At 39.8% G+C, this 126,300-nt stretch overlaps 2 protein-coding genes across 6 annotated transcripts; one reads left to right on the forward strand and one right to left on the reverse strand.

Annotated features, from left to right (window-relative positions):
• The first annotated feature begins 19,035 nt into the window (after positions 1-19,035).
• CRBN (cereblon) lies at positions 19,036-98,407 on the forward strand. 2 transcript variants are annotated; one of them, XM_070493663.1, is made up of 12 exons: positions 19,036-19,543; positions 69,932-70,056; positions 76,772-76,878; positions 77,498-77,700; positions 78,546-78,695; positions 83,193-83,352; positions 91,293-91,355; positions 92,830-92,914; positions 93,601-93,716; positions 94,230-94,294; positions 95,155-95,286; positions 96,669-98,407. In XM_070493663.1, exons 3-12 carry the CDS (start codon positions 76,795-76,797, stop codon positions 96,847-96,849), a joined length of 1,239 nt encoding a protein of 412 aa, XP_070349764.1. In that variant the 5' UTR covers positions 19,036-19,543; positions 69,932-70,056; positions 76,772-76,794; the 3' UTR covers positions 96,850-98,407. The 2 variants fall into 2 exon arrangements, with proteins under 2 accessions (XP_070349764.1, XP_014723847.2); XM_014868361.3 differs by lacking the exons at positions 19,036-19,543; positions 69,932-70,056 and adding an exon at positions 71,921-72,054.
• A 1,572-nt stretch (positions 98,408-99,979) lies between these two features.
• TRNT1 (tRNA nucleotidyl transferase 1) lies at positions 99,980-116,371 on the reverse strand. Of its 4 annotated transcripts, none has more exons than XM_070493664.1 (8): positions 116,271-116,371; positions 115,067-115,241; positions 111,180-111,373; positions 106,970-107,108; positions 103,061-103,187; positions 101,603-101,796; positions 100,470-100,723; positions 99,980-100,255 (listed from the first exon to the last, which is right to left on the reverse strand). In XM_070493664.1, the coding sequence occupies exons 2-8, from the start codon at positions 115,212-115,214 to the stop codon at positions 100,007-100,009; spliced, it is 1,305 nt and encodes a 434-aa protein (XP_070349765.1). In that variant the 5' UTR covers positions 115,215-115,241; positions 116,271-116,371; the 3' UTR covers positions 99,980-100,006. The 4 variants fall into 4 exon arrangements, with proteins under 4 accessions (XP_070349765.1, XP_070349767.1, XP_044609983.2 ...); XM_070493666.1 differs by having other exon boundaries at positions 115,067-115,214; positions 116,271-116,323; XM_044754048.2 differs by having other exon boundaries at positions 115,067-115,214; positions 115,880-116,283.
• Between the last annotated feature and the right edge of the window lie 9,929 nt (positions 116,372-126,300).

A 126,300-nucleotide genomic window follows, 5' to 3' on the forward strand; every position in this document is an offset into this window, starting at 1 on the left:
AGAGGAATGTAGAGGAAACAGCATGAGCAAAAACAAGCGGTGTATTGGGGCATTCATTGACAAACTTCCTCTTGTGCCTTTATTTAATGTGTCAAACACTGCATAGGAGGTAAATAATGAGGTGTACAAAAGGCATTTTTATTGGTTGTAGAATTTCAAGGGCTTATCAAACAGTTAATGAGCAAGGATTGTGTACATTTTGTGGTTACAACTTTAACTAATAGGCAGAAGGGGAATTTGAATTTTATCTTCCAGTGTCCATAAAACAGCGTCGTGGTACTATAATTATTAACATAATCATTAAAAAACAGTTTAGTTAAATTTAAGAAAACCTAGACGCATGAAGACACAGTGTCTTCATCAAAGCAGCTCAAGACCAAATAAAGCCAGCCTCCTAAATTGACTTTGATGCTTTGAAATAAAGTCCTTGGAGTGCCAATTATAGCGGTCTCTGAAAAGCAATTATTGTCAGCCACCACTGCTTTCCACCATGAATTCTAATTTAATTACATCTTCTCTGTTTAAAATGTAATGCTGTACTGTAAGGAGAGGCAATGGAAAAGGAGTTTAGGGGTTTTTTTTAAAAGAGTATTTTTTATACTGAAGGTAATTAGTCTTGGTCATAACTGCTTCCAAGAGAGACATAGGATTACAACCTCATTAATTTCAAGTGGCCATTGCTGCAAAGGAATTTTAATCTTCAGAGTTGGGGGGATTGTGATCCCTGGGTGAAATGGATCTAGAAGGAAAGAGACAGAGCCTGAGCATCCATTCGCCCTGCTGGGCCGCTTAGTGCCTTCCAGGGATCGCTTTCCACCAGGCTCCCTTATTCCAAGAGAAATCAAGTTTACAAATTTGTTTTATCGATTGTGAATATTTAACAGTCGTATTTGGCTTCCAACTCCTGTTGATGAAACAGCCATTTGCACAACTTGTGAATTTGCTTTTCACATTTATAATGCTGGGGAACAAAAGTGGATACGCATTTCCTTGGCAGAAAACCAAGCCACATTGATGTTTTACAGAAAAGGCTTTTCCCATCATTCTTACAGCTCATTGCTTATCGGGTGGCAATAAAATTCCTCCTGCTTCTGAATTCGCCATCTCCTTGGATGGTGGTGAAGAATCATTGCATTTTCTCAGTGGAAACAGTCCTTTTGATCACAGGCCCACTGATTTCTTTTACAGATAATGAGATAAAGAGGTACAGTCATTAAATGGACTCCTCAAGGTCACCAAGATGCCAGCCAGAACAGGAACTAGATTCCAAGTCACCTGCCTTTTAATTCCACTGAGGCAGGGAATATTCTCTGGGAATGAAATTTGCATTTGACCATGACCTGTAGAATGAACTTACTCTCCACTCACGTCCCACTTTTTTTTTTTTTTTAACTTTGGTTAGTCCTTGCTTCACAAAGTTTCCATAACAGGGTTTCAAATCCCCTGTGTGAACATTCCTTTAAGAAAAAATTTAAGTGCATGTTTCTGGACCCTGCGCCAGACCTACTGGATCAGAGTGTATCACACTGAAGTTTTAAAATATTGCTCTTCCCCACTAGCTCTCAATCTGGTGGAGGAGTTCAATGTAAAAATCAGGGAAACTCTTGTGAACCACACATACAAAATATTCCCCTTTCATCACTATCCATGCTAACATACCTAAGAATGGTCTCTTAAAAAGAATATTCCCCAGTACGAAAACCATTGCTCTAAAGAGAACCAGGAACAAAGATATATCAGGTTAAATATTCTACAAGTAGAATAAATAGGTTCTATGTACTTATTTCTAGCTGCTTACACTGAAAGACACAGATATAATGGAATGACTAAAAACAAAGAGAAAAGAGCAAAATCAGTGCAGTAAAGATGTCTTGGGAGAGAAAAACTGTACAGAAAACTGAGATTAACGAAACATGCTAACAGCACATGGCAACTTCTGAGCTACCTGGCAACCAGTGCAGAAAGGGAAATGCAATATACTGCATTGCTCTCATAATCTAACAGTAGTACAAAGGAGCATTGGTTTTCTCAAAGCATGAAATTCTGAGAAAATTTAATGAGGTGACATTAAACAACAACAGTGGAGCAATGTTTGTCCTTACAGCTTTGGAAAGATGTAGAAAGATTGTTTGCATGGTTATTCCAGCATTCGTCAAGTGCATAGGCCAAAGCAGTTGGACTGTGGCCCCTACATATCCCTTGATCTCATCTCATTGTGCATTATGAGGAACCAAGAGAAGCAGAGGCAGAAAAAGGAAATTTTGGAGGAGTAATAGAATATACCTGGATTTGCCTGCATCATGCAGATAAAGGTTTTCCACATGAAGCAGTTGACAGGCATGGGGAATTTGGCAGACACCACATCTGCCTCAAAGCTAATGATTCCTGTAGGGATCCAATCAGGGCAGCTGTGCATTAGATGCATTGCAATTCACCAAGGCCACAACCCCAAGAACACGGGCTTAAAGCCTCAGGCATCCAACCAATCATACACTTTGGAGAATTCTAGGAGAATTAAAGCTTTAGTTTACTGCAGGAGCTTACTGCAGCACCCCTTAAATTACCATCTTAAATGTGTCAGCACAAAAACTGAACTGCTGTTCCCTTTGGCTGAAAATTGTATGACTCGAGTGGTGTTCTGTCAAAACATTTCATAGAACATTCCTTGAGGCTAGAAGACAAAATCACTTATCTCCAGGTTAGTAACTCTCCAGAGAGCCATAAAGATAATTTTTGGTTTATGTAAAGGGGAAAAAATTATTAAAAAACAAAACCACAAAACCTGGCCTACAGGTTTTATCTGACTCCTTTCCAATGGTGTAATGGAACTCTAAAACGTAGTAAAATTGTCCTCCAAAAGAAGAGCCGATCAAAAGTAATGCAAATAGTCTATTTTAGCGATGTTTTGTTGAACAAGCAGATTAAGACTTACATAATTTCACTCTTCCCATAGTGAGTTCCTATATGTTTTTCAATTTTGTTTTTAAACCCTGGGTCTAACACAACAAAAGTTCTTAACAAACATATCAATATATCATCTCCCAGGAGGAGGTGGCCTCAGAGGCAGCAGGCGGTTTAGTTTGAGCTACTGAGTGCTCTGGAAAAGAGAAATGTCATTCCCTCACCAAGGAGATGTCACTCAGATGACCATGAGTCATATTGCTAATTGCTCGTGTGCCCAATTCTCGGTCATGCTTGAAATCATCCAATTCAAAAGGGGCTCCTAAGAGATTATTCTGCTTTTGCAAATTTGATACTCAAATTAATGGATGGAAGTTACAAATCTTCATACCTCTCCTTCCTTTATTGATCTTTACAAAGACTTGATGCCTCTGCGGTTCCCTCTGAGCCAGAGAAGTCTGACATCCTATGCCAGGCTCAACTTGAAACGCTAAAGATTTCTCCACTGGAAATTTTTACCAGAAATACAGCACTAAATTCTCCTACTTGACTCAGGGTTAGACTGAACAAAGAATTGGATAGTTAGATTCAGAAAGTTGTCAGAACCTTGGGGGCCAGGTGGTAAATGGTATCCGCATAACCTGAGGACTAGAGCTTGAGACCTAGTCTCCTCCCTCTCACCTCAACCTCACAGAATGACCTACTGCCCTGCCATTGTCCCAGATATGAGCTTGGTACTCTCCAATAACTCACATCACCTTTCTGAGACCCAAGGGTTCTCTCTTAAAAATTAAAGCATTACTAGGGAGGAGTCTAATGACTATTGGAGATCTTTCTGTCATTCTCTTACTCCCCTAAAACAGTCTAAAGCTATGTAGGAGAGTGGAAAATGTCTCCCCAAATCACACAAGAATGTGCAGATTCTCAAGGAGAGACTAAAAGCTCCCAAGATGACACACCCAGTGTTTGGCCAAAGAGAAACCTCATCTTTTCAGTATTTTGCCCTAGGCCAAACCAGCTAGTTCAACTGAGAGACAAAAAAAAGTTACTCTGAAGAGCTAAATGTGATCATCTTACTGTATATGTTACTAAAGATTTCCAAGTACAGTATTTCATTTAACCTTTATAGTAATAAGACTAGTCAGTGGTATTATCTTCTTTTTTTTAAGAGTGGCCTGGCACCGTTCTCATGCATTGCCCTCTGGATACTAAAAAAATGTAGCTCATCAACCTACTGTTACTTGAAAACACTAACAGAAGAAAACATGAAGTAAAATGAAATTCATTGAGATTAAGGAAGGAGAAGAAGCAGCTAAGACATTCAGAGAATAAGAAAAAGATAGTAAAATGGGATGACCTCTAAGCACTGTCTAGCTCTCAGCATTCTAGCTCAACGTTTCCCAAAGTGGTGTCCCACAAACACTGTTCCACAAGTTAATAGGTGTGCTGAGAATATGAGTGTTCCATGCTTAAACATGTTTGGGAAACTAATAAAACAAAACCAGCTCCTTTGCTGCAGGACTTCTTGGAGTCATTAACATGTATGATATACCTCCGAAAGGTGGATAGTAGGCATAGCGTACCAAATATTTTTCAAGTTTTTGCCACTTCCTTGCTGCTTTTCACATCAGGAATCCAAGATCTGTGGCTCAATAGCTACTTCTAGATACCTGACAAAGTATCTCAAAGCACCAAACCTGAGTCATTGCCTCCTTGATACTCTCTGCTCCAGAGGACTGTGGGTAAGTGAAACCTATACCTAATGCAGGAAAAAAAGAACAGCCACTCACAGCTCCATTGGCTAAATCAATGATCATACCCAGCCCTAAAAATGAAACTTCCATCTGATTCAGGGGCTTTGTAATCTCCTATTCAAAACAGAAGCAGAATCTGGATTCTGCATCAGTCAATATTTGGATCTGAGGCAATCATCATTAGTTCCTATTTCCAGTGATTTCCAAATCAGTAGGTATTTTGAAGTCTTCTTTCCTCTAACCACTCCACATAAATAAAACAGAATGCTTGAAATAAATGGTCATGAAAAGTAAATGTCAGAAGTTTATTATATACACACAGAAGTGATTTCAAGAATATCTGCTATGTGTTTATTCTTGGCTTAAGTAACTTCACCAATGTCACTCAGAGCCACTTCTCAAAAACAATCGTGGGACTCCAGGCTTTTGTGCCAGTGAAGGCACCAGGATGGTATGAAGTGGTAATGGGGCCAGGTAGGAAGGGGTGATTGAGAGCTCATCATGCTTTCTAGATGAGGTTGAGTGATGGTCATCAATATGGTGTTACTGAGTGAAATTATATCAGGCAGACCAAATGGAACAATCCTTTAAACAAAAAGAAATTGTTTGCAGGTGCAAACAAGCATGAAATAGAATTCTGCTGAGTGTCCATTACTAGCTAAATACGTAATCAAATTATTTAGGTCCTACTCATGACAGTGAGAAATCAATTATTCATCATAAATCAGGGGATGTGTATTGACCATCTTGATACGTGTCTAACCTGGTCTGTAATGAATGAATGCCTCAATTTCAAGAGCGTGTTACCAGTAACACATAGGTAATGAAAAATCAAAAACAGCTAAAAAGCACTGAAGTAATGAAAAATCAAGAAAGCTGAAAAGTTTTCTTTCAATATTTTTTAAATAAAAGAAACATACAAAGATAAAAATTAAATTTCTTCTTTTTAAGAAATGGCGCTGGAGCAATTGGGCATTCATGTTCAAAACAATAAACCTGAACCCCCTCTTTGTACCTATAAAAATTTAACAGAAAATAGATCATAGATCTAAATGTAAAACCTGAAACTAAAATTTCTAGAACAAAATCTTTGTGACCTTGAGTTAGGCAAGGATTTCTTAGGATACAAAAAGCATGCATCATAAAAGAAAAAGAGTGATAGATCGGATGTCATTAAAATTAAAATCTTTTCAAAAACACTTAAAGAAAATGAACAGAAAAGACATAGACTGGGAGAAAATATTTTCCAAATGCATATCTGATAAAATATTATAATCAAGAATATATAAAGAGTTCTCAAACTCTATAATAAGAAAACAAAAAACCCAATTTTTTAAATGGGCAAAAGATTTGAACAAACGTTTCACCAAAAAAGACATATAATGGCAAAGAAATACATGAAAAGATGCTCAGGGTTATGAGTCATTAGGGAAATGCAATTGAAAACCATAATTAGCTGCTACTATGCAACCATTAAAATGACTTGTTTTTTTAAAAAAATTGACAACATTATATGCTGGGGAGGTTGCAGACTGTGGTAGACAGAATAATGCTGACCCCATCCAAAAATGTCCACATCCTAATCCCCTATACCAATGGATATGCTATATTACATGACAAGAGGGAATTAAGGTTTCAAATGGAAATAAATTTACTAATCAACTGACTTTAAAATAAGAAGACTATCCTGGATTATCCAAGTATACAATGTAGTCACAAGGGTCCTTTAAATGTGGAAGAGGAAAGCGGAAGAGTCAGGGTCAGAGTGATGCTATGTGAGAAAGATATGAGCAGCCATTGCTGGCCTTGAAAATGGAAGGGGGCCACAGGCCAAGGAATGTGGGCAGCCAATGGAAGCTGGAAAAGGTAAGGAAACAGATTCTCCCCCTAGAGCTTATATAAAGGAATGTAGCCTGCCGACACCCTGATTTTAGCCCACTGAAATCCATTTTGGATATCTGACCTCCAGAGGTATAATAAATTTGTGTAGTTTGAAGCCAACAAGTTAGTAGTAATTTGTTATAACAGCCATAGAAAACTAATACAGGAACTAGCTGGAACTCTCCTAAATTTCTGATGAGTGTAAAATGGTGCAGCTACTTTGGAAAACAAAATTTGGGAGTGTCTGATAAAATTAAAAATATATTTAACATATGACCCATCAATCTCACTCCTAGATATTTAAACATATATCCACTCAAGAGTTTATTGTGACTTTTTTCCTAATTCATCACTGGTTAATAGATAAACTGTAGTATATTCACACAGTGGAATACTACTCAGCAACAAAAAAGGATGAACAACTGGTACAGGCAATGACATGGATGACTCTCAAATGTGACAAAGTGAAAGAAACCAGACTCAAAAGACTATATATACTGTGTGACTACATTTATATGACTTTCTAGAAAAGACAAAATTATAAAGACAAAAAACAGACCAGTGATTGCGAGGGGCTGGATCAAGTGAGGAGATTGACTGCAAAGGGGCACAAGGACAATTTTTGGGGCGATGGAACTATATCTTAATTGTGGTGGTGGTTACATGATTGTATGTGTTTGTCAAAATTCATAGACCTGTACCAAAAAAGAGTAAACTTTACTATATGTAAATTTTACTTCAATAATCCTGAATATATGTGTATATTCTCCAAGAAAGACAAGCTGCATTGGAAGTCAAGGGATCTGAGAGACCTCATCTACTGATGGCTCCTTTCTACTGTCTCACAGAGTCACTTTTTAGAAAGAGGAATTTGAGAACTGGGAGGAGTTTTAAAGATCATTTAGTCTATTGATTTTTAAAATCATTTTTAGTTTTCAGAATCCTTTCCCCAAATGTAACAATATTTTTAAAGTAGACCCTGTGTGCCAGACACTATGGCAAGCACTTGGCAATACCTCTTTGCATTGCCTCAAGACATCCTTATAAGGTGAGTATTGTTAATATTAATGAATATTTTGTTAATAATGATAATAATTATACAGATGTGGAAATGGAGGCTTATATAACTACACAGCTGGCTAGTGCTGTAGTGGACATTCAAACCCTGTCAGTTTGACTCTAGGGAACACTCTTGTAACCATTATATTGCACAGCCTTTTTTCTATGAAATCCCTAAAAAGTGAATACATGGGAAGCTGCTCTGGTTGCTGAATGTGTGTATTTATATGTGTGTGGTGGGAGCGAGGGTCTGGATCCTGTTGGTGGCTTCACAATATTATAATTTGAACACTACTGATCTAGTCCAATGATACAATTATGTAAGGAGGAATTTGCAGTCCAGAGAGGTCAAGTTGCTTCCTCTAGGTCACACAGCTGGTTAGTCACTGAGGCAGGTCTCCTGACTCCTGGTCAAATGTTTCTTCCTCAACACAGTGCCAACTCACAATACAAATCCCATTTTTAATACAAATATCTATCCTTTTAGCCTGTTCAAGACAAAATCCAACAGAAAATTTAACCTACTAAGTTAGATTTCCCCTCTTTGTGCTGTATTTTTTATTTTAAAAATAAATATTATTACATTCAAAGGAGAAAAACTGATCCCAAAGAGATGAGTTGTAGAAGGGTAAATAAAGGCCCAGCTGTTTCCAAAATCTGGCCTTTTGCCATCCCACGTTGTTCTGACTCTTTCTTTTGAATAGTATGTTTTACATGTTTTACAAGCCCAATAGCCTTATTAGGTTTTATGAGAGAGAAATGAACTTAATTTGTATTTCATAGGCGACACTTGCTTGCATCGCCCATTCTGTTCTCAGATGCAAATTCTCTATCTGTTCCCTTGAAGCCTGCATTATACTGGAGCCCCATATGCACACCATTTCCACTGAGAACTGCATAGTGGACCTAGTGAGGAACAAAGATCTAGCTGATCTTCCTCCAAGTAAATCCCAGAAAAATACTACAGCAATTGATAAAGTAGAGCAGACCAATTAAGACCTCAATATAGTAAGGTGCTAAAAAAATTAGGTATGTGAATTTCACTGAATATATTCTCACATTAGACAAGAGCAAATGGATTTCTGTATTATCTCATTACAGAGAATAGGAGTAAGGATTGGTGGTTTTAAGTAGCTTTCAGTAGAAGGTGGGTACAATATGGCTTTGTTCATTAACAAGAGTCTGATTCTGCTAGTTCCAGTGACCCCGTAGATATTCTGGGATGTAGTCCAGAATATCTAGTCAGCGTGTCTTTCATCAAACAGTGGCTGTGTAGTGGGGATGCATTGCTTCATTCGATCAATAAATAATTTATTAAGAGCCTACTATGTGCCAGAACTATGCTCAATGTTTTACATCCATTATCTTATTAATCTTGTATAATATTCCTGGATGGCCATCATTGGTCTTCTTGTTTATGTCCTTTTATCTTTTTATTTTGGCTCATTATTCTGATTTTAAAGATGTTGAAGAGATTAAGTAAATTGTTCAAGCTCACATGTCTATTAAGTAGTAGAATCAGAATTTCAGCACAGAGCTGTCTGATTCTGCACTGCAGGCTTTCTACAGATCACATTATCTTCAGAGGCGAAAGTGATGGCAGCATAGCACAATCAAACTAAGCTGACCAAGAACATCAACTTTGCAACCCAAACCTCAACCTTTCTACTCCTTAGAGACCCTCTAATATGTATATTTTGGCTAGCCTAAGACATTGAAGGTTCAGGAACATCCAAAGAATGCTAGGATCAGAAAGAAGCTCAGAAGCCATCTAGTCTAATCATTCTTTATTCAATGCATGTTTACTGAGAACCTGTTGTATGTTGCACAGTGCTGAGGATGCTTGAATCTCCATGCTCTCAAGGAGATTACAGTGTAATGGTAGTGAATGACAGGAATGCAGATCATCAGAGTCCTGGTGATGTGAGGGTTGGGCGGTGGAGGGCTTAATGGAACACAATGAATAGGTCCTCCATCCAGATTTGGAGGATCTAGGAGATGATGTCTCTGTTGAGTCCTGAGAGAGATACAAAGGCAATAGAAGACAGCAACTCAAAAGGACAAAAGAATTGTAATTAAGGCCTCAGGGAAAAGGACTTGAATTAACTATCTAGGAACTATACTGTTTGAATTTAACCTCTCTCTCTTCCCAGTTCCATGGAGAAGGAAAGAGAATGGTAGCATTAGACCTGTGCAGCCAGAACTCTAGGCCAGTGTTGTAAGAGTCAGTTCAGCTAACCCCAAGGACCGGGTGAGAAGGATAAACATGTACAAGCAGCATTTGGTGGATGCTGCTGTGGATTGGATAGTGCAGTCTATAATTTCCATAGGAATTCAAGGGAATAAATAGACAAATGGGCAAGGACATGTAGTTAGCTCTGGTGACTATTATTTTGGGCTGCACAATATATTTATCTTCTATCAAACTGCTTGCGGTAACAGAACCTACCTCCTTGACACAGGATGGGCACGTGACCCAGGCATAGTCGGCCGCCGTACCCCATATTCCTGGGCACAGCTATTGTCCCAGGCAGCTATTTTTCCAACTAGAGAACTTCTGGGATTAATAAACAGAAATTGAAAAAGAGGCATTATCTTACCAATGAAGTTGCTAAACCAGGAAGAGGTGAATCTGGGGTGCCAACAGCCATTTTCCTTCCCTTGTAGTGAGAGACTGACTATTGCCTGAATCCAGAGACCAGAAGAAATGCAATATGGAATCCTGGCAACATTGCTTTCCTCATCCATGAGACTTGGGTTCCTGCAGTTGTTTTAGTTTTCTGAGCCACTCCAGTGTCCCTCCCATGTGGTGAGCCAATACATCCCATTTTTGTTGGTTCATTTGTTTTAGCCCAATTTGAGATAGGTAACTGGTAATTGCAAAAGTGTCCTGATAAATAGAAAGAAAAATCACAAAAGAACAAATCCAAATGTCAATATATGTACGTGAAGTTCTGTACCACGCTAAGAATGAAAGAAATTGAAGTGAAACAGTCATATCATTAGCTCTCCATTGAACTAAAGAAGAGCAAAAGGCATAATGATACCTAGGGCTGGTTAGGATACAGGAAATGAATTCTCACATACTTTTGAGGGGAGTGCACCTCAGAAAGCCATCTGACCACGTGTATCAACATGTGACATGTACGTTCCTTTTAATCTAGCAATTCCTCCTCTAGTAATTGATTCTAGGGAAATAACTATGTAAGCTTACACACATGTATGTACAAGAAGGTTTATGGCAGACTTGTTCATAATAACAAAAACTTGGAATAAGCCCAAATGTCCTTATTTAGGGGATTGATTTTTTTAAATGATATGATGATGGAGTAGAATACTGTTTAGTGGTTATAATAATGACAGCAGATCCCTATGTTGGTAATATCAGAAAATGTCTACAATATACTATCATGTGATCAAAACAGGATACTGAATAGCAAATATAGTATGATCTATTTTTATTGAAGATATGGGTGCATATATGTATGCATAAAAGAGACTGGAAGGTCTGGTTATCCCACAGGGGTTCAGGATAATGAAGGAAATTTTACCTCTGCTGAATTGTTTAAACATTTCACAAAAATCTATTGTTCAAAATTCAAAAGCATGTTGCCATATTCTTTTGGGGAGGAAAGGATGGAGGAGAAAGTTTAGACCAGGAGCCTTGGGAGTCATCACCTCATGGAAGAAAGCCTGCTTAGGCTTTAATTAAACCTTCTTTGAATAAATAAGCTACAGATTGATGGACAAGATATGGAAGGAATATGTAAAATTTTCACGTGGTCCAAAAAATAACCTGGAGCTCGGTTAAATCTCCACACCTTTTGTTGCTTCTGCACCAAGCCCAGCACCATTAGAAGTAGACCTGTATGCTCAGTCCCTACGTCAGCTAATGGCATTAGCCAGTTTCTTGAATTCAGTGACATGATTCCATCCTTGGGATTTCTAGAATGCTGGTAGTATTTACTGGGCTGTCAGAGAAGTTTTAGGTTTCCTCACACTTTAGGATGAACCACTTGAAATTGCCACCATCAAACCACTTTGATCGATAGAAACTGTAAATTTATATGATTCATCATAACACACTCTAATACAGAAATTTATATTTTATATGGTTTATATGAAATGGTGTCTTCAGCAGCCCATAACTACTGATCAAGAAGTAGTATGTATTCAGTCTGAGTGGAGATTTGGCCTCCCACATTTGGACGATGTAAAAAGTTGTGATTGCACAGTTCGAACTGTGTACATCTGCTATTGTTATTTCCAACTGTTGGTACAAACTCAGTCAGAAGTTCTGCTCTAGCCACAGCTCGGCCCTCCACCTGCGTGTTCCACAGGCATTTCTAACCCAGCCCTCTTCTTTCACACTTACAGGAAGAAGCTTTCAGTGCATCTTGTTTTTACTTCAAAGAACTATTAAACACAGAAGCAAAGTGTAAAAATCAAACCATGGAGGTTCCCTGAAGCCAAAGTGTGCTCTGTCAACAATGTGAGAGCGAAGCTAAATGAAATAATTAATACCCTGTACTTTTTAGGTGGCCTAAGTTATAAATTGTAAGGCTGCAAAACTAATTAAGAATAATATAAAAGAAGGTAGAATCAACATAAATCATATAAAAAGATAACAAGCTTTATCAGCCAGACTGGTTTTGAGGCAGGTTTTAAGTTGGGTATGTTTAGAAGGCGTCAAAGCAGATGATTAGCTACAATACTCAGCTTAATGTGCAGGAAAAGCAAGTGGGATGAAACAAATCGGTGTCCTGGACTCTAATGCAGAGAACATGGAGGGTTTTATTAAATATAAAATTAAATTTAGATTTATGCCTACTGTTGATCCACTAAAAGTAAACTGACATTATCAAATCATTATTTTTTAATTTCTAGCTTTAGATGCTTTATTAAACAAACAAAAAATAGACTGGAAGAAAAAGTCAGCGCCAGTTTCAGAATAATTTTTGCCCTTTCCTATGATTATTTCAATCTATACCCATTTATTCCCTGCATGGATGTCACAGAGAGCGCACTGAAAGTATAAAACATTATGTTAAGGTGTAGATGAGACATGGGGGAAAGAGATTTTCTAATATTGACCTTTTTATATAAATGAACCAAGTTATTAACATCTTAAAAGATCCTTCCATGACCAATGATGCTAGAAGCAATAGAAATTTGTCCAGAGTGAGTAGCGCTGGGGTGTCTATTTCTCAGGAGGTGGTTTCTAGGAAAAGTAAGATGCATTGAGGTATAACGGATGAGCAGATGACAGATGTGGGAGTTACGAGAGAGAAGTTGGCATTCCCAAATACTGGGGTGAAGAGAAACCAGTTACTTCATTCCAGAAGGTGCTGTTGAATCCTGAGTGTGACAAGGCAGCGTCCTCCTTTCAGATTGTCCCCCTTTCTGCTTCTTCATCGAAGAGACCCAACTCAGAGTGCAAATGAAACCAGTGTAAGGTGGAACCCTGGAGCAGGGACGGACATGACCAGGGGTTTACAACTTAATAGGAAAACAAAATAACAGCTAAAAAGAACCTGAAATGTGAATAAGTCACGAATGTGGAGCTGTCTGAAGAAACTGGGGAAAAAGAAGTGATATGCCCTACCCTAGAATAAGTCAGCTACTGAGGCACCATGAATGGTGAGTTTCCTTTCCAGAGTCATTTCCCAGACCCCCTCCATAGCTCAGAGTCCGCAGAAGTCCCAGACATTCCATTCCCATCACTGTATGGGGACAGGCCCAACTGTTGCCTCTGACTGATTCCTAAATCCTCGATTCCCAGGTACGACTATAAAATGGGGCAGCACCCCAGTGCTGCTGCTCTTACTGTTCAGAAATCTGACTTGTTCAGATTTCTTGAATGAACTGGTCCTGCTGTGCTCGCTGCTCCATGCTGCCATGACTGAAGTGTCAAGGCTTCATGGCTCGGCTCCCTGACCTGGAGTAGCTACAGATCCCTTCTGGTTAGCCAACTTCCAGTCATTGCCATCTCAAGGCTGCCCTGTCCTTTTGCCACTTACAGCCTGTCAAGGAAATAGCTCAATCCTCCTCTACTCTGGGGGGTTGAAAGACAGCCTCTTTCTCCCCTGCAGGGATGCATTAAGAAGAGTTTAAGGCAGACAGGTGAGATTGGTGTTCTCTCCTGACCATTTGCTAATATTGTTAGCACTAAGTGGAGAAGAAGCTTCCACTCCCTTCCCCTACTCCCTAAGCTCCTGCTCAGGAGGCTCTCATATGCCCCAGTAAGCCCCAAGCCCAAAGACACGCATCCACAATGGCAGTGTGTGGGGCCAGCCTGGTAACACAGTGATTAAGTTCACATGTTTCAGCAGCCCAGGGTTCACCAGTTTGGATCCCAGGTGTGGACCTACACACTGCTTGTCCAGCCATTGCTGTGGCAGGTGTCACACATACAAAGTAGAGGAAGATGGGCAGGGATGTTAGCTCAGGGCCAGTCTTCCTCAGCAAAAAGAGGAAGATTGGCAGCAGATGTTAGCTCAGGGCTAATCTTTCTCAAAAAAAAAAAGGCAGTGTGTGTTTCTGTAGTGTACATGTAACACATATGGTAGGTTGACTACTGAAGATACCCAGGATAGTTTTCAATGCCATAAACGTGTACATGATGACTATTTGAGTAACAGAACTATCACATTACATCAAACTCATGAATTTATGGATTATTTAGGATGAAGCCAAGATAAAAGGAGTGAGTTTACTTGAAGAATAATAGCACAGGAGGTACAGAGATATAGGAAAAATAGTAAAGGTCTGCCCAAATGACTGAGAGTTAAGAAACCACAAACTGGAGGATTTAATGAGCAGAGGTGAACAACTGCTGCAGCTGGCTTGGATGGTTTGATCAGGAACCTTGTGCCCAGCTGGGTCCTTCATTCCATATAATGCCCTAGAGATTGACATGGTGCCAGGTTGAAGCTAGCTCCTCCCCCCGTCCAAAACCCTCAGCATGTCCCAATCCATGAGCCAGTGTTAAAACGCAAGTGAAAGGAGAGCTCAAGTTGTGTTTGCCATCTTTGGACTCAGGCCCCAATTGTCTTCACCTCCCGCTCCTGGGATTGGGCAGCTTCTCAAACTTGGGCCCTCAAACATGAGTTGATGACACTGCTCCCATTATCATGGCGGTTTTGACCCCTTCTTCTAGGGCTGGCGCCACTGATTGCTGCCAGAAAACCCTAGAGGGTGGTGGAAGATTCACTGAGTGACTCAAAAGTGAGTTCTTCCACCCATCCCCAGTGGAGAGCAAGGTGATTTGGGGTACCACCCTTCATGGAGCCAGGGGACGGAAAATTATCTCCATGAGTGTCTGTAATGGTAGGGGTCAACATTTAGAATGATTCTCTGAGTGAGTAATGTGTGAAGATAGTGGATAAACAGTGACATTGATACTCAGAAATTTTACTTTCTTTCTTCCTAGTTCTGGGCTCTGTTATAACTGCTTGAGGTTTTATGGCTAATAAGAGAGGAGATACTGAATACTAATAGAAAATACCTATATAGTCTATGTATTAGTTTCTTAGGGCTGCTGTAACAAATTACCACAAACTTGGTGGTTTAAAATAATTTGAACATATTGTCTCACAGTTCTGGATGCCAGAAGTCCAAAATCTATATGTCAGCAGGGCCACAATCCCTCCAGAGACTCTAGGGAAAATTCATTTCTTGCCTCCTCTAGTTTCTGGTGGCTTTGGGCATTTCTTGGCATTCCTAGACTTGTGACCTCATCACTCCATCTTCACATCCCCTTCTCTTCTATATGTCTGTTTTCTCTTCTTTTGTCTGTCTCCTATAAGGGCACTTGTTACTGGATTTGGAACCCACCCAGATAATACGGGATAATCTTTCCACCTCAAGATTAATGTAATCACATCTTCATAGAGCCTTTTTTCAAATAAGGTAACATTCCTAGGTTCTGGGGTGTATTAGAGTTCTTCAGAGAAACAGAACCAAAAGGATGTGTTTGTGTATATGCATGTACATAGGTACAGAGAGAGAGAGAGACGTTGAGCGACTGATTGATTTTAAGGAATTGGCTCATGCTACTGTAGAGGCTTGGTAAATCAAAAATCTGCAGGGTAGGCCAGCAGGCTGGAGACTAGGGAAGAGTTGCAGTTGGAGTCCAAAGGTAATTTGCTGGCAGAATTCCTTCTTGCTTAGGGAAGGTCAGTCTTGTTCTATTAAGACCTTCAACTGATTGATTGATGAGGCCCACGCCCATTAAGGAGTGTAATCAGCTTTATTCAAAGTCTACTGATTTAAATGTTAACTCATCCAAACAACACTTCACAGAAACTTCTGGCGTAGTATTTAACCAAATATGTGGGCCCATGGTCCAGCCAAGCTGGCACATAAAATTAACTATCACACAGCGATTCAGACATAGATATACCTTTAGGAGCCATGATCAGCCTACCATAGTAAATAATAAATTCTAAGCATTGTTGTAAGCTTTTGTACATGTTAACTCATTTAATATTCACAACAACTTCAGGGGTAGAATTACTATTATTATCTCACTTTACAAATAAAGAAGCTGAAACAGAGAAGACAAGGAATTTGACTAAAGTCATACCGCTTGTAAGTGATGGAGCTAGGATTTGGACGCAGGCAGTCTGGCTTAATCCAATTAAGCTTGGATGAAAGGGTCATATTTCTGGTCAACCTCCATCTTCATTGTCTCATGGACCTTCAAATTACACTTAATATTTGATACATTCAACATTGATTTTGCCTGGATATTTTTCACTTGCTAATTCATTGTATGACAATGCTAAATACTAAGGGTGGGGTAGTTTCTGTAGTAATTTCTCATTTCTCCTCTTCTTTCTCTTCCTCCTACTGCAGTGATTACCTCACACCCTGTTTTGACTGGGTACACCTACTTCAGATAGTGGCCTCTGTCTTCATTTGACATCTGATAAGCACTTATTCAGTCTAGTCTCACACCAGGCCCTATTCCAGGTACTAGGGGTAAAGTTCAGAACCCTGTTCTCTGTTTCAGTGCTAGCAGCTTCCTCCTGAACCCACGTGTTATGTCCTTATCTTTCTCTGAGCAGAGGCTAAAAATTGGCTCAGAGGAACTAAGAAGAAGCCTGTCCTCTGATTTAGTTCAGACCTGAAGGGGTCAGTGAGATACTTTAAGCATCTATTGATCTTGGGAGAAGACAGCAAGGGTATTAAAGTGTATAAAATTATCCAGGCCTTTCCTTATCTCAAAACCTGGGTATGGCCAAGAAATCCCACGCATCATAAGGATGAGTCAGACAGGTGTAAATAAAGATTTAGGCAGAACTCAGGCAGCTTACTGTTGCCTCTTCCTCTCAGGTTCTCAGCAGAACAAAGAGAATCTCCATCTTCTTAAACTGAAACTTCATAAAACTAAAGAGTTTTCAGTATCTGTTTCCCTTTTCCTAAACATTTTACAATGCTGTTTTGCAAGATTGAGATTCTAATGGCTAAGTATTTGTATTTTCTATTATGATTGAAGTTTAATGATAATCCTTTTTTATTTCAATGGAGCTTCACTTTTCTACATGCTTTCACACATGTGATCTGGTTCAGCCTCACAATGACCCCACTGGATTGATAGGACAGGAAGGTGCTTCATTTTATAGATGGAAAAATCAGACTGGGAGGAATTAAGTCCCCCAAAACACGTGCATGGTGAGTTCACCCATTCACTTTTAGTTTGTAGATGTCCTCAAGTGAAATTAGCAGAGTGCAGAACACTAGGAAATATAAGACAGCAGTCTGCCTTGCTCTGAACAATAATCACAGGCACCTCTGTTTTAGAAAGCTAAAAACTGCTGTGATCCCTTAGAATATCTTCACATCTCAGTGATTTTCAAACTGGGTATGTCCTTAACAGTTTCTTGAATAACATGAGGTTGTTGAAAATGACCTAATAAGTTCTATGCAAAAATTTAAGTACTCTTCATAATTTCAGCCCATTATAACCTATTAGGATACAATGAGGGGAACTCATATTAATTTTTCTGCACTAATTTTACATAATGCAGGCCTGATGGCAGAAACGGAGCTACTCGGATAAAACTGTTCCAACCTGACCTGATTTATTGCTCAATCTTTAAGTCATAGCTACACATGAATATGAAATGTGCCCTTTTGCCCTGAGAAAGTGTGAATACATATTCTAAATGGAGTGTTTTAAAGTGGAGCTTTTACTGTTATTTTATTTACAATAAAAGTTTTCTAAGTCAAGTTTACCAGAGCCTCTCTACACCCCACACATGGAGACACTTAAAACATGCTGTATGCAGTTAAAAGCATGAACTATGGTAGCAAACCACTTGCATATATCAATAATAAGCTGTGTGCCCTTAGACAAATTACTTAATCTCTCTAAGAATTGTCTTCATTTTCCAGAGACAGGAAATTAATAATCTGACCTATCTCATGGGCTTATTTTGAAGATTGAATGATATAATGACTAGAAAATGATAGGCATAATAGCCTGCCCATGGTTAGCACTCGGTACATATTATCTATTCTTTTTATTATTCACAGGACAATCTCATTTACAGAAAGTGGCTTAGACAGCAATATAAAGGAGAATATAAGAGAACCACGCGAAAAAAATCAAAAGACTGACGTGTTGCTTTCCTACTGCTGCCATAACAAATTACCACAAATCTAATGGTACAAAACAGGATGAATTTATTATCTTACAAGTTCTGAAGGTCAGAAGTCTGAAAGCAGTTTCACTGAGTTAAAATCAAGGCCCCAGCAGGCCTGCATTCCTTCTGGCGGATCCAGGGAAGAATATTTGCTTGTCTTTTCCAGCTTCTGGAGTGGCCGCTACTTCCATCCTCAAAGCCAGCAGTAGCTGGTCAAGTCTTACTGTGACACTCCTCTTCTATAGTCAAATAACCCTCTGCCTCCCTCTTACAGGGACTCTTATGATTACATTGGGCCCACCCAGTAATCTAGGATAATCTCAAATTCTTAATCACTTTTGCAAAGTCCTGTAAGGCAATATATTCACAGGTTTCGGGGATTAGAATGTGGACATCTTGAGGAGGGGAGGGTTGTGGAATTATTCAGCCTACCACAGCCTACTCCAAGTATATGCCGTAACAACCATAGGTTAAAGTTCATGGACTCCGTTCATTGGAGAATTCCAACTCAAAGCCTTCTTTCTCTTAATTTTGGCACTATTCCAATAAACTGGGTTTGCCATTTCTTATTAACCCACTGCCACTTACAAACAGTCAATCATCGTGTGCCTGTGAGAGGTCTGGAAGTTAGGGACCTCATTTCTGCCCACATTTCATTGGCCAGAACTTGGTCACATGCCTGCCTGCCTCCCCAAACTCAAAGGAGCTGGGAAATATGGGCCAATGCCCCAGAGAAAAAAGAAAGTTTCATAAATTCATACCAGTGTCCATCACATTCTCTGGCTGTTGTAATAATCCAAGTTAGAAATGAGGGCAGAGGAGGGATCCAAGAGGGTAAAAATCACTGAAAGGGAAAAGAGAGACAACTAAGATAAGCTTCCACTTTGTACACTTTGTAGTTTGCAAAGACTCATGGGGAAGAGAGCGAGGAAGACCTGAGCACCTGAAATCTACCACTCGTCTGGCTTGCCTTAGAGAGTTTTGGATGCTGAGCCAAACTGTCTCCTGGAAGAACTCAGAATTGCTGCACAGTATTCCAGGCCAGATTACACAGACCAGTGAACAGACCCACACTGAATATGAACAGAACCATTTCCTTGGTGCACTGAGAACATCACAAAACGTAACATAAAGGAAAAGCTAGCAATTCTTTTTAAGTGAAGAAAAAATATTTTTCCTTTCTGCTTTCTATAGCTAATTACTAGATATTGAAAGCAGAAAGAAATTAGAAGACTGAAAATTGGCCTCAAAGCACAGCCTGAGTCCAGCGAACTCAAGGAGCCGATCTTAATAGAGGTGAGTTTTCTAGTACCTCTCTCTCCTCATCACAAAACCTCCCTGTTACCCCCAGAGGCAATACTTTTCCTTCCATTCTGTTGTCATTTGTTTTAGGTGGGATTTGGAGTATCAGGTTGCCTTTTCTCTGGGTTTGGAGAGTGGGAAAATTAAGTTTGAATGCAAAGTCACCTCCAAGTTACTGAGTGTCTTGGTAAAGTCAATTAGTGAGGAAAGAAATAAACCAGACGCTCCTCAAGATAATAAAAACATCAGGTTAGGTCATGGATTTTAAAGCCTTGTGTGATCTTATCAGCGTAGCTAAATAATTTGAATCCGAATTTTAGAGCGCATGATTTTCTATAGTTTCAAAGTAACCATGGAAATAAATACTAGCTCATAAACCCAGCGCTGGGAGAAACTAAGGTACCAGATTAAACTCACAGAGTAGGTTTGAGGAAATGGGTGCATCTAGGAGGCAGGTAATACCTTTTGCTTTTCTGTTCTAAAATTTTTTTATTTGGCTTTCATGGAATTTTGAGACTGGAAAAGTCTGGACTCACTCAGCTCAAGGATAAATCAATACTAAATGAAACATTTGGTCATACAAATAAAAACCTTTTCCAGCCCTGGCACCACAGCTTCTGATTTGAAATGACCAGAGGACACACATTTGCCTTAGAACAAACCCCTATTGCCAAAGTTGACTAGATGAGATTAATATCTGAGAACCTCCAGGTAAGATACTCTCTGGAATCAAAAAGTTGGTTTTCTACAAAACAGATGATTGTAAAGTACAAACGAAATACTAGATGTGAAGCTATTTTGAAGGGTCTAAAGTACTACACAAATGCAAACTGTTAACATTTTCAGTAGATTTGTTCATATCCCACAGAACTGTGTTTGCTTCAGCTAAGGTATAACGTGTACTTTGGAATCAGGTCTGGCTTCAAATCTACCATTTACTAAACATGAAAGCCTGCGAAAGTTTCATAATTTCACTCAGCCTTAATTGTTTTCATCTTTTATTGGGAATAATAGGAACTTCATGAAATTATTAGGAAGATCAAACAAGAAGTGTACAGCACAGTGCCCAGCGTATGCAACACCTTCAGTAAATGTTAGTTTCATTCACTCTTGCAACACAGCACAAGGGTTGATAGATGCCATCTAGGAGTGTGGATGTCCTTGAGGCAGGATTTTGCATGTGACTGTCAAAAATCTGAACCAACAGTTGAATGGCAGTCAACCATATGATCTGGTCCTTTGGCTAGCCCAAGTAGGAAATCACAATATTCATCTGAGTAAACCAAAGGTTAGTCACCTGGCAGGAATTGCCAACTGTGATTGGAGACGGTGAACCTTACCAAATGCATTATTTGCCTACCTATCAGACAAGCCCTCCTAGGTGAACTTCACAAACCTCTTGGGTCTAAGAAATGAAATTAGAAATGTCAAGGGAAGAGAGTTCCGTTGAGTTTTCTATACTGTGATAATTGAGAATCATATGGCATTTTATCAAAAGCGAGAGAATTTTCGCCTTTCATGGAAGATTGCTGGCTGATCTAGAGACTCAGTACCAAAGAAAGAGAGGCCTTGTTCTTGAGAATTGGCACCTTTTTTTCAAACTTTCTTCAAAAGTGTTGTGTGCCAACTATGTTCCAAGCATGTGAAGTACTTTACACCAGTTGTCTCACGTAATCCTTAAAACTTTATGAGGACGTATATTTATTATCACAGTTTCCAGTCACAAAGCAGGGTTATCCAGCTCTAAAGTCTGTGCTGGCAATGACTGTGTGTTTCACCCTGTCCTCAAGAGACTCTCCTTTGCAAGGCACCTGTTGCCACACAGACCCAGGTACATCCACAGCAAAACTAGGAGAATAGTCCCCAGAGTGGGGGATTGTACCCCTGGTTGTTTGAAGATAATTTTAAGTTGTATGTAATATTAAGTAACACTGATTAACGTAACAAGAAAATTACTCCCTTACCTTTTTTGTAGCACAAGGAGAACCGCTTAGCCTGGTGTTGGCCTGTCTTTAACTCCTCCAACACTTTTTAATCCCCCAGAGAGCAGACCTCCGGCTATAGTGAGATTTCTGCAGCAGATACTATCCAGTTAGAGTTTAATAACTATCTTTGCTTTCAGCATATATTTTTAATTACTTTCTAGGTACTGCTGCACTTTCATTTATGGGAGCAGGATATATGTTTCCTTTAAAGAATAAATTTATTTCTATTTATTGTAAACTTAATTCCTTTAAAAATAGCTTGAAGGTATACATCTAAATCTAATGCAGTGTTATACGTCAATTCTATCTAAATGAATAAATAAATACATAGTAAATAAGAAGAGAATGCCTATCAGGAAAAATCAGAAGTAGACACAGTTTTACTCAGCAAATCTACCTGTGAGGTTGCCCCCATGTGAAGTCAGGGTGAAAAGCAGGGTTAAGATGACAACTTCTAGGAGGAGTGAAGGAGATGTAACTGTCTTGAGTGGCTGCCAAGTTTCAGATTAGATGCGAGCTTTCCCATCTCGGATTCCTGGAAGAATCAAGCTCTAATGTACAAAGGTTATCTATAGTATGTAGTGAGTTAACTTCCCTCTTAAGTATCTGGACTAGTTCTAGATGTGAGCAATAAAAAAAGATATTATTTACTGAGTAAATAGTAGTACCGGTGGTGGAAAAATTATTGAAAGTCTTAAAGTGCTACACAGTGATGAGTAAAACCATAAATGTGGTACTAGAATGACCAGAATTTGAGCCATTCTCCACTGACATACAATAGAAGAGCCCATGTAGAAGCCACTGTAAAAGTACAAGGGTGAAGACTGCCCTCAAGTATGAGCAGCAGTCCCAGTGGTCTTCTGTTGGGGACAGTTTTGCTCCCCTGAGGACATGTGGCAATGTCTGGACACATCTGGGTTGTCAGAATTTGGGGGATGGGGATGGGAGTTGTGCTACTGGCATCTAGTGGGTAGACACCAGGAATGTTGCTAAACATCCTGCGGGGCACAGGACAGCCCACAACAAAGAATTGTCCAGCCCATCATGTCAATTGTGCTGAGGTGCAGAAACCCTGTCCCACTCCAACTGTAAGTGTTGGAGGTAACAGCTGCTGCCCCTTATCTTTATCTGAAGGCCAAGACCCTATTTGATAAAGTTCATTTGTCACATTATACTTGGAAATTCTTTTTGTGTGATTTGATCTGTACAATTTTCTGCTTGTTCTAGAGAAATTCTCCCGTTATAAAGTATCTTCCATATTAACTTTTAATTCAGAGTGTGTCCCAGCAGTGAGCTGTAGTCTTGCCCCTGGTCCTGTTATAACTAGATGTGCAGGCCTTTTGATAACCATTTTTTAAATTGTTTCAGCTTTTAAAAGGAACCTTATCTGGGTGGTTCTGATCAAAGGAATGTGATAGTTTTTATTTCAGCTGTTTGGTCCATTTCATTGCAGATTTTCTTACAATTTTTATCCTGTAGCTTATTTTACCCTTTGCTTGTAATCTATATTTTACTTTAAAAAATCACTCTATAATGACATGTAATTTACCACATGCAATTAAACAGGTGTGATGTCAGCATTCTCAGCCTCAGTTCCTATTATTGAAGAATGTATAGGGGCCTGGTTTGAAATTGTACCACCATTGGTCCATATCTGAAAATTGGATTTTCAGACCAATTACACGACTTCATTTTCTTGTCTCTTTCTCCTAAACATAAACTTCAGAAAGTAAACCTTAGTTCATTGAAGATTTCTGTCACTGTAGAGATGGAAAACTAGAGTTTTTCTATAACGTGACTATCCTGTGTTTGGTAAAAAATGCTTACTGGTATTACTCAATGAAATGGACAAGAACCATGTAAGGCTATACATTCATTTTTATAAAGGAAAGAAAGAATATTTAATTGGCTTTTATTCTAGAATTACTTGAGGGTGGGGAATCTTGGAAGCCCAATAATATTTACTAATAATTGACACCTTACAAAATCAGCCCCTATCCACAGACTCAGAGGCTATTGTCTGTATTGGGTAGTACCTCATTGATTGAATATTTGTCAATTCTGTGCTTCAACAATGCAAAGCAATTGCAAATCTAACAAACCTTGCTCCCGAAATGCAGGATTTCAGAAAGCTTATGAAAGAGAAGAAAAACTGCTCTAAGTGAACACAAAGCCATTGACACATAAGGATCTAGTAGTGTCAGACAGCTAACAATTAAGAGAAAATCGACAAGAATGATTATAAGATAAATACTTCAAAAGAGAAAGATTTAAATATCAAAGATGAAGAGAAGCTCTTGGGAAAATTGCTCAAGCCTTTAAATACTTTTGCAGAATTGACCCTGTGGGGATTGGAATTGGCCACCCCAAGATATGTCTGTTTGGCATGAGGATTATTTTGGGCTGGTTACTTTTAAAAACTGCAGACACGAGAGAAACTCTGAAAAGTAGAAGTTACCCTTTGTTAAGAGACATTTACATTTGTAAGGGAAATCTCCATCTGTAAAGGTGTCTCCCTCTCTGTACTGGGAAGAGGGGGGATGACCTTATCTCTAGAAACTCTTATCAGTACAGAAGACAAGGACTTAAATCTGCATAATAACCTTACTCCTCTTTACTGTGCCTTTCTGGTGATCTCCCATAACTGACTCCCCCCACCCCCAACATCCTCCTTTGCCTTTAGCTGAGGATGGTATTTAAGATGAGAACCTCCACCATTTTGGTGAGTTGCTCAGTTTTCCTGAGTCTCTCCCATGCATACACGTTATAAAGCTTGGTTTAATTTTCTCCTGTTACTCTGTCTCATGTGAATTTAATTCGTTGTCTGGCCAGAAGTACCTAGAGTGGGTAGAAGAAATGTCTTCCTCCCTATAACCCCCTTGATTATCACACTGTGAAAGTCAAACATGAAATAAAGGATATTGTATCACTCTGCTGTTCAAATTAGTCAGAAAAAAATTATTCTTGCCCCCAAATAATCAATGTTTGATTCAAGCTGTGCTCATTCTGACATTTTATGCATTGTTGCAGTCATAATTTAAATGTTAATTTTGGAATAAAATTTTATAATTTTATTTTCATTTTTCAAGATAACATTCCAATCAAACATTTCACTATTTCCTATGAATTTTTGGTCCCCATTTTAATTGCATTCATTTTAAATGGTCTTTTTCCAGTACCAATTATCCTTGGACGGCTATCACTCCTGTAATAGAATCTTATAAAATAGTACAGTTGAAAGAACTTTCAGAAGTCATTAAGTTCATCACCCTTTTCCAAATAAAGAAATTATTATTTGAGTGAGAGAGTGAGATTGCCACCTGTCCCAAAGTTACAAACTATACAAAACATTTTAATGGAGTATAAAATCACTATAATCCAATAAAATAATTTCCAGACAAGAAGAGTAACTCTTTTGAAGACCCTCTGATGGTGCTTCTGAGTTTGAAATCATTTATTCATATAATAGTAATAAGTTTAACTATTTTTGCCCATATTTTGCCCATCAATCCCCTTCATGTTTTCAATAAATGGGTGAGACAATGACAATTATGAATTTCATATCTTCCACTTCCTCTGGATTAGTCATTCTCTGCTCCTCCTGAAAATCTGTTCCAGCTCACTGTTTATTTTTATTTTCTCCTTCATTTAGTATATGTGATGGATCACGGTACAATTAATTCAAATTACCAACATATCATTATGATAATCTTTTTAACTACCTTAAAATGAATATGGTCCTGATTTGACAAGTTCTCACTGTTTTGTATAGGAAACCATATGAAGGCATCTGTTTTCTTCATGTTCTGAGGATGATGAGGTTATCATGTTCTTACAGTGTTTTTTCTCCCCACTTCCACCTTACTCAGCATCTATGTCCTGATTTATCCCAGGAAGCTCAAACTGGTAATCCATGAGCCAGAAATGGCCTACAAATGTCTTTTTCCCCATACCTATTTGATTTTTTACAATTTGTATTAGTAGCTACAAATGAGCATAAGTGAAGCTATCTTGTATGCTGAATGAGCCCAGCCCCTCCTCTGTGTGACTACTCGCTGCTCTGCACTTACTGTAAAAAAATTCATGTGCTCTTCTGATTTATGGCCTCCACTTACACATGTACTCCCCTATAGCTTGATAAATTAAAACTTTGTTCTATGAGTTCCTCCCTAGGAACAGGCTGACCACAGGCGGGAAACACACCTATAAGGTATCCATCACAGCTGACATAAGAAGGGAACAGTGTGATGCCTGGAGCCTGTCACGCTTGGAGACCAACATCCCTGGATGCCCTCCTCACTGCCCATTTTCCCTCTATAGCTACCTCAAGGTGCTGTAATTTTTGAAGATGGTTTTTTTTGAGAAATTAGTCTGCCATCTTCCTGATTATGCCAGCTAATTGAATTAAAACTTCCTTTCTCAATCCCTAACTTGTTGTGATTAATTAGCTCAGATCTCAGCAAGCAGAGTGAACCCATTGCTTGGTAACAACACCAGCTTAAAAAATCGGATTATTTACTTAAATCCAAATTTCTAGCTTTTCTCTAAAAGAGGGCAGATCTTGCGATATTGCTTTACCATCGGCACTGATGCGGGGTCGGCGAGCCGAGGAGTCGAAAGAAAGATTTCTTGGACTCTCAAGATCTGGCAGTAGTGCTCTTTTATTTAGAGAATAGTGTAGCATGGGGACAGGACCCATGGGCAGTCAGAGCTTCTGCTGCCGCTTCTGCTGCCCCCGCTGGCATGGGGACAGGACCCATGGACAGGCAGAGCTGGTGCGTGGGGACAAGACCCACGGGCAGTCAGAGCTCCTGCTGCTGCCGCTGCTGCTGCCCCCGCTGGCATGGGGACAGGACCCATGGGCAGGCAGAGCTGGTGCGTGGGGACAGGACCCACGGGCAGTCAGAGCTCCTGCTGCTGCCGCTTCTGCTGCTGCCCTGAGTTGAGGGTTAGGGCTAAATTTAAGGCATAGGTATGTGAGTCATCTCTTTACGAAGACAAAGGAAAGAACAAAAAAAGTTAAAATGGTATCAGTGCAGGTGGGGTCTGGTCGTTGGGTGATCCCATGACTTTTAGACAAGAATCAAATCGGATTAAGTAAAGGTCAGAAGCCACCACCCTAAATCAGTTACATGAGATTGCCAGACAGCAACTAACTTAAGTTCTTGCCTTCCCCATTAAGAGTTTCTAGGGATAAGGTCATCTCTCTTCTTCTTCCTGGTACAGAGAGGGAGGCACCTTTTACAGATAGAGATTTAAATGTGTCCCAACAAGGGCAGTTTCCATTCCCCAGAGCCTCCTTCCCTGTCCCAGTTTATCAAAAGCAATCAGCCCAAAACAATTCCAATGCCAAAGAGTCATACCTTGGGGTGACCGATTTCAGGTCCCTACAAGCTCATCCCCCACTTCCTTCACAAATGCAAATGTCTCTCAAAAGGGCAAGCAAAATTCCAGTCCTCGGAGCCTGCTTCTCATCTGTAGTTTTAAAAGTAACCAGCCTAAAATCCTCATCAGGCACCAGTCAGCTAAGGCTTGGTAACAATTGGCCCCTTTTTACAGAACACCCACTCTGCAGGGTGCTTCACTCCCATCAAGTCCTATTGTCCCTGTTAAGACAAAATATCAGTCACCATTTTGATTGTGATAGTCTTTTCTTACACTAGAGTTAAGGTGAAATATTTTATGTATCCATGCCCCTAGAGAAAGTGGGAAATGAAAAGACAGAGAAGGCTGCATCTTTCACAGAAAATGAGAAGGAGCCTTCTTACACTCACTTCCCCCCCCCCCCCCCCATTCTCCTGTAGGCCTTTGCGTTGGCAATCCCTGATTAAACCTATTGTTCTCCGTCACTTCGTCGTTTGTACTAGGCAGGGTTCTCCAGAGAAACAGAATCATTAGGCTATATATCTCTAGAAAGAGATTTATTATAGGGTAGTGGCTCATGCAATTATGGAGGCTGAGAAGTCCTCCGATCTACCATCTGTAAGCTGGAGACCCAAGAAAGCCAGAGTGTATTTCAAAGGTCCGAGAGATGGGGAGCCAGCGATGTACATTCCAGTCCAAGTCTGAAGGCCTGAGAACCAAGAACATCAAGGGCAGGAGATCAATGTTACAGCTCAAGCAGTCAGGCAGAGCTACTTCAACCTTCCTGTCTTTTTGTTCTATTCAGGCCCTCAACAGATTGGATGATGCCTGCCCACATTGGGGTGGGCCATCTGGTTCACTCAGTACATCAATTCAAATGCTAATCTCATCTGGAAACACCCTCACAGACACACCCAGAAATTATATTTAACAAGCTATCTGGGCATCCTGTGGCCCAGTCAAGTTGACAAAATTAACCATCACTGTGTTCTTTTCATGAAGAAGAAAAAGTATGAATCAATATATGAATTGATGCAGAAGAAAAGTGTGTATATGCTTCATGGACTAAAGTAGCCTGTCGGTGAGGATGTTCCACCAGTGTTTGGAAGTTCACACCACAAATCTTAAAACCAAGAGGTTTTCATACTGGACTACTGGATACATGATGATCAGATTGTTTATTCCCAGTGCAATACGTTTTCCAGGAAAGTTTGAGTTCTGCCAGAAATTTACGTGAAAAGAGGACAAGACAACGTAGGTATCTCTATTGTATTTAGTGCTTTAGAATCATCTAGGTTTTACTGACTCATTTTCGACTTCCTTCCCTCTTCCTTTTATATGCTCAACATAAGGAGGTCTCGTGCTATCTTAAACTGATTTAAGCTTAAATGGAAGTGTTTGCCTGCTTGTCTTGATAAGAGCAGACTAATGCCTTTTTCCTCTTCCCAAGAGAAGAAATCTTCTAGAATGTGTGAAACTGTTGACAGCACGTCCCAATTCCCAACAGACAATCTGGTCGTTTACTTAACATTCCACCCTGGTGGCTACACTGAGGAGCTCAAAGGTCAAGCTCCTAATCAAAGCTCTAGTGGAGTATTTTAAAAGACAGCCAGTAGCCATCCAGCTAACGACCAAGAGAGTTTAAAGCTTTGTGGCATGTTTATATCTAACCTTCGTCTATTAACCTCAAGGAAAGGTAATGGAACTTGCACTCAAGAGAGATGATATTATCTACTTCAAGATAAATCTATTTAATGAATAAATAATAAGAAAATTTTTAAAGGAAATGAAATTCCTGGGGACACTTTGGAAAAAATTTAAAATTGCAATTTGGGAATGTGTTTACCAGATAAGTATGTAAATGGTAATTAGTCCACGATTTCTAAGCTGGAAAGTTTCTTCATTACTAAATAATGCACTAGGAAGAAAACAAACCACTACCACGAAATCTGCAATAACCCACATCGACTAAATATGGATTTCTAGAATCCTATTTTAACTAGCTGTATTAAAATGCCCTTGTAACAATATCAAGCAGTAATAAAGACACTTGGAAGGAGGCGTGGAATAGAAATAGATGAAACAGCTATAATAAAAATATCTTTTTCTTGAGTGATCTATAGGATCAGGAAAGAGATGGGTGATAGTTAACCGTGGTGAGAGAGATTAATGTGTGTTTGTTAGCCTATTTACACTGGGGTAAAACAAAGATTAAAAGAGAGAGCTTATTAATGTTTCACTCAACCCTTTAAGACCTTCCCCCACCCCAACCATTACTTACCAAGGAAATTTGAAACCCTTTCTGGCATTCAAGACCCTTCACCATCTGGCCTTTGTTTTAAACAGATTTCCTACTTCTCCCAACAGAAAGTAGTAAAGCGTAGGGCTATGGGTCTGGGTTTAATTTCCAATCCTACCCATAACTAGCTGTGGGACTTTGGATAAGGTTCTTCGATTTCTCTTAGCCTCAATCTATCTGTAAAAGGGGTCATTCATCACAGGCTTAATGACGATTAAATGAGATAGTCCATGTCATGGACTAAGCTCCCTGCTTGACAGAAATGTTAGCTATTACAAAGATAAATTTAACTTCTCTGTTCCCTGGCAGTGACTCACCTTCAGGCTTTTGTGTAAATTAGTCCTTCCTGCTTGAAGGCTCTTCCCACCCCATCTCTTCAAGTCCAAATCTATCAAGTGCCTCTCCATGAAGCTTCCTGACCCCCCACCTCCTCTGAATGTCACATTTTACCTCTCCTGCTTCCTCTTCTTTTCCCTGGAAGACACACACTCAGCAACTGCTTGTAAGCTCCATGAGGACAGGAAGCATGTCCCAGTCATCTTTGTTATAGTCACAGTGCCAATCCCAGCGTCCAACAGATGTTAGGCGCTGTATAAATACGAGATGATGAAAGAGGCAGGCAGATGAAAAGGTGAAATGAAGGGAGAGGAATGGGAGCCAGAGAAAGAGGGAAATGGAAGGTGAGAACACAGATACATCCAATGAAGGCCCCCAGAGAAGGCAGCGGAAGGAAGGACTGAGTGGGAGAGAATGAAAAGCAGCGTGTAGGTACGTGACTATGTTCTTCCCTTCCACAGTTGCTGCCGCCAGCCAGTAAATGGCTCCTAGAGCTCTTCAGTGGGATTTCTGCTAGAATAAAGCAGCTCTGTGTAAACAATATCCCTGTGTGGTCATAACAGAATGTGCAATAGGCTCTCTGTGTGAGGGAATATATAATAGACTCTCTGATGAGGTGGCTGCTTCGCTCCTTTGCTATTTCTGTGCACTGCTCTAATGAAATCTCAGAATATAGTAAAACCAGGACCACTGGAATTGTGGTGTTGGAGAGGACATAGCAGAAAAGGATAAGTCTCTCTGAGGCTCCGGGTGACCCCTCCACCATCACCCTGGCCTGCATCAGCCTCAGCGTCCGTGGAAATCATTCTCACCATGACGCGTGCTCACAATTCTGGTTCTTCCCTCACCTACATCCTGTAGCTGCTGCTGCCTGTTATCTCTAAAAGGTAGATTAGAGGGATTTCTGTCTATTTTCAGCCATCCCGTTGGAATTCAATAATCCTCTTCCAGAGGTGTCTCTGCCTGAGATTTTCATTACTTGATGTCAAAACCAGCCACTGGAGAAGTTCTGATAAGGCAGGTGGAGGCTGGGCATTGCTGGGGACAAAAGGGTGTCACTCCCAGATTCTCCTCCCTAGAGCCCTGCCGTCCAGAGTTTAGGGCTGGTCTTACCAACTACAGACACAGCTGTTCGTGTTATGTGGCTCCAGCGACTTCGGAAGGGATCTTGCTCCCAAATTCTCCCACATCAGCCTCTGTTCTTTGACGGATCATGGACAAAGGTACAGCTCAGCACACACATACCTTGAGATGACAGTTGCAGTTTGATCTCCTACTATGTACCCAGCCTTACACTATGCCTTGTACGGACATTATGTGCTTTAACTTACCCTATATTGGGCTGGCCCAGTGGCATGGTGGTTAAGTTCAGCACGCTCCACTTTGGCTGCCCTGGGTTCACAGGTTCAGATCTCAGATGCAGACCTGCACCACTCATCAGCCACGCTGTGGCATGGCCCACATATAAAGTGGAGGAGGATTGGCCTAGGTGTTAGCTCAGGGCTAATCTTCTTCAGCAAAAAAAAAAAAAAAAGAAGAAGAAGTTAACCTTATATCAATTGTATTCATTCACATATTCATTTATACAATAGACATTTACTCAGCACCTATAATTTTCAAAGAAATGAAGATAGAGCAGTTAACAAATCAGTCTCTGCTCTCCTAAAGCTTATAGAAATAAAAAAATATTTAACATGTCAGATTGTTTAAATATATAACAAGTGCTCTGATGAAAATAAGCAAAGCACAGTCAAGGAATAGAGAATGTGACTGGGAGAGGGGGAGACTATTATTTTATATAAAGGGGTCAGGGAAGGCCTCTCTGATAAGGTCACTCTTAAGCAAAAGTCAGAAGGAAGGGAGGGAATAAATGCTGTGGGAAGAGGAGTATAAGGGAAGGGGCCAGAAGTGCAAAGGCCCTGAGGCAGGAGTGTGTTGAGTGTTTCTCAGGAACAGCATGAAGGTAGGTGTAGTGGGAATGGAGTGAAGAAGAAGAAGTGATGGAGGGGAGGTAAGGGAGGAGGGGTGGAGCCTGGTCATACACAGTCTGGTCAGGGTTGGAATTTTGGTTTTCCCTGAGTGAGATGGGGAGATTTGAGCAGGTAAAGGCCCTGATGTGAGCTGTGTTTCACAATATTTCCTCCTATTGTTGTGTGACAAACCACAAGAAGGAAAGATACAAGCAGGCAAATGGCGGCAAGAGATGGTGGCATGACTGTGGTAATAAAGTGGTGAGAAGTGGCCAAATTCTCTACATAGTTACTAATGGATTGAATGTGGAGTGTGTGTAAGAGAAAGAGAGGAGCCAGGAATATCTCCAGGGCTTCGGGCCTGAGCAACTGGACAAATGGAGCTGCCATTTTCTGAGATGGGAAAGGCTGGGAAAGGAGCAGATTAACTTAAGTCTATGAGGAGGTATTATTGCCTCATTTTACAGATAGGGATACTCAGGCATGGAGTTACAACAAGTTTCCCCAGATCACACAGCTAGAAAAAGATGAAGTGGGTTTGACCCTAACCCTATTTGATCCTATCAACCCAGCTAATTCCACAAGGCCAATGTAAATTACAAAATATAGATCATGTGATGATATGTATTACATGATAAATTATATTACTTAGGATTCTCTTAGTTACAAGTGACAGAAATTCTAGACAATCTAACTGAGGCAAAAATTTAGAAAACAAAGGGAAGCAAAAGGAGAAGATAGTCTACTCTCTTGGCTCATGCGGCTGGGAAGGACACTGGGATAAGTAACTCATTGAAAAAAAGAATGAGCTATGGGAACCAGGGTCTCAGAACCTGAACTGAGGGCTCTAAGCCAGTAGGGCTCTCTCTCCATGCACCTGGCATCCTGTTCTTGCCTTCTTCTCTTGAGCGTTGGACTTAACGTCTCCCACTATTGACTGGCTTCCTCCACAGGATGGCAAACCCAGATATTAGCAGCCCTAGCTGTAAATCTCACACAAATTAGAGTTTCTCTCTCCCAACATTTATACACCAATGCAGGGGATAACAATTTGTATCATCATTCAAAACAATTTACTCCCCCATCCCTGTAAAAGGATTGTACCACCTCACCCATTGCCATGTGACTTGCCAGCCCTCCTATGGAACAAGCGTACATCCCACCTTGTTCACTTTTGGCTTGGCCCTGTGACACGCCTTGGTCAATGGAATGAAAGTGCCACATATATGCATATATTCATATATGCCACATATGAACATAAGCTTTGGGAGGCATCATACTTTTCCACCAGCCCTCTTGCTTTTCTCCTCTGCCAGAAGACCAGGCAGACCCCATGGGGACTGCTCCATTGGTCTGGGCCCCAGAATGAAAGGATAAATAGAGCCACAAAGCCAACATAAAGCTGCTGCTGTGTAACATGAACGAAAAGTAAATGTTTCCTGTTTGGAGCCACTGAGATACTGAGGTGGTTTGTTACAGCTCCCTGACATGCCAAGGAAAGACTCTTTGGCTATCTTTATATCATATGCCCTCCCTTGGACCAATTACTGTGCCCAAGGAAATAGTTTACTATATTACTAAAGGAAGCCTAGGCTACATTATGGTTACAACCCCCAAATCTTCATAGTTTAGCAGATCAAACTTTATTTGTAATCATACAAACACCAGTGTGTATCAGCAGGGACTCTCCTCCATCAAATAACTCAGGAGTCTAGGCGCCGTTCTTCAGACACTTGATCTAAATACCTGGCCTCAAAGGTCTCCAAAATGGGAAGAATGCTAGAAGTTTATAAAGCAGGTTTTATAGGGCCATACTTGGAAATTGCATACTCCATTTTCATCCATATCCTACCAAGCAACATGGCCTCACCTAAAAGCAAAGCAGGCTAAAAAATAATAAAGTTTTCCCCTGTGCCCAAGAAGAAGGAAATGAAACCGAATTTGGTTATCCTATGGTGCAGTGTCTACCACAAGAACTAAACCTTGTGCCTTCCTCTCTGATCTTTATTACAAAAGGAGAATAGGAAAAATGAGAAATCCTGACAATAGTAACCACTGCCCGCTCTGCAAGGTAGGATTGCAGTGGTCGCTAACTGCAGGGGCTTAGGAACCAGGGACCTTGAGCTGAGGTCCTCTGGGAGTTTACTTCCCTTATATGTGAAATGCCAAAACAAATGTTAAAAATTATTATTTTAGGGGTCACGGACCTCTTTGGAATTCTTGTAGCAGCCTTGGACCAGAACGTGCATATACATAAGAAGGTTTTAGGGGTTCAGAATCCTTCAAAGTTCATGTGTTTTGAGTCACAATCCTAGAAAATGATATACCAGGCCCCTTCCAACTTTGACTCTTCATGATTCAACTAGATGGATCTGGGAGAAAAATAAAAGGAGGGATATTTGGCAGTGGAGAGGAGACATAACCTACGGGCTATGTGCTCTGCGAACCTGCCCTATGAGCTGTCTTCCTCTGCTTGCCATCAACAATAAAACTTACCCAGAGACATTTTTATCATGTCCCACTGGAACAGATCAAATATATATACATCAGGCGGATTTATTTTCACACATTTTCAATGAGTTGACAATCTCTTATTCTTAACTGAAATATGGCTTGAGCGACATCATCTTATTTGCAATACAGCCTACCTTGCACATCTGAATGACAAATGGCTGATCTACAGGTTGGTAAATAAGCAAACAGCCATCACCTGTGCCATGTTCTCAATTGTTAACATGAATCAGTTTTACACAACGCATCATATATCTTTGAGCAGAGAAAAGAGGCCCTCGGGAAGGCAGAGATGAGAGTCCATCTTGACCACCAAATTCTCTAGGTATTTTGGCACTTATACTGTTTGTTATTGATTTGTATGTCAGAAAAATGGGTCTCAGTCCCTTTTACTAAAACATTATTCTCAGGAAAGAAAGATATTTGTTACACCGCACAGGATGAGGGTGAGGGGAGAGAAGGAAGTTAGCTTCACTCTGTTCTGTGGCCATAGCTAAGATCCTTCCTTAGATTAACACCTTTGCAAATGTTCAAGGTAGATTTTGTGTGACAAAGTATGATGGGGCAGTTACAAGGTACTGTTACTCCTGAAATTATTTAAAAAAAAAAAAAGCTGGGCCAGTCCTGTGGTGCAGCAGTTAAGTTCACGGGCTTCACTTTGGCAGCCCAGGGTTCACAGGTTTGGATCCCCAGCGCAGACCTACACACTGCTCATCAAGCCATGCTGTGGCAGGCGTCCCACAAACAAAGTAGAGGAAGATGGGCGTGGATGTTAGCTCAGGGCCAGTCTTCCTCAGCAAAAAAGAGGACTGGTAGTGGGTGTTAGCTCAGGGCTAATTTCCTTAAAAAAAAAAATAAAGGTAAAAGGGCATACCTAACTGTGGCACAGTTGGAAGTTAGTTCGTACCCTCATTCAATAGACACCTATTGTGTGCCCAAAGTCTACTGGGTGTTGTTTAGACATGACAGAAGCCTGGTTCCAAAACTTAAGAGTCATATTCAAATTAGGGAGATAAGACATATATCATGGAGTCACCTGGGGCAAAGAGACTGGATTCTAAAGCCAGCATGAGAGGCAAGAAAGGCCACAGGCAACATTCTTTCTTGAGGTCCCAAATAAAGGTCTGGGCCATGTTGAAGACCAAGATATCTTGTCCAGTACGTACAACACAGCCAATTTTTCCAATAGTTGAAACAGACCACCAGTTCTTTGGCTGAGCACTGTATGAAGTAGTTAACTTCCCAAAAAGAGGAAAATGAAATTGAATTTGGTAATCCTCAGTGCTGTCTCTGCCCTGGGAGCTACATTTGGTCCAGCCTAAGCCTCTGTAGGATTAAAAAAAAGCACCAAAATTCAGCCAAGTAAATTTGAAGATCTAATCGGCTTTATCAGAAGATTCGTGAATTGAGCAGCATCCCACCTAGCAAGAAGAAAGCTGCTCCAAGGGGTTGTACAAAATGGAAGGTTTTGATGGGGAGAAGGTGGGGCAAGGAAGTTACTGGGGAAAGAAAAAAGAGGATTATTTTGGACCAGGACATCTTCTTTTCTCTTCTCTTTGAACCAGGACCTCCATCGTCTCTTGGGGGAAGGGAACCGGAAGGGTTTTATCATGCAGATTGCCTCTTCTTCCTTTGGGGAAGGATGGAGAGGGCCCACAGGACAGATTCCCTCACTGGTATCGGTCAGAAAATTCTTATCCAGTTGATTAAGATAACATTTCTCGGGAAGGTCAAAACTGCAATTGTTAGGTATTAAAGTAGGCTTGGTATCATGGGTTTTAGCGCAAGTGGTGCCATTTTGGACCTGTGGTTTTCTCTGTAAAAATTACCCCCTTTTATTCAACTCTCAGCCTGACTGAGAGATGCGATCAAAATTTAAGGCATTAGTGCCATTCTCAGCTACCACTCTGTAGTTCTTGCAGTTTTTGATTAATCCCGTGTGTGATATTCACAGGTCACATTTCTGCTTAATTTCTGCCACACTCACATGTCGCAGCTGCAGGTTCACAATCTTTAAGTTGGTCATTCTCTTTGCTTCTGTTCTGACATTCCAGTCTTAGGAAGATTATTTGCTTAGTAGTTAGCAGCTGCAGACAGACATACATTTAAATCTTCAGAGAGGATAAAACTCACGAGGGAGATTATTATAAGTATAATAAGCAGGATAATTCCCAATGTTTGGAGTGTACTTTGGAGCCATGGTCCCCAGTGCCCAAACCAATCAAAATCAAACAAGTCAAAGAAAGACCCCATTGAAGGAGTCATCTTTTTAAGCCAAGTGGCTTGCTCAATGATCTTATGTAATCGAGTTTCAACTTGCTCAGAAGTGTTGATCCAGGTACAGGAAGTGATGCTGGCCACAGCACAGACACCTCCATGCTCAGCTATAAGGTAATCAAGGGTTATCTTATTATCAAGAACAGCTTTGGCCAGAGAATCTAAGGATTTTTGTTGAGCAGCAAAGTGTCTTAGCAATGGAATCTGCAGTGTATCCAAGAGTTAAGAAGAAGCTTCTGATCATATTCTTATTTGTATTTACTCCTAATTAAGGCTTAGCGCCCTGCCAAAGGAAGTGAATCCTGAATCATGAATGCGTCTTGGTATGTCCCTTCTAGAACAGTTAGGGGCACAGTTAAATAACCTAAGAGGCATTGCCCAGCTGTGCACCAACTATCTAGGCATTCATAGGACCAAGGAGAATGATAAGCACCACAGACAGAGATAAATGCTATTGGGACACAAATAACTTCCAGAAAGGTGGCACTGCTAATGGACTCATTCACAGGGATCACTGTGTTTACCTGTTCAAGTCAGGATCCATCAGACTTTTAATACATGTAGGAAGAGAATCTCCTAGCCTAAAATAGAGTCATCCTAAATGCCTTGAAAGATGGGCGCTGCTGCTGACATCTCTGAGTGGGTGGGGGCAAATCTGAGCTAGATAATTATGGATAGATTGGAATCTTTGATGACAATTCCAGCAATCTGAAAGGTTAACCCCCTTAGCAATGGCCTGGGAGATACAGATGATGGCGTTATCTTTCCAGGACAATGCTGGGGTAAAGGAAAGGAAAAGACAGAGAAAGCCTTTCATGTTTAAAGTATGAAGTCTTGATCTGTCATCTTGGGCAGATGTCAGCTATTTCTCTTCCTCGTCAATTTGATTCAGAGGTCTCCAGTGTCTGTACAGGGCCAGACGTCACATGGAGCCTTCTTTAGCTATGAAATGTATACCCAAGGCTCAATAGCTTCCAGTTTTGCACCAGTGTCAGTGGTCAGGAGCACTTGGTAAGGTCCCTTCCAACAGGACTGGAGGGTTGTCTTTCTCTGATGCTTCCAAAATACTCAGTCATCAGGTTCTAGACATCCAATAGGATCCCTTGGATTGGGATCCAGGAAAGCTTCTTTAACCTGTTGATGATAGACTTGAGCATAAGACCTTAAAGATTTACAGTAGCTGGTCATATTAGCACAAGACAACACAGGATCAGCAGAAGGTTGTATACCAATAGGTATTGGTCTGCTGGTGACTATCTCATGTGGAGTGAGCTCATGTTTCCCAAACAGGGTACTTTGGACAATCAGCAAGGCCAAATATTTTAAACCATCAGTGTTTTAAACACAAAGGTATAAAAATTGTAACCATATATCTTTTATATATATATATATATATATACACAATTATAATCAAATAAGGTTTAGTATCGCTTATTTGATAATGTATCCCATGCAATTTAACATACCAAGTAAGCTCTACTCCCTGGATGGTAGAAGGTGATTGGAATAGAGCAATCCAGATCTGTCTTCTTTCTAGGCCATATTGTCATGGATGTTCCCCTTAGATTTAGACAGAGAAATGGAGCCAGCCATTGGCATTGGACTGGAAAACTGATTTACTGTATGGGTGATGGCTAGAAGAACATCTATACTTACTGTGTTTTTGTTGTTTGATTATTGCTTTTTAGTGATTTGCAATAATAGAAAACTCAAACAGTACAGTAGTCCAACATTTCTTTACATTATAATACTCCTCACTGCTATGGCTAGACTTCCAGCCTCCTTGCTCCAAGATTTCCTGGTCAAGAGATCACTGCCCTGACATTATTGGATGATTCTAATTGTTTAAAAGTTCTAGAGCTATTAGCTTCCTCCTATGTGGTTTTTGTGTTACAGCTAAGGACTCCTATGTACACACACACACCAGCCTCCCTACTGCCATTTTCTTATGATTGTCATCCTTTCAGGACCTCAGTTTACCTAAAAATAAGATAGAAACTATTTAGAAGGATCTTGAGAGACTTTATTAACACATAGCATTCCCATGCAATAGGAATCATGCCAAGTTCAAATCCAAGCCCCACTGGGTAGGAAAAACTTTAGCTATCGGCTCAACACAAGGTTGACATAAGGGAAGCCATATTGTAGAAAAGAAACCATATTGTCACTTTGGATGACCTCTGATTAACTAACCCACACATGCTCTGTAGATTTTGTGGCACCTCCCAGCTGCTTTAAGATGATAACTTTATTCTTTTGAGTTCCTTAGGAATGTGATGACCCCTGGGCAGAGAGCCTATGCAGATAGCCATCATCAATGGCAACTGAAAGATTAGGGTATAGGGCATTGCTCCATTCTCTGATGCATACCCAGTAAAACAAAGGACTATCAGGAACTGGGACCGGATGTCTGCCCTCCCCCCAAGATCAGAAGGAGGCCCCACCTGGAGACTGGCCACCTCCCCAACCTGGACACCAGTCCAGTATATAACTGGCCTGTATTGTCTGTTCTATAAGATGGTTCTTTCGGACATGAGTTGGCCAACTTCCCTCTTGCTAGCAAGCTGTAATAAAGTCCTTTCTCTCCTACCACCTTGCCTCCTGGCTGTTGGCATGTCTTGTGGCAATCAGCAGACCCCCCTTGGGCGGTAACACTTTCACAAATATATTTAACCTGAAATCGTATGATTTTTGCAATACCTTTCCCCAGTCACCATGGCAATCCACATAGCAAAAGAGGCATGAAGGGAGAATCTGATTAGGGGCCTCATCTCATCTTTGGGTTTTCCTAGATTTATAATACTAGATTAATTCAGCTTGTTGTGATTTGGCCATCCAAATTTTGCTTGTCATTGGAATTCTTTTGGGATAGAAGGAGAGAGATATGCAGAAAATAACAGAGATATTCTAAAGTATTTAGCTGAAGCAACAGGAAGGAGGAAAAAACCACAAAAGCCATTATGTAAATCTACATTAATTCATGAAAATCCATTTAAAGTCCTTTTGCCTTGAGAAATATCACAAGTCCTTGGCAGACAATAGGTTGAAGGCAAAGAGTGGAAAATTTTAGGTTAGTCTGAGTTCACTTATAACATTGGACATTATGATTAAAAATGTAACAATACTCTACAATATCACATAGTAATAATCTGCAGCTACCAGCCCTATTTCTTTCCCCAAGAGAGAGAAAGTCAGCCTTTTCTTATGTCTCACAGCCAGCTATCACTTCTCCTCTAAGTCTTTTCTCCTTGGGTCCACATATTCCGTTTTTCAAAGCAGCCAGCTACTTGGGAATACAAAGATGATCCAGACCCAACCTCTGCCTTGGAGAGTTGGCAGTCTCCAAATTGTCAGGGTTCCAGACACCCCTCCCAGATTCTCCCATAAGCCTCTTCTACATACTCTCTGATTTATCACTGTTTCTATGAAAATATATCATTTGAGATTAAAACCAGTAGTGTTTACCTAGACTGACCCATGTAGAAGGCAGTGGAACACAAACTTCCCATGCGCATTAAATATTGTGCTTTTATTAATAAAACCTAAGAATCTGCTGGCTCAAAATGAGCGTATGGTTAATTCAAGCTCTCTGTCCAGATATCCATCATGTATTTATGCAATTTGCTTCCTTGAACTTTAGTAAAAGACTATATATGGATTCCCAGTGTGGGGGACTGGAATTGGCCACCCCAAGATACGTCTCTTTGGCATGAGGATTATTTGGGGCTGGTTACTTTTAAAAACTGCAGACAGGAAAGAAACTCTGAAAAGTAGAAGTTGCCCTTTGTTAAGAGATATTTACATTTGTAAAGGAAATCTCCATCTGTAAATGTGTCTCCCTCTCTGTACCAGGAAGAAGGGAAGATGAGATTATCTCTAGAAACTCTCATCAATGTAGAAGGCAAGGACTTAAATCTGTATAATAACCTGACTCTTGTTTACTGTACTCGTCTGGTAATCTCCCGTAACTGACTCCCCCAACCCCCAACATCCTCCTTTGTTTTTAGCTGAAGATGATATTTAAGGTGGTGGCTTCAGCCATTTTGGTGAGTTGCTCAGTTTGCCTGAGCCTCTCCCATGTATACATGTTATAAAGCTTTATTTAATTTTCTCCTGTTATTCTGTCTCATGTGAATTTAATTCGTTCTCTGCCCAGAAGGACCCAGAGCAGGTAGAGGAAATGTCTTCCTCCCCTTCACCATCAAATGTTATCTTAATGGTCTAGCCTCTTGATTTGTGGTTTATTAGTATCAAAACCCTTTTTAGATGATAGACCCAAGTCTCTTTCTAAGCAGAGAGTAATCTGCTGGTCTGCCAGAGGTGAACTAATGCACTGTAAGAAGTCACAGACTGTCCCAAATCCCTTGCCATCAAGTGCCTTAGAAAGGGGAACTAGAAGAGTTGAGGTTTAACACTGAAAAGAATGCCTGCAGCCATCTCAGCCTTTGTAGGAAAAAAAAAGGTGGGGCTCTGTATGAAGAAGTTGAATGTTCCCAAACTGTTTTAAAGATATAAATCTAAATTCACCCTTATAAAACTGAATGGTTTGCTTAATATCTGGTACAATTGGCTCATAGCTAACTTCCCCGTGCCTACATGTGAGTGTAACATCATCTGGAAAGAAATGGCATTTCCATGAGCTCTTTCAAGGAATTTAGTGCTCCAGAAGGAGCTATATTTTTCAGGGGCTCCCAAACTCACCCCTGAGGTACCATAAAAGATTAAGCTTGCCTCATTCATGGGAAATAGATTTTTTTAAATCCTGATTTATTTCAAATTTGTGCAATAAAGCATTCTGATCAGCCCCAAGTGGATAAGAGAAACAAAGCAGATAGAAATCATGACACTGAAAATATTTTCCGAAAACTGTTTCCTTCTCCCATCAAGATGCATTTCAACAATATGCAAATTAGGTGGTGCTATTGTAGGGTAATTATGTTTTCTTAATGTTTCCGCACAGCTCTGCTTTTGCCAGACTTCAATATTTTAGCAGCATAATGGTCACTTTGGAAGGGATGAACACCCATTATATCTAGAGAAGTAAGACCTTGGAAAATCAAATTCAGATAATGCAAAGAATATACTTTCCATTGCTAACTTGTTTCATAGTTGTCTTAGCAAGGGAGAAAAACAGAGTACTGTCTCCAGAAAAAAACTGGATAAAATGCAGATGAATTAATTAGAAACATCCTGAAATGCAAAACCCTCAGATTCTAAACTTGTACCTAAAACCCTTTACAAAACCATTGGATACATAGGTTGGACAGATCTCAGTGTAGCTGTGACCCCTCAAAGTATGTGCTATGGGATGCAAGTTCCGGACAATGTTAATAAATACTATCTTTTAAAAAATTGCTCTTTTGTCAAGTAAATTTGCAAAATGCACTAGATTAAGCAAAATTAACCAAGTTTCATTCCTATAGGAAGACTCTCAAATATGGCAATATTCAAGGGTTTATCTTCCAAAGCCAGGTAAAAGATGCAGCATTCCCAGACTATCTGGAAATGGAACCCTGTGTTCATGGAGACTCAATAAATGGGTGTGCCAAGAAACACTCTGTGGGAAACATTGGCTACACCAATCCCTAATGTTATAATAAAACTATAGCCCAGGAAATTAAAGAGGTTCATCTGAGGTCACCCAGATGACTCAAGGTTGAATTAGAAATAAAATTTCAGGTTCCATGTTTCTCAGTACAGCTCTCTGCTCCCTCTTGCACACTCACTGCCTACCCATTTGGCAGAAACTCATCTGATATTAACACATTTATAAATTTCCACTTTTTAGAAGATTCCAGAATTTTTCTATGGGAAACAACAAATCTGTAATATCCTGGGTTATGCTTCATATCCTAAATGAATTTTATAGTTAAAAAAATGAATGTCTACTCCCAGGTAATTGTTTAAATAAATGCAACCATTTACAACAGGGTCTCAGACCTCATCATCTCAGGGGCCTGGGAGGTAATGCAAATAAAACAGCTCAGGTGTGGCCACTCACTGCTTTGTGGAAATCTGAGCCCTTTGTTGCGACTTCTGATTTCTGAAAAGAAAGACAAATACAAAAGTTTTTGTGTGAAACTTATTAACTTTAAATTTTGGCAAGTGGTTCAGATTGAAAAATAAAACAAATTGCTGGCCAACAAAATACATCCGCAGACAGAATTTAGCCTGAGGCTGCCAGTTTCCAGTCTCTGCTTTACATTTTGGAATCAGTCCACTTCTCTCCCTTGGTTCTGTGGGGGTGCAGTGGTGTGAGAGAGACTCTAGGTATCTTCAGGACAAAGTCAGACACTCAGCAGGCCAGAGATACCGCCAGCTTCCATTTCCCATTACAACCAAATGTCACAAAAGAAGGAAGAAGGCCAGGGATAAAGAGGAACGAGATCAGTTAAGATCTCTTCTCTTTTCTCTTTTTCCTTTTTTTAATTTATTTTTTAATAAATTTTATTTTTTAAAGCATTTTTAAGTTCACAGCAAAATTGAGCGGAAAGCACAGAGACTTCCCATATACTCCCTATCTTCACACAGCCTCACCCTTTATTAAGGTCCAGAACCAGAGTGGCACATTTGTCACAATAAATGGATCTATACTGGTTCATTAGTTCATAGTTTACGTTACAGTTTACGCTTTTTAATTTTTTTAAAGATTTTACTTTTTTATTTTATTTTATTTTATTTTTCCTTCTTCTCCCCAAAACCCCCCAGTACGTAGTTGTATATTTTAGTTGTGGGTCCTTCTAGTTGTGGCATGTGGGACTCCGCCTCAGCATGGCTTGATAAGCGGTGCTAGGTCCGCCCAAGATCTGAACCAGCAAAACCCTGGGCCACTGAAGCAGAGCGTGCGGCAGCCATGGAGCCGGCCCACAGTTTACTCTTGGTGTTGTACGTTCTGTGGGTTTAGACACGTAAAATGACATGTGTCTGTCATCATAATATCATACAGAGTATTTTCACTGCCTTAAAAATCTTCTGTGTTCTGCCTATTTGTCCCTCTTTCTCCCTAACCCCTGGCAACCACTGATCTTTTTACTATCTTCATAGTTTTGCCTTTTCCACAATGTCTTATGGTTGGAATCATATAGTATGTTGCCTTTTCAGACTGGCTTCTTTCACTTAGTAATACATATTTAAGTTTCCTCCATGTCTTGACGGCTCATTTCTTTCTTTTTTTTTTTCTAACGTTTTATTTTTCCTTTTTCTCCCCAAAGCCCCCTGGTACATAATTGTGTATTTTTAGTTGTGGGTCCTTCTATTTGTGCTATGTGGGATGCCACCTCAGTGTGGCTTGATGAGCGGTGCCATGTCCTCGCCCAGGATCCAAACCGGCAAAACCCTGGGCCACTGAAGCAGAGCACACGAACTTAACCACTTGACCACGGGGCCAGCCCCAACAGCTCATTTCTTTTTAGCACTGAATAATATTCCATTGTCTGGATGTACCACAGTTTATTTACCCTTTCACCTACTTCTGAAGGGCATCTTGGTTCCTTCCAAGTTATGGCAGTTATGAATAAAGCTGCTATAAACATCTGGTGCAGGTTTTGGTGTGAACATAATTTTTCAACTCCTTTGCATAAACAGGAAAGAGTGAGATTGCTGGATTGTATGATAAGCGTATGTGTGGTTTTGTAAGAAACCACCAAACTGTCTTACAAAGTGGCTGTACCACGTTGCATTCTCACCAAAAACGACTGAGAGTTTGTGTTGCTCCACAACGCTTCTCTCTTTTAATGCCTGATATAACTCACTTGTACTCAGCTGACTGATGGAAATCCACTCACTGGGTGACTTGATACATGTAGTTTCTTCTTCAGGGGACTGAGTCTCAGAACACCTTCTTCTGTTCCTCGTCTATCTGGTTAATTTTCAGAGTTGGACATTGCCTGGCAAAGCGCCTCCTCACTGGGGTCCAGCCATAGACACAGGCCCGCACGAGCTCTTGCTCCACATTTTTGCTGGGAGAAATCCATTTCCTTGCTACTGTTCCTGGAGGAAGTCGAGCAGCATAGATTGTTAAAGATTTTCCCCTCAGGCTTTTAAAATAGTCCAACCTCTAGTCTGAGTGCTGACAAATTGAGCTGAGTAGGTCTCTGGATAAAATTAGAAAGTCCTAAAACCCGGATGGTAGCAAATTTTGCTTTTTAACTTCTGTAACCATTTTCTTACATAGCTGGCCCAATTAACACTCAGGCAGAAGACAGCTTTATTGTCCCCCTTTACACATTAAAATTCACTGCTTGTATGAAATCTTGGTCAGATCTCAGAACTTTCAGGGGTCACACTCAGATGATTACAAAATCTCCCCATCACCTTCTGTTCTCAAAACATCTCAAATCAAGGAATGAAAATCTCCATTCCAGTGCAAGAATCAAAACTCCAAACTCTGAGCTGGTAGTAGCGGCTCTTAGCCCCCAGCTCAGTATGCTTTGAGTCTTTTAGTTTGGCTGAAGCCTGGGGGTCGGGGGGAGCTCTGCAGACTACTGCTCCATCTCCTGGTCCTCAATAGCTGACTTACCCCTCCCGGCCTGGGGCCAGAGGGTAGGCAGACAGAGAAGAGGGCACAGTCTCATGTGGCTGCTGCTGCCATGATTTGGCATTTTTTTCTCTAGTGGGGTACTTTTGTATGTTTCTCAGAGATTCCCCTCTGGAACCTCCAGCTGTCCTGTGGGGATATTTCTCTTCATCTAGTCTCATAGGATTTCCTCCCTTAGGCTCAAGTCAGACCACAGGGGTTTGCACCATTCATTGTGAATAAATTACCAAACCCCCACACCTCAGTTTCCCCACCCTCGAAACAGGATGACAATAGAATCTACCTCACAGGGCTCTTAGAAGGATTTAAGGAAATTATTAATGTAAAGTGTTTAGACTAGAGCTTGGCATGTAGTAAGATCTAGTAATAAATGTTATTGTTAGTATAATGTACCAATAGTTTGAAGGCAGTGTCTACAGATTATTACCAAAAACACAAATTCAGTGTCAAAAGAAGGCAGTACAGATGGGAACTAGCTACAAAGAATTCTGGCATAGAGACGTAAGAAATACGTTCTAGGGGCCAGCCTGGTGGCATAGTAGTTGGGTTCACGTGCTCCCTTCGGTGGCACAGTGTTCACCTGTTCAGATCCTGGGCACAGACCTATACACTGCTCATCAAGCCATGCTGAGGCGGCATCCCACAGAGAAGAACTGGAGTGACTTACAACTAGGATATACAGCTATGTACTGGGGCTTTGGGGAGGAAGGAAAAATACGTAAGAAGTACGTTCTAAAGTTACACGTGATGTTTGGTAAAGTGGGAAAACACTGGGCTCACCTCAGGAGACCTGAGTTCTAGTCCTGGCTCTGCTCTCAACTGCTGTGTGTTCTTCCACGAAGGAACTAGGTAAACGCGAGTGTTTCTTCTAGTCCTAAAATCCTTGGAATCAAATTGTAAAAGAATGGGAATCCTTCCCATTATCCGTGAATGGTGTGCACCGGCTAGAGAAACATCTAAAGCAACACTGTCCAATAGGACTTTCTGTGGTGATGGAAACATTCTATGTCTGCACTGACCAATACAGCAGTCACCAGCCACATGTGGCTATTGAACACTTTATTTTTTATTTTTATTTTTTTGAGGAAGATTAGCCCTATGCTAACATCTGCCACCAACCCTCCTCTGTTTTGCTGAGGAAGCCTGGCCCTGAGCTAACATCTGTGCCCATCTTCCTCTACTTTATATGTGGGATGCCTGCCACAGCATGGCTTGACAAGCAGTGAGCAGGTCCACACCCAGGATCCAAACCAGCGAACCCCGGGCCACCAAAGCAGAACATGTGAACTTAACCGCTGTGCCACCAGGCTGGCCCCTATTGAGCACTTTAAATGAAGCTAGCACTACTGAGAAGCTGAATATTTCATTTTACCTAATTTGAAATAAACTATATTTAAATAGCCACACTTGGCTAGTGGCTACCATATTGGACAGCACAGAAATCTAGGACCCTCAGCAAGGAGGCGCAGGAAGAAAGGAGCAATGCAGGCTGTGAAGTCTAATTCAGAAGATATATTTGCCCCTTGGTGGGAGCATATGTTTGACTGCAGATATTTGCTTTTATTGTTTTTCAATATTGAACCCTGGAACTTGGATAATTGTGATTTGTCTAGAAGAGTCTCCAGCTTAAATTGGAAAGACTTGCCCACAGCCTTGCCCTGAAAATGGAGTGGGAGGTATTTTCAAGCTCTCTATTCTTATAGTGTATAATTACGTGTGTTTCATGAACTATGAAGAATTGAGGACTTATTAGAAATTTTCTACTCTTTGGTCCTTAAAACAGGCATGATTTAAGAGGCACTAAATGCAAATAAGTGCATTTCCTCCTAAGTGTGCCATTGATGGGGATGTGACAGTGAAGCATTTACGATATATATCTTTATTGCCTCTAATTCTATAAATTCTGTAAATCAGACATTGCTGAATGGTATTGGGGATGGGGGTGCTTACAGATTCACACACTGACCAGAACATCGGCGTGTCTTTATGAAAACACATATTATGAAATGCCTGGTATGGCCCAAGAGATGACGGGCTCCAAATTCATTCTCATGCCAGGCCTAGACCTTTCCCCTCTTCTACAAAAGGGGTGAAAGTTCCCAAATCTCTTAAAATGAGAAAGTCAGATAGGAGAGACAATATGTGTACTGAAAAAACCTCTACCACTCACACAGAACACTTCTGTGACCTGATGTTTGGGTTTTTTCCCCACACCAACCAGTTCTCTGACACCAGCTGGGTGTCCTACAATTCACTCTGGTTCTGACACTACCCACCTGCAGTTAGGGCAGACTCCACAGATCAAGGGCTCAGTCCCACAAGACTGCCCCCACTTCAGATGCCAAACTCAAGTCCCATGTTATCACTTACACTTCTGACCAACCAGCTATAAACCAACACAACCCCTTCCTTGGGTTTGATAATTTTCTAGAATGGCCCGCAGAATTCAGGGAAAATTTATGTTTACTGGTTTATTATAAAGAATATAATAAAAGATAGAGATGAACAGCCAGATGAAAAAACACCTAGGTCCAAAAGAGTCCAAATGCGGGAGATTCTGTCCCCACGGAGTTGGAATATGCCACGCTCCTGGCACATGGATGTGTTCACCAATCCAGAAGCTCTCCAAATGGCATACTTTGGGGGTTTTTGTGAGGCTTCCTCATGTGGGCATGATCAATTGTTAATTCAATTTCCAGCCCCTCTCCCCTCTTCAAAGAATGGGGGGTGGGGCTGAAAGTTCCAAGCTTCTAATCATGGGTTGGTCTTTCTCGTCACCAGCCTCCATCCAGGAGCCCACCAAGTGTCACCTCAGTAGAACAAAAGACACTCCACTCACTCACAAATTACAAGAATTTTAGGAGCTCTTTGTAGGGGAGAATCCATTTCCTTGTCTTTTTCTTCTGCTAGACGCCTCCTGCATTCCTTGGCTCACGGCCTCCTTCTTTCATCTTCAAAGTGCATTGTTCCAACCTCTGCTTCTGTTGTCACATCTCCTTTTTCTCACCCAGACCCTCTTGACTCCCTCCTATAAAGATGCTTGTGATTAGATTGGGCCCATCCATATAATCTTGAATAATCTTCCATCTCAAGATCTTTAACTTAATTCTTCTAAAGTCCCTTTTACAGTGTAAGGTAGCATGTTCACAGATTCTGAAGACTAGGCCGTAGACATGTTTCAGGGGTCATTTTTCTACCCCAGAGCCATAAGCAGGTAATAAGCCACGTGACCAGGGAACGGTGTACAGTCAGGCCACCTGCTTTACTTGGGGTGGTGGTTCTATGAGTCTGTTCCCTGGACCCGCAGCATTACCAACACCTGGGAACTTTATAGACCTGTAAATCCTTAAGCCTCACCTCAGACCTGCAGAATCAGAAATGCTAGGGAGGTGGAGGTTGGCAATCAGTGTTTTAAGGAGCCCTCAAGATGATACTGATGCACCGCCGAAGTTTGAGAACCTCTAGCCTAGGAAATGGTCTGGAGAACCAAGGACTGATTTTGGGTTCATGCTTGTGGGAGCAGTTGTCTTCCATTTATTCTTTGTCAAGGAGAAATGCCTGTAAGTTCTTTTAAGGTTAAGTTTCTATAAGTTTTACTATTATTGTATATTTGTCATATGTAGCTCCTAAATTGCTGCAAATAGAATTTAAGATGGCTTGCAAACCTAGTAAGTCACATTAAGTAGGTGAAGTTTTAAAGATTGGTACCTGAGCTAACAACTGTTGCCAATTTTTTTTTCCTGCTTGTTCTCCCCCAATCCCCCCAGTACATAGTTGTGTATCTTAGCTGTGGGTCCTTCTAGTTGTGGCATGTGGGATACCACCTCAGCATGGCCCAATGAGCGGTGTCATGTCTGCACCCAGGATCCGAACTGGCAAAACGCTGGGGAGCCGAAGCAGAGCATGCAAACCCAACCACTCGGCCATGGGACCCGCCCCAGTAGGTGAGGTTTTAGTCCTATTTTTGTTATCCCTGGGACACTTTTGCAGGAGAGACAGGATTTGGAGGAGAGGGCAATAGAGGGCTGAGCCCCTTCCCCTTTCCTCCTACCCTCATTTTTACCACCCCTCCACCCTCTGCCACAGGGCAGCCTTGTACATATTAGTTAAGAATCAGCAAACACTATGTTGGAGGAGGTTGGGTGAAATATGTAGCCTTGATTTACAGTTAGAAAATGTTAGAACTAGAAGAGGTCTCCGAGAGCATGTCTCCAAGGCCCTTATTTTACAGAGGACTCCGAGGCCCAAAGAGGTCATACACAAGGGCACACAGTTGATGCATAGAGGTCAAGACTAGCTGCCTGGATTCCTAATTTCATGCTGGTCAGGTAGACTCCAACAAGCCAAATAAAAAGCATGAGCTGTTTTCACCCAAACAAAGAAACTTGACTAAAACAAGGTGAATCTGACCTGCCTTCATTTTCATTAAGGTTCCACCCTGTGAGGAGAATCAGTTAGCAAAATGTAAGGATCAGGTTATTCACTCTAATGCCAGGGCACGATGAAATTGAAATTTACCTGAGGTGTGTCCAGAGCAAGAGAAGGCATGAGAAATCTTTGTAGTTCCATAGAAATGAAAATCTGTTAAAGGCGAAGATAATTTTAGAAAATATTGTCAATAGGGTAGACAAGGTTTATGAAGGCAGTTGTGGGGGGTGGGGGTGGATGGGAGAGTGAGGACGAGTTGCCCATACAAAGGGGAAGACTCTATGAAAGGGATTCTTAGAAGATCAGCGTGAAATTCCAAATGCTAAATTATAAAGCCAACCCAAGGAATTCTTGAAACTTATTTACAGGAATGGAAATAAACAACAAAAGTGTTCACTGTGGCAAAGAGAACTAGCCAAAGAATGAAGAGCAGGGATTTCCTTTCCTTTAACCCACAAGAGGAAAATGACGATAATTTAAACAACAAAGTGTATAGAGATGCAGATGGGTGCAGGGCAGGAGGGGGATGGTGAGCCAGTGAAGAAGTTGAAGAGAAATGTAGAAATTTGTCCCTAGGGTCTGACACTTAAAAAGCATGTGCCAAAAATGTGTCGGTCTTAAAATAACCAACAGGGTATTTTCCTTTGTTTTATATTTCTTTTTTGTTTGTTTGTTCATTTTGTCTTGGTGAGAGGGAATGGGGTTATCCTGGTGTCAAATATGATTTAGGAATTGATGAATTCAAATCGTTGGCATCATTATATAGAGTCAGACCATTGGGAGCAGATGTTAGCTCAGGGTTAATCTTCCTTAAAAAAAAAAAACAACTTATTTGAACATTGGTCTTTCACTGCCTTTCTTTTCTTATCTACTTTCGTTTTCTTATTAAGTGGGAAGACAGAAAAGAGAATATGTGCATGTGTGTGCGTATCCATGTGTGAGCAATTCTTCTCAAACGGTCCAATTTTCTTTTCCTCGAGGCACTCTCTGTAAATATCAACCACGCCATCTCGTGGCTAACTGATATTTGTGCACTTGGCTTAAATCTCACTTTGAAAAATGAACATTAAACTTAAAAAATACCAATATCATGATTTCTCATTACTTTCAATCATTAAATAAAATACGAATTCTGATGCCATGAATATTAACTAGAATGCAAAGTGTAAATGAACTAGATGCTTACTGCAAAATATTGGTTATGAAATAAAGGACAATTAAAAATTTAAAAGATCCAAAATCCTTTACCAGAATCTTACACATAAACAAAGCTTGAAACTTTGTCCACGTCTGTGATGACAATTGTGAAGGCTTTTATTTTCCACTCAAACTAAGATAGGTCCCCTTCCTCCTTCTCTCCCTCAGCCCCCTGTCATTTCCTTCAGATTATTTATTACAGCTTCCTGTTACTTTATTTGCTTTTTTCTTCCAGCATTGCTTTTAGAATGTAATAAATTTCTTAAGATTAGGGATTGCTTTTGTGTTTTTCCCTCTTGCATCACTAATGCTTAGCATTATTCCTGGCACATAGTAGACACTCAATAAACATTTGTCAAGTGAATTTAATTGAATTAAAAATAATAAACTCAAATTTTAAAGGGCAGTTATATGAAGACACATAAATTAGAAAAATCTCTCTGACTCAAGTAAACTACCATTTTTCAAAGAATTCAGTCAAACTGGTTTACATATATATTTCTGCTACTTTCAGAAGCTGCAGTGTTTGGGGCCATGCTGCTAACAGTAAAACTGCTAGAACACATCCATTATTCAGTGATGTGTCATTAGTAACGAAAAGCCCTCTTATTTAGGTGGGGGTCTTTAGTAGCAAACTGGTGCCTTTCAGAATCAGCAATCAATTCAAAGAGCAGCTGGGTTATTCACATTTTGATGTCTGCCAGTTTTCACCGTATTATTAAGTGACATTTCCATAACTGATTTAAGGCCCACCGTTGGGAGCTTCGTAACTTGCTAAGCTTATGGATTTCAGTGCATGGAAGCAAAGGGCTGGGGTTCTGCCTTCTTGGCTATGAACTTAGTCATGTCACGTCACATGTTCATTTTAAATTATAGCATCACTTCTGTACTTTGACTTCTGCCAAATACAAAATGTTTCCTGACATGCCTATTCTTGTCATGGGCAAAGTCTATTTGAACACCAGAAGAAATGGTGGAAAGGTAGAATACTGAATTGCACATGGATCTGAATTTGACATTGTGTAGATTTTGTGTCCAGATGACTTCATTCAATTTAGAGAGCAATCTTAGGGGTTCCCAAAGGTTCCTCAAGGGGGATTATTTAGTTTGAGAACCTTCCAAAGGAAAATGGGATGCAGAGGAATTAATGATGGAAATTAAGTCCTAGTCATATTTAGGGGAAAGGATGTGACCTGGTTGGCCCTTCTTTCTTTCCTTACCCCCTCAATTGATGCTGGGGATCGCAGTGAACCATGGACAGAGTGTGGTACTGGGGCTCTACCAGCTGAATTGTTTTTATTTACTGCAGTAGGATCCAAAATTTAATGTGTATTAAAATCACCTGGGAAGCTTGCTAAAATGCAGAGATCCAGGCCCTGCCACTGCTACCTCTATAGATGTGTGGGAGCCAGGATTCTGGTAATTAGGTGAGGCACAGAACAGACTTTGTGGAAACCACCGTCTACTACTTTCAGCCTGATCAGTGCAGAGACTCTGTTTTGTCACCACCATATCCCAGCTACTGCCCCTAGTACATGGTCTGTATGAAATGAGTAACTTGTAGGGTGGGGACGATGGATGGATGGATGGGTTGGTGGATGGATGGACTGATGGATGTGTATGCAGATTCAGATTTGTTTTTTGTTTTATTTTTGTTTTTATTTTTTTTGAGGAAGGTTAGCCCTGAGCTAACATCTGTGCCCATCTTCCTCTACTTTATATGTGGGATGCCTACCACAGCATGGCTTGCCAAGCGGTGCCATGTCCACACCCAGGATCCGAACTGGCGAACCCCGGGCCACCGAAGTGGAATGTGCACACTTAACCACTGCGCCACTGGGCCAGTCCAGATTCAGACATTTAAAGGGAGGCTGAGCAAGAGTAGAGGAGAGAATGATACATATTTCCAAGGTCTAAAGATTCTTTGAACCCATTCTTAAATTTCTGCTACATAATATGTGGCATCCACTCCCTGATTCTGTGCAAACTTTATTTAAGTACCATCTCCCTTTGGCAACAGAGTAATTTTGTCACTTGGGATTAAAAGAGATATTTTTATAAAATGGCAAACCATCTTGACATTTCATTACAAACCTTTTAACAAATTTTTGTTCTTATCCAAAAGTACTCTTGCAAGTAGAACAGAGACTCCCATCAGGGGTTTTATAACAGCAAAACGCTTCCTTGCATTGAAAGTCCAATCAGAGAGGCCACACAGAATGGTGGGAAGAGGACTAGGTTATGAGCCGGGAGAGAGGGATTCCATGTGTGGCTCCTCATCTGTAATCAGCCATGTCACCTGAGCAAGTCACGCCCCTGTCTGCCCCAGTTTCCTCGTCTGTAAAGTGAAAGATTTAACCAGATGGTCTCAAGGCACATTGGGCTCTACATATTACTTAGCATCGCTTTGAGACTATGGATTTCCCCACATGCCCCATTCTCGGTTGCAAAAAATAGGCTTTCCTGAAGGCCTCCATTGATTGTATTGTGGTAGGCAGATTAATGACTCCCCAAAGATGTCTGTGTTTTAATCCACAGACCCTGTGAATATGCTACTTTACATGGCAAAAGGGACTTTGAAAATGTGATTAGCTTAAGAACCTTGAGTTGGGGAGATTAGCCTGGATCATCCAAGTGGAACCACCCAAATCACAAATCCTTAAAACTGAAGAACCTTTCCTGGTTGTGATCAGAGAGCGAGATGTGACATGGAAGAAGCATCAGAGAGGACATTGGTGGCTTTGAAGATGGAAGAAGGGGGCCATGAGCCAAAGAATATGTGCAGCCTTTCAAAGCTTGAAAAGGCAAGGTAACAGAGCCTTCTCTAGAGCTTCCAGAAAGGACGGTAGACCTGCAACACCTTGATTTTAGCCCAGTCTGACCCAGGTTGGACTTCTGACTTAAGAAACTATAAAATAATAAATTTATATTGTTTTAACTGCCAAATTTGTGGTAATTTATTATGGCAGCAATAGAAATCTAACAACTATGCCCTAAGAATACAAGTAACATTTAGGAGTCTGGGATTTTCCACAGTCCGTTGAATGGGTAAACCAGGGCCTCCCGTAAAGGTCATTTGTTTTGGGCCTCGTACTCATCAGGGTCCTCATAATTAGACTTTTTGACACTGATCTCCAAGTAATTCCTTTGAAAAGTATGTATACAATGTATGTGTATGTATGCACACACACATATGTTCAGCCAGAATAATTTTTCAGCACTCCTGGAAAGGCCATTGAATGGTTGAAAAATACAATCGATAATTCATAACAAATGCCACTCAGGCTAAGCCAGTTGCAGTGGGGACACTGAGTGTAAATAGTAAAAGGACATTCTGAGGCGAGTAGCCTCTATCATGCCACTCTAGATCACAAAGGCAATTAGTCTGGGTTTAAGAAACTTGGAAGCCAAAAGAAGCATCTGGATACATGTAAAATTATAGAGTAGAAGGGGACCTCGGAAATCACCCAGGCCTCCTCCTTGATTTCACAGAAAACTGAGACTCCAAGTTCAGGAACTTTCCCGAAACTATACCTGAGATATTCTTTCTGCTGCAGTAGAAGTTCTTATCGTTGGAAGGAAAGTGGACTTCTATCACAGTATCCTCGAATCTGCATTGCATGAGTCTACCTTGCAAGTCAGCTGGTCCATCAGATTTTGAGGTCTTGCTACCCAAACGAGGAAGTCAACCGTGATTTAAGGAGGCAGGGGGTGGAAGAGAAGGCAGCTGGGATCTAAGAACTGACACTCACATAAGCAATCAACTCATGCTGGCTAAAGCTAGGCACATATGTCTCAAGATAATAAGTAGAATCTCTAAAGTGTCTACAATCTACTTCGGCCTAAATTATCTGGAGAAGTTGATATTATCACTGGTTTGTTTGATCCCTTAACAAACTAATTGAGCACCGTCTGGAATGTTAGAAGTGGAAGGAACCTTAGGAGCATCTAGTTTATCCCCAGAATTATACAAATGGAAACAGGCCCAAGAGGCTATGGGATGCATCCCAGTGGCAGAGCCATGGTTTCAGCCCCATTTATCTACTCCCAGGCCCTTGCCCTTGCCCCTCTGCTCATTGGAATTTAGATGGCGCCGTCCCGTGAAGCCCCTCAAAGCATCAGGAAGTGAGTTTCTGGTCTCACATATTACCACTTGCCTAACTGTCATCTGAAAAGTGTGCCTCCTGAGGTCAGAAGTCATGTCCTCTGATACAGAAACAAAATGGACTTGTAATCCCAACTCTTTGGCAAATAAATAAAAGACATTCCACTTCTAGGCTGAGGATACAACTCCTTTAGGAAGATTGGAGTGGAAAGTGCTAATTATTCACCAGTGATCTGATATGTTAATCACCACCAGTGTATGCGAAAACCACAGATTCCTCACTTTCCTTTCACCCACAAGTAATATGGTGTTAACAGGCTGTCAGGGATTACCCAGACATTCAGTTTAATATATTTAACGTTAGATAAAGATGTCCATCCAGAGCCATTAGATAAACTCAAATTTGATGTTAAGCCTAATTTGAAGGTATTATTCAAGTATTTCAAACCTCAGGTCTTTGCCAGGGCAATTGCTCAGATCTTTATTCCAGATTTCTCTAAATTCACACTCTGAATAAGGAGGCACACTAAATACCTATCTGTCAAGTGCTACTGTTTTAGGAAAATTCATTTTACTGTTAACACTTTAGGGACAGGGGGATTTCAGATTTGAGGTACCTGCATTCTACTGGGATATTTGACACGTGTCTCTGCGCTAACTTCAAATCTCATCCTAGAAATGAAATGCATAGGTAAGAAGAGTTGTGTTAAATGAGCACTATACAGGGATTATCCATTTGCAAAGATTGATAACGCAATAAAATACTCTTAACTTTGAAACTGTGAGTAATAAAATGTAATCTTTCTTTGACACTTCTGAATGCACTCCAAAATTATGCAGCGCCTGAGAGTCATTGCAGAGAATAATAGTTTGTATGGATCACAGGACCACAGAACTTTGAATTGAAATTGAATTGGAATTGAAAGGGATTTTAGGGGTCATCCAATTGCAAGCTGACAACTAGGTTTTGAATAGTTGCCAGCTACAATCAGATGATATGGCTCTGATGTACGATGCTGAGAAGAATTCTGAGGCTACCTAGGGACAAGTAGAATGTGATTGATCAGCAATGTCTGCCACGGGTGGGAGGAAAGAATAGTCACTGGTAGGGCAAATATTTGCTGTGGTAACGATTCCAACCTCTTCTTTTTAAAGATGAGTAGCCTAAGGCCAAGCATAGTTTGAAGGATTTGCCGGAATCGGCCAGCTGGTCTGTGTTCAAGCAGGACTAGCCTCTGCTATTTCTATCACAGCATGCCAGTGTTACAATGTTACAGTGTTACAATGTCAACTCACAACTCCTAGAAAACAGAAAACCAACAGTTTCTTGGGTGTCTAAAAACTTTGGCAGAAAGGAAAAGTATAAAATATATTTGGATGGTGATGTACATTACCTAAGAAGTTGGTGACAATTCACCAAATAGTTCAAAAGAATTTGAAGTTAATTTTCCAGAGAGGCACCATGTCGTTTAAACTATAATCATGCTTTCGGAATTCATTTTTATACACTCAATAAATATGATTGAATGTCTTATCTATGCAAGGTGCTGTATTAGAGTTGTGAGAATAGTAATGAGACTTTCTATGCAAAAATCCCCTCGCACTCATTCAACAGACATTTATTGAGCACTTGCTCGAGTCAGACAATGTCCTCAGTCCTGGAGATTCAAAACCAAGTAAAACTCTGCCTTGATGGAGTTGTTCTCCTGGTAGACAATGGCTGGCACCACAGCCAATTGTTAAAGCAACTTTGTTTTGTGTTTAATATTTACAGGGGATTCCAAGAAACCAAAGAGAGAGACAATGCTCTGAAGAAAGTTGGAGTATAGCAAGGGAGAAGCTGGCAGTTTTTAAAAATAAATACCCGTTGAAGATGGGAAACTTCAGGCTTTAAATGTTTTGTGGGTTTTTTTATTTTTTTGAGTAAGATTAGCCCTGAGCTAACTACTACCAATCCTCCTCTATTTGCTGAGGAAGACTAGCCCTAAGCTATCCACGCCCATCTTCCTCTACTTTATACGTGGGACACCTACCACTGCATGGCTTTTGCCCAGCGATGCCATGTCCACCCAGCGAACCTCGGTCTGCCAAGAAGCGGAACGTGTGAACTTAACCACTGTGCCACCGGCCAGCCCCTAAGCTTTAAATATTTTGAACCTTTTTCTTGAAGTATAGCACACATACATAAATCAAAATGCACAGCTCAGGGAATTAACACACAATGAACAGAGGAATCAAACCCATGAAACCATCACCCAGGTCAGGAGATAGAACATTGCTGAGACAGAAACCTCCCTTGTCCTCCTCCCACTTAGTACCCCTTACATCAGCTCCAAGGCTGACAACTATCCTGACTTCCGACACCAGGTTGGTTTCATCAGTTTTTGAACTTTATGCAGATGGAATCACATTATATTTATTGTTTTATATCTGGCTGCTTTTGCTCAATAATATTTTTGTCAGAGTTATCCATGTTCTGAGTAGCTATAGTTTATCCATTTTTGTTACTGTATAATATCATTCTCTATGAGTATACTTCCATTTCTTTATGCATTCTATTGTTGGAGGATATTCCTATTGCTCCCAGATTAGAATTATTACAGAAAAAGCTTCTATGAACATTCTTGTACACGCATTTCTACTGGGGACAGATCTAGGAGCTTAATTGCTGGGCCATTTGGTTCCCATTGTGGTGAACATTATATAAATACTTCCAAACAGCTTTCCAAATGGCTGTAACCAATTTATACATATACCAGCAGTGTTGGAGAGTTCTCATTGTTCCACATCCTCATCAACTTTCAGTATTTTCAGTATATTTAATACTAATCAATCTAGTAGGTATCTCATTAGAGTTTTAATTTGCATTTCCCTAAATTACTAAGGAAGTTGAACACATTCTCATGTTTGTTGGGCATTTGGATATCCTCTTTTGTGAAGTACATGTTCAAATCTATTGCTCACTTTTCTTTTAGAATGTCTATTTTTTTTATTTGTGCAAATTCTTTGATAAGTTGGATTATAGTCAAGGTAAGAACTTCTGTTTATCAAAAGACACTACAAGAGTGTTTCCATCAGGGTCCAGTCAGGGTACATAAACTACCCCAGTTAATTGGAAAGACAGGATTTAATACAAAGAATTATTAACTAGATACAAAACTGTTAACTAGGTAACCGAATAGGCAAAAAGACAACACCAAGGCCTCTTGGAAGTGGCAATTGCAGGAAACAGTTTCCCCTCAGGACTGGAGGAACAAAGGGAAAGTTTGACATTATTAAACTCGGGAAGCCTGGAGAAGGGGCCGCAGCTCAGCCTGCTGAGCTGAAATTTGGTTCTCTGAGGAGGCGCACTGGTCAGCAGGTGCTGGGGTCTCCGAGAGGGGCGCAATAAGGTTACTTGTGCAAATGCTGGAAAAACTGCAGACTGGATTTGATTGCTGCTGTGGGAACAAGCTGCTGCTGTTGCCATAAAGTGTCAGCAAGCATGAGGCACCCCAAAGGAGCAGCTAGGAAGGTGCAAGTCCCCTCCTCCTCCAACCTTGCCCTTTCCCTCTACCACCCCCTGTTGGCAGCTGTCAAAGCAGTGCTGTGGTTTGCAGTGTCCAGGTCCCATTATCCACAAAGCCACATAGAGAAGGGTGGGTTTGGAGCTGAGAGACTATCGCTTACTACCCAGCAAGAGAACAAAAAGGCAAACCAAACTGCGGGGCAAGATACACAACTGACAATAGGCTCGGATCTAGGCTTGAGTGATGTTCAGCAGTTAGTAATAGCTAACCTTTGAGAAGGTGCTTACCAGGTGCCAGCTTGTTCTAAGCCTTCACCACACTGTCACATCTCAACTCACAACAGCCCTTTAAGATGAGAACTCTCACTACTCCCACTTGAACGATGAGGAAATAAAAGCAAGAGAGTTTAAGTAACCTGCTCAAGGTCATACAGCCAGGAGGTGCCAGATAGAGTAGATAATTCAGATCGATCTATTTCATTTTTATCTTCATACTCCAATGCAAAAAACAGAGAGGATTTACTGTGAAAAAGCTATAAAGGATTATGGTAAATGAGACATGAAAATTAAGAGCAGATCTCCTGATTTAAGGGAACTTTTACAGTAATCAATATTTTCTGGTCATATTAGCTCATAAAAATATGGCTGATGGCATCAATATCTTTCCTGCTTTACCTTCTGCACAGTCTTTATCTTTCTTTCCGTTGGTCTTTCAGCAATCCTTGTCACTGTGGTGAAAAACCACAGGTTCTCTTGATGGGTTGTTTAAAATTACATTTACCGACCATTGCTTTGATTTCTGTACTTTGTTCTCACAGACGATAACTGTCTTTGGGTGAGAACAGTCCTTCTGGGTCTTCTCTAGAATCAAAACTTATGCCCAGGCTGCTCCAAGCTGTAACAATAGGAAACCTCTCTGGTTTATTCATCACCTGATTGATTGTTTCCATGCAGTTGAACCGCCTACAGGCACGGTCCTCTCACTGTCCTCCGCCGCAGACGCTGCCTGACATGCTGATCTGTCGAGATTTGCAGGAAATATGAGAACTCGTTTATTCACTTATTCTCAGGCTGAAGTGTAGGGTAGGCTGCAAACCTGACCTCTGGTAGAAGACAAACCAGCGTGGCAGGCTGGTGGAATTAGAGGGCGGGAGCTAACAAATATCGGGCGCCTCTGTCTCAGGCACTGCGCAGGTCCCGCCCCTGCCCTCTAATTGGGGTCTCCAAATCCGCCCCTCCGCAATTCAGCCCATCCTCCACCCTGCCCCCAAATGCAAACCTGACCACAGGACTCATTGCTTTGGGGAAGGTGAAAATTCTGGGTTCCCTGCAGCCTCCCCCCAGCCGGTTTCACCTTCACTCCCTGACCTCCAGCCCACTGGGTCCCTCCTGCCTCGGGGCTCTTGCATACTGTTCCCGCTACCCTCTCCCCTCCCCCACATACACCCCCTTCCCATAGTTGACTCCTAGTAATGCTTCAGATATCATTTCCTGAGGGCAATTTCTTTGACTTCCGTCCCCAGACAGATCAGCTCCTCCAGTTCGAGGCTTATAGCTCCCTGGACTTTCTCTTTAGGGCATTCATCATTTACGACATATGCTCGCATGTCTATTTAATCACGTCTGTTCTGTTATTCTCACTAGATTGTAGGTTCTGGGGGAGGATAGACATGGCTGTTTTGTTCACCGTAGTGTGTCTGCAACACCTAACACTGCTCTGTAACATAGTCACCACTCAACAAAGATCTCATGAGGGGTAATTAACTTCGTGATCACAGGTGGTAGGGGGCAGTGAGCAGCGTCTTTATCCTAGATCTGGTCTGAATTTTCCTCTCCGCAAAGGCCAGTGCAAGTCAATATTCTCATGTCAGATGCTTTCATTTATTTATCTATCTGGATAGGCTATAACTTGATTGTCACCCTTCTGTCACAGCAGCACATGCGAGGTCATGAGGGTCACACTGCCTGAGCAGTCAGATTGGAAAGTTCTAAGGTGGGGCCCAGTGATCTGCATTTTGAGAAACACCCCAGAGTGGGCCCATCTTGAAAAACCCTGTCCCAGCCGCTCACACTGCTCCATCCCCATCCCATAACCAACCTGACCTCAGAAACCTCTTCTCTGGGTGCAGCGGAGCCCTGGGTTCGCCAGCCTGGATCCTGGGTGCAGGCCTAAGCACTATTTGTCAAGTCATGCTGTGGCAGGCGTCCCACATATAAAGTGGAGGAAGATAGGCATGGATGCTAGCTCAGGGCCAGTCTTCCTTAGCAAAAAGAGGATTGACGGCAGATGTTAGCTCAGGGCTAATCTTCATCAAAAAAAAAAAAAGAAGAAACCTCTTCTCCACTTCAGCACCTCTGTATTGTCAGCATTCTGCCCTGCATTAGTTTCCTTTTGCCACTGTAACAAATTACCACAAACGGGTGGCTCAAAAGGACATGAACTTATTATCTTACAGTTCTGGAGGTCAGAAGTCCAAAATCAGTCTCAGTGGGCTGAAACCAAGCTGTTGAAGAGCTGTGCTCCTTCTGGAGGCTCCATTTCCTTGCCTTTTCCAGCTTCTAGAAGGCTGCTGTGTTCGTTGGCTTAAAGGTCCCACGTCACCGGATCTCTGCCTCTTTTATCACATGTTCTTCTCTGACTCTGGCCCTCCCGCATCCTTCTTGTGAGGACCCTAGTTTTTACACTGAGGCACCCAGATATTGCAGGATAATTTTCCATCTCGAGATCCTTAATTTAACACATCTGCAAAGTCCCTTTTGCCACATAAAGCAACATCTTCACCAGTCCCTGGGATTAGGATGCAGACATCTTTGGAGGACCATCATTCTGCCTAGCACACACCCCAATGCCCGCCTCTTCACTCCTTCTTTCCTGCTTATTTCTAGGCAATAAATGCCTTACATTTGCCAAGGCTTACACCATACCCTCCTCCCTTCTGCTCTTCACCTCCTCCCACTCTGCCTGTCCCACCTATAGTCAAATAATGCCTCTCATTATTTTCAACTGTCGTGATTAAGTTCTTTCCGGAGACAGACTGGTCTGGGTTTGAATTCCCAGCTCTGCTGCTTCCATGCTGTGTAGGCTTAGTCACGGAACTTCAATTCTCTGGTTCCATTTCTGTGGATTTACAAATGTCCACCTTTGGGGTTGTTGGGAGGATTAACTGAAACAATGGATGGAAAGTGTCTCTCCAAGGGCCTGGCAGATGGAAAAGCATTCAGCTAAGGTAGGTTATGGCAATCATTATCTTCAAGGTCTCCCCCTTTCTTCTGTCCTAGCTTGAGGTCTGGAGTCTACACTGCTTTTAAAAATGGTCGGCTTCTCTCTGGAAGCCATACTCTAATAGCATATACCATGGCTGGATAAACTAGACTTTACTGTCAGTCTTTTCTGTGTTGAATTCAGTCCAACGATTGTCTATCAACACCCCCCCACACGCACGCTCGGGGTTATTCACTGAGTATACAAAGGTGAGTGAGGCATGGTTCCTGCCCTCAGCAGACATTCCACAGAGCTGGGCGATGGAATATATAAGAATAAAATTTCAAAATAAAGTGACAAATGCCATAGTTGCCTGGAGAGATCAGGAAAGATTTCTGGATAAAGGGAATACTTGAGCGAGGTAGGAAATACTTTTGCAGGAAAAGGATTATGGCTCTTTGTATTCATGGATTATATCACTGCCCGAGGCATTGGGCCAAACTCTATCATCAGCAAGATTTATGCTTGAGTGTTTCAGAATAATAAGAGCTTCACCACTCTGTTCTTTCAAGCCCAAACCTGGCACGGAGAGAGCTTGTGGTGGGGGCCTGGCTAATCCCAGGATACGCTGCTTTTCCAGGGGCAGGCCTGATATAAATTTCAAACAGCACAGTCAGTTTGCTTGATTGGAATATGGTGGCTGCCCAGGCGTCTTCAGCCAGCACTGACAGGCTCCTGCCGACAGGAAAATGGCCACGTGATAAAGCATAAAGAACACCAGGCTGGGCTATAAATCAGTGGCTCTCTGACTTTTTAGAACCTGACTCATTCCAGCAGAGCAAAAGCCCTACCTCTACCCATCCTATGCATTCCTGTTTCCCAGAGCAAAAGAACTCTGTGATGGCTAAGCAATAAAATCTCTGAAAATGCCTCAGTCAACCAACGTAATGACCAACAAAAGCAAATCCCAACATAATTTCTCAACTATATTAATTAATGCATCAATAAGAGAAACAATCCAAAACCAAGACCAACTGTAAACAGAACTGATGCTGTGCATTTGATACAGCCCCCTGCCAGGAAGTCGTGGGAATCCCCGCGCTTCTTGCTTGCACATTCTCAGTAGAAGCTTTGCAATATTGCCAGTGCTCTGGGTGGCTGTCAGACCTCTTGACATTAAAAGACTTGAAAATTAAAGTCTTTAGCAAACTCTAATAATGCCCTAATTTTAGTTTATGAAAACCAAGTTTTAGTTACACATATTTTTAAACTTTATTAATAAATAGTCCTTGGTTGTGCATTAAAATGAAGATCTATGAGCTGTATCTACTATCTCCAAAGAAAAGACGTACATTTACAGTCTATCCAGGAAGACTGCTGTCGCCTACCGTGGACTCAAAGCCATACCCTGAGTAACACTACGCCATTGTGAAACCAACACGGTTCCCTGTCTCCAAGCCCCCTCTACTTGGTTCTCTTCGTCCTCTGTCTTGGGGGAAGCTGAAGGGTGTCACGCAGAACTACAAGAAGCAAGAAGAAGGCTGCAAATCTATCGTAAGAGGAGGAACCTGGAGGTAGATCCAGGCAGCGGGGAGACTGGATCAAGTGGATAGGACAAAGTTTAAGGAACACACGGGGAGCTAAGATCTCAGGAGACTTGAATTCACAGAGTCATAGTAAATGAAAGCTCGTTAGGACCTAGAAAGTTTGTCAGCCCAAACCTCCCATTTCATTGGGAAAAGTGATTTATGATCGTAAAAAAACAGATGAAAACTCCTACCTCTCAAGATTGCTGTACATTCAGTGAAAGGATACATGCAAAGCACATGTATCGATTTTGGATCAGAGTAAGTGTTTAACAAATGTTTGCTCATTCGTGAGTGACAGAACCAGAGCTAAGTCTTCTAATTTAGAGGAAGTGTTCTGTCAGGCTGCCAGGAATCCCGAGCATACAGGAAATTTATAATAAAACCATGGCAATCTTGAGAGGATGGTCCTGGGCCCAAGCTCTGGTCCACTCAGAGGGATTTTCTTTGCTCCCGTTTGGATAGCAGTGAATCTCAAGCTCAGTATAAGACTCCGTCCAGGGAAGTAATTCTTTATATACTATACTTCCATGGCAGGAAGTTCTTCTCTATAGCATTTGCCAGTTGTGGCTTATGCTATCATTAACGTATATTTTATCTCAACTACTATTGTGACCCCTTTGGAAAAAAAAAATACACCTCCTTTTATTGTTTTTTTAATTGTGAAAGTACTTAATTACAATTATGTTTGCTCATAAATTACTTATAATTATGACATCTTGGAAAAATAGGTTTTAGAAGCCAGTGGGAGAAAAAGATCTCAGTGTCCAGAGGCAACCACTATTTCAGAATATTTCATTATTTTGGTTGTATATTATTTTGTCTGTGAATTTTTTTCCATATATATCAGTCAGGATTTCAGTAACAAACAGAAACTGACCTTGGCTCATTTAAGCAGAGAAATAATTCATCAGGAAGATATCAGATAACTTACAAAATATTGGACATTTTACTTGTTTCTACCTTGCTTGTATTAAATAATGCTGACATGAACATCTTTGTGCATAAATTTTAGTGTGCTCTTTGAGTTATTTCCACAGGGTAGATTTCTAGATGTAAAGACTAAAGGTGAGTCCCTATTCTTGGGTGCTTAATTTTGATTAAGCTCTTGGATGGCTAGTATAAGACTAGAAGTAACTTTTCTGAAGGAAGATAAGTGAGTGATAAATCCCTTCAGTGCTTGCATATGTGAGATGCTTGCAGTAAAAGGCCCACCAACTGCTCGTTGATCAAATTGTGGTTGGTGCTGCAGCTGAATGCAGAGCTCTGATGTCACTGTTGAAACCAGGACAATTGAAAGAGAAGCTTCCATGTGCTGTGGCTGCCACTGCCACACCAACTAGCCCTGTGTCAGTGCTGAATCCAGCAGTTTGAAAGAGTGTGGCTGAGGCCAACCTTCTACTTAGTGCTTCTCTTCTTAGCAGGTCCCTGCATCCCTTATAGAAATGTGTCTCCTCCTTCTCCAGCAACCATCACGGTTCACATATCATAGTTTCTCTTGAGAAAAAAAAATATATAATGTGGCCTCCTGCACTGTAACCCTGTCATGTTGTTTATAAGCCTGCCTCCCCCACTTCCACCTTCAAAGTATAACCCAGCCAAGGGCAGAGATTGCATTTTAGTCATGTTTTTTCACGACTAGCTCATTTTATCTTCATTCTCCAAGTTGAATCTAAGCTCCATGAGGACAGGCACTTCCATTGGTTTTCTTTCCCTGTCAGTTTCCCCGGTTCCTATAACAACACCTGGCACATAGTAGACGTGCAGTGAATATGTTTATTAACCTAAGTTGAGGAACAGCCAAATAATTCAGAGTCTAGAGTCTTCACTTGATTTTGTCTCTTAGCACATCTGGTTCTGTTCTCAGTTCTGGCCCTGGCTTGCAAAGCGTCTTAGCCTTTTTCTATATATTGGCTTTCCAGTTGGCACCTCTACTGAAACACATTATTAGACTGTCTTTTCTCCACCTTTCTATTTTTCATAATTGAAAGCCACATTAATCATGCATCCATTAATAACTTCATATGATATGTCTTTCCCAAGTAACACCTAGGTTCTAAATTTTTCTGCTTCTTCATAATACAAATGGTAAACTAATGTCAGTTGGATCCAAGGATCTACTTACTGAAATTTGGGGACCCAAATCCTCTTCATAATTTTGGAATTATACTTATTCACACCCTAATTTGATCGATTTTACCTTTCTCTTCTTATTTCCCTCATGAGTTGCTGGACCTTCTCATATAGTATAGACGTGATGAAATACAATATGTTGGTTACATCTGAATTTGGTCATTGTGCTGGTCTCTTATTTTTAAGCCAGTGGCTTATGAAGTTAATCAGTTCCTGGACATTGGGTAGCATCACATCATTTCAGAACTGTCTAGGACTTGTCGAACTGTGGACCCCCCTCAAGTGTAGAAGGGTGATGAGAGCTAAAATCATTAACCTTACCAGTTGCACTTTCACTTGTTATATTTATTTATTCATGCATCCATGTAAAATTTCATTTGAGTCAAAGTATTCTGAAGCGTATAGGTATGTGTATGAATCTATGTGCGTATACATATATATCCATCCATAGATGCACACACACATACAGGGAAACCTCTGAGTTAGTTCCACCCTGTTGCAGACATTACTAATGCAAACAAAATACAGAATATTATTCTTCCCTGACCCCCTGACATGAGGCTTGGCACCAGGATTCACTTTGGCCGGTGAAATATGAATGGAGGTTATGTGCATCACTTGCAGGCAGAAGCATTTAAGAGGCAGTGCTCAGGGGGCTGGCCCCGTGGCCGAGTGGCTAAGTTCGCGTGCTCCGCTGCAGGTGGCCCAGTGTTTTGGTTCGAATCCTGGGCGCGGACATGGCACTGCTCATCAAACCACGCTGAGGCAGCGTCCCACATGCCACAACTAGAAGGACCCACAATGAAGAATATACAACTGTGTACCAGGGGGCTTTGGGGAGAAAAAGGAAAAAAATAAAATCTTTAAAAAAAAAAAAGAGGCAGTGCTCAGTTCTCCAAGCTCTTTTCTTTGACCATGGCAATCAGCAATTGTAGAAGCATGTACTGATATGGAGGTGCCACACCATTGAAGCAACCTAGACTCAGGATCCATCTCAGAGAGTCATCAAACCCATAGCAGACTTGATTTGAACAAAAAATACATCATTGTGTTAAGCCACTGAGATTTTGTTACTATAGCAAAACCTCAAGCATCCTGGCCATTGTAAACCCCTACACACAAGACCAAGAATACAAGGCCAAGGGGAAGACATTGAAACAGCCCAGCCGTGACTCAAGATCAAAGCAATGACTGGAACCTAGGACTCCTCCCTCCTTGCTTTGTGTTCATCTCTCTGCAATACTCTGTACCCCTTTGCTGCCTTAACTACAGTGGAAACATCACGTGGCATCAGAAAAAGCTACTAGGTCATGAAAACAGTTTTGTACACAAGTTTAAAACCATGAATTGCCCAACATTTTACTATCTTGTAAAATCTTCCCTACTTTACCTGTCAAGTGAGAGATGGATGAGATGGCAGGAAGTCTCAGTAAATTGCAACACTAAGTATCGTCACAAATAATCATTTTTGCAAATAATCCAACATGCTTGGGACTTGAATAGGCTCTGCTGTACCTGAAAATATTACCGTAGCAGTGAAAGATGTATATAAAGGTATTTTTCAAGCCCTAAATTATTCATCATATTACTGAAATATGAAAGTGAGTGGTTAATAAAATTGTCAACATTTTGAAGGGGCTATGAAATATTCTTACTACATCTGGTTTTATGTCTGCTCACAGAGCAGGTCCGTGTTCTCACCCCTCTAGGTCTGCATAAAGCAGACATGATCTATCTTTCATTGCCTTGTAACTCTAGGATTTACAGGATAATAGATGCTGAAATACACATCCCATGACAAACGCTGCCAGACCCAGCCCTGGAAGCTGAGAAGTAGACTAAAGAAAAGATGGCATTGCTGGATATATTATTACTTTTCCTGATATTCAGGTTGCCAAAAAATTAAAAATATTTCTCCACTTGGACAAGTTCAGAAAACTGTTTATGGCTTCTGGAGACTAGAAACATGAGAATTACTATAATCTTATTCTAAAGATCTTTGTGTGGGGGTGTGTGTGTGTGTGTGTGTGTGAGAGAGAGAGAGAGAGAGAGAGAGAGAAGATTCTCCCTGAGCTAATGTCCATTGCCAATCCTCCCCTTTTTTTGCTTGAGGAAGATTGGCCCTGAGCTAATATCTATGCCAATCTTTCTGTACTTTGTATACGGGTAGCCTCCATAGCATGGCTGATGAGTGGAGTAAGTCCATGCCAGGGATCCAAACTCATGAACCTGGGCCGCCCAAGCAGAGCATGAGGAACCTGAAGATTTTTAAAGTTAATGACAGCACAACTAGAATAGTTCAAAAAAAGTCATGAAAATGATCCCCTTTATGAATGAATCACAGAGCTACAGAGAATTGACAGTCCCTAACCCTGACCCTTTATTGTCAAGGGAGGCTAAACATGAATGTGACTCCTCAAACAGATGGTAGTCTAAGCCCACAAAGCTCTGGCACAATGCTCTAAGCACCTTTGCAGGTCATGTAATTATATAATTCAATGTCCAAACTCACACACTTGGGAGAGTGGAATGGGGTGGTCAGTGCTCTGGTTGTAATTTCTCTGATACACCAGACGCATATCAGAGCTGTCCTGGGTCAATCAGGATACAGTGTCACTCTGTCTACACACATTCATACAAGAGGTTACAAACACAATGCCACCCAGATCCAGGCAGGTAACACACTGGCTAGTTGGGGTCTCTGGCCAACAGTAACTGCCCATCTAAAAGGGGTGGCTGCCACTTAGTTCAAGACAATTGCTCCCATTCATGAATCTCACCTACAATTCCCTCCCATGTTTAAAAAGAAATCAATATTTGAATGTGTACTCTTCAATTTCCAAATGTTGTCAGTTCAAAAACTCAGAATACCACAAAGACCAAACAAATCCTCATAACTCTAGCTGGGAGGTCACCAGTTTTTGACCTCTGTCTTAAGAGTGGTAGAGAGAACTGCCACACTGAAAGAGGAGAGGGCTCTTGGAACAAGGCGAATCTTTCAGTTATCGGTGCTTTTGCACCAAGGGTAGAGAATAGGAAGATTTATGCAGTTCCAAAATTAGTGAATTAATCTCTTAATTAAAAATTATAACAGAATATGTCTACAAGTACATCTAGCTTTGCTTTTTCTAAAACCCATGATTTCCTTTCAAAAGGACTTTGGCTGTTTGGCTGGTTCTATCCATCAAACCAATATGGAGCTTAATCTTCATGCCTGCAGGAGTGAGCAGGAATAAAATCTTTCCTTTAACCATGGACGAAAATCTTTTCTAGATGTTGTTCTCCCTTCTCTCTATTCTCCATGGCAGCCAAGCAGACTTTCTCTATGTCACATCAGCCAGAACTGTGTCCTGGCTGCCACCACTAGCTGCAAAGGATTATGGGGAAGGGGAGTGGGCTATGATGGGCTTAGTGCAAACATGACCCCAGGGGGCTGGCACACCGTTGCCTCAAACAAAATGAAGGTTCTTAGCAAGGAAGAGGAGAGGAATTGATGTTGGGCCAACCAACAGTGGCTGCCATAATTGGGCAATTCATTCATTCGATAATCATTTTTTGAGCACTTATTAAGTGGCAAGGCCTGTGCTAGGCCGTTGGGACACATGAGTAGACAAAAGAGGCAGAGATCACTGACCTCCCCACTAAGCTTACATTCTTAGAGGGGGAAGGATAATGTTAAAAATTAAGCCTCATAGTATTTTAGAAGTTCATAAATGCTTTACAGGAAAATAAAGCAGCGAAGGAAGATAGAGGGTGATGGGACCAGGCGTGGAGTCGTAAACTGATGTTGGGTAGTCTGGGAATGACTTCCTAGGGAGGGGCATTTGATCAAAGACCTGGAAGGTATAAGAGAACAAGTCATGCCTCTACGTGGGGGAAGAGCATTCCAGGCAAAGGGAAAGGCCAGTGCAAAGGCCCTGAGGTGGGAGTGGCCCCCATTTGGTTGTGGAACACAAAGGCCACAGTCAAAGGAGAGGAATGAGAGCCTAGAGAATAGTAGCGAAGGGAAGTCAGAAAGGGGTGTGGGGGCACACTGTGCATTAGCAAGGCCTTGTGGGCCACTGCAAGGATGAACACAGCGAGATGGGGAGTGAAGGAAGGATTCTGAGCAGCGGAGTCCTGTGATTGTGTTTGTGCTTTAACAGGATGACTCTGGCTGCTTTGTTGAAAATGAACTGTAGGGGCCAACGGTGAGAAAGCAGTCCTGAGGCTATTGCAATAATCCAGGCAAGAGAGAATTGACTGCACAGAGCAAGGTAGTAGCATTCTTCAACACATTAAAAAATAGAGAGAGAGCACACAAAAAATAGAAGGGAGCCAGAAATGTCTCTTCCCAGTATGTGTGTCCCTTGCTGCTAATACAGTATAGAAGCCAGAAATTGAAAGAGCAGCGGGCTTTTTTATTCACATTTTCTCTCATCTAATGCTAGCCTTAATTATGTACTATTAAAGTTAATTGAGCAATGAGGCAATGATCTATGAACCTGTATATTTCCTTTCCCTCTGGTTCAAAGAGCTTGTCAATGGACACATTTCACACGAGCAAGGAGAAATGTGAGGAACTCAGTATGATACCTTGTTTCAGGATAAAGTTACCGAATTAAAAATAAATGATCACGCTTCCCTTTTCGGTTTTAATAACCAAGGCTTAATCCAAGAAACCTGCTTGCTTAGAAGTTTTTGTTCAATGACCGTTTGTTGTTATCCCTATTGAAAGATGTGGCTATGGGTGACTGGGTAGACTAGAGGCATGAAACGAAGGAGGGAGCAGATGGTGACTGTGAATGGAGGGGAGAAAAAGGAGGAGAATGGGGAGTAAAAGATATGCAGATGGTAGCATCAGTGACCCTGGAGCAGTGCACAAAAGAAGAAAGAAAGCGTGAATGCTTTTCCATCCACATCTGCTGACCCCGCCAGGCTTACAGCTGTCCTTTCTTGTCCACAGCGTTCTTGGTTGACCCAGGGTGCAGACCACAATTCTGGTGCTACCTCTGGGGAGGACCACAGGGAGGTCAGAGCTTCCCTGTTTAGTGGCCAGATGCTTGCTGTGTAAAGAAACTTCTGCTGCAGGTAAGCAGTTCATTGAAATTCTATAAGCTATAGTAAGATTAATAATGCTATGGCATAAAACCTGTGGATATAGGTATGTTTGCTTTCACCCTCTTTCTTTCTCTCTCTCTCTCTCTCACACACACACACACACACACACACACACACGCCAATTCCTCATCATTCTATCCTGCATTTTCCTTTCTGCCATTCTGGCATAGAATCGTCCTTCAACTGACTGGAGTGATCATCTTAACTCCACTAACCCATGACGATAATGTATCATATGTAACTGTTATTAACCTGATTGTAAAAGGTGATGCTATCATTAATATTTCAGACATTATTAACAAACAAATCCAGGACGCTATTTGGCCTTCTCACTTTGCAAATGGGTAAACTGAGGCCTGAGGCCATAAATGACTTGACGTAGGTCACAGAGTGATTCAGGGACAGAAGGCAGAATGCCTTCAGGAGCCTCACTCACTGGGAAGTTTTTTTTTTTTTTTGAGGAAGATTAGCCCTGAGCTAACTACTGCCAATCCTCCTCTTTTTGCTGAGGAAGCCGGCCCTGAGCTAACATCCGTGCCCATCTTCCTCTACTTTATACGTAGGACACCTACCGCAGCATGGCTTTTGCCAAGTGATGTCGTGTCCGCACCTGGATCCAAATTGGCGAACCCAAACCGCGGAGAAGCGGGATGCGTGAACTTAACTGCTGCGCCACCGGGCCAGCCCCTTTTTTGCTTTTTTTTTGTTTTTAAAGATTGGCACCTGAGCTAAAAACTGTTGCCAATCTTGGGGGGGGGGGGGGGGTGGTTTCCCACTTTATCTGCCCAAATCCCTCCAGCGCATAGTTGTATATTTTAGTTGTGGGTCCTTCTAGTTGTGGGTCCTTCTAGTTGTGGCATGTGGGATGCCTCCTCAACGTGGCCTGACAAGTGGTGCCATGTCTGCGCCCAGGATCCCAAACGGCGAAACCCTGGGCCGCCGCAGCCAAGCGTGTGAACTTAACCACTTGGCGGGCCAGCCCCACTCACTGGGAAGTTTTGAGGTTTTAACTTTTCAGTGAGATAAATTTTCTGAGCAGTTTTAAAATCTGATTCATTGTTGTTTTCTCCAGAGCAACGCTGCTGCATCCTCTCTCCCTTCCCCTCCCCACCGTGTTTAGATATTTTATTTAAAGATTTTTCAGTTTTCCTCCTTTGCTGAAAAAAATGATTTTGAAAAGACACAAAACTTTTGTCCATCATCCAAAACAAAAATCTTACCAGTCGCAACCCCACCACGGTAACAGAATTATGTTCATTTCTGCCTACCTTAGTCTTTTTGCCATATAAGGATTTATTTTTACTTAGTTGAAGCCATAATGAGTAGACTATTGCATAGTCTCACAATGTTATTTACCAATCAGCGGCCTTTTTCTATTATGTGTAACCATCATTTCAAGTATTTGCCTCTGATTAATATATGTTAATCTTGGAATATATATGGAAACCACTGAAAATTGTTGAAAGGAAAATCAGCTATAATCCAGCTACCCTCGGAATAACTGATGCATTTTCCCAGTCTTCATATATATAGTTGTTCTTTTAAGAATTGGAGCTAACGCTGTATAAACGGGTTTCTATTTGCTCCCCGACCGTTCGTTAAGAGCGAGGTGGAGACAAAAATCTGAGCCTCAGTTTCCGCCCGTGTAAAATGTCACGCCAGGGCCTGGAACAAGGCGAGGACTGAGTAACGTGCGGGGCTGCATGAAGTCTCGGGGGAGAAGGACAGCATTGGGTCCCCGCAGCCCATTGGTCCCGCCGCCTGGGCCGGCACGCTGTCCGCCCCGCGGGCGCCGCGAGAGGGCGCTGTGGCCCCCGTGCGCGGCGGCGGCGGCGCGGCGCGGACCCTCCCCCGGCGTCCGGGCGCCGCCCTGTCCCAGCCTCCTCTGCGGGTAAACAGACATGGCCGACGAGGGAGACCCGCAGGACGGTGCGCGGAACATGGGCAACCATCTGCCGCTCCTGCCTGGTAACTGCCCGGGGCTGGTCCCGGCAGCGGGAGGGGGCGAGGGTCGAGCCGCGAGTAGCGCGGTGGGGCCGGGGACGCGGGCCGCGGGGGGGGGCGCTGAGGCCGGCGGGGCCGCCCTGGGAGACGGGAGCACGGCAGGCCCCTGTCCAGCGACCGAGTCACGGCGCATCTCTTCCCGGCTCGGTCTCCCCCTGGCTAGGGGCGAGGAGGGTGTTTGCTCCCAAGGGCAAGGTCCCGTCCTCTCCATCCTCGGTATGTCTAGAACTTGGTTTCAAGGAAATGATGTGAAACTAGGGGCTGGGGGGACCGGGCCAGGTTAGCAGCCGTTGCTTTTCCTGGACTTCTTCCTTTTGAGAAGAGTGACAGCTAACATGTACTGAGCACTTACCACGTCACGGGCCCTGCAGTAAGCGCTTTGCGTGCATTTCTCCGTTTCATTCTCCCCACCTCACTCTTCTGATCCCGATTTAGTTAGGTGAGAAATGGGTTGGCAGAGTAAATCAGTGACTTGTCCAAGGTCACGTAGGTGCAGAGCCGGAACTCCAACCAGAGTGCGTCTTTTTGGCATAACTGGTGTCTCTTTACCACTTCATTGCGAAGACAGTATTTGGTCTGTTTTTCTCAGGCAAGTAGTTCAAGCACGTGGTACAGTATGGTTACTTGGACTTAGGAGTGTGATGTTAAACTCGGTTTTCTCTTTCCTTTATGTTTTGTGAAAATTTAGACCTTGGCCTTATGTTGGAATACTGGGCAGAAAAAAACGCCTGGAATTATTGTACATACTCGTCCTGGAGTGCTATTGACGAGATGCTTTCCAAGAGGTGTATCAGCCAAACTGAGACTATTAGTTGAGTCCCTTCTCTGTATGCCAGGAAGTGTGTTAGGTGCTGTGGAGATGAAACGAGGTATGATACACAGTCTGGTACTTGAGGAGGTTTGTAATTTGTATGAGGCTCCTGAAAATATAACTAGCAGAAGGTACTTGATTTAGGGCCAGATGATCGAATGCTATTAGCGTCCTTTAGAGGGATTGGAGAAAAGCATTGTGAGGTGGGTCTGGAGGCATCCAAAAGCACATACTTAGGACAGGGTTGTGGAAGATAACGGCCTAGAGGTAGGTTGGGGATAGATCGGGTCTAAGTTGTTGGAGAGCTTGCATCTCTTGCCAGTGGAGTTGGGTTTTTCCCTCTGGACTGCCAAGAAATAATTGTGGGTTTCAAGCAGTTGCCTAAAGAAAGCTATGCTTGGAGGATTAATTTGTCCACTGGGAGTTGCATGGATTGGAGGAGAAAGAGACTGAATTCATGCCCAATCAGATAGAAGGGACTTTTTGTATAAAAATAAACCCGAGTCAGAGAGTCAGTGGTTGTTCCTGACCAGCCTAGCTGAATTGACATAAAGGTAAGTATGTCAACCTTCGACTGAGGAGCCGAGCTGTTTATTTCAGAGACATCAGCCCAACTCTGTATGTGCTAAATTCACTGTTTCCGGGAGGATACTGATGTTCTGGTTGGCATTCACATAGTGCTCCTGCATGAGGTGACTCATCAGACTTCATCCTCATGGTTCTGAATAGTCAGTGTTTGTTATGTTGGAAAAAATCAGGAGTGAGAGGGCCCAGAGAGGTTATTGATATAATAATAATGCTTTTCTAAATCATGTGAGTTTTATTTGTAAAGAAACATTGGATTGTTTATAAATCCACGTCATATGAGTTGTTTTGAAGAGTAATCCTCTTTAAGTGCTAAGGAAAGAGCTTGATATTTAAACTGCAAAGAATCTATCTTGGGGGCCAGCCCGGTGGCGCAGCAGTTAAGTGCACATGTTCTGCTTTCGTGGCATGGGGTTCACTGGTTCGAATCCCGGGTGCAGAGATGGCACAGCTTGGCAAGCCATGCTGTGGTAGGCATCCCACATATAAAGTAGAGGAAGATGGGCACGGATGTTAGCTCAGGGCCAGTCTTCCTCAGTGAAAAGAGGAGGATTGGCAGCAGTTACCTCAGGGCTAATCTTCCTTAAAAAAAAAAAAAAAGAGGGCTGGCCCCATGGCCGAGTGGTTAAGTTCGCGCGCTCCGCTGCAGGCGGCCCAGTGTTTCGTTAGTTCGAATCCTGGGCGCGGACATGGCACTGCTCATCGGACCACGCTGAGGCAGCGTCCCACATGCCACAACTAGAAGAACCCACAACGAAGAATACACAACTATGTACTGGGGGGCTTTGGGGAGAAAAAGGAAAAAATAAAATCTTTAAAAAAAAAAAGAAAGAAAGAAGAAAAACAATCTATCTTGTTCAAAGGAAACATTAATAGATAAGTAGCCAAGTAGGGGGAAGTGGATTTCAGTGGTACTGAGAAAGGCTACTATTTATAAGGAAATCATTTAGAGACTAGAAGTCAGAACAGTTAAAATGTAAATTTTAAAATTATGAATTCTAGCCTTTGAGCAAATAGTTGATCTTTTAACTTTCTGTAATGGAGCAATAAAGAGGGTCTCTCTGCATGCCAAGTGAAAGCCATACTGTCAGAATTGCAAATACAGGAAATTAGACTCAGAATCATCAGTTTAGATTTTTCTTTGTTAACTCTTGATGAAACGTCTATATTCTTAGGAAAAATTTCTATGGAGTGTTAGACCATTGGTCATTTGAATATAAGTTGAAATAATTACGTTCTTCTCTTTGACAAAGCCATATATCTAGGAATTCTTAAGAATTAATAGAAAGTCCAAGGCAATTACTGTGTTGAAAAACATTTATATTTTCTTGTCAGGGACCTAGCTGGAGGTAGTTTGAATAAATAATGAATTACACAAAGGATAATGACTATTTTGTAATGACATTTTATCTATTTAGAAGTTTATTTGGGGCATTTAAAAATACATGAAATATGAGGTCAAAATGAGATTCAGTAAATCTCTATTCATTTGCCTAGGCCAGAGTTTCTCAACCTCAGCACTTTTGACATTTTAGGCTGGAGAATTCTTTGTTGTGGGAGACTGTCCTGTACCTTGTAGGATGTTTGGTGCCATCCCTGACCTCCACCCACTAGATGCCAGTAGGACTCCCCTGGTTATAGCAACTCAAAATAGTTCCAGACATTTCCAAAAATCCCCTGAGGGGCAAAATCACCCCACCTTGAGAACTATTGATTTGCAATAGGAATTTTACCCATAGCTGGCATGAAAAGAACAGTCTCCCATTTAATAGAATAGCACCTATATAATGTAACTTTTTCTGACTTTCATCCCTATTATAAGTAACATCAGATTTTTAAAGTAGATTAGCTTAGTTTTCATAATTTAAAAATTGTGTGGAGAAAGCTAAGACATTTCTTTTAAAATATGTTTTATGTTTCATGTGAACTTTATTCTTAAATTTAAAATTCCAAAGCAAAATGTGTATGAAAATGATCACAGACATTTCATTTTTAAATAATGTAGTGACAGCCAGGGAGGTGATGTCACTGCTATGAAAATCTTTCTGTCAGTTAAAATTTTTCAATTTTAATTAATGTGTCTGCCTTCCTTCCTCCCTTTTTCCCTCCTTCCTTCCTATCTTTAGAACTTTTAAAAGTTGAGAGTTTGAAAGAATCTTAGGGATTGTCTTCTTCATGCCTGTCATTTTTCAGATAAGGAAACTAAGGTTTGATCCAGTGGAATGAGTTGTCTAAGGTGTCAAAATTAGTTACTGGCAAGGGAGAAGAGACAGATCTGCCACACAGAAGAATTTCAAATAACTTATGTAGATATTCCGCCTTCAATGGGGTGGGGCATAATTCCTCACCCCTTAAGTGTGAGCTGTGCCTAGTGACTTGCTTCCAAAGAGTATTGTGTGGAAAGGAGGAAAAACGTAACTTTACCGTGGAGAAACCTAACAAACACAACCTCAGCCAGGTGATCGAGGTCACCCTCAGTGGTGATAGGTCATATTGATAGTATGCACCCTTGATATGACATCACCCTAACAAACACAACCTCAGCCAGGTGATCGAGGTCACCCTCAATGGTGATAGGTCATATTGATAGTATGCACCCTTGATATGACGTCAGGAAAATGGCCGTTTACCTCTGTGACCTTCCTCCCCAAAGGGTATAACCTCCGTCTAATCATGAGAAGTACATCAAACAAATCCTAATTGAGAGACACAGTACAAAATGCCCGACCAGTATTCCTCAAAACTGTAAAGGCCATCAAAAACAAGGCAAGTGGGAGAAGCCGTCCCAGCCCAGAGGAAGCTAAGGACACATGACAACTAAATGTAACGTGGTGTCCTGAATAGGACACTGCAGCAGAAAAGGATAGTGAGGAAAAACTAAGGAAATTCAAATAAAATGTGGAGTTTAGTTAATAGTAATGTACCAACACTGATTCCTTAGTTGCTACAAATGTACCATACTGCTATAAGATGTGGACTTAGGGGAAAATGGATATGACGTACACAGGAACTGTCTGTACTGTCTTTGCAACTTTTTTGTAAATTTTAAATTATTCTAAAATAAAAGATTGGTTTAAAAGAAAGTCGTTGGTGGGAGAACCCAGCATAGACCTCAGCCCTCTGTCTGCCTCTTTGACAGTCCTGCAGAGATTACCAACTATGGGTGATATTTAGAAGAACTCTTCTGAAGGGCTCAGAATCCTCATGAAGGAATAATACATTTGCAAGAAAACATAGCTTTGACATTTTCATGCATCTGGTTTTTTTCTTATTCTACTTTTACAGCAGAGAGTGAGGAAGAAGATGAAATGGAAGTTGAAGACCAGGATAGCAAAGAAGCTAAAAAACCAAACATCATAAATTTTGACACCAGTCTGCCAACATCACATACAGTATGTAATTTAGTAGCAGATCTAATATAACAGATATATCCATTTAACTCTAGGTAAAAGTTCCTGAAAACAAGTGACTGATTTTAGCATTACTGTATATTACCTCACACCAGAAATTGTGAGTAAGGACATGTGCTATTTGCCAATGGATAAACACACTTAACTGTGGTTTTTAAGCAGTTTCATATTATGTCCTGGTGTAATTCTTTGAGGAATTGTCACCCTCCTTACGTTTTTGCTGGTAATGGAGCTACTAAAGTACTTCTTACTGTCTGTACTACTGGGTACCAGGGGGTTATTTAACATGCTAACATTTTATACTTGCCATTTGTGATATTTGCGTATAGAAGTGTTTCTTATCTTAGTCAAAATAAAATATTTTTAAATAAAAAATGTTCTTGAATTTGTATGTGAGAGATTTTTCACAAAGTATCAGAAATTCTACTTCTAAGAGTCAAAATTACACTTTCCTATGGGGTGCTGATACACCAAGTTTATTGTTTAAACGTTTGTACCCTTTGTTTATATGTCATTTGCTCTAATTTCTCTTTAGACTGTTGAGTTTGTATTTTTATTACATATCTATAGTGACACTGTATGTGTGTATGTTCTTGAATAGTACCTGGGCTCTGATATGGAAGAATTCCATGGCAGGACCTTGCATGATGATGACAGCTGCCAGGTGATTCCAGTTCTGCCGCAGGTGATGATGATCCTGATTCCTGGGCAGACCTTACCTCTTCAGCTTTTTCACCCTCAAGAAGTCAGTATGGTGCGGAATCTAATTCAGAAAGATAGAACCTTTGCAGTTCTTGCGTACAGGTAAAACATTAGAGTGAATTTGCTTAACATATTTTCTCTCGTGTATAGTCACAGCAGAGGTCAGTGTGAAAGCCAAAACCGATGATTGTTTTGCATGCATAGGAGATTGAGTCAGGTAGTGAGGTAAAAAATTGTGAGGAAAAGATTGAAAGGGCAAGTTGGAGTATTTTTGTTATTATTACGATCTAAATCAGACATTTACTTTCACACGCAATTGAACCATCTGGTATTTGAAATTTTTTAAATCATTAATATTTAGTGAAAAATGTTTCTAGAATCATATTTTCAAGAACTGTCTTTATTTAAAGAGAAAGAGGGCTTGGCTTTTACATTTGAATGTAAAGGATTACTTTTACAAAAGAATGACTTGTTCTTTCTCTCTCTCTGTCTCTCAAAATTCTTAAGTTGTCCCATTACATATCAGCGGTAAACTGAAGCTGAATTTCAAGTATCCTGTTGGCAGCTGGAGGCAATCTGTAGTAGAGGCAGGAAATGAATACAGGAAGTTCCCACCCCAGTAGGGTGCTGCTGAGAAGCAGCAGAAATGGTCCACGGAAGTAAAAGAATGTTTGGTTTGGGAAATGAGAGTTTAAACCCCTATCAAACCTACATCATTTTCAGTGACTAGAAATGTATTCTTTTCCTAAAAGTGCTCTAATTGTACTTCCTGAAGCCTCCTTATATATTCAAATTCCCCCATACGATTTTAAAATAAACAAAATTATTATAACTTTGGTGAGGTCTGATTACTATAAATTGTTTTCCCATGTGTATTGCTTTTGCCACCTTGCATATTTAAAAATTAAATGTTCAAAACTGTTTCCTTCTAAAATTTACCTTGGAAGTAATGTACAGGAAAGGGAAGCACAGTTCGGAACAACAGCAGAGATATATGCCTATCGAGAAGAACAGGACTTTGGAATTGAGATAGTGAAAGTGAAAGCAATCGGAAGACAAAGGTTCAAAGTCCTTGAGCTCAGAACACAGTCGGATGGGTAAGAAACACCATATCTCTTAAAGCTATGTATACATCTTAAAATGAACTGGGGTTCTTATATATTTTGTATTCTACTGGCCTTCCTCATTTGTAACTTGTAACTAGTTGTTCTTTTTCTCTTTGAAGGTATAGCCTAGTGGTTTCCAACTTTGCTGTGCATCAGAATCACCTGGACAGTTTTTAATACTGTAGAAGCTTGAGTTCCAATCTCATCTCCCATCCCTAGAGTGTGATTAGCCTGGGATGAGGCTGCAGCATCTTTTTTCATGATTTCCAGGTGATTCTAATGTCCCTCCAGGTTTGAGAACAGAAATGTAAACCCAAAAGGCAGTGTCATTTGGGGCATGGCTTCTTTGGGATTGAAGACCTCTCCTCAGAGTGACAAGGGGTGAAGAAGCCAGAGGCTTGTGAGCTTTCTGCTCATGGGGACAACTGTGGGGTTTACAGCATTCCTGTGATGTTTGAAAGCCATGTTGGTTATACCTGCCAACTGGTCCATCTGAGCTGTAGAAACCATTTACATTTAGTGCCTATCTCCAGTGAGAATTTTTAGCACTCATAAATGTATTACATACATAATAAAGTGATAGTAAATGCTTGTTGTCTCTGTAACTTATAAAGTTTAGAAAATCTGTGAGTATGCTGTTTTAGCATGGCTCTCATACTAACCTCATTTTAACAAATCCAGTTTACTTTATCCTCTTAAAAAAACAAACAAAGCATTTGTTCTGCTCATTGCATGTTAACTCTTATGGGATTGGGTCTCAACTCTGGCGCAGAAGAATCACCTGTGAAGTCTTAGAAAGATAAAGATTCTTGAGTTCTACCCAGTCCTAGGGAATTGGTTTCTTATCTATAGCCAGAGTCGAAAATCTCATCAGACCTCTGTTTTGCACAGGTAGTGTCTTCTGAACATATGGAAATTCAGAGTATTTTTTAAGATTTAAAAAATAATGTGAGCTGCATGAGGGCAAGAACTTTTTGTTTTGTTCACATAGTGGGCATTCATAAACATTACTGAATTATGAAAATATAGATGTGTCAGGCAACCCTTTGGAGCTAGAGGGAGCTTAGAAAAATGAGGGATGGAGGGGCCTCAGCCCTTAGGGGTTTTAAGTTCTTCCCTCCTGGTACTCCCCAGGAAGTTCACCGTGCAGACTCTCACAGCATTGAACACTTGTACTCTCATTATAGGATTCTGTGTCTGTCTCCCTCAATAGTTGAGCTGCTCAAGGACAATGACTAAGACTTGTTTATGTTCTACATTTAGGACCATAAATGTTACATAAATGAATGAAAGAATGTCTTCCTGAGGGCTCTGCATTGGGAGAATTAGCAAGGTGTTTTGTAACTGTGGATTTTACTAACAGTTCTATTTTTAAAGTACTTCCTATCCTCATGCTTGTACAATTTGATTATTTGTGAATACTGCATTCCACAAACCATAATGGAAAATTGACTTGGGGAAAAGTATATTTCTGAGACTGTCTTGACATTAGTGACTTTTGATTGTGGAAAAACTATTTTGAACACAAGATGGCAGTAGACCATTAACTCTGAAAACAAGGAATATATATTTAACTCTAGTAAAGATTAGCATCAAACTAATAGGACTGGACAAGACTTGGAAGGGGCACATTCTCTTGAGCATTCCAGAGACCCACGACTAAGAGCTCCCACAAATATGAGTCTGTCTTCATTTAAAAGGCCTCCATGGAGTGAGATTTCTCTGGCTCCACTGCCCCTCTGGTCCTGTAACTACCTTCACTAGAAATGGTGAGATGGAAGAAACCAAGGAGATAATTTGATGCAATCTCCTCTTTTTCCAAACAAGGAAACCAAGTACTCTTAAAGAGAGCAAGTGATTTGCCTAAAGTCATACAGCTAGTAAGCAAGAGCTGGTCAGTTCTAGGTCCCCTGACTTTCCAATCCAGCACTCTTTCCACTGTACCAAAATATCTCAATAGCACATTTGAAATGCAAGCCAGTTTCCTTTCTCCAGCACAGTAGTACCAGATAATAGTCATTTGTCTTTTATATAAATGACCCTTTATATATAAAAAGTATACTGCTACTCTCTGGCCTTTTCTAAGTTGTCTTTGTTTTTTTTTCTTTTCTCCCTGAAGCCCCAGTACATAGCTGTATATCCTAGTTATAGGTCATTCTAGTTATTCTACATGGGATGCTGCCACAGCATGGCTTGATAAGTGGTGCATAGGTCTGCACCCAGGATCTGAACCGGCGAACCCTGTCCGCCAAAGCAGAGTGCGCAAACTTAACCACTCAGCCATGGGGCCAGCCCTGTCTTTATTTCTTTAGTATCTCCTGAACACGTGGAATTTTTTTTTTGAAAATTAATGAAGAAATAGAAGTGTATCATTAAATCACTGTAGGACTCTTCAGAAAAGCTAGAGTATTTCTTAGCATGTAGAGAGGAAGTGAACATTAATACCCTATTTGAAATTAGAGAAGTCCTCTTACCTATCATAATTGAGACCAATGATTGTTAGTCAAAAAAGTTAATGAAAGCTGGAAATCATAAAAAGTTATATGTATATACCTTAAATATTTTAACTTAAAAGATATAGATGTACATTCATTTTTCACTTGATGGCCATACAAGATAACTTTGAATTGGTTCTGCAGATTGGAGATGGCAGTAGTCTTTCTTTCATAAACAGCTTTCACTGTGCATCATCTATCTACAGTTTATGCCTATAGTTTTTCTTTAAAGAGAGACTCAGTGATAATCACAAGTGCAGAATCCTTCCAGATTTGTGCAGTTTTTTCCTACTATTAGAATTTTCTGAACCTAATTTGAAAACATTTTTTATGGGTCAACCTAATATTCATTGAAGCAATTTTATTTTTGTACTCATATTTCATTGGTTTTTATAATATTTATAGAAATTAATGTAACTATAATCACAAAACAACTGCCATAAATAGGTTGGAAAGAAACAGAGCTAGCTTATGTTAAAAACAAAACTCAGCTGCAGAGAGAAGAACCAGGCCTGTGCGTGCATCAGTCCCTGGGCTTGTTTAACAAAAGTAACGGAGAGCATTGCTCGGTCCTACGGGGCGATTCAGACAGCTTGTACCGCAGACTAATTTTTAAACAGCAAACCAGTTTTTCAGTAACATTAATGTTTTTATCATAAGAAAATCTTATCTAATAGTTGGGTGAAACATAATTTTTAATTTAGTTACTGATGACCTTAAAGAAAAATCGGATTTCAAAAATTTCTATAGAATAGTATGTACTTTTGCTTTAAAAATATGATTATCAAGTATTTGTGTTCATGTGGTGAGGTGAAGAAAATTGAAGTTTTAGTTTTTTAAGGAGCTCTAATAATATAAGAACATTTGAACATAATTTGAATACATTCAATTTTTTTTTTTAACATTTTCCAAAGTCATGTAGACATAAATTTGAGCTTGCAGGAAAGAATTGAAGTTAGTGGAGTGACTCTAATGTTATCATTAAATTAAAGCTAGATATTTTCAGACATAATTAGCTATTTTCATTTAATAAATAAGTAGAAATATTAAAATTTCATTCATGACTTTTTGTTGGTCAGGACAGTGGTTAATATGAAAGACCACTTTAGAATTCCTAAACATAATTAATGAGGCAGCGGCTTTTAATAAACTTAACTTTGTCAGTCTGACAGTGATTTGTTCCAGCATTTGAATGTACTGATATATTCTATATTTCAAAGTAAATCCAGGAGATAGAATGACTCGTAAGAAAATAGCTCACGCATACAACCTACCTGTTGGCATTAGTTCATGAAAAGATGTTTGCAATTATGATATTCTCAAGTAGCATTCTGGAAATGATGACTTTCCTATCATGAGAGTTTAATTTTTAAGTAAAAAGAGATCATATAATGCACATTTTGATTCTTTGCATATTCAAGTTAAATGTTTGAGAATGAGAAAAGAAATGCCCATAAAAATAAAGGCTACATGTAATTCTCTAGTCTTATTTTAACTCATCCATGTAAATGAGTTCTTGATTTTCTCTTCCTTTCTCTACTACTTCTCAGGTTAGATGATTTATGAGAAGGGATAGGTGTAAGAGTCAGGCAGCATAAGGAAATGGAGAGATGGGAGGGGTGGGGTGTCTTAAGAAATTAATTTAGAAGTATCAAGATACACAGTAGCAGTTGTAGGTATGTTGATTTTTTTTCACTTTGTTTTATTTATAGACTGTATATTTATCTGAAATGTTAAAATCTTCCTTTTCCATTCCACAGTGAGATTGGAAATCCATACCTTAGGTTATCTTTGGTTTTAACTTTGGTATGATTTATGAAAAAAAGTAATTTTTGAAAATTTCATGTATCTTAACATCAGCATTTGATGAATATGTTTAAAAAGAAAACTTTGAAAATCTTAGTATTTCAATTTACCCGTATGTTTAGAAACTTAATAGTTTGAGTTAGTTTATCTTGAAAATGAACACCATGCTTGGTTCTCTTTGTTTTAGAATCCAGCAAGCTAAAGTGCAAATTCTTCCTGAATGTGTGTTGCCTTCAACCATGTCTGCAGTTCAGTTAGAATCTCTCAATAAGTGCCAGATATTTCCTTCAAAACCTGTCTCATGGGAAGACCAGTATTCATATAAATGGTGGCAGAAATACCAGAAGGTAGGAAACTAATTTTTTATGTACTTTCAAAAAATGAAGACAGGTTGTTTTCTTCCTGTTTTTAAGAAAGAAACACAAACAACTTTCATGATTCGTTTCCCAGACAGCTTCTGTGGCAGTACTCTGACTGCATTTCATCATAGCTGGAACTTCTAAAAATTTCGTAGGCAGCTATTTATGTAAAAGCAGTTTACAAAAGTAGTAAAATGTCATGATACTGTAAGGTGTTCTTGCTATTCTGTGTATCAGTTATGTATTAACAGCTTGTGATAATTCTACAGGAATCTCTTACTAAACTGTGCTAGATCAGATGTTTGCCTCTTGAAACATAAACATATTATCTTAAAGAAAAGAGATTTGGGGGTAGCACATAGTAGTAGAGTAAATTTTACTTCTTCCAGACTTCTGAAAGAAAAGCTTTTTAGCTATCTTTTTGTATAACACCATTGACATCACAAAAATTGGCTTGAGACTAGGTCCTCTTTAAAAATATTGCTTGTTTAGGCATCAATTCTTATGTATATCCTTTTGGCTAGATCATTTTTTCTCTTAGAAAAAAATTAATGAAGCCTCTTCCTGCTCATTTATAAGATGCATCAGCTCTGAGTGTGAAATGGGTAATATTTGATTTCTGCCTAAAAGAAAAGATTACTAGTTCCTAAATTAAGAATAAATTGGCTTTTTGAGATTCATCGTTTAAAAATATGGAAAGACAATTCCCATTGTAACCTGAGAAATTCTGTATTAATCATCCCTTACTCTTTGTCAAGTAGAGTAGTGAAGGTTTTAATTTTGATGTAAATAGTATACATTAAATTTAAAGGGGTCTCATAGACTAGTCAGTGTACCACCACTTTTACGTTCTTGGAGTAGAATTCGTCTAGTTTTCAGACAGAACCTTGTGCAGGATGACTGCTTGGTGGGCATCAGGCTCATAACTGGATTTCTGTAGACTTTTTGGTCTTGTTATTCTGTGTTTCAGTTGACCAGTCCGGACATGGTATAGTGTGTTTTAATTAGTATTTCTAAGAAGATTCTAATGAAAAAGTTATTAGACTGTTTAAAGATTCCCAAGCAACCTCGAAACTAACATTTTTGAAGATTTAACAATAGTGTTACTGCTATAAGTTAGCAGGCAACTCTCACATAGTAGTACAGTACTTCTTTTTTCAAACCTGATACACACTTTAAATATACTTTTACCTTTGGTTATTTTAACAGTAGAACAGTGGAAGATTTTGTTTGTTATAGTCATTTTAAATGTAACTGCTGAAAATAAGTATGTCAAAGATCACTCTGATGGTATATGGCCTCCAGGGAGTGGTTTTGGAGTTTATTGAATCATTTAGTGCTTAATCGTGTGTTTGGCACTGGATAGTACTGAGATGTTATGTGGCAAGTAACTACATCAAGATGCTGCCTGCATATCATCTCAATATTTTAGATAGTTGTATATTTCAATCACTGGACTTTTTTCAGATGATATTAAGTACGGTCATGCATCACTTAATGACGGGGATACATTCTGAGAAATGTGTCGTGAGGTGATTTCCTTGTTGTGTGAACATCAGAATATACTTACACAAACCTAGATGGTATAGCCTACTACACACTTAGGCTATACGGTACTAATCTTATGGGACCACCATCATATATGCAGTCTGTCATTGACTGAAATGTCATTATGTGGCACATGACTGTATTTTGATTTATGTAATCATTTTTCAACACCAAGATTGGTTTTTAAAAATCATTAACTGTTTAAAAATCCTAAATTAACTCTTCTTTGCGAAGTTCTAAGCGTAGAGTGAGAGTGATTGTGGTTAATTCCTGACTTACATACTCTACTGGTTCTTTGTCCTATTTTCAGGATTTTCCCATCTTACACCTGAACTTGGGTTAAACAAATAAGACTGCTTCTTAAATGTAATTTTTCTTTGAATTACTGATTAAATTCTTCCTATTCCATGGTTACAGCACCTCAGCTTGTTCACATTGAATTCAGAATTAGGCCTTTGCAACTGGGTTGTCATTGTGCTGGCTCAACAAGAGCAAGGAAAGATAGATATGCAAAGACCAAGGAAGCATGTGTTTGTTTGGAACCAGATCCTCTGATCTTTCCCTATTGTCTTGTTTCTCCAGTAATTCTGGACTCTCAAACATTAGCCCTCAGTTATTTTCATATTCAGAGTTGCCAAGGACTAAACAGAAGGTGCTGAGGAATGAGAGAGGCATAAAAGGTTTTAGGAGATAAAAATGCCCTCATCCCATGTATTTTCAGATTGTTTAAAGGGTCCTCATGTTTAAACCCTGAGTAGAGTTTCTTAGGTGCTGAAATTTGGATCTAGATCACTAGGCCAAGAAAAATTGCTAGCTGATCTATTTTACACTCCAGATGACCTACAAATTCTGTTCTACTTCAGAGAGACCACTTAGAGTCCTTCTGTCTAGTACAGGCTGGGAAAGTCTAGCACAGGGAAAGGGGATGGCAGATACCATTGGCAGGACAATGGCGTACACTTTTCTAGCAGAAAAGACACGTAAAGGTCTAGAAATGTAGTTTTCCTGAGATGTGTTTGGTTAAGCTTAAAACTGTTCACACCTGTCTTTACATGTGGCATGGGAAACTAAACATTGTAAATGACATAAAATTATTTAAGCTTCCAGAAGTGTTCCTTTGTGATTCTCCATTCTAACAAGGGATCATTAGAGAAGACATCCCTAATGATTAAGGAGTTAGGCCAGTATAATCAGGAAACACTTCCAAAACCCACTTCCATCTGGAGAACTTCCTTATTCTGTACTTTGACCTTTGAAACTAATGTTTATTTATTTCCTTTCCTACCACAGTGCTTTGTCTCTCCACTGGGTTTACTGTAGTGGGAGTCTCACCGAGTGAGGGAACTTTTCTTTAACCTACTTGGAGTATGATGTAAATGTTTTTAGGTGTACTCTCTGCTTGCCCAGGCTGTCTACTTGTTCCTTTATAAAGCCCCACTATTTTAATCAGAAAAGAGTTGAATATGAAATGTAAAAATAAATCAAATGAGGAAACATATTAAGGAAGTGATCGAAGCTCATCTTTCTAGCTCTGCTAAATTTATAAGCCATGGTCGCTCCTGCTTATATGGAGCAGGGAGGAACTGAGCAGTCATTCAAAGGACAGGGTCCTCAAGAATGGGCTCACAGGTTAGTTTCTAAGTCTTCTTTCAGAGTTTCTTTATGAAGATACAAATAAATACTCTTATTTCTTTCCTCGTTCTTATGTGAAAGGATGCATGCTGTTCTGGACCTCATTCTCTTTTAAGAGTGTAGGTGATTCTTCTGTGTCAGTTTTTGGAGCACAGCTTCCTTCTTTTTAAAGCTGCACGATATTCTGTTCTATGGATACACTGTAATTTACATAACCATTCCCTATGGAAGAAAGACCTGCACTAAGTATTGTATACAAATGACCTTTCATATAGGTAAATATATATGATAAATTTTAAGCAGTGGACTTATTGGATGGCAGGGCAACTTCCTTTGTAATTTTGACAGATATTTTCAAAGTACCTTACAAAGAAGATTGTTCCTGTTTGTACTCTGATTATCGATTTCACCACGTTTACAGACAGTGTAGTAGCCAGCTTAATTTTTGCTGATGTGATAGGTGAAATACAGTATCTTATCGGAGGTTTGAGTTTCTCTGAATATGAATGAGGTGTACCATTTTGTGTTGAAGAGCGATTTGTATTTCCTTTAGTAAGAAGTGTCTGTTCTTCTTTCCCCTTTCTTGATTTCTAGGCGTTCTTTATACATTAGGAAGCTTATCCCTTTGTCTGTAATTAATGAGTTCCAGACATTTTCCCTACTTTGTCGTTTGTCTTTTAACTCTGTTTTTGGTGTGCTCTGTCACATAGAAGGGGTTTTTTTTCTTACATAGTTGAATTTATCTTTTTTTTAATGCTTCTGTATTCTAAATCATAGCTAGAAATGACTTCCCTGTTCAAATAAATCATTTTTTTGGAAAGTGAAAAATGTAATCTTTTACTTTCTATTTTTGACTTTATTGCTTTTAATGAAATCAAAACGTTAAAGCTTTGACCCATGTGTAGTTTATCCTGGGATGAATTCAACTTTACTTTTTTCCAGCTAGCTCCCCATTGTGCCATTTCCATTTTCTGAAAAGCTCATATCATATGATATGAGGTGCCACTTAATTAGCAACCACATTTTTTATTTTACTTTTCTTCTGCTCTTTTGTCAGGCTGTTTATGCACCATCACAATACTGTTGTAACTGTTGACAATTATAATTTGTGTAAATAAAACGTGACTGGTAACCCTCCTCACTACTCTTCTTTTTTCAAGGTTTGTTTAGCTACTATTGCTTATTAACTTCTCCATATGAACTTCAGAATTTGTTTTTGCCTTGTTCCAGAATAATAATAGTAGCAATAAAAGTAATAGTGTTTGTTGTCTATTTTTATATTAAAGAAGAAGAAGAGTCTTGAAATCTTAGGCTCTCTGTAATCAGGGTCTCCCCTAGACAGACATTTCCCAGGCATACATCTTAGGCTTATAGGTGTGTCTCCGCTGTTATTGGTTTATAAGTCTCAAGCAGGAAAGAGCTTATCATTCCATTCCAGTTCTTAAAAGCAAGTGGGAATTTGTAAATGAAGGAAGGAAACAAAAACTGGTAGCTTTTTAATTACTTGGATAAATTGTTTTATCATCTACGTTGCTGATTGTCGTAGGATTTAATGCAGTACATGACTGCCTTGGGTCACCATGTAAATCTCCGGTGATGATTTACTGTTCACAATGAGCCTTTCACACTACTCTTCCAACTTTATTGCTTTTCAAGGAACCATTTGAGTTTCACATTTTTTGAACATTCTACATTGTTGGGAGGCTAAGCTGAAGCATAGTTATGAGGCTTAAAAATGGATGAATGTGATAGATTACCTCCAGGTAACAGAGATTCATTTTAAGAGCCTTTCTGCCTGGTTTCAGAAGTAAATCCTGTTCCCAGTAAATACTTCACTGGAGAATCAGTCATTGGCCACTTTTTAAAAAGCACCTAACTTTCTGGCTAGTATTAAAGTTTTCTTGAAGTATAGCCCTTTTATGAAGTAAATCGTGATGTTGATATACTTAAAGAATGCTCATAAATTGCTAGGACTTATCGTCAGTATTACCCATATATAAGTCAGGAGCCTCTCCTGATGTGCCAGAAATCTCAATGGGACTCTTATTTGAGGATATTGAAGTGGCTTAAATTTTGGGAGTTGCTGTGTTAGCGCCAGCTACTCTTTTCTGGTATACCTCTCTAGAGTCTGTCTAGTTGACCTTATAAAGCACATCACAAATCTTAAGGATGTAGTGAGCATGTTTCATTGATTTGTAAATAGCACTTCAGAATCTGTCAGAATAATCCTGATAAAGAATTTTAGAGGCCTTCTCACTTCGAATAGTAGGAAACTGATCCTCCTGAGACTGCAGTGCGTTACATTCACAAGGCGTGGGTGGTGGCAGAGCGCATGGTAACGACCTCCATCCAGTGCCTTGCTCTTAACACACTAGCATGCCACATTCTGTTCTCTTACTATAATGAGAAGTAATGTTTATATATGAATAAATTATTTTGGTTTCTTTTTATCTTGACATGGGTGCCAGGTAAAAGTACATGCTTTTATATTATAAAAGTGATCATTCTGATGTGTAAAGTATATATTAATGACTGAATTGGGAGTGTGTCAATCAGTGAAACTGAAACTTCATTGGATCTTTGTCATTTTGTAATTCTAAGTATACTTCTGGAAAGTAAACTTCTCCCTACTAAAATGTAAGTTCCACAGGGCAATGATTTTAGTCTTTTCTTGTTTTAATCACTGGTATACTGCAATGCATAAAAATGCCTTGACACATACTAGGCACTCAAAATGTTTGTTGAATGAATAATGGCTAGAGTCACAGACACCCTGAATGCACATCCTAGCCATTTCCCATTTACTCACTGTGACCTTGGGCAAGTTATACCATCCTTCTGTGCCTCTGTTTCTTTATCTTTAAAATGGCGATGATAATACTATCAACCTTTAGAATTCCTGTAAGACGTGTAAAGTGGTTGCCATTGCTATTACTGAATACTCAGTTATCCAATGGGCTGTTAGTAATATTTTTTTATTCTGTAACTGGACTGTGACAAAAATCCTTAGCATTAGTGTTTGGAACTACTTGGAACTGATTGGAGAGTACCTTAAAGGTCTCATGGTCTGACTCAGACTGAAATCACTACCTGAGCATGTACTTGGAGGCCACCCCAGAGCGTCTTTGGGTAGCTTCAAATATTAGGATTATATTGAGGCAAAAATTCTTCTCATTCAAGAATCGATTGGTTTGAGCTGTAGCTCATGAGCCTTCCAGAACTCGTCCACCCTCATCCATATGGTGGTTCCTAAAATATTTGAAAACAAGTTATCACATCCCCTTGAGAGGCAATTGCAAACTAAACATGCCTAATGTTAACTCTAGATCTCCCTTTAGCATCCTGGTCCCTGACAATGAAGTTCCCTTGTCTGACCATCACAGAAGATTAACATTATCGTCTCCTCTTAGATTCTAATATAGCTAGAGGAAGACTGTGGTGGGAGTAGGGGGGGTGAGCTCGACAGCACATTGGTTAGTTCATAACTAAGTCCCCCAAGTCCTTTCCATGTGTGCTGTGTACCTGTGTTTCTCCATGGCATACCTTTTCATTTGGTCTTGCAGGTGCAAGTGTAGGATTTCCCTTTTATTTTGTTAAAGGTTATCTTACTTTTTTTGTTCCACTCTGGTAAAGTCCTTTTTGATTACCTTTCTTTCCCACCCAGTTTCATGTGTCATGTCCTGTGTCTGTTAAGTGTGTTTACAAAATTACAATGATCTGTACAGATAGTTTTTGTTTTGTTTATCTACAAAGGTTTTGTTTTGTTTATTGAGAAAAATGTGATCATTACATTCTGTAGGTTTGATAGGCCTTGTTCTTTGATCAAATACAGATTATTCCCTAGTGTAAACATTTTCTAATGTATTTAACTATTGTTGATTGATGTTTAGGTTGTTTCCAGTTTGTTGCTGTTAACAGCACTGTTGCAATGCATCCTTTCAATCATATTTTTGTGTCTTGTAGAACACTTCTCTTTCCAAATTTTCGTTTGTTTTTACACATTTATTCTTCCAGATGAACTTTAAATTATGCTTCTAAATTCCAGTTTCATTTGTATTGCACTGAATATGTACTTTGAGGATGGACGTCTTATTTATTGAGTCTTCCCATCAAATACTGAAATTCTGCAGGAATTTAAGTATAATTCACATTTTATGTGGATTTAGGCATGCTTCCATTAGGATCCCAAAATACAACTGTAAGGGACACGTAATGGTTTTCCCCTTTCCCTGAGTTTTATGAAATGGGGGACTTGATCATGAAGTCTCAAGGATGTGATCATTTTCCTTTTGAAATTGTCTCACATCTTCTGTTTGCCTCTGTGCTGATTCAGGTGAGAGCCATATAGGTTTTTATACAAACACAGTTTGGATTATATTTTGAGGTTTTCACTGCAAATACTGGGCGAGTAGTTAGTATAAAGGCAAATAATATGGTCCTTAGAGTGTGATGCTTAGTCACTCTTCAAGTTCATCTTATTTTTACTTATTTGTCTTCAGTATTGAAGTCTTAATATTTGAACTTTTCAATAAGAATCAAGATTTTAGTTGCAATATATATTTGAAGAATATAAAACCATGATTGTCAGACTTAAAAAATAATCTATTATGAGATTATCTACAAAATTTTTCTTTTTGAAATTAGAAAATCTTTTCTGGGCCAAAATCATTTTTCAGATGTGGCTCTTTCCACCATAAGAGTCTTTATTCTGTGGTGTCTTTTAAGTGACTTTTTTTTTCTGTTTTCAGAGAAAGTTTCACTGTGCAAATTTGACTTCATGGCCTCGCTGGCTGTATTCCTTATATGATGCTGTAAGTAACTTACCTTGAACTTTTTGTTTCTAGGGTAAGCTATGTCATAATTAAAGGTCACTAGAACAAAACAGGCTTTCATACTCAGTGGTATTTAATTTTCAAAACTAATGCCATTTGTTACCTTTAAGGAGAACAGGCAGGAATCAGAGACTTTGTCTTTCACCCATAGAATTTTTAGTTTTCCCAGTTTCTAGCGGCTTATAACTTCAGGACAAGATATTGAGACATTTTAGGGTTTATTAACAATTTGAAATTTTGTTGGGTCAAGTGGTAGTTGCACTTAACAAAATGAAAGAATCCTTCTATAATAATGTTTTAGGGGCTGGCCCGGTAGCACAGCGGTTAAGTGCGCACATTCCGCTTCTCGGCGGCCCGGGGTTCACTGGTTCGGATCCAGGGTGTGGACATGGCACCACTTGGCATGCCATGCTGTGGTAGGCATCCCACATATAAAGTAGAGGAAGATGGGCATGGATGTTAGCTCAGGGCCAGTCTTCCTCAGCAAAAAGAGGAGGATTGGCAGCAGTTAGCTCAGGGCTAATCTTCCTCAAAAAAAAATTGTTAGTTTTTCTCTAAACAAGGAGATTAACTTAGTTACTATACTAATTGATGCATCCACAAGTGTTTTTGCTCCTCAAATTTTGATATTAGGCATTGCCACATATTGAAAAACTCACTAAGAGACAGACCGTTGGAGTAGTTCAAAGAATCTGTGTTTTAGACACAAAAGACTGTTCAAAGTGTGATTTCTATTGCTGTCTCTGGTTTGGGGCAAATTCCTTGAGAATCTGTAAAATGGGGATAATGGTAGCTGCTGTACTTGGCACATAGTAGACATTCAACAAATACTAGTCATTTCCTGTAGTGAATCACCTTGCCCACAGATTTGGAGTCCGGGGAAAACTAAACGAGTAGGTTTTGAGCACTTACCACATGCACAACACTAAAGGACACTCCAGTTCACTCTGCCCTTAGCTTTTGGGCCACTACAAATACACAAGAGACAAGAGTATTTTCTGCTTACACTTGTGAAAAGATGACAAGCACTCTTATGTAGTAAATAGGTACCAAATAAGGTAGGTAGATAGCAAGTGCTGCTGCCATGTATAGGGGCCAAAATCCCTATGGACTGAGTCAGAAAAAACTTCCTAAAATGGAGAGGAGAGAGGCCAGTGCCAAGCTGCTGAGAACAGAGCATCTACAAAAGGCAGCAAGTTAGGTGCATGGGCCCCAAGATACCCAGACTGTAGGAGAGGGTCCAGGAAAACCAGCTTAATGCTGGGAAAAGGCATTGGGGCTTGGATCATTTCTGCATAAGAAAACAGACGGATTTAAACTGGGACTCAAATTTGACTACATAGTGATGACTTAAATTGCTACTAATGTATTAGTTTTATTAAAAAGAGTTGAAAAGCTGACAGTAAATTATAAAAAGTCTGTGAACCTTATGGCTACTTTTATTTTAAACAAGGAAACCTTAATGGATAGAATCAAGAAACAGCTACATGAATGGGATGAAAATCTAAAAGAAGATTCTCTTCCTTCAAATCCAGTAGGTATGAAAAATCAATTTTCTTCCTGTGGACTGATGTCTTACTAAATCAAATTATTTTATATGTTTTGTGTTTAATGAAACCAAAACTTTTAGTTTAACATCTTTATTAGTTTTGAAAAGCATACACATTTCTTTTGCTTTGAGCAGTTAAAAAAAATTGACTATTTTTTAGTTAATTGTAACTAAGTTCTTAAATTCTGTGAGCACTCCAATTTTAGGCAAGGTTTTCATAAAAAGTTCAAATTGTGATAAATGGCTCACATCCGAAAAACACTTTCTGAGTGTTGACTCTCCTTTCCCTATTCTTTAAGCTGGCTTTATGTGACCCCAGTTCCAGGACTTATTTACCTTTTTTTACATATAATGTCTAAATGTTTATTAGGTACAATTTAGCTACTTTTCTCATCTCTTAGCAAATAAGTAACTTCTTCTAACATGGGTTTGATTTCATGTTTAACTTAAAAGAAGGCATTTACAATTAACAAGTATGGGAAAAGAAGTTAATTTTAGAACTTCCTAAGAGTATATACTTGATAGCTGGTATACTTTGGTATTACTTATAACTGTGTGAAATATGTTGAGAACCTTGTAGAGAAGAGTTTATTTCAAAGGTATATGATTCATAAGTTATCTGATACTTATCTGCTTCATCAGTTTAAAACTTGAAAAACCCACCATGTCTTTAAGACTTTTCTTACAGAGTAGCTGCTTGTCTTCCTATTGATGATGTATTAAGAATTCAGCTCCTTAAAATTGGTAGTGCCATCCAACGACTTCGCTGTGAACTAGACATTATGAATAAAGTGAGTAAAGTGAATATGTTTGTGATATTCAGGTGTAGTCAGTCTAGAGAGCTAGGAGGCACTGTTTGGACCGGCAGTTATCTATAGGGTCCAGTCATGTAGTCATGCAATTAAAAACCATCATGGTTTCCATTCCAGATATTTTAAAGAATAAACATTTCATTTGGGATTATACAGACAGAAACTGAATTGTTTTGCATTCCTCAAATATGAATACCTTCAACAACTTCATTTAGACTTGTGAACACTTGATTTCTACATGGGACATCTGTGGTTTTATGTATCAGTCACTATTTCTTTATCCTAGAAGATCATTAGTTTTATAAGTGAATGTGTCAGATTTCAAATTGTGGGTTTTTTTGCTCCATGTTTAAAACTACATTTTTGAATGGTTGGAAGGAAAATAAGATATTCAGAGGGATCAATACCTTAGGGAAGTTTCTTGATGAGCTATGTAATTACATAATTAAATGAATGTGAATTTTCCTGACTAACTTTCTCTTAAATTTTTAGTGTACGTCTCTTTGCTGTAAACAATGTCAAGAAACAGAAATAACAACCAAAAATGAAATATTCAGGTGAGCTCTTTATTACATTTTTAGGATTCTTGTGAATACATTTTCCCAACTACCTTAACAGAATTATAGTCGACTATATTACCATTCTCCATATATTTCCCTCCATTAAATTACAAACACTCAGCAAATGAAATATGGGGAATTAACTCACGTTGAGTAAGACAGTCTTCCTGATTGGGTACTTGGAGCAAGAATGGATAATTAAGGGATTATTCAGAGGTACTGAGCATGGTAAAATAAAACAGCTGGGCGATCCTTTTCCCCCAGTCCTGTTGAAAATCTATATATTATACAGTATCTATATGTTAGAATATCTTATTAGTAATTCAGGACCTAACAGGAATGCCTCAGGTGTTGTATTTCAGTCAAACATCAGTTTTGCCACATAGGGCCAAGATAAAGTAGGATGTGCTTCTGAACATGTACTGATGCTGTGTGATATAGTAGTGTTTAAAAATTATTTTATGACAAATTCATCATAATTATAAATCAAGAAGGTAAGGAAACTGCTGTCTGCAAAGTAATAAGATACCCAAGAACGATCAAACAGGACCTTTTCATTGCATGGCCACTCTCGGAGACTCCCTTAGAGGAAGTGGAGCTCTGTATATTTTACAGTGTATATTTTGAGGAAGGTTTAAAAAACTAGTACTGTTTTCCTTTGGTACTGTTTTCCTTTTGGTCATCATTTAGACTGAATAAAACTGGGCTGACTACCAACTGCTTATTACCGTATTGGATTCTATTATCTATAACTAAAAGGTTAGAAACAATAGCTCTTATTTCTTGGTGAACTTTTTAAATATCTGTTAGACTTTTTTTTTCATTTTGACTTATCCTCTGTGCTGATTCTGTTCTAGTTTATCCTTATGTGGGCCAATGGCAGCTTATGTGAATCCTCATGGATATGTGCATGAGACGCTTACCGTGTACAAGGCTTCCAACTTGAATCTGATCGGCCGGCCTTCTACAGTGCACAGCTGGTTTCCTGGGTAATGTGGTGGTGGTGGTGGTGGTGACTTACTTTCTCTTTTTTTTTTTTGGTTTTGTCTTAATTGGGCAGAAAAACAGAGTCCTAAGCAGAGTTGCTAGAATTATAATCAGAAATAGACAATGAAATGAATAATGCTATTTAAATACTCTTCATTTCATGATGGCTAGGAACAGCTATTTTTGCATAGTCTCAGTGAATATACTTAGGGAGAAAGAAGATTGGCAACTGCAGTTATCCTGAAATAAACTATACAGTTAATCCAAATTTTTTTCATTTCCTATCAGCTCATTCTGAAAAACAACTGTCTTATGACCCAGTAAAACTCTATCTGAACCATATTCTGTAATATGTAAAACCAGAATATGTTTCTCAAGCAGTGATAAGAAAGATGTAGAAACCATAGACTCTGGCTTTTCTTCTAGTTTGCTTTTTTTTTTTAAATTTTTGCTTTAGCCCAGTGGTCTTCAAAGTATGATCCTGGGACCAGCTCACCACCTGGGAGCTTGTTAGATTCCCTCAGCCATATTATCTTCAAGAACCCTATTATTTGTCTTTTATTTCCAAATTCTGGGTCATTGTTTCATTCCAAGTCAGAGGCAAGTTGAGTAGAGATTAGTGATTAGACTCCCTTTCTGGACCTAGAATTATGTCATGTGGATTTTCCACTCTTATTTGACACCCTTCTTAAGGACTAAAACTAGAATTAAGTTATTAATATAAATACTAAATGTGGGATATACATAGGGGAAAAGTACAGAAATGGTTATAATTACATAGTTTGGTTTAGTTTTCCTAAGAACAGAAATGCCATGGCTTATGTTTCTGGTGAAATTTATCTGACAAAACCATTCTTATTTTAGAAGAGTGGTTCTTAAAACTTATATGAGGAATGCTTATCTCTCCCCCCACCCCTCCAATTTTAACTCACACAAAAGTGCATATTTGTATAGGTGGTTACTGTTTTCTAACTCGACTGCAATACAAAACAACAAAGGAAAAGCAGGTGTGAGTTAGAATGTGGTCTTGGCAACCAGCAATTTGTATAAAGAAATCCATATTAATATGATTAATGTTTTTTTACAATGCTAAGAAAGAAAAAGAAATAGCCTAAAAACACAATCAAGTAACTTTTATATATATACACTAATGTAACAATTATACGTAAAGGCTGATGTGTTAAACATAATGAAAGGTACAAATTAGAAAATCTTTTTATGAGATTTGTTTCAGGGAACTGTATAGATCAAAGCTCAGAGTATTTATTCTTCTCAATCCTTAGACTTTGGCTCTAAGATCTGTCTGCATAGCAGGTTTATATGATGATAGGCTTGGAGTACAGCAATGTGCTTCCTTAGCTGATCTCTTTCCTTAATTTTGTAGGTACGCCTGGACTATTGCCCAGTGTCGGATCTGTGCAAGCCATATTGGATGGAAATTTACAGCCACCAAAAAAGACATGTCACCTCAAAAATTTTGGGGTTTGACTCGATCTGCTCTGTTGCCCACAATCCCAGACACTGAAGATGAAATAAGCCCAGACAAAGTAATACTTTGCTTGTAAACAAATACGGTAGGGATAAAGTTATTTAACAAGTTGGTATTCTAAAATCAGATCTGCTTTGAAAATTACTGCTTTTGATGCATACCTAAGTAAAAAGCAACATTACATGGGAGGTTGCAGTTTCTTAGTCAAATGGTATTTGAAGACTTAAATTAAAACATCCTATTGAAGAGAATGAAAATACTATTGAAGAGAATGAAAAGCAGTCTAGAATACTTGGTTTTCTGGAATATCTACTTTAGTAGCTTGGTGCCATTATTCTGTGGAATCTGATGTGTCTGGTAGCATGTCATTGGTAGGACATGAAGACGTCTCTGAAAGTGGTGAGATTGTTTCCTGCACAAAACATATTTGAAACTCCTGTAATGTGAGGTTAATCATAATAATATGATCCCAAAATGTGGAACAGCATGTTTGTATCAGTCCAAACGGCAGAAGTTCCAAAAGCTAGGGTGCCACGCACAAGTACATGTTCCTTTTTGAAAGAGGCAAGGCAATGTGTATTATTTTAAAGGGCTTTGTTCCTTTCAATTTCCTTTAGCTTCTCTGAGATACTGCGCTTTGTAAATTTTGAAAATACTAAAGAGGTAAAATATGCAGTTTGAGCCCCAGAATAAAGTTTTCATTTCCTTACGTGTTTGTTAGTGAGAAACGGTATTTTATGTATTTGCTCAGTGTTTGTTTGAACCATAACCCTGGTTATTCTGTTCCAAAGTTTAATTTGTACCTAAACTACTGGGGAACAGAGATGCTATTTTTTAGGCTATTTCATTCAATGTAAATTGAAGAAAATCTGTAAGTAAACTTTAAATTAAACATGTTCTTTGTTTAAATAATGTAAAATATCTACTCATAAGTGGATAATTTAGGTGTAACAGATAGTTTTTAAGATAAAGTTCTAGGTAGACTGATTTGCCACTACCTCTTTGCTTATACATTCGAGGGTTTATTGGATCCTTTCACATTTGTGTAATTAACTTTGGATTTGATATTCTTTCACTGCTTTACATAATTCATTGGGAAAAGTTCAACTAATCGGGTAAAATGTATGAGGCCAAAAACAGACTGTTAAATTTCTTATGTTTTAATTTGTCAATATTTTGTATTTTACCAAACATGCAATGGTTTTGATTGCCCAGACTGAAAACATCAATTGAATATCATATTGCATATTTATGTAAAGAGAGTAAATGAAAAGCAACCCAAGAGTGCTGTCAGTTCTTTAGCACATGCCCCTGCCATATTCAGTACACCCAAGGTTGTAACTTTCTTTCTAAGCTTTACCTTATTACTACTACTAATAACCCTGGGTTTATGTGATGTTACTAGTTGTTCATACAGTCTCACAGTGAACTAAAACATTCTAAATGGACTCCAGGGAGTTCTTTTCAGCAGCGCAGCATATCTCTTTACATTGAAATCTAAACCAGTTGGAGTGAGGGAACATTGCTTTTACATTTGCACCCGCCCCCCGCCTCCCAGGGGTGTAATCTTAGAATGTTCTATATTGTTTACTGACGCTTGCAAATAAATAAAGTTTTCTGATACGTAAAAAACATGCATATAATACTATTTTAAAGTTTTATACATGACAAAACCAGACCTCTGAAATAGCTAAATCTGCATATTTGCTATATAGAACAGTAGGAATTCTCTGATGTTGGGTCCAAACATCTATTTTAGTAGTACTTAAATATTTCAGTCTTATTTTGTAATACATTTCATTATGGACCTGTGTGCAGTCATTGAGGCCCCTTTCTTGCACTACAGCCCCTGTTAACTGTTTGTTAGACCTCTTAGCAGGGCTTTAATAAACAGAAATGTGCTTTTCAAAATTGTTTTATCAAGGTCCAAAATTGCTATTTGCCCATAGAGAACGAAGGTGCTAGGACTGGCTATACAGAAAGGAAAATCAATTATAAAATATGAGAATATATGGGGCCGGCCCAGTGGCACAGCAGTTAAGTGCGCACATTCCGCTTCTTGGCAGCCCGGGGTTCGCCAGTTCAGATCCCCGGTGTGGACATGGCACCGCTTGGCACGCCATGCTGTGGTAGGCGTCCCACATATAAAGTAGAGGAAGATGGGCACAGTTGTTAGCTCAGGGCCAGGCTTCCTCACCAAAAAAAAGAGGAAGACTGGCAGTAGTTAGCTCAGGGCTAATCTTCCTCAAAAAAAATTAAATTAAAAAAAAAAAGTCAGAATATAGCAGCAGAAATAAACAATACTTTGTGCTATACACCCATTTACCTACCGAAAGCATTTAGGGCTCAAATCTTTCTTTACAAAGCAAATGGACAGGCCTGTTCAGGGAAATTTTAATGTAGGTCATATCCTTTTAATTAATGAAAGAAATTAACATTTACTTTAAAGGGACAGGAGTATTATCACTATGTATATATTGCCACCCGATATATACTGTCAGATACCACATAAACACATTTATCTTCCAATTTCCAAAGGAAATGTTTATTAACAGGCTCAAGAGTAAGCCTCAAGTTCATCTTTCCCAGGCTTAGCATGCATAGTTAAGGAAACCATTATGACAGAGGAGAGTATCAACTACATACTGAAATACAGCTTGCCTAGAACAAGTGTTGGATGTGTGAATGGCAGCCACCTATGACTCAGCTGATCTTCACATTTTATATAGGATATTTTATGCAAACTTGTCAATTATTTTCTTTTCAAGCACAAGTTTATTCTGAAATTCAGATAAGAACTGACACATCATAGACAATCATTGTATAAAATAAGTTATTTCAATTGCAAACACTAAGAAACATTTCCTCAAGACAGTTACCACTTTTTAAGATAGTACTGTCCTATACAAAAAAAAACAAAACTTTTTTTTTTAAAGCCTAGACAGATAAAGATAGAAAGGAGAGGCCAAATATACTTTTCTCAGTAGGAACTATTCCAAAAGAATTATAAGGTTCAGTGATGATATAAATCAGATTAAGAGGAGGTAGACTTCAGTGTAGTGCCTGAAATATAATTATATTTCACAAAATAAGATCTTCATTCTTCTGAAGAGGTCCTCTAAGCTGGCTTTTATTCTGCTATATATTCAAATCTCTTAAATCTCAAGAGGGAGGGCAAAAAAAAAAAACTAACCACAAATTTTCTGCTTTTTAATAGGCAGCTCTCATCAACTTTAGGTCTTCTTTATGTAACTTAGAAGTTCATCTTTCTCCATTTGGTAACCACTTTTTTTCCACCGTTCTCGCAACTGTTGCAATAGAGCCCCAATTTCTTTTCCTGAAGAAATGCCCACTTTTCTGATGTCATGGCCACTTACGGGAAATGGAGGAATGGACCACTGCTGCATTTCCTTTAGAAGACACTGCTCTCCTTGGTACTTCAGTAGTTCACATACGCGAGTAGTTGCATCAGATTCCCTAGACTAAGTGCCAAAATCGAACATTTAGTTCCATCACACTAAATTAGAATACTTGCTAATGATCTTATCCTAAAATCTACAATAAATGCTCGATGTAAATTTTTTCATTTAAAATAAATGAAATCCACAGAATGCATTGTGAGTCTTAGTATTAATAAATTAGTTCTACAATTAGTGACAATGATTTATATTCTGACTAAGCCTAGTATATACTTACATCTATAATGAAGTCTTGATAGGGTTTCAATGGTTCTGAACTATCTGTTGCTTTAATTAAATCTTTCCTGTTTTTAACTATAAATAAACCAAGGTTTTTCTCTTCTTTTGAAATCTTCAACCTCAAATCCAATTTTGTGACATCATCCTGTACTTTGAATAATGAGGCCAAGAGAGTCATTGGCTTTGGTGACAAACCTTCAACATTTTTACTGACTTTGTCAAATTCTTCTAAACTTGCATTAGCAGGTAAGCCTGTAGGAACAAAAGCATTTTTCACCCATTTTACAGTGGATAAATTCAATTAAAAAACACTCTTATCCTAAACCAGCCATTGTTTTATCACATACAGAAATGCCCTGTCACTAGGACTCATTATTAGTCCAATCTGATGCTTCATCTTACAGTGATACACTGTCGCAGTCTTCTTTCATATCTTATCACTCTCAAACCAAGGGAAGTCCTAAAATGCTCTTGTTTCCATTAACAAGCTACAGCAGGAGGTCCAGAGGCAGTGGTAGTAATGGTGGTGTCATATTCACAAGGGATACTTATTCCAATTACAAATTCCTGACTTTACACTGACATACTATCATAGAATGTCCACCCCTGCTTCAACAATTTTGTCCTTATTTGAAATATACCCAAGTTTCCTGAAGTGTGATAAATGATATCATCCCACTATTCTTCCTGAATATTAATTACATTTATTGAATAATTTCTATGTATAAGTCACTCTTCTGAGTACTTTACCTGTATTAACTTAGTGAATCTCTCAGCCTTTCCATTAGATAAATGCTATTATTTTCATACCCCGTTTTCAGATTCAGAAACTAACACTTAAGGAACTAACCCAAGTCACAAAGCTGGTAAATGGCAAAGCCTCATTCAAACCCAGGTCTGTCTGACTCCAAAGGCCACTTTGTAGCACTATAGTACGCTGTCTCTGAGCTGTTCCCTACCCATGACAAAACTGTCCTGCCCCTGACCGCAGTTTATCATATTTTAAAATAGTCCATTTTTCCTTTTAGAATCCTTCTTCAGCTAAATTAGTCAAACATTTCTTCCTTATGAAATTTTAAACCAGATGTGTTTCATTGCCAAAAATGCAAACATTTTCTAACTTGATCTCACCTATGTAAGGAGCCACATCAAGATCATAGATGAGGTGAATCAAATGATTTACATGGTTACCAACAAGAATTTTTTTCAGTTCTACCCAAATCCTCTCTCCTGATATTGCAGCCAAGCCTTTCGCATTTTCTGCAATTGCTTCCAAAGTCTCAGGATCGTGGTCACCAAGTTTGTCTACAATTCTCCCATAAAATCTACAAAACAAAATTCTTGGAGTGTATTACCTCTGTGTTGGCATATCACCAGCAATCCCGTTTTTCATTTTATGGTGCTACCCACACATCTATGTAATGAGGAACAACAGAGAGTTAGGTCTAGGAGGGACCCTAGAGTTCATCCGGGCAGTTCTCCACCTTCTCTTTTTTCCAGCTGAGAACACCTGAGATCCAATAAAATATAAGTAACTTGCTCAAAGTTAGCAAGAACTAGAAACCCCTTCCTCACCTTCACTGCCAAACTGCTGACCGAGACACTTAGAATAGCCATCAAATGCAGTTGCTGAATTGGTACTTAACAGAGGATGAATAAAACAGAGCGTTCTTATAAAGGTACCAAAACAAGACTGGAATCCATCACGAAGCAGTCTTAATCCCTCAAAGCTTACCTGTCTGTACACATCAGTACTTTTAATGAAGAGTTTCAAACATGACACATCTAGTTGCATACACTGGAGCGTGTTTCATGAAGTCTCAAAATTGGAAGCCTTAAAGTACATCGGTTCTACCACTCATATCTTTAAAATTCAGTTCATTAGTGATCTACATTAAATAACTAATTATGTCTAAGTCTCCATCTATGTTCTGTTATTTGTAAAGAAAGATTTTGCAAATACTCAAGTTTAAAGGAATAGCATTTATTGACAAAATATGCAGGATCTATATTATAGAATATTCTGAGTGATCTCAACCAGTGACAAATTAGTATTACTAGACATAAACTAGCCAGTTAGAATAGTTTTTTAAAAGGTTAGAGTTCAGAGTTTAAAAATCATTGCTACCCACAAAACCATCCAAATGCATTTCATACTTAAGTTCATCTAAGAGATTTCCCATGACCATCTAAGACTAAGCCATATGAAGGCAAACTTTCATTCTTTACTCTGTTCAGAGCACCTAGCACAGTAGGTAACCTGTGGTAAGCACTCAAATATCTGTGTAATGAACGATCAGCGCAGGAAATATTCAATCAAAAAGAAAAATGGACATTTAACAATATGATTTACAGCTGAATTATATAGATCATCACAGAATGGAGTAAATATGTGTTTGTTTTGTGAATGAAAATAGGAAGTATCTAATATCTCACTCAAAAGTTAATAGTCTGCTAAGTCTCTACTGGGGACAGGCATTTGTGATGTCACCATTTTGTACACTGACCTGCTGTGTCCTTCACATGACCAGAATTGTGCTCTAGTAATAATATTAAAAACTATACCATTAAATTTTTAAAAATTCTTACCTGAAATATCTTAAAATTCGAAGATAATCTTCTTGTATCCTCTGTTTCGCATGTCCAACAAATCTAATTTTCTTATTCTGTAAATCTTCATAACCATTAAAGTAGTCAAATAAAGTACCATCAAAACCTAGTCGTTAGAAAAGGGAGTGGAATCACTATTAGCAAATAAGGATTGGGAAACAATCTGAGATACACACATACACACAATGGAATGTTATTTAACCATAAAAAGTGAAATCTTGCCATTTGCAACAACATAAATGGACCTTGAAAGCATTCTGCTAGGTGAAATAAGTCAGACACAGAAAAACAAATACCATATCATCTCATTTATATGTGGAATCTAAAAAAAAACACCAAGCTCATAGATACAGAGAACAGATTGATGGTTGCCGGTGGCGGGGGTTGGGGAGGCAAAAGGGTGAAGGGAATCAAAATGTATAAACTTCCAGTTATAAAATAAGTCATGGGGATGTAATGGTACAGCACGGTGACTACAGTTAACAATACTGTATTGCATATCTGAAAGTCACTAACAGAGTAGATCTTAAAAGTTCTGATCACAAGGGAAAAAATATTCTGCGTGTATGGTGATGGATGTTAACAACTTACTGTGGTGATCATTTAGCAATATATACAAACATTGATTCGTTATATTGTACACCTGAAACTAATATAATGCTGTTATGTCAATTATACCTCAATAAAAAAATGTAAAAAAGAATCAAACTGGGGAAAAAAATTGGAAAACACAAGAAAATCAGCTAAAACACTATCACAAACAGTAGGCAAAGTGAAGAGTTATAAAGTTAAAATACAGACAGAAGTAGCATTCATCTGTACCCACTACTGAATGGAAGACATAACGGGATAAAAGGCTGCATTTATAACAGCAACTAAAAAGATAATACTCTCAGGAATAAACTAAACAAGAAATATGCCAGTATGAAGTGGCTGGAGGAAGATAAGACACCAAACAAGCTGATTTTCAAGTTAATGTGGGAAAATAAGAATAGCCAAAGTAATCTGGAAAAAATAAGTAACAGGGAACATAATCTGAAAAAAATAATTAAAATAATAAACAATAGGAAAAAATGTGTAATCCTAGAATGGGGAAGACTCTTCAAAATAGAATTACCAAGAAAACAAAACACACACACCACTAGAACCCTCAAAGAAATTATTAATAAATTCAGCTACACAAAAAATCAAATATGCCTGCATGATAAAAACTACCACAATGCAAAGCATAAGATCAGTGACATACTGGGAAAAATGTAAGTAAGTTAGTATCATAGAGAGAAATGGTTAATTTCCATAATATACAAAAAGCTCATAAATAAATAAAAAGCTTGCATAAGTAGAAAAGTGAACTAAAAACACATATCTCTTTAAAAAATGAAGATTTTCAACCTTAGTCATAAAAAATGCAAATTTATGAGATACTGTTTTTCAGATTTCTGTCAGATTGGCAAAGATCCACGTCTGATTACTGCTAGCAAGGGGATGGTGAACCACATCGGAAGACTTCATTATGTAGCCTTTTAAACTTTGTGAATTTTGAACCATGTGAACCTAATATCCATTCAAAAACATTTCCACTACATTATATTCTCTCAGATGTTGAATGAAAAAAACTGACAAAACAATTTTAAGGCACATAAAACCTCAAGTATTAGTAGAGTGCCAGTTCATCCCAGTTATCCCAGGGCTTTCCTGGTTTTAAAATTAAAAATCGTTCATGTCCCAGAAAATCGATCATTCTCAGGGAAACTGAGACAGACGGCCATCCTAGGGACTAAGAAGGAAAAAGAGAAACACTGAGAGCAAAGACTGGGGCACCATTTGACCATCCAAATGGGGAGGTCAGGGATCCTACGAGACACTTCACCTCGTGGCACCACAGAAAGGAGGCACTGCCCCTACTTATGAAAAACCACCACCTGTCAATTTAGCTCTGATTATCCCAAATGCAACAACACTGGCAAGCTCAGGCTTAACACTTCCCAAGCTGTTTTGGTTTATATGGCATTTTGATATGTACAGCAAATTGTAAAGGCTCCAGATTCAAAAAGAAGTAACAGAAAATGAAAAGAAAAAAATAGGTAAGTAAATAGACAAAAAAATGATTACAAAGTAGCAAATAAAATGTGGTATATCTGTCCCTTAATGCTATTCCTCTTAATGGAAAGACAACTCTCCCTGGCGAGTATGGAATTACCAAGGTCTTTTTCCATAAAGGAAAGACCAAAATTTGAAGGGAAAAAACATAGGATATGACAAGAGCAAAAACTAGTAATGGTTCATCCAATAAGGCTTGAAAAAAGGCTGGACAGAAAAATGGGCTAAAAGTAAGGATTAGTGAGTACTCTACCGGTGTGTATTTTGTTTTGCTCTGAATATCACTCTTTTAAAATATAGTGAATAAAAATAAGAAATAAAGTTGAGTTGCTAAGAATAACATCGTGGTTAAGAATGTGACCTCTGGAGCCAGGCTGCTTTAGTTGGGATCCTAAGTCTGCAGCTTACCAGCTAGCAGGATCTGCTTCACAGGGTTGTTGGGAAAACTCAATTTATGTGATGTGATTAAAACAGTGCCTGGCACATTATAAAGATTCAGCAAATGTTAGAAATCAGTAGTACCAATAAGAATAGCTTTTATTTTTATAAAATGGTATCTTAAAAAAGAATATTTAGTTTCTCTCTTAGTTATGCTTATGAGAAGCTAGTTACGAGATTTTATACATTGCACTACTAAGAAAGAATGATGTACGATGAAATAAATACCTGGAGTTTGATCACACAATGGAGAGAAAACATGCCACCAGTTGGGCTCCCTCTGCTCATAAATCACCCAGGCTTTGGAAACCATGGCTCTCTGTGACTTGAACTAAATTACTTAACATCTCTGAATCTGTTTCCTCATCTATCAAATAGGTTTAATACCCACTTCATGAAGTTTTTCTGAGAGTTAAATGAGACAAAGTATATCAAGTGACCACTGATGTGCCTAGAACCTAGTAGGCACTCTAGCAATGTTACCCGTCAGTAATGTAATGAGCGAAAGATCCCACCTTGGCCTACAGCCCCCTTCTCCATCCCATAAAGTAATCCTATTACTGTTGTCACAAACTAGGGTATGAATAGTGGATGCTTTCTCTCTCTCTTTTCTAATCCAAAGTCTTAAACATAAAGGGCTTGTCTAAAACTTAAAGTAAAAAAAAATGCTTCAATTATGTACCAAAATACTAACCTAATTCACATCTACTCCCATTACGATTCTTACTGCTCATTAACAAAAAAGTTACACTGAGATGATAAACAGGTTTCCTCTTACATGCCAATTCTGACTGATTGTAGAGGATTCCTACAATGCAATGCAATTAAAGAATCTGAGGTTGTGTCTAGGCTCAGCAATAGAAAACGTGCTGAAAACATTCACCAATGTGTGCCATGAGCTCCAGAAGAGAGGAAAGGGTGGGACATGCATGCATGAAAGACAGTGCAGAGGACAAAGAGTGACACAGGGGGTGTGTCTGTGTGTGCATTTTTCTTACCTGAAATGTAACCATTTTTAGATGCAATTAATAAGTTAACATTGATTGAATGTGTACATGTGCCAGGCACTGTTCTAAACATTTACCATTATTAACTCATTTAATCCTCACAACAACCCTACAAAAGAAATTAATAACATCTTCATTTTACAGCCAGTGAGTGATGGGGTCAGAATTTGAACCCAGGAATTTGGGCTCTGGAGTCACCTTTTAACCAATATGCTACACTGTCTCTTAGAAGAAACTAATGCAAACTCTCAAGCTGGAGAACATTCCCAGAATGCAGGTTTCACTTGAAAAGAAGGCACTCAAATAGATTGAAGTAAAATACTATTTTATCTCCATGTATTACCTAAAAACATAGAATTTATAGTGAGATCTCTGCGTTCAGCATCTTTCTGCCAGTCAGTTGTGAATTCTACCTCAGCATGTCTTCCATCAGTGACAACATCAATCCGTAGTGTAGTAATTTCAAAATTTTCTTCATGAAGCTGTAATTAAATATATGTTTTTTAAAAATTAGTTTTTAGTATCACTAGATGGACTGAAAAAAATACAGGGGTCCTGACAGGTATATCTTCTTTCTTTTTAAAGTCAACTAGTGCACATATGTCTTGAAACAGAAAGACACCCACAATATTCAAAGATAGATCCAAAGAATATTTTTTAAAAATAATAAAACCATCCCAATTAAAAAAGATGAGTGACATAAAACGATGGCAACTCTGACAAGTGACATGACACAAGAGAGAGGAGCCCTTCTAATGGCATACAGTCAGGTGTCGCTTAACAACAGGGATACGTTCTGAGAAACGTATCGTTAGGCAATTTTCTCACTGTGAACATCGCAGACTGTACCTACACAAACCTAGATGGTAGAGCCTTCTACACACCTAGGCTATATGGGACTAATCTTACGGGACCACTGTCGTATATGCGGTTCATCGTTGACCGTTATGCAGCACATGACCATATTCTGGTTCTTAAATTTCAAATCAGGCTACTCTTTGAAATATTTTTGAATAGCTCCAGTTTGCAAAGAGCTGAATATCAATTTATAGACTACACACCATTGAGCAAAGGATTGACAGAAGAAGAAATACAAAGAGTTAACACATGCTGCAACTCCTTTACTGGTAATCATCAATGAAGTTAAAATAAAGTGTTACATATATCTTGGGAAGAGATTACCTCCAGCTGGGAAAAGTTGAGGAGTTTCATGATGGAGTGACATGTGAGCTGAGCCTTGAAAAGTACATAGGATCTGTATATGCAGATGTGGGAAGAAGAACATTTCAAGTGAAAAGATGACTAAAGGCACAGCAGAGAGGAAGAGGAAGTTTACCTGACAAAGAGCATATTAGCATTTAGGTGTAGACAGCAAAGGGTTTTACATGCCAAGCAGGAGTCTGGAATCTCTTCATGAGGAACTGAAAGCCACTAATGATCACTAGAAGTCTGTTTTAGAATGCCTCTCAATCTCATATATATTCTTCCCTAGAAACAAGCTAGTTCTCACTAGAGAATTCCAGAACTCAGGAATTGAAGCACAAGCATCTCTGAAGGCAAAGGGTAAGCAAAGGGTTTGAAATAGAAGGAATGTTTGAAAATCAACATAAGAAACATCATCATAATAGGGACTGGCCCAGTGGCGTACTGGTTAAGTTCATGCACTCCAAAGTGGCCTGGGTTTTGTGGTTTCAGATCCCGGACGCAGACCTCCACACTGCTCATCAAGCCATGCTGAGGCAAAGTCCCACAGACAAAAAAGAGAATGGGTGGCACAGATGTTAGCTCAGGGCCAATCTTCCTCACCAAAAAAGAAACATCATCATAAGACAAATAATTAGACTGCTCTTACTCAGGCAGAGACCCAGAGATTAACCACTAGACAGAAAGGTGGACCTGAAAATAGTCAGAACTTGGAGCACCAGACATAGATGATCATGGGAGTAATGCACCACAATGAGAACAGGATTAAGTGACAAAATCAACATGACCTCCATCCCTTTCCCCATTTGGTTTCCAAAATGCTAATAAGTAAGCTTTTTCTAACCTTGATAACACTGGAAGATTCCTCTGATTTTTCCTAATGAAAAGTCCTACTGATATTGACATTGGCACTCCCACAACTAACCAGCTGACCCCTTCCAAGCAAAACTACAATCAAGTTCTCAAGTCATTTTGCTAACACCAGAAGATCACCCAAATATAGAGAGCACCAAAAAATACCCATATTTAAAGAAAGCCAACTGGCAAGACAGATAAAGCTCAGAGGAAATAAAGCCATTGTCAAAATAACTATAATTGATATCCTAAGGTGTGATATGGCGATTTATAATAATAATATATAGATATATTTGGTCTTCATCCCTGTTTCTGGCATAGACCTCCCAAAACCCTTGGAATTTCCTGTGATGAGAGCACCTAAAGATGGAGGCTGGCTGCCAATGGGCCAACTATGTGACTAGAGGGTCGGAACTTTCAGTCACACCCCCAATCTCTGGGAGGGGACAGGGGCTGGAGATTGAGCTCAATTGCCAATGGCCAATGATTCAATCAATCATGCCTATGCAATGAAGCCACCATAAAAACCCAAAAGGACACAGTTTGGAGAACTTCTGGCTTGGTGAACATGTGAAGATTTGGGGAGAAAGGCGCACTCAGGGCAAGGAAGCTATCCACACTTTCCCTATATCTTACCCTATGCATCTCTTCTATCTGGTTGTTCCTGAGTTATATCCTTTTATAATAAACCGGTGATCTAGTAAGTAAAATTTTTCCAAGTTCTGTGAGCTGCTCTAGCAAATTAATCAAACCCAAGGAGAAGTCGTGGGAACCTCTGATTTATAGCCAGTTGGTCAAAAGTACCGGTAACAACCTTGACTTGCAACTGGTGTCTGAAGTCCAAGGAGGAGGTTGCTGGAACCTACAATCTACAGTCAGTTGGTCAGAAGCACAGGTAACGGCCTGGGCTTGTGCTTGGCATCTGAAATTGTTGGGGGGGGGCGGGAAGCAAGAGTATTCTTGTAGGAACTGAGCCCTTAACCTGTGGGATCTGATGCTATCTCTGGGTAGATAGCCTCAGAATTGAGTTGAATTGTAGGAAACCCAGCTGGTGGCTGGAGCATTGCTCACTGGTGTGGGGAAACCACCCCAACCCCTTCATAAGGACAATAAAAGACATTACATCTGAAACAACAACAAGCAGCTTTCAAAAGAAATATTCTAAGAAAGACCCCTGGAAAATTTAAAAGATAGCAAAAGTTGCAAATATAATAAAAAGATTGGAAGATCAACTTAAGGCAATCTCATGGAAAGTAAAATAAAAGATATAAGAATATAAAACACGAAGACAAAACTAGAAGATCAGTCCCTGTGGTCCGACGCACAACATAATAGGAGTTTCCAAAGGAGAAGACACTTACTAAAGGGGATGGAATTATGAGAAAAATACAAGAAAGCCACTAAGTGCCCTATATAATGAATGAAAAAATAAATCCAAACCAAGGCCCATCATCTTGAAATTTAAAACACAGAGATAAAAAGATCAGAAGGGCTTACAAAAGGAAAAAAATCAGGTCTCAAACAAAGGAGAACTCTGAATGAAGTCCAACTTCTCAGTGGCAGCAACAGAAGGCAGAAAACAAAGCCTTCACATTTCTGAGTGAAAATGATTCCTAGCCTCGAATTCCACAGCCAAGAAACTATCAGACCAGTGTGAAGGCAAAATAAAAATATACTCAGGCTTTCTCAGGTTTCAGACTATCAAAACGCGGGCATAAACCAAGAAAGAATCCCGCATGCGGTCCAGGAACCAGGAGGTCTAACAAGGAAGAAGCCAAGGAAATTCCCAGGATCTGGTGCAGGGGAATCCCAGGATGAGAGCGGGAAGCCCGCCTAGAATGGCCAGATGGGAGCAGAAGACAGACTGCATCAGGTGAGATGGCTCAAAGAAAAGGAATGGAAACTTCATGTGTTTTAAGTCAACTGAGAGGAACTTTCTGTTCCGACACAGAGTACAGGAATGAATTAGTGGCATATGGATACCTATGTAAAAGAAAAATGCAGGGAAAACAAACCATGCAACACAACAAATGTAGTCATAATATACTACACGATCCAGCTGTAAACAATACAGTTATAAATGTAAACCCTGAATATTGATTTAACCAAAAATTATGGTATAAATATACTGAGAAGATGAAGGAAGGAGAATTATATGTGCTTGCTGTTGAGGAGGGGTGTGGTAAGAAGACTAAATCATCTTCCCTCTTGGGAAGTTAATAGATAGCATCTTAAAACTGGGAAATTAAAAAGAAATGCAAAACAGTGCAGCATAGAAAGGTCTTTTTTAGAAATGTGGAGGTCAGGTGAGTACCATAAAAATTAGTTGAAAGTGGCTGCAACAAAGGAAGAGGCAGGGTTTCAGAAGCGGGTAGAGGAGACTGACATTTTTTTATTAGGCTTTTCGTTATTTGCTTTTTTAAACCAGAAAAAAAAATAAAAATTTTAAAAATTACAAAAAAGGCAATGCAATTACTGTCACACTTTTCACTCACCCTGGCAGTGATTGTTCCATGCTTTTCTCCTTTGTTGTTTATCATACGAATACCAGCAGACTGAAACATCTCCTTCATTTGAGCTGGGGTAGCAGTGGTAGCAAAATCCACATCCTGAGGCTTTACTCCATTTAATAAATCCCTCACTGCTCCTCCTGCTATTCTTAATTCATGATTTTCTTTGACAAATAATTCTGAGATAACAAAGAATATTTTTTATTTCAATGTGTTTCTAAAGAAGTACAAGGTTTTTCAATCTATTAGGGACAGCAGACATTATTCAACTGAGCCTTTTCATATGAAAATTAGGAGAAGGGGGCCCATAGAAATGAAGTGTTTTGCCTAGAGCAGAATGCCTGCAACAACTGTGAGAAGCAGGGAACTTGCAGAATTTTTCTTTGCAGAGGCAGAAGATAATTCAGAATTCCACAATGCCTCAAAGTCATTATTATAAATTTGAATTCTTTCCAAAGAGTAAAGTGAACAATTCTGCTTTCTTTCTCCAGGTTCGTGTGCATCCTCTAGAAATGTGAAGTGTTCTTGTATGTATTTCTCTTTGTGTATTGATGTTGAGGCGTGAAACTATGAAACTATCAAACATTAGCCTATCACACCACGTATGATAAATGTTATAGCTAAGAATCCTTCAAGAAATAACCTGCATATGATGTTTAAAACCAACTCATCTCTCTGCTCTACAAAAACCATGTGAACCCTGGAACTACTGTGACAGTCTCAGTACAGGAGACAGAGTTGATGCCTCTGTAGGTATGGGACAAGGCACAGTCCACTATAACTATCCATAAAACCAAAGGACACCAAATGGAACCTAGTGAGAATGACATCCAGGAACTGGCCTCATATGACCAGCTAAGCCTTGGTGTTGCTATGAGCTGGCCTGGAACTCACAACTAGGCCCTGGTGTTCTCCTGCTGAACATAATGTCAGAGAACATCCACATCAGACAAGGCCACTCTGTGACCACGATGGATCAAGATAAGCCAACTCGTAATCACGTCCAAACACAGCCGAGACATGAATGCTGTCTATGACACCACCCTCTAACAGTTAAGATGTATGACTGCTCCTTATTTACCAGTTTTAGCCTTGCCCTGTGTTCTCACCTTCTACCCAAGAATTATTATGAATCACAGCTTTATCCCTGCTTCCTGACACCAGCTAATCCACAGCAAAGCCCCACTTCTTAAACCCGCCCCAAAACCATGTGATACGGCCCAAATCCTACAAGAAGTCCTTTCTAAAACCCTTTCACCAAGATGTCCCAAGGTTCTCCATGGTCAGCATTCTTCCTCACTGCAAGAAGTAACAACTCAACTTAGTGTGTTTCTAGTGGACTCCGGCCGGAGAGCACTGACCTGAGATTTCAGCTAAATGCATCAGAGCTCTAACATTCCTAATCACAACTCAAAATGTCATCCTCCGTCCCGGCTCTAACTTCTTCTGTTCTCTGTCATCTCCTCCTCTACCTATTCTTCCCAAACCTTCCAGCCCATTCTCTGTAGATTATCTAAATGATCTGCTAAAAAATAACGAACGCTCCCTCCCTCTACCTTCTTGCCTTAACCAAAAGCTCTTCCACAAGGATAACACTTCCATAAGTCCTCTCTAACAGTAAGTGTCCATATTCCTTTAACTCCACATTTCCCATCAAGTCCCACTGATTATATTTCCCTCTTAAGGGTTCCTTATTATGGGGACCATGGTCCCTTAAAATATAAAAATCATGTATGTTAGTCCACAGTTTTTATGAGATTTATAGAGGTCCATGACCCAAAAGGTTAAGGACTTCCACAATACTTCTGGACTCTAGCTTCATTTTGCCCTAGTCCAAGGGCCTCGTAATCTCCTTCCTGTACTGGTACAAGAGTCTCACAAGAGTGCCCTCATTTATCTCCCTGCCTCCAGGGCTGCACCACTCCCCTTAAATCCCGCCTCCATGGTCTAGATAGAGGGATCTAAATCACCAGCTTAGTTATGCTATGCCACTGCTCCCCTAACTACTCAAAGCACAATATCCAAATTTCTTTCGTACAGTAGCCAAGGGCCTCCATGACCTACTTCTGTTTCATCTCTCACTATCTTTGCATCACATTTTACAAGTGCCAAACTCTCCTTGTAGTTTCCTTCTGTTAACTTTGCTCACACGAATCACTTCACCTAAACACCTTCCCAACTTATTCATCTAGTTGAACGGCTAACTATCAAATGTATTGGCACACAACCCACACTTAGAAAGACATTTCACATAGCAGTCACACACTTGTGTGTGTGTATGTTAAGTAAAAATTCCATGAAGTAATACTTAACCTTCCTACATACCATGCAATCTAATCTGTTCTATTTTATCCCCTTTTCCTCTATTTTTTTAATGCTGGTCATGACCACTAAATTGACTTCTGACTCACCTAAGGGGTCACCACCCTCAGTGGGAAAAACACTGATCTAGCTCACCCTTATTCATCTTTGGCGATTCAGTTTAGGAAGCTTCTCCTGACGGTGGAGTTAAGTGAATTCTTCTAAGCTACTCGAATAGCCTATCTTTATGCATACTAATTATATTAAAATTACCTGGTTATATCTGTCTCCCCACTCCTCAGGGCAGAAAACCTATCTTACTCATCTTTCCACCAACTTGGCTTACCATGGAAGTGAACTGTGATATCATAGCATTAAAAAACAAGAAGAGTGGCTTCATTGGAAAGTATATTTTTTTAAAAGGTTTTCTTCCTTCAAATTAAAATATTATCTAAGAAACTGTTTTGGAATGCAAACAATGGGTAAGGATGAAGGTCAAGGCTGAAGACACAGACAACCACTGTTTGAAGATGCTGGCACCACATCCGCTGGGGGCCCCCTCCTTCAAGACCATGTGAAGAACCTCTAAGAATCAAGCTCTGGATCATCTACCTCTGACATGTACCTGAAAAAATCATCTAATTTCAAGAATAGGAAAGTAGCTTTGAGAATAAGCTAATACAAAAAAAGTCATTTTAAAGCAATGGTTCCTCCACCTTTGCTGCATCAAAATTAATGGAGTTGAATTTTTAATAAAAATTTATAGATGCCCATCCTCCCCAGAGATTCCAGTTCAGTATGTCGGGGGTGGGACCCCAGCATCTGTATGTTTTAAAAGGTCCCCAGGTGAATCTAAGAGACAGCCAGGGTTGCAGACCGCTGTTCAGGTCATGTTTCTACATACATACACGTTGTAGTCCTGAAGGCATCACTAAAATACCACAGGCTTGGAAAGGCAGCTGTCTGGCTGCTTGAGCAACAGCAGCAGCTGATATTGAGGACCAATATAAGCAATGAGAAAACTGTGGCAAGCAAGATGAAGCTGCTGCCATCAGGCACTTATAGCTAAAGCCATTTCCTGTCTTCTTTCCAGACATGTTTTGGATGTGCACAAGTGGAGGCGACTCCTATTTCCTCCTGCCTTCAGTTCCCTCAGAAAGCACTTATACCTAGGGAGGAAATACAGCTTAGTGATTGCAAGCTGGGTTCTGAAATCAGAATGCACAAGTTCAAAACCCAGCTTTCCAGTTATTACTTATAGAAACTCTGGCAAAGCATTTCGCACTCCAAGTTTCTGTTTCCTCATCCACAAAACATGAGAAAATGTACCTACTTATTAAGTTAGTAGGCCCAATCCTTTCATGTAAAGTACTCAGCATAGCAAAGAGAAAAGCCACGCTTTTTATTACAGCCATTTCTTCCCTCTTCCTGTGATTTAGCGGCTATGGTTTTGGATTACCCACAGGAAACCTTTCTTTCGTTAGCTCAACAAAAACAGGCTAAAAAACGTTAACCCCCTGCCTCTCCATTTACACAGGTTTCCAAAGCAAGAAAAGCCATCCTAATCTCACCTGTCAGACTCTTCAATCCTTCTGTGAAAAGTGACTGGAATTCTGGAGACTGCAACTTCATTGTAAATAGATATTGCTTCAGAAGGCACACTCTGCTCCAACCACGGCTCAGTAATGGCCTGCGCCAGGGATTCAGGCACCTCAGCATCTGGGGAGAAAGTCACCAACCCCACATCTACAAGACAAACATGCATGCACAACAATGACTTCTAAACGAGGAGGGGAAAAAAGGGGATACAGTGCAATTTTATTTATGAACTGAATGACATTCATCTCCTGTTCGGATGAAAATCTGAAATAAGTGACAATTTGAGGAATAGTTGACTAAATCTATGCTTGTCGCTGTCCAGTTTTGTACTCCTGAAACACTGCGGGTACCACATTTTACTGTTACAAGAGTCCCCTGAAAGGTGAGTTTCAGTTAAAGCTGAGGAGTACAGGGCTGCCAAGAACAGTGGTTCCAGAAAACGTAACTCAAAGACTTGCAGGAACACTTGGTCTCCTCCCGAACAAGTCACAGCCACATGTGTGTATCACCGTACTTCCCAACACATGTGACATTTATGACTCAGGGATATTTCCCAGCATTATTTTATATATTTTCCCACGACTTGCTTGCTGCCCGCTTTTTCCTCACTCACCACCTCCCCCCATGATACCGTGTCCCGAGTCCCACCCACACCCTGTCTTCCACATAAGGTGGGCACCCAGGTGACTCCCACGGAGAGGGACCACTACTGAGGAACCATTCTTTTCCTTGGAAAGCAGGTTTCAAGGAGCGCCGTTTCCCAGCAGGGGGCGAGTTCCCCTTACCGAGACCACATGGGAAAGAAAAACACTCCGTTTGCTTCCACATCTGCCTCAACGCAAAAAAACCCGTTGGGGACCCTGGCCCTGAAATGGCGTGTTCCGCCCCCCACACCAGGTGCTGGTCCGAAAAGACTTGGTGAGACCCTCGGGGGCCTGGCCGAGAGGAAGGGAAAGTGCCCGGGGGAAGCCCGATGAATCAGCCCGCGGTCAGCCGAGACGTGGCAGCGACGCGGCCCCTGGACCTCCACACTGGGCTTTGTCCCCGAGAGCGGAGGTGGCCTCTCGCCGCCCCCGGCTCCCGCCTTCACCTATACCCGGCCCCGAGCGGGTGACACCGCTCCTCCCGGCCCCTTTGTGCGGCGCGCACCCGCACGCCCCCCACGCGCCCGCTCACCGGCCGCGCCGCCGCCGTCGCCGCCGCGCGCACTTCCGGGCAGCGGGCGCCGTGGCGTCACCGACGCGCGTCGGCCGGCGACGAATGGGAAGTCGCAGCAGAGCGTGGGCGGGGCCCCGGCGGGCTGTCGGCGCCGCTGCAGTCTCTTGACGGCGCGGCCTCTTGCGGAGCGCGGTTAGCGGCGTCTTCTGTGGCCCGCGGAGGCCGGGTGAGGGGGAGGGACCCAGGGGACCGGGGTTTGTTTTATTTGTGTCTTCCCGTAGCTATTTCCCTGCGGGGTTCAGACGCCCATCTGCATTGCATACCTGTGTGACCTTCCACAAGTGACACTGTCTTCCTTTGTAAAATGAGACTATCAAGAAAACCTATTTGAGGGGGTTGCCAGTCTTAAATAGCATGTTACTCCCTAGAAAAAGGACTGCACAGTAAGTGTCAACTTATTCTTTCCTGCTCCCTGATTCGCACTTGACTCATGTTACTTTTCTATACCCTACTCTCTGCACGAGAATAAGAACAATTTTAAAAATACTCAAGAGTCGGAGACACATGGTCAAGGCCTAGGCAGAGGGTTCAAGACACACTCATTCTAAATTTAAGCCCTCGGGTCCGTTGAAATTACTGGGCATATTTATGTTCCCACCTGTCTTTTGTAACCATGGGCATCCATGATCTAGAGGCTTTTGCAGCTATAAGGCGAAGAACTTGGATTTGATTCAGTTCTTTGGTTTTCCCAGGGCAGAGAAGAGAGAAGAAAGTGGCGAAAGGGGCCGGCCTGGTGGCACAGCGGTTAAAGTGCAGGCATTCTGCTTCAGGGGCTTGGGGTTTGCTGATTGGGATCCCGGGTGCAGACATGGCACCCCTTGGCAAGCCATGCTGTGGTAGGCGTCCCACACAGAAAGAGGAAGATGGGCAGATGTTAGCTCAGGGCCAGTCTTCCTCAGCAAAAAGAGGAGGATTGGCGGCAGATGTTAGCTCAGAGCTAGTCTTCCTAAAAGAAAAAAAAGAAGTGGCAAAGGAGTGGGAGTGTAGCCCTAAATCCTTAAAATGGGAAACTTTCATAATGTTTCCCAGTTATCTTAAAAGTGAATAAAATCTACATCACATAATGTATGTGTTTTACTTGAAGGAAAAATGTAGTCTTGTTAATATAACTTTAAATTATTTAACTTCCCTGAAGTTTTCCTAGAAAAATTCGTGTGCCATGATATTTCTGTGGTTTCCAATGATTAGACCTCTTATCTTCAGAGGTGTGAGTTATCCCATTTTGAGAAGCACAGGGCTAGCTTTCCAAGCTGCCATCCAGACAGCATTGATTCAATCCAACTGTTTTACACGCTAATGAATGTGTATATCCTGACTAGACTGACCAAGAAAAAAATACAGAGAATTCAATGTAAAAGAGCACATCACTACAGACATGTAGACATTAACAGGATAATAGGAGCTATTATGGGCAGTTTTACTCCAACCGATTTGACATTGTAGATGAAATGGACAAATTCTTTGAAAACTACAACTTATCAGAACTGAAACAGGATGAAATTTTAGAATCTGAATAGCCCTTTACTATTAAAGAAATTGAATTTTGTTCAACAAACTTCCCACAAAGATAATTCCAGGCCCAGATGGTTTCGGTGGTCAAATTTATCAACCACTTAAGGAGGAAATTACACCAATCTTGCACAATTTTTATTCAGAAAATAGAAGAGGGAACACTTTTCCTATCATTTGAGGCCAACATAACACTGATAACAAACCTGAAAAGATACTACCAAAAAAAGAATTTACAGCTCAATATCTCCATGAACATAGAAACAAATATCTTTAATAAAATATTAGCAAATTGAATTCAGCAAGTTCAGTTGATCAAGCTGGGTTTATCCCAGGAATGCGAGGTGGATTTAACATTTGAAAACCAATCAATGTTATTCACCATATTGACAGACTAAAAAAGAAAAACTATATAATCATCCCAATAGATGCAGAAAAGCACTTAAAATTCAACACCCGTTCATGATAAAAAACACTCAAAAAATTAAGATTAGAAGATATCCTCAGTCTGGTAAAGGACATCTGTGAAAAATGTATAGCTAAAATACTTAATGGTAAAATTCTGACCATTTTTCTTCTAATATCAGCAACAAGGCAAAGATGCCTAGTCTCACTACTTCTTTTTAACATTTTACCATCGTTCATAACCATTAACCTAAGACAAGAAAAAGAAATAAAAGACATAACAATTGAGAAGGAAGTGAAACTCTTTGTTTTCATATGACATAATGGTGTACACAGAAATCGTAAGAATTGACAAAACAACTATTAGAACTAATAAGTGAATTTAGCAAGGTCTTAGGATTCAAGGTTAATATATAACAATCAATTGTATTTTTATATAGTAGCAGCAAATAATTGTAAATAAATTCTAATTTTAGTAGTAGCTAAAACTGTTTATAGATATATGTAGATACAGATTCTAATGTAGGAATAAATCTAACAAAAAAAGCTATATCTTTGGCAACCAAGCATATATAAAGATATTTAACATCATCAGTTGTTAGGGAAATGCAAATTAAAACCACAATGAGATATCATCACATAACTATTAGAATATTTTGATTAAAAAACCTGGCAATATCAAGTGCTGGTGACAATGCAAATCAACTAGAACCTTCATACATTGTTGGTGAGAATACAAAGTGTTGCAGCCACTTTGGAAAACCATTTGGCAATTTCTGAAGTTAAATATACACTTACCATACAACCCAGCAATCTAACTCCTAGATATTTACCCTGAGAGAAACGAAAACTATGTTCACACTAAAAAACATATGTCAGTGGGCATAGTAACTTTATTGATAATCATACAAACCTGGGAATAAGCCAAATTTGCTTTAACAGAGGAATGGATAAGTGAACTGTGGTACCTCCATACAATGGAGTAGTACTCAGCAATATAAAAGAATGAACTATTGGAATACACAACAACATATCTAAATCTCAAGTCAAGAAAGCCAGACTCAAGAGGCTACATACTGAATGATTCTGTTTATATGACATCTTGGAAAAGGGAAAACTATAGAGACAGAAAATAGATCAGTTGTTGCCAGGCACTGGAGATGAAGGGAGGAGTTTACTACAAAGAGGCATGAGAGAATTTGGGGACGAGGGAGGTGATGGAATGGTTCTGTACCTTGATAATGGTGGTATATGCTGTGTGTGTTTGTCAAAACACATAGAACTAAAAAGTGTAAGCTTTCCTGTATGTAAATTATACCTCAATAAACATGCTCAAAATGCTGTCTTTCTATATATTAGCAAAAAACAACTAGAATATGAAATTTAAAAATGTATGTATTGGGGGGCTAGTAGCATAGTGGTTAAGTTAGCATGCTCCACTTCGGTGGCCCAGGATTCACAAGTTTGGATCCCGGGTGCAGACCTACACACCGCTCATCAAGCCATGCTGTGGCAGAGTCCCACATACAAAAATAGAGGAAGATTGGCACAGATGTTAGCTCAGGGACAATCTTCCTCACCAACAAAAAATGTAAATATATATTAATTTATATATATATATATATATATATATATATATATATATATATATATTGGGCCAGTCCCATGGCATAGTGGTTAAGTTCAGTGCACTCCTCTTCAGTAGCCTGGGTTTTCGGGCACAGACCTACCCCATTCGTCAGCCATGCTGTGGCGGTGACCTACATATAAAGTAGAGGAAGATTGGCACGGGTAAAATATATATATTTTTTTAAAAGGCGCTCAAGGAATGCTTGATCAAATGAATTCAGTTATTAAAGCATTTACATATGAGGGTAGAATGAAGGACTTTAAGGCCATTAAACTAAAGGGGAAAAGAACTCCGTAGATAGAATGTCCCTCAACGCCCCTCCCAAGTATATTGGTGTGGACAACGGAAAGTCCTCTCTCCCCACACGTTTACTGTTCTCTCTTCGTACAGACTCATTGTAAGTGAAATAAGACTTTACGTGCAAAGGAACTGGCATTTACTACACAGAATTCCTCCAGGAAGTATTCTCTTTGTATAGTACATACCCGGAAGTAAATATCAGGAACAGAGGGTAATGTTAGGGTGAGGTGGGTTTCTATCATACTGTGGAAACACTACAGCCATGAGTATTATTCTGCAGTTAGAAGGCAACATATTATTAAAAAGGAAAGTCAAGAAAATGAGATAAAAACAGTTTAGAAATACATATCAATATTTATTGTATATACCAACCTTAGGTCTTAACAGTTATCAGTGCTGGTTTGAAAACCCGTTCACGCTGGTTGGAATGTACTTCAGTGCTGGTTAAAGATTCTCTCAAGAGTGGACCGCTTCCATCTTTCTTCACAGTAAATCAGATCTTTGATTCCAGTTTATACATCTAGTGGCCAAAATGTGGCTCCTAAATGTTCAGTTGTCTCTTCGTTCATCTAAGTTTTGGCTGTGTTTCTTTGAAACTGATTCATTTCTGCAAACCAGAGAGAGAAATAATAGTTTCTGTATAGCAGTTGTGAATGTAATACTGTTTTCATTCATTCATTCCCTCATCAGATGTTTGTTTAGTGTTACTATGTGCCAATGGCATGTATGAATAGCACAATAATGATAAGATTACCTAACAGTTTATATTGTGCTTAGAATGGTGCCAGGTGATGTATTAACTCATTAATCCTCACAAACACCCAATGAGGTATTTCTCCAATGAGGAAACAGGCACAGAGAGATGAACTTGTCTAAGGTCACCCAGTTGGTAAATGGCACAAACAGAGTTCAAAGCCAGATGTTCTAACCACTACTGCACTCTGATAAAGCTGGAGAAGCAGGCAGGGACCAGATCATGCAGGGCTGGTCCTTTACATGATGATATTTGGATTTCATTTTAATGGTAATAAGAAGACATTAAAGGTTTTTTAAGCAGGGTTTTTCAAGCAGGGTTTTTCATAAATCCATTTGTGTTTTCATGCAATTATTCTGGCTGCAGCATGGAGGATGGGTTGGAAGGGCCTGGTAAATGTATTATATATTAATATTAAATGTATTATCTCACTGTTCTCAAGGTCAGAAGTCCAAAATGGATCCAGAGAGCTGCATGCCTTCTGAAGGTACTTGGAGAGAATATGGTATTTTGTCTTTTCCAGCTTCTAGAGGTTCCCTCCCTCCCTCTTCAAAGCCAGCAGAGTAATATCTTCTTTCCTCTCTCACCCTCCTGCCACGTTCTTACAAGGACCTTTGTGATTGCATTGGGGTCCCCAGGATAATCTTCCCATGATCCTCACCTTAATCACATCTGCTGTGTAAGGTGACATGTTCACGGCATCTGGGAATTAAGACATGGACATCTTTGAGGGTCCAGAATTCAGCCTCCTGCAAGCCCCAAATGTGTGTTTTAGTAATTATGGGGATGGGAAGACACAGGAGCACCAAGGATTATTATGTTACAAAACAAGTGACTGGTCAACCTGGGACATTAACTGCAGCGACCCTAATGCTGAATACTTCCTCCATTTTTTCCCCTTCCTGGGTTTAGACACGTGGTTTGATTTCCAGTAAAAACACATGGCTGAACAGAGGTGGAACCATTAAATGGCAGAGTGATACACTCAGATCAGAGTTCTCCACTCCACCTGTCACATCTCACGCCAGGACCCTTGGCATCAGCAGTCCTTAATATGTCACTGTTCCCAGGAGCATCTGCCTTTGAAAATAGGACAGAGAATGGAAAATAATGCTTCACAAAGAGATCTGAATTTAAAGTGATAGCATTTTAGGCTCCTTGGGGAAGATATCTGAGGCAATATTTAGACAAGTCAGATAAAAACATAATTGTGACCTATTTTTAATATTCTGCAGTTTTAGAGTGATGGTGGTTGGCTCCTCAAACCCCTCCCCAAACCTTTTTTTTCTTTGTAAGTAACACTGAGTAATTTGTTTAAAAGAACAAGTTCTGTTTCAAGAATGTGTTCTTTCTTTGAAACAACAAAAAGTACCTGTTTGAGGAAAAAGTCATTCACTCGTTTTGTTCTCATGAAAGTTTAATAGAAGCCAACTAAAGTTTAAGATCTCCCAGAGGACAAATAAAGATATTTCTCGGCAAATGTAGAATCGCAATTTTCATTGGTGCTAGGGGATTTCACACACAAATGCAATTTTATTTTACATTTAAAAGAGGTAAGTAAATAGACAAATCAATTTTAGCTGTTCTGAAATTTCATACTGGGTCATTAATTTTAAAAGATGGGACTTCAATAATACTTAAAAGAACAGAGGCCCAAGGGTAAAGGCTGAGAATAATCACCTTCACAATTCTGACTTCGCAGCAGAGATCAGAACCAAGAAGAGTCGCGACAGCTTCCTTGTGATGTTCGCCATTGCCTTTCTTACCTTTAAATATAGCTTCCTATGGAATTCCCTACTGTAACCACACAAATCCCCACTTCTTTCCTTAAAACTGGATATTCTGATGGATTCTGACAAAACCAAGCTAGATGAAATTAAGACCTGTCCTCATGTCTAGTGGCAGAGACGAGTTATACACATAATATTAGTAAAATATAAAGACACGCACATGCAGCAGCTGAATGTACACTTGAGGAAGAGAGTAGAGTCAAAGGTCTTGGTGTAGGAGGTGATATTCAGAATCAATCTGAATTAATTGGAAGTTTCTCAAGAGGAATCTCCTCCCTCACCACCATCTAATAAGGTATTTAGATCCATTTAAGCACTTTTTATATTGTTTCTTTTACAATAATTGTTACAAGTGTGGAATTAAAGTTTTGCCATCCTGAGGAATGTGACTTTGGGGAGCACCATGAAGAAGCTGTGCTAAGCAAGAACTCTGAACCTCAGTTTACTCATCTGTAAAATGGGTTTCTAGGACTACAATAAGGTAATGTGTGTAAAGCAGTGGACAGTCCCAGGCACACAGCAGGTTCTCTCTTGACTGAAATGGAGTGCTAATTTACACCAATAAGGTAAGTTTAGGGGCCAGCCCGGTGGCGCAGCAGTTAAGTGTGCACGTTCCACTTTGGCAGCCAGGTGTTCGCTGGTTTGGGTCCGGGGTATGGACATGGCACTGCTTGGCAAGCCATGCTATGGTAAGCGTTCCACATATAAAATAGAGGAAGGTAGGCACAGATGTTATCTCAGGGCCAGTCTTCCTCAGCAAAAAGAGGAGGATTGGCAGCAGATGTTAGCTCAGGGCTAATCTTCTCAAAAAAATAAATAAAAAATAAAGTAAGTTTAATTGTATGGCTTTTTTTGTTTTGGGTTTTTTTTTTTCCCCCTCACATTCTGATTGCTTTCCTACATCTGGCTTTAAGAGCAAAGAACTGGTCACTGAGTAAAGAGCTGAAAGAGCTTCAGCTTCTGAGATTCTGTATGGAATAAAGATGTGCTTTTAATTTTAGCTACATGTGGTAAATCCACAGATTGATTTTATTCTGGGATTATTCTGATAACTACCTGGAATTCTACTTAAATCCTGTTAGGGCATCTTTCTAGTGTTTTTTATGACAGTTTTATTGAGATATAGTTCATGTCCTAAGATTCACTTGAAGTGTGTCACTAGGTGGTTTTCGGTATATTCACAGGATTGGCAACCATCACCACAATCAATTTTAGAACATTTTCATTACCCTAAAAGAAACCTTGCACTCATTAACAGTCACTACCCATTTTTCCCCAACTCCCCGCACTCAGCCCTAGGCAACGACTAATCCACTTTCCATTTCTACAGATTCGCCCCTTCCAGATAGTTCATAGAATGAAGTCGTGCAATATGTGGTCTTTTGTGTCTGGCTTCTTTCACTTAGCTTCATGTTTTCAAGGTTCATCCATGTTATAGCATGCATCAAACTTCATTCCTTTTATTGCTTAATAATATTCCATTGCATGGATACACCACTACTCTCTATTCACTCATCAGTTGATGTTGTTTCCACTTTCTGGCTATTATGAATAATGTTGCTATCAACATTCACATACAAATTTTTGTGTGGATGTATGTTTTCAATTCTCTTGAGCATTTGCCTAGGAACGAAATTACTGGCTCATATGGAAACTCTATATTTAACCTTTTAAGGAACTCCCAGACTGTTTTCCAAAGTGGCTGCACCACTTTACATTCCCTCCAACAGTCTATGAAGGTTCCAATTTCTCCACAACCTCACCAACACTGTTTATTATTGTCTGTCGTTTTTATTTTAGCCATCCTAATGGGAGTGAAGAGGTATCTCACTGTGGTTTGGTTTGCAGTTTTCTGATGGATAATGACATTGAGCAGCTTTTCATGTGCATATTGGTTACTGTCCTATTTACTTTGGAGTCATGTCTGTTCAAAGTCTTTGCCCACAGCTCCGTGGCTGAGTGGTTAAGTTTGTGCGCTCTGCTTCAGTGGCTGGGGGTTTGTGGGTTCAGATTCTGGGCGCAGACCTACACACTGCTCATCAAGCCATGCTGTGGCAGCATCCCACATAGAAGAGCTAGAATGACCTACAACTAGGATATACAACTATGTACCAGGGCTTTGGGGAGGGAAAAAAAAAAAGAGAAAGATTGGCAACAGATTTTGGCTCAGGGCCAGAAAAAAACAAACAAAATTTTTTTTGAAAAAAGGGCAAGTCCAGTGGATACTGAATGGGAGGGGATGGGATAGGAAGCATACTTATAAGAAAAAAAAAAAGACCTTTGCCCATTTTTTCATTGGGTTATTTGTCTTTTCATTATTGAGTTGTAAGATTTCTTCTTATTTTTTTCTGGATACAGGTCCCTTATCAGACATATGATTTGCAAATACTTTCTCCCATTCTGTGGATTATCTTTTCCTTTTCTTAACGGTGTCCTTTGCAACACAAAAGCTTTTAATTTTGGTGAAGTCCAATTTATCTATTTTTTCTTTCATTGTTTATGCTTTTGTTTCATATTTAAGGAACCATTGCCTAATGCAAGGTTATGAAGATTTATGCCTATGTTTTCTTCTAAGAATTTTTTAGTTTTATCACTTCTTTTAGGTCTTTGATTCCTTTGGAGTTAATTTTTATATATGGTGTGAGGTAGAGGATGAGTATCATTCTTTTGCACGTGTATATGCACCATTTGGTGAAAAGAGTGATCTTTTCCCTGCTGAATTGTCTTGGCATCCTTGGGAAAAATCAATTGACCATAAATGTGAGGGCTTGTTTCTGGACTCTCCATTGTAGTTCATTGATCTGTTTGTCTCTAATATGGTTTTAAATAATTTTTTTCTTCCTGCGCTTTGTATAGAATAAAACATCTGTATATATAGAAGCATAAGGAGAAACCTGGAAGAAATATTAATCCTACTGTGGCAGAATGAATCATTGGTTCCAATTCTTCACTCCCCTCTAGTAGTTGTACACATCCACACTCTTGTCATCGTCTTAATACGGTAGGTAGAGTGTACTATGGCCTTGGTCCGTTTGGACCTGGGTTTGGCCGTGCAATTTGCTCTGACTCTTGGTGTGTCAGTGAATGTGACATGAACAGATACTTGCAGTGTACTTGTGCATTGGTCTTGCTCTCATGCATCACCATGAAAAGAATAAGCCCAGAGTAATCACTGGTTCCAAACGAATGTCAGATGCTTGGAACAAACCTGAACCCACCTTGTGATCTGGAGCCCAGGCAAGTTTAGCCAGACCCCAGCCAAAACTCTGACACTTCAGCAAGAAATAAACGCTTATCATTGTTTACCACTGTGGTGTTTGTGGTTGTTTGTTCTTTAGCAATAGCTAACTAATACACCTACCACTTAGAGATAATCACTCCTATCAGTTTGGCCTTTTGATCAAAAATGAGATTATGAAAAATGTTATATTCATACATATTTGTTCTCCTGTTGTTTTTACTTAACATTTTTCCATAATACCCTGTGTTATCAAAAGTTCTTGGTAAACACTCCTGTTATTATCTGCATATTTCAACCTTTAAAAGTTGTACATTTTTCTTAACCATTCCTATATTAGTTTTACCATTATAAGTAAAGGT

The sequence above is a fragment of the Equus asinus genome, chromosome 21 (assembly GCF_041296235.1).
Source record: "Equus asinus isolate D_3611 breed Donkey chromosome 21, EquAss-T2T_v2, whole genome shotgun sequence".
NCBI lineage: Eukaryota > Metazoa > Chordata > Mammalia > Perissodactyla > Equidae > Equus > Equus asinus.

Excerpts from the sequence above, each read along its gene's own strand:
- CRBN (XM_014868361.3), top strand. The coding sequence starts at position 71,988 with ATGGCCGACGAGGGAGACCCGCAGGACGGTGCGCGGAACATGGGCAAC. Across the intron at positions 76,879-77,497 it reads GTCTGCCAACATCACATACA|TACCTGGGCTCTGATATGGA; the intron begins GTATGTAATTTA and ends GTTCTTGAATAG. Across the intron at positions 94,295-95,154 it reads ACCAAAAATGAAATATTCAG|TTTATCCTTATGTGGGCCAA; the intron begins GTGAGCTCTTTA and ends ATTCTGTTCTAG.
- TRNT1 (XM_070493664.1), bottom strand. The coding sequence starts at position 115,214 with ATGCTGAGGTGCCTGAATCCCTGGCGCAGGCCATTACTGAGCCGTGGT. Across the intron at positions 111,374-115,066 it reads AGGATTGAAGAGTCTGACAG|AATTATTTGTCAAAGAAAAT; the intron begins GTGAGATTAGGA and ends TTGTTATCTCAG. Across the intron at positions 107,109-111,179 it reads ATGGAACAATCACTGCCAGG|CTTCATGAAGAAAATTTTGA; the intron begins GTGAGTGAAAAG and ends ATTTAATTACAG.